This window comes from Homo sapiens, chromosome 2, assembly GCF_000001405.40.
Source record: "Homo sapiens chromosome 2, GRCh38.p14 Primary Assembly".
NCBI classification, from domain to species: domain Eukaryota; kingdom Metazoa; phylum Chordata; class Mammalia; order Primates; family Hominidae; genus Homo; species Homo sapiens.
In genome coordinates this window covers 5,919,179-6,063,357 of record NC_000002.12, presented here as the reverse complement: position 1 = coordinate 6,063,357, position 144,179 = coordinate 5,919,179, and the positions used below count along the sequence as shown (strand labels likewise).

The window sequence follows — 144,179 nt, the reverse complement described above, 5'->3', positions numbered from 1 at the left end:
AAAATAGTGAGCAGCATTAATTGGGTTTAAGCTATGTGATCAAGATTATAGGATTCCTCCTACCCTATCGGGTAGAGGTTGATACCAGAAAGCGAGGCTACAGCAGTGAAGTAAATGTTTATACTAAGGGACTCAGTGAATAGTCAGGTTAAACTCAAATTCAGGTCTATTCTGATCCCAGCATCATTATATTTGGATGCTTTGTTTTCTGGTTTTTCAGGAATCAGAACTGGAATTTAGAGGGAATTTAGGGTGAAGATTTTATGTTGTGGTTAGGAATCAAGGCAGTTCATGGGTTGCCTAAGTTATGGCTGTTGTTGAATATTCCAATTACACACCTGCTATATTTCAAACATGAAAATGATTTGTGTAGGCTGGTTTACATAGGAGTGACTTCAATAAAGGAAATATGTTCTTTGATTTTTTATTTGCTTGACAAGTGGCTTTCAAATTTCGGTTTTATTAATTGCTCTCAAAACCCACAATTTAGGTAAAACTAATTACATTTAATTTTAATCATTTGGTTAGCTTTCTTTTAATTTTAATGGTACTGAAAACAATCACTCTTATCTATATGTGTCATATATGATATGACAATAGGAATACCAGGAGACATCTATCTACTCCTTCAAAATTTGATCTAACTTGATTTCTAATGAAGGGTTTGCTCTTGCAAGAAATTTCCTTGACAAATCTTTTTCCCAGGGATCAATTTCTTTCTTGGTTCTATTCCTTCTGACATCTTTTATAACTTCTACAATAAGGAGTGACCAATGTTAATTACACTGTAAATGCATACTATGGAATTCACGCTTTGATCAAGGCAGGCATGGCATTTGCTGTACCATAGGGTGGCAACACATGGTGCAGAAGGAGTTAATTTGGGAGGAGTGGTCTAGGCTCAAAACAAGAGGCTATTGTTAGCTATCTGCTGTGATTGAGACTTTGGACAGAGTGGAAAACATAGCACCAAACACCCTAATTGCTAATAGAAGAATGAATCAGGAATCAGAAAGTCAACAGTATGGCCAAGTCCTAAGACATAAAGAAGCCAAATTCTGAAATGGTGCATGGAAAATCAGCTGCAAGGCAGCTACTGGGATTTTGAGCAAGTCCGTGTTTGCTGGTCTTGCCAGATCACAGTGGCTCTATCTGAAGGAGATCCAAAAATCTGTAGGTGTCTGCTGATAAGTCTCCTTGATCCCTGATTATCATCCCTGAATGTTCACTAAGTGATCAAGCAATATCTGACATGAATGTAAGATGTTTCCCCATGATACACCTATTTTGGAGTAAAATGAAACTCCGTTTATTAAAAACGAGGATTAGACCACACTCGAAATTGTGAGATCCCTGCCTTACTCAAGACCATCTTGCAGGAACTCTCAAGGAAGGTGACAGATCACACAAGGAATGCCTTGGCCATTATTCTCTTCAGCTTTGTGGCACCGTTCCATCTCTTTTTGCATAATGTTGTGTAAAATTTGGGCAAGCTGATTAATCTCTCCTTAGATCCATTTGCCCCTTATTTAAATAGTGGTTAGCGTCTCTCATGCAAGGTTTAAAAATAACAAACCTGTTTGAAGGGCGTGGTATGTAGCAGATGCATAAGTTTTGATAAATCAATTTCTTTCTCTTCTTTCTTTTCCTAACTTCTATTCCAAAAAGTCATTTAGAATTCAAGAGAAACTAGAAAGGATGGGCATATGTCATTTCTATGCTGCCCACCTCCTCCACCAGCCAGAGACCTTTATAAGACAGCATGTCATTTATTGCATGTTCCTTGTATGCTACTTCAATGTCTCTAGCCTCTTGAAGGCTCAGAAGACAGCAACAACCCAAACAGTCCAAGTAGGCTAGCAACCGTAAAGGAGGTTGCTGTGCCTCCCCCATATCGGAGAACCAGCGGAAAGTCATTAAAGGAGCTGAAACTAAATCTCAATTACACAAGGCTCCAGGTAATTTAATCTCTGGTTTGAAAAAAAAATTGTCTTAATTCTCTGATAGTGGCATATTATTCCTTCCCTCCTTCCTTCCAATAGTACAAAGGAGCCCCATGTATCTCAGTGTCTTCACGGGAGGCCAGCAGCAGCTGCCACTGTGGATCAATGTGCTCCTGGGCTGTCCTGTACCAGTAGTGGGACCAGACAAGAAAGCTTGTCACCTTTGATTACTCACCCTACCCTAGTGCTAAAGAAACAAGATGTGAAGAATAGCCTCTCAAGAACATTTGATCCAGCCTGCAAAATCACTGAAACTTTAACCCTTCCCTGCTGGAAATTCATGTATGGTCCTCAGGGGTGTTTTCTATGGAATGTCATTCTCAATCAATGGCCTAAACACAGACGCTGAAACATTTCAGACTCCACAGGAAAACCATCCTTTATTAAGAATAGACAGATCGTGGACAAAACTAACTTCACAGAATTTTCCTTTGGCAGTGCACTATAGTCAGAACATTGGACTGGGCAGCAAGAAATCTGGTTTCTGAGCTTGGCTTGTCCTCTACTAGCTGTGTGTGCCACCCTTCTCCCATCTGTCCAATGAAGAAGTTGGAGAGAATGGGATCTAGTGTCCTTCCAGATCTGAAATTCCCTATATAGCATAGTTGCAGAGATCCAGGGCTTAGAGTTGCACAGACATGGTTTAATCTCAGCTCCAGTGTGTATTGGCAAGTTACCACAGTTTTTGAGTTTATAAGCACATAGGGATGATAAGAGTACGTACTACTTAGGATTATTTTAAGGCTTAAACAAGATAACTTAATCACGGTATTCAGGTCTGTGGTTGGGCTAAAGAAATAATTTAATAAATTGTAAAACTATACTTATAATTGCTTATAGGATCTGTTTAACTATTGATCATTTCCAATAAATGTATAAACAAGACTACTTTAAAGTGGGTTGTGTAATAAAGACATTCAACTTGCTGAGAAAGATTTGAGGATTTACATTTCTGCAAATACTCTCACATTACTGAGTCAGAAAATGTACAGAGAAAAATAAACAAGTAGAGAAAACAAATAAGCAAGAACCAGGCCCTCTAGGCTGGGCAGTGCAAGGGCCCTGCAGCTTCGGTTGGGTGTGCACCAGCCTCCCCATTCCCTTCAGCATTCTCATCCATGAACAGTCTGCACAAATCAAGGAAGCAACTTGTAGAAATTTACAGACTCCATTTACAGTCAACCTGCATCGAAAAGCCAAAGAGAAGAGTCAATGCAATTAACCCAGAGTGAAATCCTGCTTCTAAAAAATTCTCCCACTCTAATCTTGGATTTATAGTACAAGGTTTTCACTGTAATGGCTCTTGTAAATTAATTGCAGACACAATTGTCTACGGGCATTCTCAGAATAAGTGGCAAGTAGTTAATTGCACCCCAAATTAGCCAATTCTGCCCATAATCAACCATTTGAAGACAATTAATTGCATGCATAATATTTGCACCTGCAACTAATTGGAGACCCTTATATTGTTCGTGGAATAAATAAATAAATAAATGCATAACAACAACAACAAAAGAACCAGGGGCTACTCTTAAAATGTAGTCTTTTATAGTTTGAGGTTCTGGAGAGCTGGTACAGGGATAAAGCTTAGGAAACACTAAACTGTGTTGCAGCTGCTTAAATGGAAAAGCAAGTTTTTCACTGCAGTTTTTAACTGATAAACAAAAATTGTATATATTTATGGCATACAACATGATGTTTTGTGTATGCATACATTGTAGAATGGCTAAATCAAGCTAATTAACATATGCTCTACCTCATGTCCTTTTTATTTACTTGTGATTGGAAAAGCAATTTTGAATCATCTAGGATGAGCAAAGTTTACAAGACATTATTTTTTGCTTATTTTACCTTTTCCCCCTTCCTGTTACTAACATGAACTACTGGTACTTAAACTTAATTTTTTCAGCTTATCTAATTTTAAAATTTAAGTTATCTAAGGTTTGGAAATATTAAAGCCATCTCACATATTGAAATAATGGTGTTGTTTTAAAAGAAAGATTCTCTTATTTTTGCTATGCTTCACCCATAGACTAACTAAACTTGCTAGCCGCAAAAAAACAGATGTTCTTTCAAGCCAATACAGCATTAGAACAATAACCACATATGGATCATTATGTCAGCTGGTGTCTGGTTGTGAACTAGCAAATTCTCTTTTCACCCTTAAAAAATAAATTTAATACTAATAACAATAATGGCAATATTAATGGCAATAGTAACAATAACATAATCACCATGTAGTAAATACTTTGCCTCAGCTCATAAATCACAGCTCATAAATCACAGAGCTCCTAAATCAGAGAGATATAATTTAAACTTAGAGAACTTTATTTATGTAAAGTGCTGAACACAGTGCCTGAGACACAGTAGATGCTCAATTTAGATTAGACAAAATATTTACATCCCTTTTAATTTTGATGTTTATTCTCTTTAGCGGCTATGTTGAGGATGAAACAATAGAGCTAAGAATATATACTACGTGCTCAGTATGTGGTCATTACTGTCCTAAGTGCTTGACATGGAGTCAACCAATTTAAACTCCTTAACAAGGGCATTAGACAAATACTATTATTATCTCCATTTTGAAGATGATAAAACTAAGGCAGAGAAATGTTAAATAACACGCTTAAAGAAAGATAACTAGCAAGAGACCAAGATGGAAAATTCAAATACTGACATTACAGAAAGCCCCGACTTAAATTCAGGCATACGTGATCAATTAATCCTTGACTAAGGTGCCAAGATTACACAATGGGGAAGGATTGTCTCTTCAACAAATGGTGTCAAGAGAAATGAATATCCGCATGCAAAAAAAGAAAAAAGAAATTGAATTCTTTTCTGACACCATATACAAAAATCAACTCAAAATGGATTAAAAGCCTAAACGTATGACATGAAACTATAACATTTCTAGAAAAAAAACATAAAGGAAAAACTCTATGACATTGGTCTTGGCAATGATATTTTTTTTCTTAGATATAATACCAAAAGCACAGGCAAGAAAACAAACAAGTGAGACTACATCAAAGTAAAAAATTTCTATACAGAAAAGGATACAATCAACAAAATGAAAAGGCAGCTCACAGAATGGGATTAAATATTCATATACCACTTATCCTATTAAATAGAGGTTAATATCCAAAACTTATAAGGAACTCATGGAACTCAACAGCAAAAACATAAATAAATAAAATAACCCAACTAAAAAATAGGGTTATTTTCAAAATTTAAATAAATAGTCTGAATAGACATTTTTCCAAGACATACAAATGGCCAATGGGTAGATGAAGAGGTGTTTAAAACCACTCATCATCAGGGAAATGCAAACCAAAGCTACTATAAGGTGTCACTCACATTTTGAAGATGACTATTATCCAAAAAGTCACAAGATAACAAATGTTGGCAAGGATGTAGAGAAGAGGAAACTGTTGTGCACACTTGGTAAGAATATTTATTGGTGCAGCCATTATGAAAAACAACATGGAGGTTCCCCAAAAATTAGAAATAGAATCACCAATTATTCTTCAATAAAGTGAAAAAAAAAGTAAAATTGAAAAAAAGAAATACTAATGTGCTGGCTCTACGAAGTGTACACTTAACTAATACACTATGTTTCTTCTTATGATCTGGACAGATGGAACTACAGAAATAGAATTACTATATTACTAGTAATCCCACTTCTGGGTACAAATTTAAAGGAAATAAAATTACTATCTATATTGGAGATATATCTGCATTCCCATGTTTATTGCAGCATTATTCACCGTAGCCAAGATATGAAAACAACCTAAGACATGTCCATAGACAGATGAATGGGTAAAGAAATTGTGGTGTACATCCATATATACACACACACATACAATAGGAATCTTTTTTATCCTTAAAAAAGAAGAAAATTCTGCCATATGCAGCAACATGGATGAACCTGGAGGACGTTATGCTAAGTGAAATAAGCCAGGCACAGAAAGACAAATACTGCATGATCTCACTTACATGTGGAATCTTAAAAAGTCAAACTCATAGAAACAGAGAGTAAAAAGGTGGTTATCAGGGTTCTGGAATGGAGAGAATGGGGAGGTGTTGGTCAAAGGGTACCAACTTACAGTTACAAGATGAATACTTTCTGAACAGCTAATGTACAGCATGATGACTACAGTTAATAATGTATTGTATATCTGAAATTCACTAAGAGAGTAGATCGTAAGTATATGGATATGTTAATTAGCTTTATTGTAGAAATCACTTCACGGTGTATACATACATGAAAACATCACTTTATATACTTTAGACATACATAATTTTTATTTGTCAATTATTCCTCAATAAAGTGAAAAAAATAAAGTTAAAAACCAAATACTAACATTTTTAAGAAGTGTGTATTTAATACACTACGTTTCCTCTTATAATCTGGACAGATGAATTTGTCTGTAAAAATAGGGACATTTGCGCACGTGTATGTGTGTGCCTGTGTGTGAACACGGAAGTAATGAAGCAGTGTGTTACAAATTAGTCAATTGATTAAACACTGGCACGTGTTAAATGCTTGCTTTCTAAAATGGTAGCAAAACCACTCAGTCGTTTGGAACAAGGAGAGGGAGAAAGACTCTCTTTTCTGTCTCCACAGAAGCTACAGCCCACTGGTAAAGGTTAGTTCTGGGAGGAGTTGCTCTCAATGATGAATCAGAAAGCTGTTTGTAGAACCATCAAGATAAGTTGCTGAAAAATAAAAGCAGGAGTCGGGAGACAGAGCTAAGTATGGGGGCAGGGAAGCCCAAGCCATATGCTGACGAAAGAGAAGGAGCTCAGACAGGTGGTCACACTCCACAGTAGGGGAGACCAAGAAGGAGGAAATGAATGTCAAGGCAAGTTTACCAGGCAGGGCAGGAAGGCTACAGGGTCTGTGAGCCCAGGGGCAGCTCTGGAGCCAGTTCAATTCTGTGCTGATCCTCTCCATCTCACCAGGGACCTGCAAGTCTTTATGGAAGCCGAATGGACTTCCCACAAAAGCATTTGTTTTGTTGGGATGAAACTACACTATATTACAAGCTGAAAAATACTAAGGGTTGACTTTCTACCTTGTAGAGAGGATTTAGGCATGCCAGTTAAATACAGCATTGAAGATAATTGAACAGAGTTTATTCACAAGGAGTAAGAGGCGTTAGGGCTTCCAGGTGGCCAGTCAGGCAGATCACCACCATTAAGGAACAGAACTGACACCAAACTCCCAGCCGTCAGGGGGAAAAATAAATTAAAACTTTAAGTGGGGGAAGAGCATGTGAATTTTATTATGTGACAATGAGAAGTCTTAAAGAAACCAGTAAACGTATGTGTTTTTTCTTTAGAAATAAACTAAAACATGGCATTGTCAACCAAGTCACTGATAGAAATTTTGAACAGGGCAAAACAAATGGTAGCCACTGTGACACACGACTAGACAGCTTCATCAGCTGGTGGACATACATGTAGTAATCAAAATATTGAGAGATGGCCTTGCAGCCAGACACAAATAACTCTTTCTTTAATTTGTATTTCCCCATCTTAGCTGAGCATGACTGTCTTGCAGAATCAAGGGGCCGTATGTGCACACACTTTTCTCTACACAGGCGGAGCCCACACTCACATTTCTTTCATTTACCAGCATAGCTCCTGATCAACAAAAACAACTATGTTCGCTTAGTTTATGTTCTTAGTAAAGCTGTTTTGCCTAGTATAGTCATCTTTTCTTTCTTTTCTCCTTTTCACGTCATCTGCTTAATTAGCCATCCTGGTTTTTTTCCTAGAGATTAATGTTAAATGCATGAGTCTTGATTTTACCTTTTCTTCCATTGTGACGTATGAGAAAAGCTAGTATTGTGTATCTGATATTTACCAAGAATGCTTGTAGATTAACAAAAGTAGATGCAAGTCCTTTAAAGTCTTAGAAGATGGGATGTCCAGAAGTCCACAGTGGGCAGCTGTTCTTTTTCCTTGCACTTCCTTTGGGTCAGAGCACACTGATTTGCCTTGTGGAGCTATCTTTTAACTGGCACAGAGTGCAGACCCTCACCTACTGGAAGGGTCACTCATCTTGAAGAGCTTGTACCTTCCACATCTGAGTCTTATTCCAATCAGACGGCTCATCCATACAAATTGTGAATGTAGCTTCACAGCATTTGTTGACTACACACATTTTAGAGTTGGTGATAGATATCTAGATGACAGAGTTGTGGTCAACCGCTTTTTGCTATCTTCAGTTTTCCCCCCAAGGTCACTTTTTTAGATGCCTCTTGTTACGTACATTTATTCACGTCTCTCTCCTCCACTAGACGTTAGGCCCCCACTCTGTCTCCCTAGAATAGTAACATGAATGAGAATTGGGGAATTAATGACTGTCCACCAGAGCATCTGTTTTCCTGTCTGACACCTTTCAATACCACCCCGCCCCAAACTTGAATGGAAAGCTTGCTTAATAAAATCGGCAAGCACCCTGGCAAATACATGCTTGCTCCTGTCTCCTTAAGAAGCCACAGGGAAAGGCTACCAGGAACAGTGGCAGGGGGCAGGCAAGGGAGAAGAGACATAAACGAATGGAAGCAGAGAGAAGAAAATGACTGCATTTAGGTCAGGCTTCTCACTTTCCCCAGAGCCCCTCCACCTTCATATGTGTTCTCATTTCAGGTGTCACTATTCACAGAAACCTCTGGATTCCCAACCTCCAAGCAGCCTCTCTCCCTCCCTGCCCCTCCCTCCATCTCTCCCTCCCCCACAAAGGCCTCTGCCGTACATCATGGAGCTTCCTGAATGCCATGTGAGCATGAACTCACAGATGCATAATTTATACAGACATGCATTCGCTGACTGATGCCACTTTTTTCAGAGTCATTCAAAAGCAAACGAAAGAATTGCTCCCAGAATATGAGGCACAAATCAGATGGCAGTGGCCCCAGTGGTATTGTGCAACTTGTGCCTTAATAACGTTAAAATCTCTCTGCAGCCTCCACGGGGTTTGTTTCAAAGATCCATGTCTGAAGCCCCTGCATCTCTTTAGAGCACAAGTCACACTGAGCCCTTCCTCACGTTATTTGCAAGTGGCTCACCTTGCCCACTCTTCAAACATGACCTCATTGCCACCTGCCAGGCAGCAGCTTTGTGTGAAATGCTGTCCTATTATGTAGGAAGACGGTGGGATCTTAGAATACCTCACATCCAAACAGCCAGATTGAAAAGAGCAGATGGAAATAAGGGGGTAGGGAAGAGGTCAGGGTAGGAATTAAGGACTCACTTCTCATTGCTTTAGCAGCCGTCCCCACCCCACCATACACACATTTTTAAAAACAGTTATTTAAAAAAAAATGGAAGAGAACAAAAACTCACAAATCCATTAGTCAACGACAAATGAGTCTCATACCCGGAGGCATTCCTTGTCTCAGAGTTGGTCTGAGATCGTTTTTCAACATGGGAGCTACATCGCAGTACCTTGACTGCTTCTCAATAGGGAGGCTGGGCTTTGCAGTGAGTCAAACACTGAAGATGTATTTAATCAAAATTACACTGCTCCTTGACCAAGGTTCCTGGCAGTCAGGCCTTGGAGATGAAATATTAATGAATAAGGGAGGAGACAAAGAAAGAAACCTATGGAGTGGGTTTAATATTTTGTTCCGAGATCATCCCTGTGAGGAATGAAAGACAAAACAGGTGTGAGTGAGCTTGTGGAATCTATTTGAATTATAAAGTAAGAAAAGGAAGCCAAATTTTGCCTAAGACAAGGACAGGATTTTAAACAAGTAAGGGCATTTTCAGACCTAGGCTAAGAGAAATTAGAATTAGTGCACTGTTACATTAAAAATACCCAGGGCAAACAGAAATGAGGCATATGGAGAGCCCGTGTATTACACCATTGCCCTCATGGGGAAAAAAATGGCAAATAAATTAAGATCACAATTTGTTATGCATAAACTCACTTTATATAGTATAAAGCAAAATTCTGCCCATAAGACTTGACATTTAGAATCTTGTTTTGTGGCTGCAGCAGGGATGTGAAGACATACCTTGGATTTTTACTAATAAATATTAGAGAATCCAGTGAGTTGAATAATCACACGGACTGGGCATAGTTGAATACGTGGACACTTATCAAAGGAAGAAAGCATATATGTCAAATTCAAAAACAAAGTTAGGGTTGTAACAAATACATATTTTCTGGTAAAATTGGTTTATGATGATTTTTTCTATAGGATTTGGAAAAAGAAAATAATCTATTTTTTAAGCTCACATGTATTTGGCAATAACACATCTGTAAAATGTCTAACGTGTGGGTTAAAATAATTGCAGCGCAAGTACAGTACTTTGTGCTGAGAAAGTTTCATTCTGTGATTGGAGTGAGCTATTATAAAATCCTGCTCTGGGAGCATTTAAGGAGTTATAAATTCAGCACTGAATTTATATAGTCCCTTGCCCTTCACGGACCATCACTTACTCCCTTAGTGAAGCTGGAATGGAAGAACGGAGCTGCAAGCCTCTTTCACGCAGCACTGTTTCCCTTTACCGTGCAGTCTATGTGAAACATCTGTTGGTTTTACCAAGAGACAAGCCTCAGAGGATATAGGGCAGGCTTTGCAACTCATGAAACAAGGTGTCTAAGTTCTTGCGGTTTTCCAGACACCTTCAAGTTATACAGAAAGGTAAATGCAAAGGCAAACATCACGCCCGTGTGAGGCTATGCTGTGTGGTACTGATGCAGGACCATGGCAGGCAGGGTCCTCTTCTCCAGCCAGCATCTGCCCCCTCCTCACACTTCATCGTGACTAGCAGAGATAAAGTGTTGGAAGCTTTCTGACAATGGCTGGAATGTTTCATCAGTGACCAGAAAGAAGTAATTGCTCTTCAGTAATTTTTGGTTTCAGAGCATGGATCTGCCACACAGATTTGCCACACACAGCTCCAGTTTGGCATTCAGTAAAGAAGCCGGTTACATTAATTCAAATTAGCTTCAAGGAGAAGCTCAATTAATGATAAAGTGAAGAAATGTGCTGGATTTCCCTGCACCAAAGGCTGCTTCTCAGCACACAGCACAGCGGGCTAGCTTCTACTATGCAATATCTTCTACTTCATTTGGGAGACTGTTATACATGTGAGACAAATTGCAAGAGATTCAAAAGGAAACTAGTAGATGAATGCTGCAAAGGGAGATATTCACTGAAGCCTGTGGAAGTAAGGCCAGGACCTAGCTGTGGAAGACAATTCCACCAGATTTTCATTTTGAGGACCGCTTGGGTCTAATTGACACAGGCTTGAACTGAAAGCAATACCATTCCTGATGTTGACTGTTGCTACTCACATGGCGCATTAGGTGGAATCAACTGGACAAAGGAATGAATCCTGAAAGAACCTGCATACTTGGAACAGAAGTGGTTGTTTACAGATCAAGCACACTGGGAAGAAATGGCTGAAAGAAAACGTTGGGGCTTTTTCTTCTAGGTGACCCTTAGCACACTGCACACTGGAGGCCAAAACCAGCATATCACCCACTTTCGTAAGTGGAGTTTTATAGGACAGCAGCCGTACCCATGGAGGGACACACCGCCTACAGCTGACTTCAACTCACAGCACTGGAGTTGAGAAGTTTCAACAAAGACCTTGTGTCCTGCAAAAACAAGCACATTTACTCTCTGGATCTTTATAGAAAGAGTTTGACAACCTCTGTTAATAGGCAATGGACAGCTGTTACAATTTGTCTCTCCATAAGGATACGACAATTAATGAAAGAGGACAGAAATCAAAGAGTGAAATTTCAAGATTGTTCAAGATTTTTCCAGCTCAATAAATCTGGGATCTCTTAACTTCTTTAGAAAGTCACCTAACCAACAAACCTGTATTAAACCACGGGCTAGGCAGTCATTGGATTAAATACTTCCTTGATCAAAGTGATAGGCATTGTAAAATTATTTCCTACTTTGGATTCTTTAAATAATTGTGTGCAGAAGATTGTATAGGTTGTGTAGATTTTGCAGAAATACATAGATTGCTGAATGGGAGCAGAAGAGTTAATTCTTTTTTTTTTTAACTTTTATTTTAGGTTCAGAGTTACTTGTGCAGGTTGGTTATACAGGTAAACTCATGTCATGGGGGTTTGTGGTACAGACTACTTCATTTCTCAGATGCTAAGCCTAGTACCCAATAGTTATTTTTTGTGATCTTCTTCCTCCTCCCACCCTCCACCTTCAAGTAGGCCTCAGTATCTGTTGTTCCCCTCTTTGTGTCCATGTGTTCTCATCATTTACCTCCCACTTACAAGTGAGAACATGTGGTATTTGGTTTTCTGTTCCTGCAGTTCCCGCATTAGTTTGCTAAGGATGATGGTCTCCAACTCCATCCATGCTCCTACAAAAAGACATGATCTTGGTTTTTTTTTGGCTGCATAGTATTCCACGGTGTATATGTACCACATTTTCTTTATCCAATCTACCCTTGATGGGCATTTAAGTTGATTCTATGTCTTTGCTATGATGAGTAGAACTGCAATAAACATACATGTGCCTGTGTCTTTATGATGAAATGATTTTTATTTCTTTGGGTATATATCCAGTAATGGAATTGCTGGATCAAATGGTAGTTCTGATTTTAGCTCTGTGAAAAATAGCCACGCTGCTTCCCAGAATAGTTGAACTAATTTACGTTCCCACCAACAACGTATAAGCATTCCCTTTTCTCTGCAACCTTGCCAGCATCTATAACTCTTGACTTTTTAATATTATAATAGCTATTCTGACTGCTGTGAAATGGTGTCTTGTTGTGGTTTTATTTGCATTGCTCTAATAATCAGTGATATTGAGCTTTATTCATATGCTTTTTGGCTGCTTGTATATTGTCTTCTGAAAGTGTCTACTTATATCCTTCACCCACTTTTTAATGGGGCTGTTGTTTTCTTGTAAATTTGTTTAAGTTTCTTCTAGATGGTGGATAGTAGACCTTGTCATATGCATAGTTTGCAAATATTTTCTCCCATTCTGTAGCTTGCCTGTTTATTCTTCTGATAGTTTCTTTTGCTGTGCAGAAGCTCTTAAGATTAATTAGATCTCATTTGTCAATTCTTGATTTTGCTGTGATTGCTTTTGTTGCCTTCATCATGAAATCTTTACCAGTTCCTATGTCCAGAATGGTATTGCCTAGGTTGTCTTCCAGGGTTTTTAGAGTTTTGGGTTTTACATTTAAATGTTTCATATATCTCGGGTTGATTTTTGTACATTATGTAAGGAAGGGGTCCAGTTTCAATTTTCTGCATAGGGCTAGGCAGTTATCCCAGCACCATTGATTGAATAGGGAGTCCTTTCCCCATTGCTTTTTTTGTCAGCTTTGTGGAAGATCAGATAGTTGTAAGTTTGCAGACTTATTTCTGGTCTCTCTATTCTATTCCATTGGTCAATGCATCTGTTTGTGTACCAGTACCATGCTGTTTTGGTTACTGTAGCCCTGTAGTATAGTTTGAAGTTGAGTAGCATGATGCCTCCAGCTTTGTTCTTTTTGCTTAGAATTGCCTTGGCTAATCGGCCTATTTTTTGGTTCCGTATGAATTTTAGAATAGTTTTTTTCTAGTTCTGTGAAGAATGCCATTGGTAGCTTGATAGAAATACCATTGAATCTGTAAATTGCTTTGGGCAGTATGGCCATTTTAATGATATTTATTCTTCCTATCTATAAGCATGGGATGTTTTTCCATTTGTTTGTGTCATCTCTGATTTTGTTGAGCAATGTTTTGTAATTCTCATTGTAGAGATATTTCGCCTCCCTGGTTAGCTATATTCTTAAGTATTTTATTCTTTTTGTGGCAATTGTGATAGGGATTGCATTCCTGATTTGGCTCTCAGCTTGACTGTTGTGGTGTAATTTTTCTATGTTGATTTTGTGTTCTGAAACTTTGCTGAAGTTGTTTATCAGCTGAAGGAGCTTTTGGATAGAGACTATGGGGTTCTCTAGATATAGAATCATGGATAATCAAAGCAGGGATAGTTTGATTTCTCTCTCCCTATTTGGATGCCCTTTCTTCCTTTCTTTTGCTTGATTGCTCTGGAAAAGACTTCCAATACTATGTTGAATAGGAGTGCTGAGAGAAGGCATCCTTGTTTTGTGCTGGTTTTCAAGGGAGCTGCTTCTAGCTTTTGCCCATTCAGTATGTCATAGTTGACTCATTATTTTCAAGTGTGTTCTTTCAATACCTGGTTTATTGAGAGTTTTTAACATGAAGAAATATTGAATTTTATCAAAAGGCTTTTCTGCAACTGTTGAAACTATCGTATGGTTTTTGTTTTTAGTTCTGTTCATGTGATGAAACACATTTATTGATTTGTGTATGTTGAACCAACTTAGCATTTTATGGATAAAGCCTATTTGATCATGGTGGATAAGCTTTTTGATGTGCTGCTGGATTTGGTTTGCCTGTATTTCACTGAGTATTTTTGTATCAATGTTCATCAAAAATAATGGCCTGAAGTTTTCTTTCTTTGTTTTGTCTCTGGTAGCTTTTAGTACCAGGATGATGCTGGCCTCTTAGAATGAGTTCAGGAAGATTACTTCCCCCTCAATTTTTTGGAATAGTTTCAGTAGGAATGTTTCTGTAGGTGGTCTATTTACTCTTTCGATAGTTTCTTTTCCTTTGCAGAAGCTCTTAAGTTTAATTAGATCTCATTTGTCAATTTTTCCTTTTGTTGTGATTGCTTTTGGTGTCTTCATCATGAAATCTTTGCCAGTTGCTATGTCCAGAATGGTATTGCCTAGGTTGTCTTCCAAGGACTTTAAAGTCTTGGATTTTACATTTAAGTCTTTCATCCATCTTGAGTTTATTTTTGTATATTATGTAAAAAAGGGGTCCGCTTTCAATTTCATACATCTGGCAGAATTTAGCTGTGAATCTGTAGGGTCCTGGGGGTTTTTTGGTTGGTAGGCTATTTATTGTTCATTCAATTTTGAAGCTCATTACTGGTTTGTTCAGGGAATTGATTTCTCCCTGATTCAGTCTTGGGAAGGATTCCATCTTTTCTAGGTTTTCTAGTTTGTGTGTATAGAGGTGTTCATAGTAGTCTCTTAAGGTTATTTGTATTTCTGTGGGGTCAATGGTAATATCTCCTTTTTTTTCTGAGTGTGTTTTTTGGATCTCCTCTCTTTTCTTCGTTTATAGCCTAGCTAGTGGCCTCAGTATCATATTCGTTTTTTAACAAAAGCCAACTCATAAATTTATTGATCTTTTAAATTTTGTGTGTGTGTGTATGTGTCTCTATCTCCTTCATTCAGCTCTGCTCTGACCTTGTTTTTTTTTTTTTAATCTTCTGCTAGCTTTGGGGTTGACTTTCTCTTGCTTCTTTAATTTGTTTAGTTGTGATGTTTGATTTTTTATTTGAGACTTTTCTAACTGATGTGGGCATTTAGTGCTATAATTTTCCCTCTTAACACTGTCTTGGCTGTATCCCAGAGATTCAATATTTTCTCTTTATGTTATATCTTTGTTATCATTAGTTTCAAAGAACTTCTTGATGTCTGCCTTAATTTCATTATTTACCCAGAAGTCATTCCGGAGCAGGTTGTTTAATTTCCATGTAATTTCATGATTTCAAGCAACATTTTTTTAGTCTTGATTTCTATTTTTACTGCACTGTGGTCCAAGAGTGTTTGATATGATTTTAGTTCATTTGCATTGGCTCAGGGTTGTTTTATGTTCAATTGTGTCATCAATTTTAAAGTATGTGCCATGTAGTGATGAGAAGAATGTATATTCTATTGGTTTTCAGTGGAGAGTTCTGTAGATGTCCATCAGATCCATTTGATCCAATGTTGAATTCAGGTCCTGAATACCTTTGTTAATTTTCTGCCTTGATGATCTGTTTAATACTATTAGTGTTGAAGTCTCCTCCTATTATTGTTATAGTAGTGTGGGAGTCTAAGTATATTTGAAGGTCTCCAAGAATTTGCTTTAGGAATTTGAGTGCTCCTGTATTGGGTGCATATATATTTAGGATAGTTAGGTCTTCTTGTTGAATTGAACCTTTTACCATTATGTAAAGACATTCTTTGTCTTTTTTTTAATCTTTGTTGGTTTAAAGTCTATTTTGTCTGAAATTAGGATACCAACCCATGTTTTCTTCTGATTTCCATTTGCTTGGTAGGTTTTCCTCCCTCCCTTTATTTTCACCCTGTTGATGTCATTATGTATGAGATGGGTCTCTCCTCTTGAAGATAGCACACCATTGAGTCTTACTGTTTTTTTTTTTTCAGCTGACTACTCTGTTCCTTTTTAAATAGGACATTTAGCCTGTTTACATTCAATGTTAGCATTGATATATATGACTTTGATCCAGTCTTCGTGTTGTTAGCTAGTTATTATGCAGACTTGTTTGTGTGGTTGCGTTATAGCGTCACTGGTCGGTGTACTTAAATGTGTTGTTGTATAGGCTGGTAATGACCTTTTTATATTTGTGCTTCTTTCAGGATCTCTTGTAAGGTGGTTCTGGTGGTGTCAAACCTTCTCAGCATTTGCTATTCTGAAAAGGATCTTATTTCTCCTTTGCTGAGGAAGCTTAGTTTGACTGGATATTAAATTCTTGGGTGGTTGAAGATTTTTTGTCTTTTAAGAATGTTGGGTATAGGCTGCCAATCTCTTCTGGCTTGTGGGGTTTTTGCTGAGAGGTCTGCCATTAGCCTGATGGGATTTCCTTCGTAGATGCCCTGCTTTTCCTCTCTAGCTGCTTTTAATAGTCTTTCTTTCATTTTGACCTTGGAAAGTCTGATGATTATATGTTTTGGGGATGATCTTGTGTAGAATCTTGTAGGTGTTCTCCGTATTTTGCAAATTTGACTGTTGGCCTCTCTAGCAAGGTTTGGGGAAGTTTTCATAGACAATATCCTGAAATATGTTTTCCAAGTTCTTTGCTTTCTCTCTATCCCTTTTAGGGATGCCAGTGATTTGTAGATTTGGCCTCTTTAGATAATGTCATATTTCTCAGAGGTTTTGTTCATTTTTTTTTTTCGTCTTATTTCAGAGCGTCAGTCTTCAGGTTTCAGGATTTTTTTCTCTGCTTGGTCTATTCTGCTGTTAATACTTGTGATTGCATTGTGAAATTATTGTAGTGTGTTTTTCAGCTCTATCAGATTAGTTAGGTTTTTTTATACTATTTCATCCATGAGCTCCTGTATCATTTTATTGTGATTCTTAGTTTCCTTGGATTTTGTCTTGCTGTTCTCTTGAATCTTGATGATCTTCGTTCCTATCCATATTCTGAATTCTATTTCTGTCATTTTAGCCAACTCAGCCTGGTTAACAACCATCGTTGGAGAACTAGTGTAGTCGTTGGGAGGACATACAACACTCGAGCCATTGGAGTTGTGGGAGTTCTCATGTTGGTTCTTTCTCATCTCTGCATGTGAGTGTTCCTTGAACTGCATTGTAGATTAAGGACAATCAGTAGACTTCTTGTCTTAATGTTTCCACAGGGCCCAGGCTTTGAGAAGGGTCTTTATTTGTAGCTGGCTTCTTGTCTTTGTTTTCACAAGTGAGTATGCTTGAAAGGTGTTTTTGGTGTTGAAGCTTTAGGGTGTGATCCAGTAGGTAGGTGGTGCTTAGGCATGTTGGTCAGTAGGTGCACTCTTGCTCAGTTGTGTGGCTCCCCTATATTTCCTCATATGTGCATCCGTGCTCCCTCTCAATACTCTGAAAGTGTGGACTCCTCTCCCACTTGAGTGCTGGCCATTGATTGTGACTTAGCATTCCTGGGCTGCCCAAGATAGCTCTGGGGTAATCCCAGGGTTTATGTTTCCACCCTCTCTTTGAGGCAGCAGAGGAAGGGACCTTACTCATGGTTGTGGCTGAGGGTCTTTTACTTGATTACTTGGGACTCCACCCCAGAAAGATGCAGGTCAGGAATTGCTCAGTGCAATCAGCCTGGGATGGGGCGGTAGTTCTGTGCTGTGGACCCGAGCCAGGGGTTCCCTTTCTGGTGACAAGTGGGGGAGGGGTGGGTGGCTGGGACCTGTGGCAGATAAACTGACCTCCTTTCCTTGGGTCAACTTCTGCTTATTGGAGGTGTGAATAAAATACTTGCTGTCTTTGCTCCTGCATTATTCCAAGGGTAGCAGAGGCAGTAACACTGCAGAGGCAGTGGCAGAGGGGCTTTTGGTTGCCCCTGGGGGCTCCATCTCTGAGGAACATGGAGCCACTGTTAATGGAAGTGTTCAGCCAGTGAGGTAGGCAGCTGCAGCACTGGCATGAGCTTCGGGCTTCACTTGCTGGGGAGCAGGGGGTTGAGGGCTCACTGGGAGGAGACTGGTCTCCTCTCTGTATAGTGATGGTGGTCTGCTACAGGCTCAGGTGTAGTCCTCAGGCTCTTTGTTTCTTCCCAGGTTGGGGATGGCAGGGATAAAATCACTGCTATGGGAGGGGCTGTAGATGGCTCTCTGGGCCTCTCCCCAGGACAACTCCAGGCTACTAACAGTGGGTATGTTCAGCCATGGGTGGGGCAGATGTTTTGCAGTCATGAGCCTGGGGCCCTACCTGGTGAAGAGTGGGAGGTGGGAGTTGCCAGGGAAGAGGGGCTGGACTCCTTTCTGTGTGGTGGCTGCCCTGTGCTGAAGGTACCAGTGTAGTGACCAGGTCCTTTGTTCTTTCCCCAGCCCAAGGACTTTTAAAATGAGGGTTGCGGATTGACTGCAGCTGCAGTGGTGGAGGGGTGGTGGGTTGATTCTGGCATTTCCTCCTCAAAGAAATACTGTGCTGCTTCTGATTGAAGTTGTCAGGTGAGGGCAGGGTGGTTGTGCTGGAGTCCAAGGTAGGGTGGACCTGTCCACTGAGAAGCAGTGAGGACTGAACCTGCATGGAGAATAGTCTGGCCACTTTTCCACGAGGTGACTGCTCTGTGCTGGGGGTCCTGACCAGCTCCTAGTCCTCACAGACTCCAGAACCTGGAGAGAGCAAGGGTGAGGGAGGTGAGACAGCAAAGATGGCAACCCACCCCTCCCACTGGGGGCTCTATCCCAGGGAGTTGCAGAGATGCTACTGGTTCCATAGCCCCAGCAATGGGGTGGCTGGAAACCCAGGCAGGGAGAACCTGCCCAGCAAGAAAATATGGGATCAGGAACCAACATAACAAACGGTCTGGCCACTTTTCCTCGGGCTGCAGTGTGCTGGGGGTCTGCTCCAATCCCTAGTCACCTTGGATTTTCCAGCAGCTGAAGGTGTCAATAGTGAAGGCTATGAAACAGCAAAGATGGCGACCTGCCCCACCCTCTAGGAGCTCTGTCCCGGGGAGGTGTGGACCTCTTGAGGGCCTGAACACACTGGTGGGGGTGGCAAGGGAACCCAGTTGGGAGGTCTCACTGAGTGAGGAGGAATGGGATCAGGGGCCCGCTTGCAAAAGCAGTCTGGATGCTTCCTAGAGCAACTGTGCTTTGTTGGGGGTCCGCTCCAGCCCCTAGTAGCCTCAAACTCTCCAAAGACTGAAGGCAGCAATGGCTGAGGCTGTGAAACAGCAAAGATGGGATGCTCATTCACTACCCAAATAATAAGTAATACTGACTAGGTTCCACAGAAAACTAGGCTTGACCACTTATATGGGAAGTTTGTTCACCCCTCTGTCTGGGAGCTGCATCCCACGGAGGTTTGGAACTGCTACCTGCTGGAAAACACCGGTTGGGATGTTATAGACCTCAGCTGGCAAATTTGGTCCAGTGAAGAGAATGGGATCTGACACCCACATGAAAAGTAGTCTGGCTGCCTCTTTGTAGACCTGCTGTGCTGTGCAAGGTACTGCTCCAGTTGCTGGTCACCTCATATTCCCCAGAGCCTGAAGGCAACAACGTCCAAAGCTATGAAACAGCAAAGATGGCGGCCTGACCCTCCCTCTGGCAGCTCCCTCTCAGGGAGGTGTAACGCTGCTATCCCTGCCTGGCTGAAGTTCCAAGCCAGTGGGTCTTATCCTGGGAGGTGCCTTGGAAGTGGGGCCTGCAGACCACGGCTGCTCATCCCCCTGGATTTCCTAGGGGTACAGACGGGGGTCGAACCTCCCACTTTGCCAGAGTTGCTGCTGCTTTTGCAGGGGAAGCCCAGATATCTTAAGCTCCTGGGGCTGTGCGTGTCGAACTGCAGGTACTGGTCGAGTGGGTTCATGAGGGGATCTCCTGATGCAAGCTTTGCAGAGATCTGTGGGAGAAGCATGGGTTCCCAGGGTCACTCACTCACTCGCGGCTTCCCTGAGCAGAAGAAGCTTCCCTGGCTCCATGTCACTCCCAGGTGAGCTGTTGCCCTGCCTTGTTTTTCTTTGTTTTTTTGTGGGTTATTTTCTTGATGAATCCCAATGCATGTACCCAGATACTTCAGTTGAAGGTGCAGTATTTATTAATATTTTCCCCTTCCATTTCTCTCAGTGAGAGCAGCACACACTAGCTGCTTTTAGTCAGCCATCTTGAAAAGAGTTAATTCCGATAACAAAGTGCCAATCAGCAGCTCCCACATTATTCTCCAAATTGCCAGGGCTTTGTACTATTTACGCAGGCACTTTCTATACCTTTACCCAGAAAAGTGAGCAAGAGAGAGTTTCTGGATCTTGGTAGTAGGAATACTATTAGTCTTTTCAGACTTAGGGATGCTCATTCACTACCCAAGTAATACTGACTAGGTTATACAGAAAACTAGGCTTGACTACTTATATAGAAAGTGTGCTCATCCACTAAGAAGTATAAAACCAAGCTTTAAATAAAGAATTTCTTAATTTAAAAGATGCAAAATGTTTAAATTAGGTGGTGAACTACTGTGAATTCCTAGCAAAACCAAAGGGACTGATTTGCCATTTGGATTTGGAGAAATCTCTTTTTTTTTCTGTAACATTAGGAACTTCTTTTTTTATCTTTTTTTCTTTTCTTTTCTTCTTTTTTTTTTTTTTTTTGAGACAAAGTCTTGTTCTCTCCCCCAGGCTGAAGTGCAGTGTGGCGTGATCTCGGCTCACTGCAAGCTCCACCTCCCGGGTTCACACCATTCTCCTGCCTCAGCCTCCCGACTAGCTGGGACTACAGGTGCCCACCACCACGCCTGGCTAATTTTTTTTTTTTTTTGTATTTTTAGTAGAGGCGGTGTTTCACCATGTTAGCCAAGATGGTCTCTAACTCCTGACCTCATGATCCACCCGCCTCCGCCTCCCAAAGTGCTGGGATTACAGGCATGAGCCACTGCGCCCAGCCAGGAACTTCTATTACTGTCAGAGGAAACTATAAAAGCATGCAGGAAGGAGAATGAGGCTGTGGTTGAGACATGTGTCACCCAAGTGCACCAAGTCTTTGCTTTCAGAATGTTGCCTCACTCCCATCCTAATCTTGCCTAGGATAGCCCAGGAGAGCACCTCTCTGAAGCTACCTCACTAGAAAGTCGATCTTTTAGTAGGGGGGGATGGAGACCAGCTGCTATGTGCCGCAAAGACAGTGATTTCCCCCTTTTGTAGACTTCTGAGCAATATTCCCGTTTCAGCTCGATACCACAAGCAGGTGTTCATAGGAATTCTGTGTCTGTAGTTTTTTAGCCTTTTCAAGTTTCGATCATGGGAATAAAATTGCTTCTAAGTGGTAAATATCTCTACTCTCCTTTTCTACTTTGCTAAGCCAGTTGTGACTTATTTATTCACTTTCCAACTTCCAGAATTGTATAGTAATCTCTTATTTCCTTTGTTATTTTGTTCTCTTTGCATTTGTATACAAATATATAAAAGTTGTCCTTGCTGTCATTGTAGCACAGTGTCACAAGAGAAGTAGAGATAAATCCACCATGTATATATTAGCTTGTTCTCACACTGTTAATAAAAGACATACCAGAGGATGGGTAGTTTATAAAGAAAAAGAAGTTTAATGAACTCACAGTTTCACATGGCTGGGGAGGCCTCACAGTCATGATGGAAGGCAAAGGAGGAGCAAAGGCACGTCTTACATGATGGCAGGCAAGAAAGTATGTGTAGAGGAACTCTCCTTTATAAAACAATTGACTCTCCTGAGACTTACTCACTATTAGGAGAACAGCACGGGAAAGACCTGCCCCTATGATTCAATTACCTCCCACTGGGTCTCTCCCATGACACGTGGGAATTATGGGAGCTACAATCCAAGATGAGATTTGGGTGGGGACACAGCTAAACCATATCAATGTGTAAGGTAAAGTTTGTGCCTTATTTTTTGCTTTAGTTTTATGGAAGTAGCCTGGATTGTGTCACTGCGGAAACTTTCTTTACTTTTGATCTCTTGTTTCATGCCAGTCTATTCAGCACAGTCTAATCCATGGGTAGACAGCCTCCCTGACTCACCCAACTGATCCACAAAGAGAACTGAAAAAATGAGCAGTGATAGTGGCCATCACCTTAAATGAATATAGACAGTGTTAGAGACAAAATATTAAAGTGTTCTCTGTCAATGCGGTAAATACATTTGAGAATGAGAAAATAACTTTTTAAAAACATTGCTTTTTAAACAAAGTTTCGTGGTCATTAGACCTTGATTAAAATTCGAACTTTACCAAATACTTACTAGGTCACCTTGGAAGAGTCTTTGAAGCCTCATTTTTTTTTTTTACTTGTAAAATGGGGGTTTTGTGAACAAAAATCAAGATAACAACTGTACAGTATTCAGCACTGTGTTTGACAGGTAAGTGATTCTTGAAAATATTAGGTCCATTTTTACATACTCACATGTCCAGCCTTCCTAATGGGGAATAATTTATATCAAAGAAAAATACATAATTTATTCAAATTAACCTTAAATTAGTTCTGTAAGTATTCTCTCCTTCAAATCTTGGGGACCAAGTCTTTTTTGTTGTTCTGGCTTTAAATTTCATTCAATTCCTTGGGCAGAACCTTTGGAAACTTAAAATAGCTTATTATGTTCTTTATGGAGTAACACGGGTACATTTCAGCATATAGACTCTAGTCAGAGAGACTTAAAAAATTAAATTTTCCTAAAACTGGAAAGGAACCAAACCTTACAAACATGGTTCTGAACAACGGCCATTGTAGTAATAGAGTTCCAGGAAAACAACAGAGACCACATTTTCAAAAACTCATTTCATGGCTGATTCCAGAGCGAGGTAGAGGAGGTACAATATAAGCTTGGAACATCTTTTTATACTACACATACTGTATATCTGCTACACTATTTCCATATAGGTAACATTATAAATATGTAAAAGCTGTGTATTTCTGACTTCATCATTTGCCAACTCTGAGACCTCAAGAAAGTCACCTCCCATAAGGTTTCCATCTTTTATTTGTACAGTTGGACTGACCACAGCTCCTCCCTCATGGTGTTGTTGTGAAGATTGTGTGGGACTGTACGTGGACACCTGGCTCCCCATAACTGATCATTGTTACCATAACCCAGAATTTCTCTTGTGATCAAGGCATTGTGTGGGGGTTGTCATGTGATGAGCTTTCTCTTTTCTGAGCATTGATCATCACCAAGAACATGGGTTTTTACTTCTTTGCATGGTCCTGTTCCCTAGTGTGGCTACTGCCATTACTCAGTGTTCCAGCTACTCACCTGCGGGGCAACTTGCCCTTCATAGTCCTCGCAGGAGGGCACTTTCCTGCCAAGTCTGGGAAAGGACCTGCTAAGTAGAAGCCAGACCAGCCACAGAGAGCCAGTGCGTGGCTTGGGAAGGCCGTCACTCTCAGGGAGAATGACTTCTTGTGTGTTGTTCAGAAGCATCAAATAATCACTTGAGCTGAGATGAGAGGCACTGTGAGCTTTCACAAAGACAGGCAAGCCAAGAACCTAAGAAGTAATATGGAATAGAGAGAAATACAGATTTATATTCAAATTATTATTACCATCCTGCTCCTAATGAATAGAATACGCTTTCTCTAGTCAGCACTAGTTTATGGTACCAGAAGTTGAATCACGTGCTTGAACAGGAAAACCCAATGCCCGCGTGAATCCCCACCATATACAGAGAGGGATGAGAACCAAGACCTGAGGCTTTCGGAAGGAGAATAAGACCAGAAAAGGGAGCAAAGAATTAACAAAGGTGGAAGCGGCTACTTTAAGTAGCAGCAAAAGTGACTCAGAAAAAACCACAGTTTTTAATCCTCTCTCCCAACCTGTCACAAGTTAAGGTTGTTTTATTTTCTTAACAAAAGCAAATATTTTAAATTGGTCAGAGAAAGAAAAAAGGAATAATTATTTATTAAAGGCTCTAAGAACAAGTTTCATAAGAGAGAGTTAGACACTATGAGCCAACCATAGCAGCAATCTTTCTAAGAAATAAATTTAGCGCACAAAAATGTACCATTATGACTCTAATTCAGAAAAAAAAAATGAAGATGAGTTTTCATTCATTTTTCATCCAAATCCTTTGGGCCCCTGTCACATTATTTGCTACCTGCCAAGTACTGGAGACTTGGATCTCCAATGACAATCTCTCTCTTTCCCTCACTCAAATGCAGGGCAAAACAAAAACAAAAACAAACAAACAGAAAAAAACAGGAAAATCAAAATACTCTCTTCCATAAATAGCTTTATTTCCAAATTAACTTTCTCTGTGCTTCATTGCTCGTGGGAACACCTACTAGGCCTCATTCTGAATAATTTTGGAGTAATCTTGTACCACATTCTTGCCTTTCAGAGAGGCACCTAAGGAATTCCTCTGTGCTCCTTTTAGGCAAAAAGATAATTCATATTTGTAAGAAGTTTCTGCATTTTCTTCTTTGGTCTCTGATACTCCTGTCCTAATAACTTGTAATTACTTTGCCTTTGAAGAGTGAGAGAAGGTGCTGTTCAGAGCATAGTCCCTTTTTTTCTGGGTCGCTATCTGGCATCTCTCTCATCTACATTTATAAAAAGCAGAATAGATTCTAACTAAATCCCATTTTTTCAGATAACTCTATTGAGTAAACTGATAAAGATGTTATCAGTGGGCCTGTTGTCATGTTTGATCAAGTTCTTTACAGAGCTATATAATCTCTCATAAAACCTGCTTGAATGGTATAGTTCAGAGAAATCTTTGAACAGTACTGTTTTGTTTTCTAGAATCAAGGGGGGTAGAGGAGATAGGGGGATTGCTTGAGAGGCTCCTGTTACTCACGTGGAGTGATGCTTAAATGGTTTGTTTTAGGAAAAAAAAAAACAACTCTCTTCTCATCTTTTACTGTCTTGCTATAAAATCCCACTCAAGGTACAAAATGGAACCTATTTTCACTTATTACTAGGGTGAAAAGAATGAGCCACTTCAAAATCACAGTTTTTTAAGGTTGAAATTTATTAAATGTCTATTATTTGTAGGGGACCATACCAAATATCCTACATGAATTATCTCATTTGATGCCTATGACAATGCAGGATGTTAATTCTGCTTTGGAGGTAAGGAAATTGAGGGCTGGACAGACTCGTCCAAGGTCACACAGCAGATACCTCTGAGCGTAAGAGGGGAACAGGGAAAGGAGGAAGGAGAAATAAAGCAGCTCTGTGTGGAGATGAAGTTCTGTGTATTTATGTCAGTTAGGGCTCTCATGGGAAACACACCCCCAGTAGGAGAATTCAGTAAGCTTTATTTACTGAGGGACTACCAATGTTTGGGTGGCTACAGAGGCATGGGGCTGCTGGCAGCTGAGCTTTTACCCTTCCTAAACCTGAGGGAGGAGGATGAGGGGAGAGAGACCTGCGGAGTCACAGAGTCATGGAGAATGACATTCTTTGAAAAGATGGACGACCTTCAGTCTGAGCAAGCAGCCACCCCGAGGCCACCTTGCTGGCATAGATTCACGACCTTGCTCTTCCCAGCTAGCCCATCAGGAGAACCTTCCTGCAGTCCACAGGCCACGGAGGTCCTGCTCACACCACCCTGACTCAGCCTCTCAAGCAGCCTATGGTGGGTACAGGACCCCAAGATCTATTCCCGTTTTCACCCAGAGCCCCCAGTACTCCCCATCAGTTTCAGCCACACTGGGCTCCCTGGCTCCTGCCTTGTGGCTCCTGTCCCTTTCACACAGGGATCCTTGTCTCTCTTGGTCTCATTTAGAGGGACAGAGCTAACCTGGAGTGATGACAGAGAAGGGGCCTGTTTCCAGGGCATGTGCAGTGGAGCTAAATCTGGATGAAAAGGAGTAGCAACATCGGGAGACTGAGGCAGGGTGGGCTGAGAGGGGGGTGGGCCATGGAGACCATCACTGTCCACCTTGTTTGGATATTTGACACTTGAATAAAGTCCTGGGACATTTACTCCTGCTTTTGGCCATCAGATATTCCTACCATTTCCCCATAAATAGAACTTTTTTGGGTGGACAATCAGGAGGCTGTCCCACACGCCTTTACTCCTCCACTGAGGGATTATTTCATTGGTTTATCCATTCACTGTCATTCATTTATCCATTCAATCAGCACATGTTATGAGCATGTATCACTTACTATTTGCACAAAGATCATTGTAATATGATCTATCTTTAAAGCATCTGCAAGCTACAAATAAAATTTTAGTGATCCTCACAAATAATTTTAATATTTTAAAAAGTGGGAAAACCCATGCAGATGGGATAGATAAAACGTATTAACTGTTGAAAAAACAAGGTTATTTTTAATCCTCATATCAGAAGTTCAAGGTTCAAGTTCTTCTCTTGTGGAGAATTGCCTAGCACCATCTTCCTAGAAACTCGGAGTAATTCTGCCCTAGACTTAACTGTCGACTCTGAATTCCTCTAGAAAGTGATGCTCTGATGGACAGAGTCCGATATCAGATGATACAGTGACTTCTACCATTCATGAGCTGGCTCTTGCGTTTACCTCTGCTTTCACCATTATATTTCCGTCCAAGGCTTCCTTCTGGCTTCTGTATTCTTTCAGGGACTGGGTGGGTTCCAGCCAGTCAATAGTCGACCAGAGATGGTGTCAGCTGCTTATGAGGAGTAGGAGACTTAAGCAAGTTAAGTGATGTCCCCATGCCGCACAGCAAGCCAAGGCTAAGACAAGGCCATAGGTCCCCAGTGCACACTCCATCATCCCACTCTCACTCAAAACTAGATAAGATGAAGCTAGATACAGGAAAGCTAATCTTCCCTCTGATTAAGTTAAGACAAGTCCATAATGAAAATTGATGCCCAATGGTTGCCAGGCACTGTCCCTTCTCTTTCTCTCTTAAAACCTCCAGGAAACTGCTCACTGCATTTGAGAAATGTGTCTCTGCATGTCTGTTTTCCTTACCCTCTTGTGAGTCCTGGGGACCACAACCTGTGTCTTATTTATGTTTGTATCTTTAGTAGAAAACTTTGCCTGATATGTCGAGGGCATGTATTAAATGCTCATTGAGGGAATGCTTGCACTCGTTCTTTCCTTTCTTAAAAATAATATTCACAAACCTTTAGTGACCAGACCCACAGCAAAAATTATTAAATGCTATTACTGGATGCCCCTTTCTCAAACAATTTCTACTAGTACTTCGTGAGAATATTAGCTCAGTTCCCATTTTACAGACAAGCAAATAGAGGCTACGGCTGGTTGAACAATAACAGCTAACGCTTCTTGATCTGACACTGTGTCAGGCACCATCTGGAGCACGCTCCCTGTAATGCTTCATTTAGTCTTTATGATGACCCTATGAGAAGATGAAATTATGGTCTTCATTATTTCATATGATGAAACTGAAGCACAGAGATGTTAAATAAATTGCCCAAGGTCACAAAGCCATTAACAAGAAGGCAGGATAGGAGGACAGTTAGTTCGACTTGAGGACTCGAGTCCTTAATGGCTTCATTGTACTGTCTTTAATGACATACCAAAGACTCAGAGATAGCCAGGGACCACGAGTTTTTCCTTTTGTTAATGACTTGGCTTATGATGCTGAAAATGTCTCCATCTTTCAGAATCTGGTTTCCTTATCTCTGAGATGTTATACCAACATCCACTTCCCTAATACAGGTCTGACTTTCTCCTAGACTGCCCCCAAGCCTACATAAAAAACATACATGTATAAGCCACTCTTTGGCTTTCAAAATGCCAAAATCTCAACGGAATCATTTTATCCTCTACATTTTTAAATATACTAAGCAACTAAGCACCATTTATCCAGCCCTGGGCTCAAGAGAAATACTTTTTCAATGTTTGAGAGTCAGCGTAACATTGAGAAAAAAACTAAGGGTATAAAATTGTCTTTTTTTACCTCTTAATATCTGTGTGACCTTGGGTACTTCATGTCAGTTCTATGTATTTGATATTCATCATCTGCAAAATAATAACAGTGACAACAATAATAATTAACAATGAATTATTTTAAAAATGAGAGAATGATACACAGCTTTTTAAAACAATAAGAACCAATTAAATGCTAACTTATGATTACTATTTATACAGATTCAGTTAGTTCACCCCGTTAGAACACAGACAGAATTCCAAAGGTTTAACTGAGTAAGTAACCTAAGTAGTGGATGGCAGTCTGTATCCTCAGATTGTTCATTTACTGGTCAATGTGCAGATACGGGGTTTACAGGACATAGGAGAAAGACCTCACACTCTGGAATGAAATACTGTTATGTGACCTTGGGCAAGAGGTTTCACATTTCAAAATATCCATGGATGTTTACACTAAGGGGTTAAATAACTTTCAGAATTGTCGTGGTCATAGAATGTGATGCCCAAAATACAGTGTCTGGCTCAGGTTAGGACTGCATAAATATATATTTTCTTCCTCACTTTGGATAGAACTGTTTTCATGAGTGAAGAGATCTCAAGCAACTTTTAAAATTCCAAGTTGAATAGAGTATCATTATTAACAAATAACACTACTAGCCTTCCTCTCCCCTCCTTTGCCAACACTCTAATTGTTTCATTGATTTCAGACTCCATTTGTGAGATGGGAATGCCCCATGAGAAAGCCTCAACACAATGCTGTTTCCTCACAAAATAAAGACATGCCTATTTGATTGAAGGAGAGAGTACATTTACTAGCTCCTGATGGAAGCCAACTTGTCTCCTCTCATATGGACCTTCAATGTAAATGTGTATCTCTTTTATAACTTACATAAAAACTAGCTTTATGCTTGAAATAATAGCATTAGAATAGCTTTAGGGAGCCAAAAGTCCTGGTTTTAATTTTACTTTGACAACTCTTATTCCTGATACCATGGGAAAATCTTTATCATTTCATGAGCCTCAGTCTACTCATCTACAAAATGGGGATTAAATGGGTCAAAATATGTAAAAGTTTATAACATAATAACTCATACATTGCAGGAAGTTTATAAATGTACATTTTCTATCATCTTCCCCCGTAAGACCATACTTTAAATTTAACATAACTATATAGATCCCATAATGACTAGCAATATGCCCTGCACAAAATATACTCTTGAGAAATGTTTATGAAATTAAACTAAATTTAAAATATATAGAGAGAATACAAATGTTTTTAATACATCATTATTTTAAATTACAAAAAATACAAGCTTAAGTCCTAAAATTAATTTTATATATTTTGAATTTTATGTATTATAATTATAACTAAAAATCCACAGTGCTCAAACTTTTTTTGTTGTTGTCGTTGGTTGGTTCATTTTTTTTTTCAGCCAATCTCACATGAGGCCACAGAGTGTCAAGGAAAGAATAAACAATTTGGAGCCAAAGTTGAATTTAAATTTAGCATATTTCATTGGCTCAAAGATACCATTAATTATGAGATGAACATATACAATTGTTACAAAGACTGTACTGCCAATACACTAAGGCATGATTGCTAATGCATTAAGTGCACAATGAATACTTATTTCAGAGAAGTTAATATGGAAGAAAACATGACCCAATGAAATGTTATTTAACTTACTTGATCCCCATTTTCTCCATCAGAAAAATAAGTCTAACAATAATAACTAAGAGGATCTTGAAAGAATCACATGAAGAAAGGGTATGACAGTCCACTTCAAATTATAAAACACGGAAAATATTGTTTATAGACAACAATCTCACTTGATGAGAAGCTCAGTTTGGAGATATGTAATGTCTTCTATCTTCCTGATCTATTTTTCATTGGTTGTTTATGTAATGCCATGACCAAGAAGTAACAGGTTTTGTGTCAGTTTCACTGTAAAATGACAACATATAATCATGATAGATCACCTGAATTTGTGTTACTTTGCCTTTGGAGTAAACTTCTTAAAGATTTTTTTTTTCTTAATCTAGTTTCCAGTAATTATTCAAACACAAAAGTAATTGTTTAATTATTATTCAAGAAAAACTTTATATCCTATTTAGGTTACTCATTTAGAAGAATTGACCTTAGATTTTTAAACAAATCCAAAGAAAACAAATCAGAAAGCAAAACCCACAAAAAAAATCTAGAAAATTACCCAGGTCAGGGAAAGAATTGGATGATTTACATGGCAAACTAATCTTGAAATTTTTTTCTATAAGTCTGGGATATTAGATTTGAACATTTTTACAGAAACCTCAACAGGTCCATTTGACTTCAAAGTTTGGGACTGAAAATAGGAGACACACTTTCTAGGCTTCCTGATCCTCTGTGTGTCAGGAGACATACCTAAAGAATTGCATGCCATATGAGTTAAATAGTTGGATGTTGCAGATTCATTGTCTTGTGGGGTTTTGCCAATACCTCCTGATGTGACACGCAAGGGTACCAAGAAATAGTATGATTCAGCTTTGTGAGTCCCTCCTGTTTCTGATTTTGTAACTCCATTTCTGCTGCCCCTGGAAAGATGGTCATCATTTGGTAAATTTGATTCATTTTTGGAGGTTCAATGAGCAAAGGAAATGCAAATGGTTTACAACTTACAAGGACACACTGTACCGCAGAATGCCACAACAAAGGCATTAACAAAGTCATTGTGACTTTTGACGGGGATAAGTTTTAAAACTTAGGAGACAGCAAAGTGCTGGGCACATTCTACCATGTGTTCCTGGACTCTTCCAGGTTTGTCTCCTGAATAACTCCGATAATTCAAAGTACCTTAAGATTACTTCCCCTCATTCTCAAGCCTTTAAGTAGGGTGTTTTCTTCATCAAGTACATCTTCCTCAGTGCTTTCATGTTAAAATCCTAAATATGCTTTAAATTTCAAACTCATTTTTCTTTCTTCCATAAAACCTTCTTGTCTCCGTGCAACCTCTATCCCATAAAGCATTCCATTTAACATGTCCTTGATACATCCAGAATAGCTCTTATCCTAGTTGCTCAGGGATTTAGGGCTATGTTTCTCTTATAGCTTTAAATTTCTCTGTTTTATTTATAGTTATAATCCTAGGGCTTATGTACAGATTTATTCAATATTTGTTGGCTAATTTTGATTCTCTTTTGCAATTGGGATGAGGAAAGAGACTGTAAATGAGTGTCATAAAGCAATAGTTTTCATGGAATAGGTGATGTTCACTGGGCTGCTACCTTCCCTTGCCCAACTACCTCCTAGTCCAACTAACTCCATGCCTCTATTCCTGTTAAAGAAAAAGAATAGCAAAATCCAAAAAAGTGAGGGTGATATTATAAAAGAGAGACCATTAAATCTGCAAACCTCATGCTTTGTTCTTATTTGCAATGCACTTAAAACATACCTCAATTTTCTGCATGTTAGGTTTGGCCATGCTGTAGCTGAGAGCTGTTGCCATCAGCCCATGCTCAAAGAATTTCCCACAGAAATTGTTTCAAACTTCCCCCATGTTCTCCTAGTCACAAAACACCCTCTTGTCTTCAGAAAATCACTTCCTGTTTTATCAGTCTATGGCAGCATTTCTCAGCATTGCACTACTGACATCATGAATCAGATAATTCTTGGTTTTGCGGGCTGCATGTGCATTGTAAAATGTTTAGCAGTATCTTTGATTTCTACCCACTAGATACCAGTAACAATCTCATGGCAATCAAAAGTATCTCCATACATTGCCTAATCTCCACTGGGAGAGAAGAGATCCCCCCAGTTTTAGAGTAACGAGTTTATAGAGACTCCTCTGGCTAAGCCTCCTCAACTTACATAACTGAGACTCTTAAAATAGGAGAGATGAAAGGAGCCACGGAGATTCACTGGTGCAACCACATATTACAGATAAGCCTATAACAGCTAAGCGTTTTCCCCAAATAGACTAACAGTGCAAGACCAATGCATCTAAAATATCAGTGTGACTGTGTCCTTCTAGTATTGAAAATTCTTCACTGGCTCTTCGTACCTCACAAGAGAATATCATAAAGTCCCTTTTATTGATTCACAGTGTCTTCTCTTGTGGTTCTACCTGTCCAGCTTCATAGCTTCCTCAAGCTACTTGCAGAGAGTGGAATGTAGTGTGCTCTCTCACTCATTGGCATGAGATGTTCCTAGCAAACATCTCTGTCCCTCAGTGTCATATTTTGACATTTCTCTGCATATTTGTCAGCTTCTCACCATAAGAATGTAAGATCCATAAGAGCAAATGTCTGGTCTGCCTTCCTTATAATTTCCTCACCAGCACCTTACTCCACAAAGTTGGTAGAAAAATGACTGGAAGCCTCTATATTTTGGCTAATATTTATCTACCTGAAATGCCCCTTAGAAATTCAGTCCAACCTCATCAAAGAGCACACAAAGACACAAATATTCTCCTCTTTTATCAGAATGGATCCTGTGAGTTTCTCCTAAAAACCTTAATGGCTGGGTTGTTCACCTGTCAGTCAGCCAGATGCTCATTCTCAACACCATTGATTTCTAAGAGCAAGTACCAAACGACACCACACTTGTAACCTTAGTGTTTAGTGCCAGTGTTTGGCTCATATTAAATATTTCATTTAAAATGGATGTCTGTATCCCTTACTTCTTCCTTTTCTTTTTTGAGTACAACAGAAGTCGTGTCTCATCCTTCTGGGTATTTTTCATAGTGCGTAGCACAATACCTGGCAAAAAGTAAAGAATTACTTAACATGCTACATCTGTTTCTTCTTCGTCATTGCTTAAAGGTTTTGGGGAGTGCTAGACCGGAAGTTTCAGCTAAGTTTTCTCAGGAATAGCATACATCGTTCATGGGTTTCAGGGTGCTTAGCCACTGTGACCAACACTGCCAGTGCCCTGCACAGACTCTCTTAAGTCCCTCTCACTGCTTTAGTATTTGCCGTTCCCAGCTTCAGGGTGTTTCTGAATGCAAGGTCTGTACCTGCAACTCTTTACTGAGGACTGCCCTTAGCTACCGAGGGCCTTAATACCTTTATGCTGCTATAAAGGAATACCTGAGGCTGGGTAATTTACAAATTTAAGAGATTTATTTGGCTCGTAATTCTGCAGGTTATCCAAAAAGCACAGGGTCACCATCTGCTTCTGATGAGGTCCTCAGCAAGCTTCCAGTCATGGTGGAAGAGGGAGGGGAGCCTGCATGTGCAGAGACCACATGTAGAGAGATAGGAAGCAAGACAGAGAAGGGGGAGGTGCAGGCTCTTATAACAACCAGCTCCCATGGGAACTAATAAAGCAAGAACTCACTCAGTGTTTTCAGAGGACATTAATCTGTTCATGAGGCATCCATCCCCATGACCAAACACCTTCCATTATGTCTCACCTCTAACATCAGGGAATAAATTCCAACATGAGATTTGGAAGCGTCAAACATTTAAACTATATCATGGAGTCTCGTTAACTACTGGTGCAGGAAAGGGGACATTCTTGGAGGGCCCCACACCCACTCCCAATTCCTGCATCCAAGCATAGGGGAACACAGAAGCTCAACTGCCTCACCTCAGGTTCAAACACCAGGAGCACAGCTTACACTCGCACTCCCTTCTGGGCTGGACTGAAGCAACCCTCTGGGCACTTTGCCTGAAATTACACGCTGGCCTTGTTTCTTTCCCCTTCCTCTCTTCCCCCCCTCCCCCAATTCCTCATTTGTTTCCCTTGGAAGCAATTTCTTTATAAATCATTGACACAGAAACTCTTATCTCAGGGTCTGCTTCTGACAGCAAACCCAGGACAACATCTTCCTCTCTCCTAATTGTTAACCAGCAGGGGAGGGAGTGAGGAGCATATCTGAATCACTTGAGGACATGACTGGGTACATAATTTGTGAGGCTGTCTTAGTCCATTCAGCTGCTATAACAAAAGCCCATGAGCTGGGTGGGTTATAAACAGCAGAAATTTACTTCTCATCATTCTGGAGGCAGGGGAGTCCAAGATCAAGGTGCCAGCCAATCCAGTGTCTGAGGAGGCATCTTCTTGCTGTGTCCTTGTGTGATGAAAGGGGAAAGGGGGCTCTCTGGAGCCTCTTTTCTAGGGGCTCTAATCCTATCCGTTAAGACTCTGCCCTGATGCCTTAATCACCTCCCAAAGGCCTTACCTCCTAACACCAACATTATGGGGATTCGAATTTCAACATATGTGTTTTGGGGGATGTAAACATTCAGACCATAGCAGGAGCTGAGTGTGTCTGAAAATCTGGGTCTCTTGTTCTTATTATGAATTTCAATATCAGCAACAGCAGAGCATTGATCTAAGTGTGGTTTCCTTCTGGGCCTGGGTACTTGTGTGACTGCCCAGATTGCATGCCCATGAGGTCAGCCCTACCTAATAGACTTCGTCAATCTCCCATATCCAGCTACTTTTCCACAACCACCAACAACCAATAACACATGTGCACAGCCTTTGTATGGATGCTTTTTCCTCTCTCTAAACAGCATTTATTTAAAGTATTATCGTATAAAAATAGCTGTAAAAAATGGAAGACATATGGGGAAATTTTAAAATATCAATAGCTTCAGCAAAATGATCTATGACACATGAGGGAGCTTTAAGATTCATTGCCTGTGGGCAAAATTCTGGACACATAGTAGTCACTCAATAAATGCTCATTGATTGGCTGATAAGGTTTCAAATATTTGACATTTTTAATTGGTTTCCTTTGCACTTGGCACTGTTGGAAACACATAGGATTGGAATATATGAAAGTTAGAAAGGACCGAGGACCTCAGTAACCATAATTCAAAAATCTGATTTTGCGGATCTGAGACTAATATATTTTAATGATTTCCCTACAGTCATATATCTGAGATACAGTAACAAAGAATTATGTTGCTCGTCATTTTTTAAGAGCCATAGGGTATAAGTTATAATTGTTTATGGGATTCTTATTAATATAAACTTAAGAATTACGAAAGGGACAGTGAAGCTCTGTTAAAAGACAAGTTTGAAAGTGGACTATTTACCTATAGCCATACAACAATGAGTTACTACAAAATTTAGCTGCTGAATACAACAAACATTTAGTCTGAAGAAAGAATTTAGACATGCTGGGATGGGAGTACAGAGAAATTCTATGTGAAATGGGTGAGGTCTCTAGATAAAGAAACTCAGAGTTCATGTGAAGAGAAAATCCCCTGCTTCAGATAAAGAACTAGATCTTAACTGTGGGCAATTTGGAATAAAATGAATGCCTGTGAAAGTCACATAATCCATGGTTTTACTTTCAGGAGGTAAGTATCAGCTCTGTGCATGAGGAATTGAAGAGAAGAGGGAAGTGCTATGATTAAAGATGCCCTGCAAAAATTATTGGTGAGAGGAATGAAGGTATAAACTAAAGACACAGCAATGGATAGGAGAGGACCAATGTGGGAGCTACCATGGAGGCAGAATGGGTCAGACTTGGCAGTGGGTTGACTAGAGGCTTGGCAGTAGCCAGGAAGAAAGAAGGGAAGTTAAAATGAACTGCAGGTGTTACAGCCATGAAATGAAATAGCATCTCAGCTCCCAGCAAGCAAGGCCCATTCTTCTTACAAAACCCCTTACAGATTCCTATACTTCCTCTAAAGAACGTTTGCTTGAGATAAGGTAGCAGATAAGTTGTTCCTAGGAAGTACAGCAAGTGCAAGAAGGACAAGCTAAGGTTTTTGAGCCAATCTTTTTGGTATTGATGAGAATACTGAATTCTGGTTTCAGGAGCTCAATCATTGGAGCTTCATTTACAGATTCAGGGGCCAGGGTAGATCTATTGGTGATCTAGACAAGAGCTATCCTGTCAGAGGGGTAGTAAAATTATGTGAAAAGACAAGTGCAGGACATACTGGTTACCTAAAGCCCCATAACCAATTACCCCAAATCTTAGCAGCTTAAAACAACACACAATGCCTGAGGGCCAAGAGTCAGGGAGTGACTTAGCAGGTGCTCTGGCCCAGAGTCTTTCACAGGCTGAGTCAAGCAGTCCTGTGAAGGCTTTATCTGTGATTCCAAGGAGCTAATTCATATGGCTGGAGGCTGGAGGCCTCAGTTGTTTGTCATGTGAGCCTCTCCACAGGGCAACTGTCTTCCATGAATCAAGTGATAAAAATGGGAGAGAAAGAGAGAGCAGGAGAGTGAGACAAAGAAAGTAAGTGAAACAGAAAGGCAGAAAGAGAAAGGCAGACAGAGAGAGAAAAAAAAGAGAGAGAAAAGAGAGAGACAGACAGACAGAGATGGAAGAGATGCAGAGACAAGCACATACCAGAGGGAGATCAAGCAGGAAGCTGATGAAACTTTTACGACCTATCTCCAAAGTCAGACACAATCGTTCCTCCTTATTTTGCTAGAAACAAGTCCATCCCACACTCAAGAAGAGGGAAATTAAACTCTACCTCTTGAAACAAGAGTATCTTAAAATGTAGAAATATATTTTTAAAACCACCACAATGGGTGAGCTGGACTGCAAATGAAAAAGTGTCAGGAAGATGGAGAAGACTCTGGAAAGAGAAAAAGGAGGAAAATTAGGATTAATAGATCCCTTGGCAAACACAGACAGAGGAGGGGAGTACAAATCCCTCTATACATAGCTCTGATGCCGTGTTGAGCTTAATACCTTATTGCTGCAAGAAAGAAGTGGAGAGTTCCATGCCAACATGTATTTGCCAGGTATGTGAACCAATAGCCAAGTGCCTCATCTTCCTATACAATTAGGTGATATTTCAGCTGACCCATTTTTAAAAAAAATTTCCCTCCCCAAAATTGCTACAGAACCATACTCCATTATCATATAATAAGGAAATGGCTTAGGTATTTCTTTCTCAAATCTCTTTAAATAGACAAGTTGCAAAAACAAACATGGCAACAACCTGGGCTCTTGTAAGTGCCTGCCATTTCCCGGGCTACCGGGCTTGTGCATCCTCTTCAATGCTCATCTTGCAGACTTGTCCCTGCAAGGGGCTGCTATGTCTGCATCTGCAGCGGCTCATTGATTCTGCTCTTTTGGCCAAGAACAACTGATGGACATGCAAAATACATGCTTGGGTGACTAATAAATAACCACGTGCAATGTCTTGGCTCCCAAATGAATTTCCATAACTCATTTAACCTTGGATGCTTGGCCAAGACAGTATGTTCTTATTGTTTCCCCTACTTTTCCAGGTATAACAAAAGTTAAGACATAAATAACAATTGTAAAGGATTTATAGCTAAAACATCTCAGATGTTTGTTGTATTTGTCACTGGCTGGAAGAAATAGAAGACACTCTGAGGTAGCGGATGAAGCCCTAGATTTCAGTCCAAAGCCCTGGATTGACAACTGGCTTGGTGGCCACTTAAGTGAAAACTCTGGGAAGGTTGATCCTTGGGAGCATGAGATGAGTGCTCTTTTTTGCTTGTCCATTGGTGGACTTTGGTTGGCAGTTGCCAGTTTCGTAACAACCTCTCTTTTACAGATCCTCTGGCGGCGGATGCATTTCAGTTTCAACCGGTTCTGCCTCGGTAGCAAGCTGTGGAGGAGTTTCTCCTCACTTAAACCTCCAGGGATTATTCAATTATTTGTTTATTTATTTTGGCACCCACATATTAATCTGACTCTTAGTTTGTAATATCTTCTGCCAAGAAATCGGATTAGAAGCAACAATCCCTTGGGCTTTAGTCAAATGTGGCTTTCCCTTGAATCCATCATGTGCCTTAGAAAGGAGACTTAGCACTTCTCTCTTTACAGGAGGCTTCCCTGCTCCCCTGGCTTTCCTGTCAACCTCTTGCTCCCTGTGTTATCTTAGTCTAAGGGGTGCCACCATAAATAGGGTTCACAGAGTACTGTTCTAATATCCTGGCCATTGACAGATTGTGTGGTTCCCCCAGGGCCTTCAATATGAAGCCACTGAAAAGCATGATGGAGTAAAAATGAAGGCCCTATTTGGCTAGTCTTCACTCCACAAAAGAAAATTTTTAAAAAAATCAGATGCATAGTGTTCAATTTGATTCCTGTGTCCTGAACACAACATTTGTCTTTAATGCCGGAGGTTTCTTAGAATGTAAAAAAGCATGTTTCAGCAAAGGGAGGCCAATTTTCAAAATCACTCATTTGGCAAATGCACCAGCTTTCAAGCTGAAAAGCCCTGCTTCTGGTTCCTCACAGTTTACCTAATCCAAAAGCAGTGGTAATCATGTTAAAAAAAAAAAAAAAAAGTTATCAGCTCTGCCAATAGCCTTGGGCTTTGCTTGCTTCCACAGTAACATACACAAAGAGAGATGGTGACAGTGGGTTTCTTATGCAATTGAAATGCACAGCCATCCATATAGAACATGCATGTCTGTTTGAAGAGCTACCGGGCACAAAATTTATGGCACCCTTGATTTTACAACTGCACCACCCTCACTATAAATACTTTCATGGGATCAGCCAGTTTATTTCTTGGCTAATAACTGATCCATTCAAGCAGAAATGTCTGAATAAAGAGTTCTACTACTACCAGATGCGGTATTTGATCAGACTATAATGAACATATCTCATTTTACTAACACTAGGATAACTGACATAATAAATTTCTCATTGTTGTATGGATTGAGTTCTTCCTAAAAAAAATTAAAAAAAAAACTTGGAAGAAGACTAGCACTTTTATAATTTGGGCTGGCCTTCAAAGTCTACAGGAATCTCTATAAATCTGCTTTCCAGCGTTATAAAATGATGCGTCCTCAGCATACTCTTCTCTTTCTTGATGTGGAATTGCATGTGCCTACCAGAGCAGAATCAATGAGGGATGAAAATGCTACAAGGATATCTTGCTACAGCCATTCTCTCCTAAACCATCAATTTGCAAGAGATTGACTAATTAAATCATGCCTTGGGTCTTTCTTTCAACAGGAAAATGCAGTTAGCTAATCTGAGCTCATATACTAATAATAGAAATAGGCATCTTCACATAGAAGACATTATCTGGAGTCTCACAAAATATTCTCACTTGTTTGTATTTAATGCCTAAGGTGAGCATTGCCTTTTTCCAACCTCATGTCAAACACATGTTTAACATAGAATAGTCCCTTAAGAAACTGTAGGGTCAGTGTGGACCAAAGGATGCTAATGGCTGCTGTTGGGTGGCACGGCCGGGTGTTGGTTCCCTGGGACTGTCATAACAAAATACCACAAACTGGGTGAATTGAAACAACAGAAATTTATTGCCTCATAGTTCTGGAGGGCAGATATCAGGGTATCACCAGGGCTATGATTCCTCTGAAACCTAAAGATGAGAATCCTTCCTTCCACCTTCTCCCTCTGGTGTCGGGTGGCAGTACTTGGTGTTCCTTGGTGTACTGCTGCATCAGTCCAGTCTCTGCCTCCATTGTCTATGGTTGTCTTCCCTCTGTGTGTCTGAGTTTACACATGGCGTGCTCCTCTTTGTGTTTCCTCTTCTTAAAAGGACATTAGTCATATTGGATTAAGGGTCAATCCTACTCTGTTATGACCTCCTCTTAACTAATTATATCTACAATAATCCTATTTTCAAATACAATCACATTCTAAGGCATTGGTGGTTAGGACATCCACATATCTTTATAAGGGAAAAAATTCAATCCATAGAAGGCTACCTATGCCCTAGCTGGTTTTGGTTTCCATTTAACAACGAGGATTATACACAGATTTGGTGTATATCAGTCAGATGAATACCTTTGTCAGTGCTTTGTCAGAAAGAATGGCAAGCAAAGATGTCTGTATCCAGTCCTATTGGCACTAACAGATCCCAAGCAACCAAGTGCAATGTTACCACTTCCCATTTACCCTGGGACTCTCCCAGGGAATCATCAGTGGGTTCCAGGTGGATATGGGAAGGGGCACCACTGACTGAGCAGAAGAAACTCCACCCATTGCTGTTACCTTCATGAATCATCATTCTCAGGGGATTTTGATTCAGGAATCCAGTCTAGTCTTTGCGCCTAGAATTGTTTTATCTCAGAAGAGAAAATCATGCTGACTCAATTCTTCATACCCAAACCATAATCTAAGTATGTTCGTTTTTCATAGAAAACCTGTGCCACAGAAGCTGGAATGTCCATTTCAGTGTGAATGTGAATTTATTTTCTGTAGGCTGAGCTATACAGGAAGTGAAATCAGAAATTGCCTTAGTGAGACTGGAAACTAAAGGAGGGAAGACAGTTGGCAGTTCAGTTATTATGTTATGAAAGTCTGGGACAGCCACCTTCTTAGATTTGTTTCATATAAAAATGGATAATAAAATAATGAGTATAGCTGACTTTTATTACACAGTTACTTTATGTTAAGCATTGTACTAAGTATTTTTTGCACATTAACATTTTTTAGTCTTTTCAACAATGGTATGAAGTAGATGATATTATTATTCTCGTTTTACAGATCAAGACACAGACAGGTGAAGTGCCTTCCTCAGTATTCACAGTTAATAAAAGGCAGCCCCACAGTGAGAACTCTTATCGGCTGGTTTCCAGAAGCCAAACTCTTTTTTATTTTTTTGGAGACAGTCTCACTGTTGCCCAGGCTGCTCATTGCAACCTCTCTCACTGAAATCTCTGCTCACTGCAACCTCCGCCTCCCTGGCTCAAGTGATTCTCCTGCCTCAGCCTCCCAAGTAGCTGGGATTACAGGCACCCACCACCACGCCCAGCTAATTTTTGTATTTTTAGTAGAGATGGGGTTTCACCATGTTGGCCAGGCTAGTTTCAAACTCCTGACCTCAAAAGATCCTCCCACCTCGGCCTCCCAAAGTGCTGGGATTACAGGCATGAGCCACCATGCCCATCCCCAGAAGCCAAACTCTTAATCAGCATGTTACTCTGTCTGCAGAAAGTCCCTTCCCTGGTCAGTGGTAGATTCACACTGCTGGCTGCTCCCCACTGCCAGTCTCTGATTCTACATTTCTGTGCTGATTTCATGTCCTGCTCTTGACAAACACTAATTAGTTAATATCCATGATTGGTCCAAAGAGAAGTCTTACTATTCTTCTTTCTGGATTGAAAGACATTTTGTTTTTCATTTCTGTGCTGTGAAAGGAAAGTAAATCTTGGGACCCCAAACTCACTAAGCCGAATGGAAAAGTCAAGCTGGAAACTGGGTCAGGCAAACTTGCCTCCCATTTGATTCCTAAATAACATGGCTACAAAGATAAAAAGCTACATACCTCCCCCACATTTTGCCCACAGGGAAATTCCTGGTGGCCCTCAAGATCTTTACCCTAAAGCATTTCTACTAACGTTCACCATGGCAATGTAAATTGATAGCTTATCTTCACAGGTGCGGGGACAGAGGACAGAACTCAGAGTCATCCTTCTGCTAACCTGAGACAAATGCATATCTGATTGTTTCCTCTGCCCTATTGTCATTGTCTACATTACCTTATATAAATATTCAGATTCCCTGAGCCAGACAAAGGCATGAATGACCATTTTCCCTATCACCTCTCACATGAAAATTGTGTATTTCCCCAGTATCCACATTTTTCTCTTTAAATATTGAAGCCCTCAAAATCATCTTTGGAGAAAGCCATAGACTTATCTTCCAGGCACGCATCCTTAACTTTGGCAAGTAAACCTCTTAAAGTGAATGCTACTTGCTTTGGTCATTTTCTGATTTACAGTGCATGACACAAAATAGATTCTTTTGCTCAGTGACTGGTAGTAATAAGTGGCAGGAAGAAAAAATGAATTAGCATTAGAGGCCATGGAGTGACAAGGAAAGCCATGTTAGATAGGATGGTCATGGAGATGATATCTGAATTTAAACCTAAACTAAGTGAGAGGAGACATGAAAACAGCACTAGCAAAGTGCCCTAAGGTGCACAAGGAACCACAGTGAGTGTGCCACCCAGAGCAGGAAAGAATGATAGATGGGGGCAGAGGGTAGCTGAGCCCAGGGACAGGAGCTTCTTACACATCTCAGGGGTGATGGGAATATACGGAAGGTTTTGCACAAAGACATGTTATTTGACTTATGTTTATAAATAATAATTTAGGCTATACTAAAAAATACGTTATAGGGTCAAGAGTAAAAGCAGGGTGTATTCGGTCTGTTCTCACACTGCTATAAAAAAATACCTGAAACTGGGTCGTTTATAAAGAAAAGAGGTTTAATTGGCTCATGGTTCTGCAGGCTGTACAGGCTTCTGCGTCTGGGGAGGCCTCAGGAAACTTCCAATCATGGCAGAAGGCAAAGGGGAAGCTGCCACATCTTACATGGCCAAGGCAGGAGGAAGAGGGCGAAAGGGAAGGTGTCACACGCTTTTAAACAACCAGGTCTTATGAGAACTCACTCACTGTCACAAATACAGCAAAGGGGAAATCCACCCCCATGATCCAATCACCTCCCACCAGGCCCTTTCTCCAACACTGGGGATTGAAATTCAACATGAGATTGGAGCAGGGACACAAATCCAAATCATACCACAGGGAGAACAGGAAAACCCTCTTGCAATGATGGTGGCTTCCCCGGGCCTGGTTGATGTAGGAGGAACACAGACTTCACATATGTGGCAGCTGCTGGAACCACAGGGACCCTTTGACAGATATTCCATCCGTCTTCCCATTAGAAGGGCAGAACTTCGCTTCTTGGAGATCTGTCTGCTACTTGCATGAACTCTCCCCAACAATTGGCATTGTAACACCTCCCCTCTAGTTAGGGACTCCAAACCCGTTCAGGACCAAGGGGTGGTGGCCACCTGGCCTCCATATGAGTGTGTCTTGAACCAGAGTGTGCATCATATTTTATCCACAGGCCTCACTGCAATGGAAGGAGCGAAGAGAAAGCCCTCATCATAACCAACAAAAAAGTCTAAGGACTTTTGAGAATGACTACTCTGGTCATCTTTGGGAATTTTCTCTGATTGTGCCATCTCCAAGCCATCCCTCCCTCCTCTGAACACCTATTTCACTTACAGATGATTAAACAAAATGTAGCATTTAGTGGTGCCCCTGTTATTTCATGTGTGTGCACTACACCTACCTGAGTGCACACACATGAAGTAGCATGAACAGCAGCAAGGTCCATTTCACCCTCATCATCCTAAAAATAATTAATATTTATCAGGCACCTACGGTATGCCAGATACTATTCTAAATGCTTTACATATATCAAATCATTTAATCCTCATGACAAAACTATGAGGTGGATACGATGATTTTTCATAACTTTCTGATGATGAAGAGACTGAATTATATGAAGATTACAACACTGGATGAAGATACCCCTCAACCCAAGCAGTTTTCCCCGGACTTCTACTCTTCCACTGAGACACACGGCTTCTTGTGTTGACCAGCACAGCAATGAGCACTGAATGTAGAGAGATGACTAAAAGCAGATCTCTTACTTATGGGTTAACTAGCCAGTAATAAAATATTTTAACAGTGCATTTACAATTATGCTGGAAGGGGAAATATGAGAGAGTAGAAGATGAACACACTCAGAATGTGTGAACTCTGTTGCTCGGCCCCTCCAGGAGCCAGCCTGAAGACAGATCACACAGACCTGGGCTCGGACCCTTCACTCTGTCCATGGCCTCCATATTCAATCATGTACCATCACTCAGCATCCTGACCTTGGTCTGCTAATTAACTCAGTAAATGTTTATAAAGTATGCACCAGGTAGTACGGGCCTCATTGCCAACTCCCTGGGCTGTGGCTTCACTCAGGCCTGTAGCTTCTATTCTGTACCACACCTGTGGACTTCAGTTTTGGCATTTCTTCTCAACTACAATGTGGATGCTTCCCTAGGGTTATATTATTTGAACCAGGCCACTGCCTTCCCAAGAAGGCAAATAAGTTGAGATATGGAAAGTGATTTAAAAATAAAATATAAGACTGAAAGTTCCAGTGACAAGTACACATTCCAATAAATGGTGGTGGTGGCTAGAAGGACACACACGTCCTGCCTGCACCTAATTCTCCCGTTGTTTCTGTACATGGTGACTCCTTCAGAACTGCTCTGAATTCTATCTGTTCCTAATTCCTTACTTCCCTACAAAGCTTAAAAATAGTACATTTTCTCTCCATATTTCCTAATATACTGTGAATTAAACTTACAAAGCCAGCTAATCAATAAATAGCAATCCAACATCTCAATGCTATGTAGGCTGTGCACAAGATACAAGAAGAAAATATGTTCTTATTTTTCATATCATCTCAATTGCCTTTCAATATTAACACCATTTATTCTACAAGCACTTATTAAGCACCCACTATTAATGATACACTATTTTGGGCAACTGAGAAACAGCAGCAAAGAAGGCAGACAAAACTTCCTGCCTTCGTGTAACTTACCATCTAAAAGAGAAACAAATGACTATGGAGAATTCTGATACTGACGACAGAAATAAAGAAAATTAAACAAGGTAAGAGAATGAAGAGTAAAAGATGGCAGACAGGCTGTTCTTAAAGGTTGTATTAGGGTTCCCCAGAAGGACAGAACTACTAGGGCATGTATATATATGAAATATATATGTATGAAATATATATGAAATATATATGAAATATATGTATGAAATATATATGAAATATATATGAAATATATGTATGAAATATATATGAATATATATATGTGAAAGAGAGTTTATTAGGAAGAATTGGCTCAGAAGATTACAAGGCAAAGCCCACCATAGACTTTCTGCAAGATGAGGAAAGAGAGAAGCTGGAAATAATTTAGGCCAAGTCCGAAAGCCTCAGAACCAGGGAAGCAAACAGTGCATCCTTCAGTCTACCGCTGAAGTCCCGAGAGCCCCTGGGGAAGCAGCTGGTGCAAGTCCCAGAATCCAAAGGCCAAAGAATCTGGAGTCTGATGTCCAAGGGCAGGAGGGGCAAAAGCAAGTGTCTGGCATGGGAAGGAAAAAGATAAACAGAAAACTCAGCAAGCTACTCATCCCCCTTCTTCTACCTGCTCTGTTCCAGCTTCACTGGCAGCCGATTGGATAGTGCCCACCCACATTGAGGGTAGGTCTTTCTGTCCCAGTCCACTGACTAAGATGTCAACCTCCTCTGGCAGCACACTCCCAGACACACCCAGAAACAATACTTTACCAGCCATCTAGTCATCCTTCAATCCAATCAAGTTGACACCTAATATTAACCATCCCAAGTAATGTTCCACAAAGGCCCCTCTGAGAGCACAAAGGTACAGAGCTTGTCACGTGATTGTCTGGCAGAAGAACGTTCCAAACCATGAAACTGCAATTGCACCAGTCCAAGCGCAGATCTGAGCTTGCATGCTGAAAAGACAGAATAAAGATGCTCCGTGGTTGGCTGTACAGTACAGCCTAGAGTATGGCAGGGAGTCAAGTTGGAAATGTAACTGGAAGCCAAATGTCTTAAGTATCTTACAGACCAGGATCAGCTATTTGGATTTCATTCTAATTGCACAGAGAAGCCAGGCTGCGTGGCTCTGGGACACTACTCGAGAGAGTGGTATGACGTGCGTTTGAATTTTTAAAGAATTGCTCTGGCTGTTGTGTGGAGAATAGGTATGGAGAGGATACATATCTCTATGTGGAATCAGAAGTGGGAAAATCCGAGAAGAATCCACGAGGAGAAAGAAGGAGCATCAGTAAGGGTGACTTCTAGGTAAACATAAAAGACATAAAAGAGGTACAAACACATGTTTTGTTCTTAACTCTGTTCTATCTGATTGAAAAGAAACCGCCTACACCAGTAATTATAATACTGTGTTTGATGTGCTTATAATAGATAAACATGTAATTTGTGTGATCATAACAGTGCACCGGAGGAGGTGGAAATGGATGGAGCATCACAGGAGCAAAGTTTTTGTATACAATTGAAATCAACTTTGTATTAATCCAAAGTCGATTTTATGAATTAAGATGTTGATTTTAACCCCAGGACAACCACTAAAAAAAATTCAAAACAGCCAGGAGCAATGGCTCACACCTGTAATCCCAACACTTTGGGAGGCTGAGGCAGGAAAATCATTTGAGGCCAGGAGTTCAAGACCAGCCTGGGCAACATAGAAAGACACTATCTCTACAAAAGAAATGCATTTAAATTAGCTGGGTGTGGTGGTGCCTTCCTATACTCCCAGCTACTCAGGAAGATCAGGTGGGAGGATCCCTTGAGCCCAGGAGATCAAGACTGCAGTCCGCATTCCAGCCTGGGCAAGAAAGTGAGATGATATCTCAAAAAAGAAAAAGAAAGAAAAAGAGAGAGAGAGGAAAGAAAGAAAGAAAGAAAGAAAAAGAAAGAAAAAGAAAGGAAAAAGAAAGAAAGAAAGAGACAGACAGAAAGAAAGAAAGAAAGAAAGAAACTCAAAAATATAATAGAAGACAAAACAAGAAAATTAAAGTGTTATACAAGAAAATACGTACTTAACATAAAATAAGTCAGGATAGTGGAGCAAAGAAGACATAAAAATAAAATGGTTCACAGAAAGAACTACAAATGAAATTAGGATGCACTTTAAGATGAATGAAGACAGAAACAGAACATAAAAACACTTCTGGGATACAGCTATAGTAGAACTGAGAGAAAAAAATGTACATGTTAATGCCTATGTTTAAAGTGAAGGAGAACGCTAATAAATATCTAAATACTCTCCTTAAAAAACTAGAAAAAGAAATGAACTAAATATTAGAAAAACAATAGACAATGTAACAAAACCAAAAGTTGGTATTTTGAAAAGATGAACAGAATTGATAAACTAGACTGAGCAAGAAAAGAGAGAAAACCTGCAGTTCTGTAAAAGTAAAGAGATCAAATCTGTAATTAAAAAACAAAACAAAGCAAAAAAAATTCCCCACAAAGAAAAACCAGGACTGGCTGGCTTTATGAGTGTTTTCCACCAAATATATATATATGTGTATATATATATGTGTGTGTGTGTGTGTGTGTGTATATATATGTATATATGTGTGTGTGTGTGTGTGTATATATATACATATATATGTGTGTGTATGTATATATATGTGTGTATATATACATATATATGTATATATACATATATGTGTGTGTATGTGTGTGTGTGTGTGTGTGTGTATATATATATATATATATATATAGAGAGAGAGAGAGAGAGAGAGAGAGACAGAATCTTGCTCTGTTGCCCAGGCTGGAGTCCAGTGGCACGATCTCAGCTCACTGCAACCTCCTCCTTCTGGGTTAAAATAATTCTGCCTCAGCCTCCTGAGTAGCTGGGATTACAGGCACCTGCCACCATGCTTGGCTAATTTTTGTATTTTTCCAACAAATATTTAAAGAAGAATTAACGCCAACCCTTCACAAACTATTTCAAAAAGTAAAAAAGGAGGAAACACTTCTCGTATTCTATGAGGCCAGTATTACCCTGATACCAAGATTAGACAAAGACATCACAATAAAAGAAAATTACAGGCCAAAATTCCTAAAAAGTGTAGATGAGATGCAACAATCTACAGCGAAATACCATCAAACCAAATCTAGTAAAATACGTAAAGGATTATATACCATGACTAACTGGTATTTAACACAGGAGTGCAAGATTGGCTCAACATACCAAAGTTAATCAATGTAATAATGCACTATATTCGTAGAATAAAGGAAAAATATCACATGATAATCTCAACTGATGCAGAAAAAAGTGACAATATTACTCATTTTCACCAGAAAAACATTCACAAGAAATTGAAGAAAACTTTCTCAACATGATAAAGAATATCTTTTAAAAAACTAAGTTAATATCCAACTTTATGGCAAAAGACTGACAGATTTTCTCCTAAATTAGAAACAAGACAAGATTTCCACTATCGCCACGTATATTAAATATTTTACTGGAGGTTCCAGCTTGGACAATTAGCAAGAAAAGGAAATAAAAGTCATACATACTGAAAAAGAAAAAAAGAAAAAACCTTTTGTGCAAATGGTATAATCTTTAATATAAAAATTCCTAAAGAAGCTGAAAAATTATTATAACAAATAAGTGAATTCAAGGCTGCAAAATATATGACAAATACACAGCAATAAATTATAGTTCTATACGTTAACAATTAACAGTTGAAATATGAAGTTAAAATTATTTTATTTACAATGGCATCAAAAAATAAAATTATTAACATAAAAATTACTAAAGTACAAGTTTTATACACTGAAGACTACCAAAATAAATGCCTGAATTAAAGAAGACCTAAACAAATAGAAAAGTATCCCTTATTCATGGTTTGGAAAACACAACATTGTTAAAATCCCACACTGTCTCTAGATTTATTTATTTATTATTATTATTATTATTTGAATCGGTGTCTCGCTCTGTCACCCAGGCTGGAGAGCAGTGGTGCGATCTTGGCTCACTGCAACCTCTGCCTCCCGGGTTCAAGCAATTTCCCTGCCTCAGCCTCCCAAGTAGCTGGTACTATAGGCATGCACCACCACAGCCGGCTAATTATTTTTGCATTTTAGTAGAGACAGGGTTTCACTATGTTGGCCAGGCTGGTCTCAAACTCCTGACTTCAGATGATCCACCTAACTCGGCCTCCCAAAGTGCTGAGATTACAGACATAAGCTTGTCTACAGATTTAATGCAGCCTCTATATAAATTGTATATAAATTGTAGCTTTTTGTATAAATTAACAAATGAATCCTAGGATTCATATGAATATGCAAAAGACCCAGTATAGCCAGTGTTTTAGAGAATAAAGTGAAAGAACTCACATTTCCAAAAGCTTAAACAATGTGGTCCTGATATGAGGATAAACAAACAATATCAATAGAATGGAATTGAGAATCCATCTATTTATGATGAATTCGTTTTTAACAAGGCATCAGAAAAACTCAGTGGGAAAAAAACAGTCCTGTTAGGAAACGATGCTAGAAAACTGAATACCCACATGTCTATTTCACACCATATAGAAAAATTAACTCCAAGCTGATCACAGACTTAACTATAGAACTGAAACTGTAAAACTCACAGCAGGAAACATAAGAGTAAAACTTGGTGATCTTGATTTAGGTAATAGTCACTTAAATATAATAGCAAAAGGTCAAGTGACTAAACAAAATACAGATACATTTGACTTTATCAAAATGAAAAACTTCTGTGCTTCAAAATACAACTTCAAAAAGTGAAAAAACAATTCACAGAATGTGAGAAAAATATTTGTAAATTATGCATATGATATGAGATTGTATCCAGAACAATATATATATATAATTTGTGAATATATATGTGTACATATATATATACAAATAAATTCTTACAACTGAACAATAAAATGACAGTCTATTTTTTAATAAAAAAAGGATCTCAATACACATGTTTTCACAGAAAAACAGACAACAGCTATGGCGTAAAGGTGAAGAAGTTGGGACCCTCAAATATTGCTAATATGAAAGCAGAATGATATTTATTTGGGAAAATATGTTATCACTTCCTCAAAATATTAAACAGAGTTATCATACTACTCAGTATTCTACTCTTAGTGGAACTCCAAGAGAACTGAAAACATATGTTCATACAAACACTTACACAAAGATATTCATAAGAGCATTATTCCTAATAGCCAAAAAAAGAGAAACAATCCAAATGTGAATCAACTGGTGAATAGGTAAATAAAATGCAGTATATTCATAAAATGAAAACTTTTTTATTTAGCCTTGGAAAGGAATGGAGTAATGTACATGCTACAACACAACTAACTTTGAAAACGTTATGCCAAGTGAAAGGATCAAAAACAAAATGGTCACATATTATATGATGCCATTTTCTGTTTTGATTCCATTTATATTTTATAATGTATAAATGGAATCAAAACAGAAAGTATGTTAGAGGTTGTCTGGGGTTTGGTGGAGGGAGGATGGGGAACAATTGCTTGTGAGTATGAGGTTTCTCTGGGGGGTGATGAAAATGTTTTGAAATTAAATAGTGGACTACTTTGTGAATACTATAATAAAAATATTGAATTTTGATCATCACAACAATAAATTTTAGGGGACGTAATTCATAAGTTAATGTAAATTATTGGCATTACAAAAACATAGCCTTTTATTGGCTTACAATTCTGTAAGTACAGCCATGATATGGCTGGGTTCTCTGCTTAGGGTCTCATAAGGCAAAATTCAAGGTGGTGTCAGGCTGAGCTCTCCTCTGAAACTTGGGATCCTCTTCTGTGCTAGATTTTGTAGTTGGCAAAATTCAGTTGCTTAGAAAGGAATAGCACTGTGGTCACTGTGTCTTTCCTTGCTGTCAACCAGAGGCCACTCTCAGCTCCCAAGGGCCACCCACATTCCCTGCCACTTGGTCCTCTTCATTTCAACGCCAGCAATGGGCAAAATCTTCCTTGAGAAAATGCTCTCGCACACTTCAGAACTCTTTATTCAGGATGAACCTTGTCTCTTTTGATTAGGTCAGTGCTGTCCAGGGCGATCTCCCTTTTATAAGCTGGCTGTGCTATAATAACCTGCCTTCTTCATGGGAATGATATTCCATCCCATTTGCAGTCCCAGAGATTGTACCTGGTGCGTACACATAGGGCTGATTGTCTGAGTGGACATCTTATCCTTCTGCCAATCACAAATTGCTTGCTTAAAGCCGTCCTGGTTTTATGCTCATCCCACCCTGTTTTTCTCTTCAGTGTTGCTCTGCATACACTCTTCAGCACAGTCACACAGTCTAGCAAGGAGCAGCAACTTTAGTGAGACTCTAATGGTGTTTTTAGACTAAAAACCAAAGGCATCAGAACCATGCCAGTCACCCTCACTCTGAGGATATGTGCAGGTCAACGCACTCAACATTCCTTCTCACATGTATTCTAGGCATCGTGCTCAACGTTAAAGCCTTCTAGGCATGCTCCTATGATTGTTCTAGAAATCTTAGTCTTATTTTCTATATTTGGAAATACAACCCTTAGAAGAATTATGTGTGTTTATGTGTATGTGATGGAGATAACATGTGTGTGGGTGAGAAAGACAAAGATGACTGACAGAAACATTGCTTTATTGCTGCTATTGCTTCAAGCCATTCTGCTCAAAAATGGGAAATAACATGAAAATCAATAGAACATAATAAAAGTCATCACCGAAGTGAAGAAGGCTGCAGCACAGCAGGCGTATTTCCTGGAATGCTGGTAATTTCTTTCCCTGTTTTCTCTCTCTACTCTCCACAATATGCCTAGCTTCTGAAAACCCAAGGGGCGGGGTGAGCCTTAATTGCAGCCACATGGAGCCTTGGAGGGCTTGGCTTATTGACGTGGCCTCCCTGCAAGAAGCAGAGGCACTGGCCAAATGACTATAATTGACCCAGACAGCAATCACAGAACATTTTGGCTTTGCAAAGTAGTTTTATTCACCAGTCATGATATAAGATAAAAACTGTGGGCCTATGACTTGTCTTCAAAGAAATGTTCTTACCTGTTTTGCAAAAGCATAGTTGGGTTAACTTTTCTCATCTATATAATATGGGGAGATGAAATTCACCCTGGTTTTATAAGTCGCATATAAAAGATATGTCTTTTTTGAAATGTGTGTTTACTTACATAAGAATCCGATTTTAATTAATAACATGTGATGCTTTTATAGGTTACAATTTTTTTTGCTATGGGGCAGTCAGAAGATTTTACTTGATACATTGTAAAAACCCTAAAACAACTCTTTGAGATGCATTTAATCTTCATTCTTTTCTAGATCAGAAAAGTAAAGCTCTCTAGATGTTACGGCTACTTACACATGCTAAAAGTTAAGTGAACTGCAAGGCCTTCAATTTGCATTGACTGCTTTTCACTTTCTGCAGCACCACCGGCCTCTGTTATTCGTCAAGACACCGACGCATTGCTTTCCCAGGAACTTTAATAAGACAATGCTGCATTTTATCAAAGAAACATTTTACAAATTTATTATTGCGCATTCTTTGTCTAGTGGAAAAGACATTTATAACTAGATGTACCTTGAATCATTTTGTAATACGGAATACTAAGCGTGTGGTTCTCACTCATAGGTGGGAATTGAACAATGTAAACACTTGGACACAGGGCGGGGAACATCACACCCCGGGGCCTGTCGTGGGGTGGGGGAGCAGGGGGAGGGATAGCATTAGGAGAGATACGTAAAGTAAATGATGAGTTAATGGGTGCAGCAAACCAACATGGCATATGTATACCTGTGTAACAAACCTGCACGTTGTTCACATGTACCCGAGAACTTAAAGTATTAAAAAAAAAGAAAAATACTAAGCATGTGGAATGAGTGAATTCCTAACAAAACTATCCAACTGCATATAATGCACTAGTAATTGTACATTTTCTTTCTAAGGAACCATTTCAGAATCTTTTCAGACCAAGTTTTGACATAAAGAAGTGTAACTGATTATCCAATAATTGTGCCAATCTTTAGAGCTTTTACTATGGCCATGAAACCAAATACCCAGATGACAATTACCTCAGTTTTTTTAAAGTGTAGCTAGACTCATTCTCTGTAGCAGTTGCTAAGAAGTCATCAAAGCTTGTTCTAAGATCCTTGATCTATCACCCGTCTTTGAACTTCAAAAAAGAGGAGAGTAGAAATTGATCAAAGCTAGAAATAGGGGAAGGCAGGGTGTGGAGTGCCTAGGAATGAAGACTACATTAGCACAAGTGATGGAGATGGTCTCGGTGCCACAGGGAAAGGGCAGGTGTCTATCGAGAAAAGAAATTGGAAGCTGATTCATTCCCCCACTCCCTCATGGAAATAAGCTGCCAGCACATTCGGGAGCTAACTCATGCAGACACCTGCTTTCTTCTGAGGTGGAGCATGAAGAACTCTCAGGAGGTTCCTGGATTTCACTTGGGGTAGGGGCGTGGGTGCCTGCGTTGTCGTAGAGATGTGTTTGCATTGTTCCTGGGTGGCTGTATTTCATTGGGAGGCTGTGGGAGGGTATGCATTTCCCTTCAAAGATGTCTCTATTCCACTGGGAGGTGCGTGCATTGTTAGAACAGTGAGAATGCCTGGTAGTTCTTGTTGGCAAGGGGAGACTCCCAGGAAACCAGCTGAACCAAAGATGGTGGATCACCCATACCAGGAACAAATGCATTATTCAATGACAGGAGGACAGGAAGAAGACAGAGGATCAGTTATACCTTAAATAAACCCACAACGAGTGCTCCAAGGTGAGCCAGCCAGCATTTTGGAACCGCACAGAGGTCACTAACCACATAGGACATTGCCCTTGCAGCACCTCTTTAGAGGAATTATAGGTAATACCCAGAAGACGTAATGTAAGATGAAACCTAAGAGCACGTTACCCCTGCTTTCCTCTGAAGGCTGCAGAGACTGAGTCAGACATAAACCGTGTGATTATGGATCATTTCAAACAAATATGTGAGACAAAAGTATTTATTTATACTAGCCTGGAATTTTTAGTAACTGAAAATGAGTTCATTTTAATGCCTGAACATGATCAAAAAGCTACTGAAACTACCCATTCAGGGATATCAGAAAGAAATAAAAAACAATGAATTGGGTTTGAAGATGGTGATGAGAGAAAGATAAACTTTCTTAACTTGCCTGTCAAGTTCAGCTCGTGCAATGTGTCAGTCACAGATAGCCATGAAGGCACGCAAATATATTTAAGTAGAGAATGCTGTAATAGTATGTGAGGAATATTGCCCTCTAGAATTGGGCTTTATTTAAAAAAGAGATATCATTCATATCTACGTCTATTGACCCTGTTCCTTCTCTTTGCCTTCCATTTCTATCTTCCCTACTCTTCCGTGTTTCACGAATCTATATTCAGTCCAGAATATTGAGTTCCTGCTATGTATTCAGCACTATATTATGGAATATACAGGAACACAAAAGCATCTGTCCACAGGAAATATGATGACAGCTTGGCTCAAAATAATGATTACTTAATAAAAATAAAAGATGCAGTCTTCTTAGTAATTTTGTTCGAAGGCTTTGGTTATAAAATGAAGAATACCAAATCTTCAAAATATTTTATGCAGTCATTTTACTGATGAAATACATTTGTGTGCATGGCCAATTGGGTTTTATTATGCAAAAAAAAAAAAAAACTGGCGATTGAAGTAACAGAAACATAAAAGGGAAAAAACATGCTTTGGTGAGTCTATGCTTCTTTAAAGGCAATAATTACTTTTTTACTAAAAAAAAAATCAACATCATTACAATTGTGTATTAGAAGAAGTGTGTTCTAGGAGTTAAGAGCCCTGGGTTTTAATCTTGGCTCGCTTTAGCTATCTATTTGATCTTGAATCATTTTTCAACATCTCAGAGCCTACTTTCTCATCTGTAACCAGCAGCTCTAAACCTAAACATACTCTTTCAGATTTTCAAAGTTAGGAAAGCAGTTTAATTTCCTGTTTTGCAATCTACATATTTTAATGCTTATGTTGGGTCTTTTCCATGACAATTCCAGGAGGTAAGCAAATTCACTCATATCAAGTCTCCTACTGCATCTTTTCCAAAAGATAAACTGAATTTTAGGGTAACAGATGTTTGCTTATTATAGGAAGACAATGCTGTAAAATTCAGGCAGCTTGGTACATTTGTTTCCAAGCAGGAGAGTTTAAGACATTTTGAGTATTTGTAAAGCATCAGTGCTTCTGGCTGGACAAGATGTGGCCTTTGTCCATTATTTTTTTCTCTGTGGCATGAGATCACCATAGCAGTGGTCATTTAGAGAAAGGTAAACTGAATAGAGGCTATATGAAGGATACCTACCACTGTCAAAAATATGGCTATTTTTAATGAGGCATGATCTTTTCACTTGAAGTTGCATTTTACCAGCAGGGAAACTTTTTTCAGATTGTTATGCTCTGGGTTCTGCAGGTTAGCTAGCTAAACTCCAATGTGATTGGCATGCAGAGTCCCTTAAAACTGTCAGGCCACCTTGCAATTAGGCATAATGCCACTCTAACAGATGGCGTGAATGATGCCAGCCAGCCAATACGTATCAGCATTGAACATTCAGAGAGAATTTCCTCTTTCAGAATGTCAGAATATGGGTCTATGGCATAGCTAGCAATGAAGGATTTCACACAACACACAAATTTTAGACAGAATAATACTGCTTTTGCATAGGGCTAGATATAGAACAAGAGAATCATAGGCTCAGTCTCTCAGGGTTAAGAGGCAGTTTAAAGCCAATGAATTTTAATGCCCCACATGATAATTCATTCATTCATTTATTTATTCAACAAATATTGAATATCCATAATGAGTTAGGCACTGTCTAACTATCTGCCCGGCCACTGGGCCATAACATCACCTAGCCTAGCCTTGACTAAATCCACCATCAAAGAACTCACTACTGTTACACTCAATATCCTAGTTATCCTCCACAGAATAACTTAAATACTGACCACATTCTACAGCATCCAGACCCAAATCCATTGCTCCCCTTGGAATTGGTTCTAAGATATCAGACAATAAATGCTTTAAGTGGAGTTGCGAAATTGTTTAATGCTTTCGCTTGAAATATGAATGTAACTCATTATTCGATGCTATCACCTTCTAACTTGAATCAACTTTTATGAAACTTAACAGGCTTTGCAATTCTCTGAGAGACAACAAAAAGCCTGTAGTTTTGAAAATATCCACATTGTGACCTTGTAGGGTGACATGACATAAGAAGCAGCAATTTCTGCATCAGGTGTGGTTTACAAAAAGAATATAAATTTCCTAGCTTGGTGTCTTGGGGGAGCTATTTAGTTTTTCTGACGCTCCATATGCTGCAAAGTGGAGATATGACTGTAGTGGAGATATGGGTATGTGGATATGGAAAAGTGGAGATATGGAGATGTATAATTTACATCTATTCCTTTCTTTGGCAAACATATTTCATAAGGATTGTGAACAAACCAACCACCATAGGACATAATTAACTATGGAATGTGGAGAGTTCATATTCTAATAGGTAAATAGTCCATATTGCCGTTGGACTATTTGATTAATCCATAGATAAATAATCCAAATTGCTATTGGACTATTTTCTGAGCAAGTTGTTTCACCAGGGTGAAGGTCACATTGAGGATATTTTCAGAACTACAGGGTGAAGCAACTTGCTCAGAAAATATTTGTGGAATAAAGGAGAAACTTAACCACAAAAGATGGAAGAAACCCTATGATTAAATGTAGGTATGTCTGTCTATGTCTGGAAAATGGTGCATCTCTGTATAGAAAAGAGAGTGAAAGAAAACTTCCTAAAAGGAAAAAAAGAAGAGGTTGAACCTATACATATGTTTTAAGCCATTTGGGCTGCTATAACAAAATAACAGTACTACATGTTCTCACTTATAAGTGGGAGCTGAATGATGAGAACACGTAGACACACTGGGGGAAACAACACACATTGGGCCCTGTTGGAGGGTGCAGGGGTGGGGGGGGGAGAGCATCAGGAAGAATAGTTAAGGGATGCTGGGCTTAATACCTGGGTTATGGAATGATCTAATCTGTGCAGCAAACCACCATGGCACACTTTTACCTAAGTAACAAATCTGCACATTCTGCACATGTACTCCTGAACTTAAAAGCCTGGGGGGAAAAAAACTTTGGGCAATTTATAAAAAACTAAAGTTTGTTGCTCACAGTTCTGGAGGCCAGAAAGTCCAAGATCAAGGTGCTGGCAGATCCATTGTCTGGTGAGGGCCTGTTCCTCACAGATGGTGCCTTCTATGTGTCCTCACATGGAGAAAAAGCAAAAGGGCTTTTGCAGGCCTCAACTATAAGGACACTAGTTTCATTTACGACGATGGAGCCTCAATGACCTAATCACCTTCTAAAAGCCCCGCCTCCTAATAGCACCACATTGGGTATTAAGTCTCAAGATGAATCGTGAAGGCACACAAACACTGAGACCACAGCAAGGACCATGAGCCAAGCCTAGAACAGAACTGCATGGAATGGATCAAAGGAATGATTGTGAGGAAGAGTGGTCCTCAATGGAAGTTATTTCAGAATCACCAAAGATTCCTTCCAAATACCCACACTTACATTTGGCCTCCTCCTTCTGCACCTTTATGTGATATTGCTACACAATATATTAGACTATTGGAAGAGGAAAAGAGGGAATTGAACCATATTCTCCAAGGCACCCAGATGGCCCCAAAGCCATATATGCCTTTTTCTCCCCTGCCTACTCTCTCCATGTAAAGCAAGGATAAAAATCACTGAAGGAAGCAAGGGTCTTCTTCTCAGTTGCTCTCTGGTCCGGACCCCATGGGTCATGCTTGATCTCCTGGAGAGGTTGAATCCTTGAGATATGAATGACATTGTGCCTGCGGTTTGATGTACAGGAAATGTTCTTCTGCAGAAAACACTGAGTATGCCAGTTTTGGTATGAGTGAGGTGGACATCAACAATGGTGATAATTCCAGCACAGGCCATTAATGAGAGTGCCTTCTCCTTTATTGTAAGCATATGTGGTGCTTTTGATATTAGATGGTGTTATGCACTAAACTGTGCTCCCTACAGATTCATATGTTGAAGTCCTAAAGCCCATACCTTATTTGTGACATCATTTGAAAAGAGGGTTATTGCAGATGTAGTCAGTTAAGATGAGGTCATGCTTGGGTAATGTGGGTCCGTGGTCTAATCCTTATAAAAGGGGAACATTTGGAGACAGACACATAGACATAGATCTACAAGCCAAGGACCACCAAAGATGGCCAGCAAATCAGCAGAAGTTGAGAGGTCCTGGAACAGATTCTTCCTCAGAGCCCCCAGCAGGAACTAATCCTGCCAACACCTTGATATCAAACTTCTAGCCTCCACACTTCTGAGAAAATAAGTTTCTGTTGCTTAAGCCACCAGTTTGTGGTTTTTTGTTACAGCATCTTGAGCAAACTAATATAGATGGCAAGGGAGACATTTCTATAATCAGCCAACTGGAAACAGAGGGGAATGGCAGATGCTCCATGGAAACCAAGGGGATTGCTTCAAATGTGCCATAGGGCTTCCAGTGGGATGGGAGAGACGGTGGATTTTATAGCATGAATGTAGACAGAGCCAGCAAGAAGTATTAATGAAAGTTTTGAATCCTAGTTTTACAAACTGGTTTATATAATCTTGACTTGAAGACATTTAGGTTCATCTATTCTGTAATCATCCCAGGTTTCTCCCCAACCTCTCCCTCCTCTGCTGCATTTAATCAGTTTCCAAAACTCATAAAATCTGTCACGGTAACAGCCCTGTTATCTGACCCTTCTTCTCCCCTCTCACTACTCCTACCTTTTGGAGAATGTCACCCCTTCTTGCCGTGACCAGTGAAGTTGTCTCTTGTTCTCTCTGAAGTCAACCTTCCACATTCTCTCATTTGCCTTTCCAAATGCAATTGCTAATGGATGTTGAGAGCTTGCTAAAGTCTACAGAAAAGTCCAAACTCCTTAGCCTGTATACGAGACTGCTGGGATCTTTTTTCTCTCTGGAGTATGTAACGGTTAAGAACACAAGTTGTCTGAGATGAACATGCATTTCTACACTTCTTAGCTCTGTAACCTTGAGCTCTTTATGTAACCATGAGCGTTGCTCCCATTGTTATAAAATCAAATAGCGACAGTGTCTCTCTAGGTTTGTTGGGCGAAGTGAGTGAGTTTATAATTTTACTATTAAAGAGCGTAACTTAAAACACAGCTGCTTAATAGATGTAGTTTATAATCATCTCATGTTTAAAATCTTTTCGCTCCCTCTTCTTCTAGCCATCCCAAAATGCTTATATTCCCAGAATGAGCCAAGCTGTATAGTTTCTCAGACTTTTAGTGTGTGCTTCCTGGCCCTTATTTGCCTTGAAAATATTGACTGCTGTTTAGAAATTGTCTCAATTATATCTTTTTTAATGAATGTTTTCCTGAGCCCTACAGGTGGAACTGACCACACCCTGGCTGTGCCCCAGTATGTTTTTTTCTACAGACTTCTTTCTTGGCACTGAGAATTTACCACCAGAAGGGTTGGCTTATGTTAATCTCCCTTATGGACCAAGTCTTTGAATTTGACCAGCTTTAGAAGGTTCTCATTACATACTTATTTTTAATCAATACAATTTTGAATCTATATTTTATGACCATTAATGATAAAATTACCATGTCTTGTCCTCCACAGTGATTAGCTCCAAACAGCTTGCTGAGTGGATAAATGAATGAAAAGTGCATCTGGGAAAATATTCTTATAAAGTTTGCTGTGTTCACACATAAAGTAACAGAACCAGAATAAACAGCTCCAGGCTTCCAACAGTCAAGCCAATGCCTCTGGCCCTAAATCACACACAGGCCAATGTAAAAACACACAGGAACACATTGGTTATAGAGAAACATAAAATTTAGCCACTTACACGTATCTCACTTCTGCACCTACATTCTCCTTATTACATGGAATTCATCATCTTATCATCCTCATTACTCTTTAGAATGTGAGAAAAATACTCCAAGTTGAGTCAACATTGAATATTATAAGTTTTTGCTTATATTCCAAGAGTCTCATGCATCTTTTTCCCAAAAGCCATAGAAAGAAACTAGACTTTAGGGATTATTGACTTGTTGAAGAAGCCATCTTATCAGAATGGCCATTTCTTCAAGAGGGAAAAAAGCCATCATCAGCCAATGCTAGTATGCAGGTATCCTTGTCCACTCTAGGAGTACCTTAGAAGCAGATGGCAACTTAGTGATCAAATACAGTTCAGGTATTCAGGTATTAGACACAGAAATTTGTATCATTCACACTGGATTATATCTTCCCGTAGTCCATTCTCACACTGCTAATAAAGACATATCCAAGACTGGGTAATTTATAAAGGAAAGAGGTTTAATTGACTCACAGTTTCACATGGCTGGGGAGGCCTCACAATCATGGCTGAAGATGAATGAGGAGCAAAGTCCTATCTTACATGGCGGCAGGCAAGAGAGCTTGTGCAGGGAAACTGTCATTTATAAAACCATCAGATCTCATGAGACTTATTCACAACCACGGGAGTAGTATGGGGTAAACTGCCTCCATGATTCAATTATCTCCACCTGGCCCCACCCTTGACATGTGAGGATTATTATAATTCAAAGTGAGATGTGGGTGGGAACACAGCCAAACCATATCAATTACATATTAGCATATACTTCTAATCTGTAGCACTAAACATAATTGTAACTATTTGTAAACTTCATTTAAGGCAAGCTTGTCCAACCTGGGGCCTGCAGACCACATGCAACCCAGGATGGCTTTGAATGCAGCCCAGCACAAATTCGTAAACTTTCCTAAACCATTATGATATTTTTGGGAACATCACACACTGGGGCCTGTCGTGGGGTGGGTGGAGAGGGGAGGGATAGCATTAGGAGATATACCTAATGTAAATGACAAGTTAATGGGTGCAGCACACCAACATGGCACATGTATACATATGTAACAAACCTGCACGTTGTGCACATGTACCCTAGAACTTAAAGTATAATAATAATAAAAAAATTGCTCAAGCAATGAAAAAAATTATGATATTTTTGACAGGTTTTTTTTTTTTTAGCTCATCAGCTATCATTAGTGTTGGTGTATTTTATGTATGGCCCAAGACAATTTTTCTTCTTGTGATGTGGCCCAGGGAAGCTAAAAGATTGAACACCACAGAGTTAAGGTGATGATCTCTCTGCCTGCTAAAATTCCAATTCCTAAGACAGACATGAGCTTAGATATGCTACGTACTATAAGTATAAATACATAAAAATAACACAAATAAGTGGATTAACAAAGAAATTTGCCTCTGGACTGCATCAGGTGTGGTGGGGGTGGAGGAGGCAGTGAGCTTCTGGCATTTTTTGTTTACTCATCTCAGTTACTTCAACTAAAATTCAGTCCTCGAATGTTCATTGTGTATGTAACTCCTTTCTATATGCTAAGTAAACTCAGGACAAAGTGTTGGGTAGGCATCAATTCTAAAACAATGTTCTAGATCTTGGGATTTTCCTTTTATTCATTCTGGTTCATGGCCTATGCAAATATTATGTTAAAAAGCATACCTCAGCAACTTAATGAGAGATTAAGTAACTTTCAAGTTATTACAAATACAAATGAAAAACCATCCAGAAGGACTGAAAGAAATGGTGCAGAATCTATGTTGAATTTCTATATGCTGATTATTATTCAAATAAATGTAAACAGATACCACATCCAAAGTGCTCAGTATAGTGCCTGTCTCATATTGGCACTTAAGAATTGTTGTTTTCTTCCCCTTGCAGGAAAATATTTTAATGATCGGCTTCCCATTTCTCTTCCTTCTCTTCTTCTCATCAGTATGAGGCTTGGCTCTTCTGGAGAGTAGTGAAAAGTTTTGTTGAAGTGAGAGCCTTTGCTCTAGGGTCAAGAGCAAATACCCAATTTTTGGCAAAACATTAAGCCTAGTTTCCAGGGGCGAGACAGAGAGAGAGTTAACCTGCAGTTTATCTGTATTGACAATGATAGGTTCTGATTCAAAGGCAATGTGATTGACATCTTCTATGCCACCAATGGATACAGATTTGATGACCTTGAAACTCTGTCTGCTAAGACAATTGTTGGAACTCAGAGACAAATCTTTCAGTTTCAAAAGCATTACCTGCTATTGTCCATGAGCATACATCAATTTGTGAAGTATTACCTATTTGAAGACAGAATGAGAAAAATTCTTCTCTTTGATATTTTTCTTATACTCACTGGATACTTATACATACATACATACATATATATATGTATATATATAATTTTAAAATAAAGACATAAAGACAAAAGAACATGAGTGTTTGTTAAAGCCTATATCTGGCTAACAGCCTCAGAAATCAAAGCCTACACCGCTGAAAGACATAATGTAATTTAAAAATCATTTAGGAATTTAAGATGCATTTACAACAACTACAAGGCCAGTGGAACTAAAAGGATTATATTTTTTATGCATTTGTGAGATGTCTGTCTGAAAATAGATAAGAAGGGCCCTCCCCCATCTCATTTTCCCTGTAGTAAAGAAATTCCAAGCACGAACATTCAGAAAACAGTGTTGTTTTCTCCTTGGTGCTGCTTTGTGACACTTTTTTTAACAGTCCCAGCCAAGTACTTCTCTTGGTGTAACCAACTGAACACTACAACTCTCAGAGGGAAAACAATAAACAGAAAAAGACGCATCTGTGTGTGCCGAGAAGTACTGGAGATTTCATACCACTTCCTGGATAAGTTTTTAAAAAGGAGTACAAAGGATGGCAGAAAAACTTTAAAAAAAATGTAGTAGGAGATTTAAAACACACTTGACAGCTGAGCATAGCACAATTGCGATGGCTGAAAGCTGAGTCATTGTGGATCAAGCCCATGCAACCTGGAATATAGGAAGAAAAGAACCGAGAGGTAAACAAGATGAGAGGACAGGGATTGATGATGGCTGGCAGGGATCAAAAATCTCAATCAAAAAATGTTTGGCATTTCTGTGCAGGATATCAACTATCCGTCCATTCATTTCTCCATTCATTCATTCATTTGAAAATATACATGAGGCAATTTCTATCTTCCAGGCATAGTGTTAGGCTGTAGGGAAGAACTTAATGAGTAACACAAAAGTATCCTGCTGTCATGGGGTTTTATTTCTAATAGGAGAAGAAACATCATAAACAAGCAAACAACTGAAGAAATAGGATATTGTGAGATAGTGACAAATGCTTTAAAGTAAATAAAACAAGGTAAAGTGTTAAGGGAGACTCTGGAAACTCCCTTTAGATCATGCAATCAGGGTCAACCTGTGTGGGATAGCAGAGCACTGAATGTCGAGAAGGGGAATGAGCCACAGGAAGGTAAATGAAAAGGGAGATGGTCCTAGGTACAGAAAAAAGGGGACACAGAGGTGCTGGGTGGGGACTGTGCCAGCAATTAGTGACACTGGGCATCATTTGGGAGACCCAGACCCAAGGGTTTATAAAGACCTGCATATGTAAAGATGAGACTCCAAAATGTTTACCAGATCCATACCCAAACTGATTCTGTTGGTGTTTTAATAAAAGAAAAATCGTATATGCATTTATTTAGTTTGCGTGAGTCATCCGATGATCACCTACAAAGGCAAACAACACTAGACTTATACTTTGCCTCAACGTTAAGTGCTAAAAAGCTTATCCAGCACAGCTCTAGAATTTTGGAGTAGGAAATTTGAGGTCTAAGAATTACAGTTAGTCAAATTGTTTTACATTATCATCAGATATACAAGTGCTTTGAAAAAACATCAACCTGGTATCTTTTTGGAAGATAATGTTGGCAAAAGAAATAAATTCTATTGCTGAGTATTGGGAAGTATTAGGTATTATATAAAATATATACATAATTGGTTAAACAGAAGGTTTTCAACAGACCTAACTTCTAGAATTTTTCCTTGAGTGAATTAAAGATCATCTCAGCAAAACATATCCTGTTGTATTGGCCACAGTAAAATCTCTGTTCAACAAATGTTGTTCGTGATCGTATTAGAAGTTTAAAAGTAAGCGGTTTCAGCACGAATTTTTTTCTTGTTACATGAACATTATTGTAACAATACCATAGAAATGTATCAGGAACAGCCTTTTTTTAGACAATATATACATTAAATTATGATCTCTGATACAAAAATATCACAAGAGTGTGTTCTAGTTACTATGACTATGTGACAAACCACTTAAAATGTAGCAGCTTAAAGCAAAATCAACATTTATTTATTTTTCTCAAAAATCTGCCATTGGGGAGGGTCTACATGATGACACCATGTCTCTGCTTCTGCTGGAGGAGGCTGAGCTGGCTCAAGGCTGGGCACTGCAGTGGTTTTAAGGCTTGCAGACTCACAAAACTGGTGTTACTACTGGGGATAGCTTGGGCTCCTCAACTTCTCCCCCTCTATGTGGCGTCTCCAGTCCAGTAGCAGCAGAATGAACACTCATTATGTGAGACTTCTGGACTCCCTTTGTGCATAGCCCAAGGGAGACGTTATGGTTTGAATGCTGGTATCCTTCCAAATTCATATATTGAAACCCTACCCCACCAATGTGATGGTATTAGGAGGTGGGGCCTTTGAGAGCTAATTAGGATGAGATGAGGTTATGAGGATAGAGCCCTCATGAAAAGGATTAGTGGCCTTACAAGAGTCACAACAGAGCTTGTTACCTCTTTTGCTCTCTCCCTACCACCTGGAAACACAGCCAGAAGGTGGCCATCTGCAAGTCAGGAAGAGAGCTCTCATCAGAACCTGACCATGCTGGCTCCTGGTCTCAGACTTCCAGCTTCCAGACTGTGAAGAATAAATGATGGCTGTTTCTAAGCCACCCAGTTACAGTAATTTGTTATAGTAACCCCAACGGACCAAGATGTCAGAGAGGGAGCAGGAGGAAACCTATGTGACCTACTCTTGGAGGAAGTCAGGCAGGATACTTTGCACCCTCTTTCATAGAATGCTCCAGAGTGTCAGCAAACATTCTGGGAAGGGTGTGAAATTCTATCTGATCAGAGCCCTGTTAAAGGCCTTACAAAAGAATTTTAACATCTTTGGTGCCTGAAGGAAAATGTTAAAAGTAAAACACCCAAATGCAATGCTGACAGGTATTTCTTTTGTGATTTTACTTTTCTCAATTTTCTTTTTTTCTTTTTTTTTTTTTTTTGAGACGGAGTCTCGCTCTGTCGCCCAGGCTGGAGTACAGGGGCGCGATCTCGGCTCACTGCAAGCTCCGCCTCCCGGGTTCACGCCATTCTCCTGCCTCAGCCTCCCAAGTAGCTGGGACTACAGGCGCCCGCCACTACGCCCGGCTAATTTTTTGTATTTTTTTTAGTAGAGACGGGGTTTCACCGTTTTAGCCGGGATGGTCTCGATCTCCTGACCTCGTGATCCGCCCGCCTCGGCCTCCCAAAGTGCTGGGATTACAGGCGTGAGCCACCGCGCCCGGCCCTCAATTTTCTTAAACATCATTCTTTTTCCAACACAAAAAGAATGAAAATTAGAAATGACACAGCTACGTAAGCCTTTCCTTAATGCCTGCTGCTAACGATTCCCCTACGCCCCCTCTCCAGTCTTTCTCTTCATGTATCCTATTTCTTTATCATCCAAATCCATGTATTTCTTAACAATAATATACAATCTACAGGCAGTTTGACATAAGCTGATATCAAGCCATGAGGAGGTAAAACACGTAATGGAAAGATGTATGTTCCCATCTGTCATTCACCAGGTGCATGAACTTGGGAAGTCTATCTAACTCCTTTGAGACTCCTTATTCATGAAAGGAAACTCAAACTGCCTAACTCACTGAAATATTGTGAGGATTAATCAGATAATTTATATACAATTGCTGGAGAATGCATACATACAAAAAGTAGGTACCCAATAAATATTGCCTGGATTTAAAGCTTTACCATGCTTCACATAGGCCAAAATGACTTCTGTATTTTTCTAGGTGATGGATCATTAATGTGGACTCAGCAGAGCAACAAATTTGAAACTAGCACAATTGTCTGTTCTTTGCATTCGTAGAAAACATACATTAAACATCAAGGTACAACACTAAAAATAGGGCAACATTTTAGCTATTATAACTCTGCACTGGAATTTCCTATTTTAGAGCAAAATGGTACACTTCCATTTACCCGGATAACATTCATCTTGTAATCACCAATTTCAAAAGGTGATAATTAATATGTAGCTTTCAACAAGCTTGACATGAGAAAAAGCACCAATTAGTCAACATGGTGCTCCAGGTACAGAATGCCAGGAGCCATGCTACATAGGGTGTGCAAAGCCCTTTGTATTCCAGCAGAATCAGACTCATTCTCACTAATGACAAGGGAGTCCATTGTGAGTTAGCAAATTTCACAAATTAGCAAGTAAGAAAAAAACATAATTAAAAGAATTAGGGACACTGAATCATGGTGTGTGCAGTGTTCATTTATTTTGACAAGTATAATTTAATTTTACTTATTTATGGTAATATTTCATAGTATACTAATGAATGCACTCTTGTCTCTTTTGTAAATGTAATGAAATATTAGTAATATGAGACCTCAGTGCTGCTCTCTGTTATGAAATTGCTCCTGACAGGTGAGGTAGGACCACCACAGTTGGGTTTGCACTGGAATGGTAATTGCATTGGTGGCATAGCGGTGTGAAAGTGAGTGAGTATTCACTGAGGGACTAACATGAAGGTGTGCAAAGTTCACTGCTAAGTGAATACACAAAATTTAAAGAGACATATTAGGTGTAATGTTTATAGTAGTCTTCTGGTACACTCTAAAACTATTTCTTCTTTGGGAAATTGGAATCACCATTTTTTAAAAAGGCATTTTTATATGCTGAGAAGCACTACTTCTTCCAGAGTCTTATTTCTATCAAAGAATCCCTCTTTCTCCAAGACAAGAAGGCTGAAAAACTTAGAAATAGTCTTTTCTGTTTCATTTTCTCCCCTACACATTCATTGACAATTCCTCACCGTTCTTTTCCTTTTTCTTTTCCTTTTTTTTAAAGACAGGGTCTCCCTCTGTCACCCAGGCTAGAGTGCAGTGGTGTGATCATGGCTCACTGAAGACTTGACCTCCTGGGCTCAGGTAATCCTTCCATCTTATCCTCCAGAGTAGCTGGGACTACAGGCATGTGCCACCACCTTTAATGTTTTTGCATTTTTCATAGAAATGGGGTTTTACCATGTTGCCCAGACTGGTCTCAAACTCCTGGACTCAAGAGATCTGCTCACCCTGGCCTCCACAAGTGCTGGGATTATAGGACTGAGCCACTGCACCTGGCCACCTTTTTTGTTTGTTTGTTTGTTTTTAGCTTTATTGGTGTATCATTGACGAATTGAAATTTTATTTATTTAACTTGTACAAGGTGTTGTTTTTATATATGTATACATTTTGAAATATCCCCACAACCCAGCTAATTAATACATCTATTGCCTCACCTAGTAACCAGTGGATAGGGCTGTATGCTAGTAGGACAGACACTTTCTATGGTGTCTGAAAATCATATATCCACTCTCTCCCCATGTTAACTTTCTGGACTTGACTTGTTTCTGGATCTCTCATATCTCTCTACATGCTTGCTCCAAGTCTACCTTCCTAGTTTTCTTCTTGTTTGCTTTAAATTTTATTATTGACCAGTATTATATAGTTATATCTTGCTACTGTTATTCTCACTGCATGTAGACTTGGTTTTTAGCTGTTCTGGAGTGTTTCTGACTTACCTTCATCCCAGCCCTGACATTCCTCTTGAGCTCCAGGCACTGGTGGGTGGTTAACTAGCCCACTCCTCCTGAGTGTCTCATTGGTGTCTCATACTGAAATTGACTCACACTGAAATCATGATGTCATCTCTAAACAGTGTCTTTTTTTTCCTGTATTCCTTGGTTTAACAACCAGCATCATTTCCATGCAAGGTAGCCAAAGCAGACTCCAACTCCCCTAACTCCAGCGACCTGCTCAGCCCCATTTATGTGCTTCTTCCATAACTTGAGAGTCTATCATCACTGTTTAGCCCAGTCCTTCAGTGCCTCTTTTCTTTTTCTTTAGCGTCCTCTCAGCTTGTCGGATTCTTTCCTCCCATGAAGTCCATCCTTTCACACAGCCATCGAAGGGCACTAGCTCAGTCTCAAGGTTCCTCTCGAAGCTTCTCAGTTGAAATCTTCAACAGCTCCTCAAGTCCTTGAGTAAAAGCCCAAGTTTTTGCTGTAGAATGAGAAGTCCTTCATGATCTTCTAAATTCTGTTTTTCTCCTACTTCAATTCCCACTATTCATCCAACAGGTCCTTACACTGCTCAAATGCCACCTTCTCTGAATTTAACTCCTACTTCCAAGACTCATAAACAAATCTCTCTCCCAATTCTCAGGATGCTGTCCTATAACTGTCTACTACTTGTCTTCCTCCCCCACTGGATTGTGTATTTCAAGAGCAAGAATCTTGTCTTATGGATCATTTTAGCCCTGGTATTTTTTTTTCCTGTGTCTGGCACATAGCAGACATTGCTTGTGTGAGTAAGCAAATAAATTGATTATATTATTTCATAGTTTCCTGATATAACACCAAGCTAAAATAAATTGCTGTCTTTTATCACATATGATCTAATTTCTAATCTCACATTTGGACAGTATATTTGGCTCTGTGTCGAGCCTACTGGCATCTTTAACCAGGCAGCACCTGGCAAAACAGAAACAAAATAATGCAACAGAAGAAAAAGAAGTAAAAACTCAGCCAGGGCCCGAGTTGCCTCCTCATTCACTGCCTCCTGGATTCACTATCCCACCATTTAACACTTGAACTTTCAGCTGCTGAGATTTGGAACGAGGATGCTTAATTAGTCAACAAGACATGACAACATTCTGTTACAGTGAGATTACATACACCTATGGGTGTTAGGAGACACGTAGTAAAACCCAGCAACTTCAGAGACCTGAAAAGAGTGTTATCTTCCGGCAGCACATGGGAGAATGCTCCAAGAGATAAAACACACAAGACGAATGGTGTCTCTAATTGAAAAGCAATGGAAGAATGGAGCCCGTAGAATTCCAAATACATTTTCCCTCCCAGTGTCCCTAGATGAGTATGGTGAGCTGGATTAACAAAGAGTTGTGAATATCTTTAAATAGAGAAAATAATGTACATTTCTAAAGGGACTGACTCCAGGGACCATAAAAATCTGTGCAGACATCACATCACTGTATTATAATTTCTATTCCGTTTATAATTCATTATTTATTCCACAGTATTAATGCAAGATGCATATGTCTTTATTGGTTAAAGGAGGAGAAGGATGTTTAGGAACCTCTGGGAATTCCTTTCCACATAATGATGCTTCTAATTGTGGTACAACTCAGAGTAGAACAGAAAATTGATGCTCCACAGGTTCGGGAACAGGTTCCCATGGCCTTAGGAGTGCAGAGCTGATCTCTGTGTAACCCAGTTGACCCAGATTGGATCTGTCTTTCTTGTACTTTGCCACCTTCACATCAGCGACTTCTTCAGGGGGATCTATGTGGGCACCTCTCTTTTGGCTGACTATGCTAGTTTGACCATAATGGCATAAAGCACACTCTACAAAGCATTTTCCTCCCCAGTCCTGGAGGCAAGCAGAGCAAAGCACCTTTGAATGTTAGCTTCCTTACCAGTCATTGATTGAATAAACATTACGGTCAGCTGTGTCCAGACTCTGGCGAGAGAACAGAGAAGATGTTCCAGTGAGGGAGCTGACAATAACCCTGTCAGCAAATAGGCATATGACACAAGCATCAGTGCAAAGAAAGCCTAAGAAAATAGGGCTACAGATGGGGAAGAAGGGTATATTGAGAGTCAGATGATCAGAGTAGTTCTGAGAAAGCAATGTTAAAGCAATGATACAATAAAGTAGCTATGGAAAAAGCTATGTGACACCAGCCCACCGAACATTTCTCCACCCTCCACACCCAGAACCTTATACCTCCTCTCCTTCTCTTCTGGGGTTTCCACTTTGCCAGTACAAGTCCAAGGCTCTAACAGACCTCAGCCTCAACCTCTCTCTCACTCTCCCTCTCTCTACTCTCAGGAGACTGTCTGTGGAAAACACTAACACCATGATCATAATTAAATTGATACGGCCCAGCCGGGTGCGGTGGCTCATGCCTGTAATCCCAGCATTTTGGGAGGCCGAGGTGGGCAGATCACCTGAGGTCGGGTGTTCGAGACCAGCCTGACCAACATGGAGAAACCTCATCTCTACCAAAAATGCAAAATTAGCCGGGCATGGTGGCACATGCTTGTAATCCCAGAAACGGGAGGCTGAGGCAAGAGAATTGCTTGAACCCAGGAGGCAGAGGTTGCGGTGAGCCAAGATTGCACCACTGCACTCCAGCCTGGGCAACAAGAGTGAAACTTCATTTCAATCAATCAATCAATCAATCCATCAATAATTATATGGCCAAAGCCTTGGCATTCAGAAAGGGTGATTTAAAATTTCTAAATCTCTTCTCTCTCTACAAAGTTTGACTTTCAAAACTAAGTCTGACTAAGGAGATCAAGAAAATCCACCTTTAAAATATAGAATTCATCAAGACACTTTGTTCTCAGATGAGAATCGACTCCCTCCTGCTGTGGGCAACACCCTCTGTGGCTCATTCTTGGGAGGAACAGGCTAGAAAGGAACATAATTTCAGGGGCAAATAAAAACATATCAATTTACTATCCTTCCAAGTTTATTCTATTATTCTGTGTGTCTCTAAGCAAGGACTCAGCCAGGCACAAAGACTGTCATCTTTGTCCTTAAAAGATGCCTTTACTTCTCCTGTAGAAAGGGGAAGGAGACAGGCAGCCAAGGAGTCAGGTTCAATGTTGTCTTTATTCATATGGGCTCCATGAGCAACTTCTTACCTACTGGCGTCTTCCACAGTGAAGTTGTTGCCGTCCACAGGCAGTGAAGGCTGGAATGACTCCCCTTCCTCCTGATGAATGAACTTTTACAGGGAATCAGAAAAGGCTTCTTTCAGACACTCATTCCTAGTTTACAATAGGGGAATCCATTTGCCTCAGAGCTCAGTGAGGTGGAGGTAGAGAGGTGGTCCATAGCAAATCTAAACAACTTCCACACTCTATAAACAAGCAGGGACTGGTTACTTGGCCATTTGAGATGTCCTTGGGAATGGACTTTAATTTAAGCAGTCAAGGTAAACCCCAGCCTCCCTGATGACTGTTGAGAAGTCTGCTATCAGACTAATTTGTTTTTCTTTATTGGGAGTCTGTTTTATCTCAGGGTGTGTGTGTGTGTGTGTGTGTGTGTGTGTGTGTGTGTGTGTGTTTAATCATGTCTTGTATTGGGTAGCATGTAATTTCACTGTAATGAGTTTAGGTATGTACTCAATAGGACTTATTTTTCTTAGGACTTACTAAGATTCCTGATTCTCCAGACTCCATTCTTTCATAAGTTGTGGGAAAAAATATTTATTATTTCTATGAATATTGGTTCTCTTCCACTTTTTTCTGTTTTCTTTCTTTGGTCCTCTAATTAGAGGTAGGTTTATAACAGGTAACCTATGAGGTTTCTAACAGGTAAACTATGAGGTTTCTAACAGGTAAACTATGAGGTAAAATCTCTGTATCTCTTTTTGTTCAATATGGGATAAATTATTCTAATCTATTCTACCACCCATTAATTCTTTTTTTCATGGGCATCATATGTGCTGTTCCTCTCATTTGAATTATCCCAATTTCAACGATTACATTTTTAAAGGGTTCCATTTGATTTTTTTCTAAAATCTATCTTGTATTTTGAAGCATCCTTTGTCTTTTCTGACAACTACGTTTCCTTTTTAAAACGTCTTTAAGCATTTTAAGCATACTTGTTCCACATGAATTTGGGGTGTGGGGATGCCAGGGAGTTCATTTTTCAGGAGTGGTTTGCATGTGTTTCCAGCAGGTGCGCCAGAGGTTCACAACCTTGATAATCTCAGTTCCAGCCCTAATCCTTTATGAGTTAGGTCCATGGTAACAAATGTTCAGGGAAGTTCCCGCCGCCTGTATTTTACTCAATCCCCGCTGACACCCACGTAGACACAGCCTGGGATTCATTCCAGCCCTCTGAGCTAGTAGGCAGGTTTTTTTCTTGCATACTTTTCAGTGAGGGTGTAGCCCAGCCAGGGCCAGGCTTAGTTGGGTAGGTGGAGCAGAAGGTGGGAGTAAGTTTTGATTTCTGACCCAAGGATTCAAGCACCCAACTTTTGTCTCCTGTGGTGATTGCCCCCAATTCCCCAATGCACAAATTGGAAAAGCATTCCTGTCCCCTGCATTCCTGTGTCCTCCCAGTATCTCCCGACACTTTGTTCTTCCCTCTGGCTGCTCAGAGTCCCTCTCCGGAACTCAGCCAAGCATTCAAATAATGCTTCTAGTCATGCACACAGAATTTCCAGGAGGTGTCAGAGGCAGCACCTTCAGGATACCTGCTACCACATTGTCGAAGTTGAAATAAAAGGAAATTGTTATAATTATTTTCTGTAGGGATCTCTGCAAAATTTCTAATGATACAAATACATTAATAGCATGTAATTCTCAAACTAAATAAAACAACCACTTTCTCAATGTATTATATTTTCCTTTATGTGTAATTATACTTTTATAAAATATTCACTCTGACGTGAAAAAAGCAACTTTCCATTTATTTGAAAACCAACATAGGATGATTATTTTATTTCATGAAATGTAATTGATTTTATTTGGGTCTGGCAACAATGCCTTGAGGTAGGTTTCATTTTGATTTGTTTTCTAAGAGAAAAAACTGAAAGTCAAAATAAAATGAAAAGGGAAGTTTTTATTTTCAAAATGAAATGAAAAGTCAAATTAAAATGAGCAATTCTTTCAAAATTCTAATGTTTGCATATGGCAAAGGTAAGGTCTGAACCAAGGTCTGTCTAAATCCAAAGTCAGTTCTTCTTTCGCCAGTGAGATTCCTGTTGACCTCCTTCAGGAATCCCCTGACACTCCAAGAATTCTGCCCAGACCTACTCAGGCACCATCAGTAGAGATGAGAATGGATACAATTTTCAAAAAGCCTTCCAGGCAATCCTTTTCCACTCAGGTTTGATAAACATTGCATGCTATCATGCTGTTTTTGTATGTATGACTTAAATCAGCTCTTTTTAACTAGAGATTTTATGTGAGGGTAGTCAAATCCCCTGGAGAATATCAACTACAATCCATTATTTTGTTCAAGTTGCAGAAAACAATAGTATGTGGAAGACCCGGGTGGTCAGAGTGAGGCTGGTCTTGTATGGATTGATGGAGATTGATGGGGCACTGAGGAATTTATGGGGAGAGGAGGCTTCTTTTTGAGGTTGCCACTCATCTCTACCAAGAATTTGTTTCCATGCTTGCCATTTTCTCATGCCTTTGAATTTTTACGTAATCTGGTAGTCTGGAGTACTTCAGATCTGAGCCAAGAAAGGATGGTGGGGGTAGGTGGCCAGAGAATGAAACAGAGGTGACACGTGTTTGAGGAAAGTGGATGCGGGAAAGAGAGAGACCAGAGGAGGGAGGCAGAGCTTCCACAGGATGACTCTAGTCCAGAGAATCAGAGGGTGAATCGCTACCTTGAAAAATTTCTTGCTCTGTCTGAATCTTCATCTCCTCATTTGTGGAATGGGGATAAAAAACACTGCCTTGAAGAAGAAAATGAATGGAATGTGCTTTGAGGAGAATGGGGTAATGATGCTGATTGTGTCCTTGGAGCAAATAGGAACACAGCATGGTAGTGATGACGGCAAGGATGCCATTTCCCCTGGCTCAGACCAGTTAGGGAAAGGAGAGGTTGCAGGGGGCTTTATCTGAGGCCTTGCGATATTAGTCACACAGAAGCTCCCCAGAACCATCTCCATGTTCAGCACTGCCCACCTACCTCATTCTACTCTGAGCCTGCACCAAGCTACACATGAGAAAGGGTCAGACATCCCGAGTTCAAGGCAAGTGAGAGGGCTTGTGATAAGCCCCTTACTTGCACTTACAAGACCAAACTGCCTGAAGCATGGGGCATATCACCTGCAGCATACAGCGCACAGCACTACAAGAGGCCTTGAAAATGTACTTTGCCAAGCCTGGGAGAGGAAAGGCATTCCTAGTGGAGGGACATGTGCAAAGATGAAAAGGCCTGAAGGCAGCCTCTTGGGGATGGGCCATGAGTGTTGAAGAGAGGGGAATAGCGACTAGGAATCTGCACAGGTGCATGGAGTGGTTGACAGCACATTTGCAAAGCCTCGAGTGCCCTGCTAAGAAGCTTATTTTATATGTGCTGGAAAATAAGAGCTTTATATATGAAAAACAAGTCTAGGGGCAGAGTGGAAGACAGACTGGAGAGTAAGGGGGTACCTGGATATAAGAAACCCATTAGGTGCATTAGAAATCACATTGGCAAGAATTGATGAATACCTAAACTTGGGCAATGGCGGTGCATGAGAGGAAAGGGGGATTCCAGAAATGTTTCAGCAGAAGAAGAAGCAGATTCAGTAAACAGATTAAGGGAATTTAGGGTCTGTGTTTGTGTGTGTGTGTGTAGGGACTGGATCGCCAGTTTGGGCTAATTGTGAGAATGCCATAGATTACACATAGGTAATTTGGAGAAGACGCAGGATGTGAAGGACAGATCAGAAGTAGAGCAAGCAAGGACACTTACTTTATTTGGATGGTTGGAGGTCGTGATGCCTGCAGAATGGGACAGAGCTGACCAGCAGGCTTTGAAACTGTCCAGGATTCAACAGAGAGGGATGAGCTCCCTAACAGTGTTTTACAAACACCAGAAGACAATTGGAAATTCAAGTCTTAGGTGTTGTGATGGTTTAGTTGATGTGACTGGTCTTAGGGATGCCCAGATACCTGGTAAAACTTTCCTACTGAGCATACCTGTGAAGGTCCTTCTGGAAGAGTTTGGCATTTGATTCAGTAAGCTGAGCAAAGAAGATCACCCTCACCAATGTGGATGGGCACCATGCAATCTGTTAAGTGCTTGAATAGAACAAAAAGGTAGAGGATGGGTGAATTTCCTCTCTGCTTGACCTGAGACATCCATCTTCATCTGTCCTTGCATGTCAGTGATCCTGGTTCTCAGGCCTTTGGGCCTGGACTGGAACACCACCACCAGCTTTGCTGGGCCTCTAGCTCTCAGGTGGCAGACGGTGGGACTTCTCTGTCTCCACCATTACTTGAGCCAATCTCTCATCATAAATATCTTTCTGCATATTCCTATATATGCTATTGGTCCTGTTTCTCTGGAAAACTCTAATACAGGTGTCAATGAGATATCCAGGAAAAGGGAGAGCCTTAGGGGAAGTAATGCAATTGGAAGAATTGTGAAACATGGCCAGTCTTAAGAAGCAGACAACCAGTGAGCATGATTAAAAAGCTACTCTAAGAAGAAACACCTACAGGGGAAAGAGGAAAGGCAGAAGACATAGAGGGGATAAGTGTCTGGGTGTGTTGTGCTCGCCCTTCTAACCACTACTCAGCCCTGGGAATGGAGAAGGGATGGGGAAGACTTGGCATATTCCAGCTCTGACCTAATGCTTAGGCCAGTCCTGTGTCATGAGGCCCAACCTGATGCAAACCGGAGAAACAGCCACAAATCAGCAAGATTGAGTGCTTTTCCTACAGAGAAAATTCTGCTAGGACCCTACAAAATGGGTTGTGTGTCTGTGCATTGGGGCATGCAGTGTGCACATGTGTGTCCCTACGAAATGGGTTGTGCGTGTGTGCACTGGGGCATGCAGTGTGCACATGTGTGTCCCTACGAAATGGGTTGTGCGTGTGTGCACTGGGGCATGCAGTGTGCACGTGTGTCCCTATGAAATGGGTTGTGTGTGTGTGCACTGGGGCATGCAGTGTGCACATGTGTGTCCCTACGAAATGGGTTGTGCGTGTGTGCACTGGGGCATGCAGTGTGCACATGTGTGTCCCTACGAAATGGGTTCTGCGTGTGTGCACTGGGACATGCACAGTGTGCACATGTGTGTGCACACGTCTGTTTAGTTTGTGAAATTGAATCCCTGACTTCAAACCTTGTTTTATCATGGAATTGAACAGATTTCTGCCCAGAGATAAACAGGTCCTGCCTGGATGTTTGATGCTTTTGTCTCTACCTATTCATCACCTCTGTTTCAAGGAATGGTATGCGCCATTTGAAAAATCAGATCTTTCTTAACAGATCTTTGTTTGTTTGTTTGCTTTTTCCAGCCACCAGATTAGTTTACACTCTGGGAGAAGGTAGATACATTTTGTTATCTGAAAAAGAGAGATAATGATCAGCTCGCAGTCTCCAAAATAGTTAACAAATGACCGTAACTGTACACAATTTATTTGAAATGCTAAAAATCATCAGGGTTTTTCAATGAGCATTTTTTTTTCTGAATACCTTCAACTGAATCATATTTTTGCTTTTAAGAATGGATTTTCAAAATGGAATTATGTGTGTCTCTGCTTTTCTTTAGGCAGTGGTGATAAATCTGTGCCTGCGAGTCTTTTATCTGAATAATTAAAATGATGTAATAAAAACGACCTCTCAGCCCCATAGACCCAGTGAGCTTTGGGTTGATAATGGAATAATCAAATAATCAGAGAACAAGGCCATTCATAGAGTTCCCGAGGAAGCGAGACCAGTGCACGGTGAAAGGTGATGTCAGGGACGATGTGGGGAGACAGAGGCAGAGGGAATCACAGCCCCCAGCACCAAGTGCAAGGTAGGACCAGAGATCATGTGTGTGACAAGGAGTCATGCATGGTGGGTGGGGAGAGGCATAGGGGAAGTGGTTGCAGAGAGAAGACCAGGCTTGGAGGAGCAGGTGTCTAATGGGGGAACGCATCAGGGGGCAGTTTCTTGGAGGGGGAGAACCACTTCACACTGTTTGCTCCATTTATAGCATCTCAGAGCATGGAGTCATTTTTCAAGCAAAGTAGCTGAGACAAGGATCTCTGACTTGCACTTTCTTTGTACGCCTGCACAAATTCTTAATGACCTTAGCTTCCCTATTCATAACATGGGCCACTTCTTCAACGGGGCACAAGGGCACTAAGGGATGGGTCGCTGGGAATCAGCCACTGTAGTTTGGATAATTTGAGCCACGGCAGGCACCAGAGGAACCTGGGCCAGGCTGGTTTCACCGCAGCCTCCCTTAGTTTTGGAGACAGCAGACACGGGTGGGAGAGGGAGACAGCACAATCAGTCCTCTCCCTGAAGGCACAGAAACATCTGTGAAGAGGACAGGGGACAGGCCCTCAAGCAAGGCCCCACACAGTTCTGGCAATAACATGGATTCCAAGGTGGTAGATGACGGCACGGGCTCACGCCCATGCGAATGGGACCAATTGGCAGAATGGAATAAGCACAGAACCACCCAAAATAACAACCACTGCAGTAACACCAAACAGAACTGGGTTGTTCAGAAAATGACAGAAGCCCATGTTACCACCATTAATTGTTTGTTACATGCTGCTGCAGAAAATAAAATTATTTTGGTAGAGGGAAATATTGTGTGTCCCAGCTTTCAGACACAGATGCAGTTTGGCGACAAAATAGAGATTAGGTCAATAAAGGGCCCTCTGGTCTTCATGCCTTGTGTCCAGGGCTGGCCGTGTGCCTGATATTCTTAGAATGAATGCTATGGATGACCTTCTTCCTTTGATAAATGAAATTGCTTGGCTCACACACTTTTTAATGTGGTTTTTATAGAGTCTTTCAGAGGAAAGGAGAAAGAGAAAGCGCGAGCGAGTCTGTGGCTGCCTTTCTTGAAAAATCACTGTGGGCCACAGCGGAACTCTGAAAGTGACAGTGTGAAGTCATTCTTGTGCTTGCCGTTTTGGATGGCAGATGGGAAGCAGGTGCGTTTCTGCAGGATGAGCTGAAGAAGAGGGGCTTAATTAAAGAACACGCTCACGGCATCCAAAAGATCTTGAATTGCCACCGTGTGGGCCTGCCTTTCCCCTTCCCCAGAATCTTTTTAACTCTTTTCATGGTGGGTCATTGTCCTCCCTGCAGCCCAAAGCAATGAGGCCGGGGCTATTATTTTCCTTGTGGACAAATGGCTCTGCAGAGCTGGCTGCCGGGCCAATGGAGCCTTCTGTGGCCACTGTGCAATTGAAATGGTTCTCAGAGAAGGGGCCTCAGCTGCTGCCTGTCTCTAATTGTTGCTGGGACCCAGCCTTCTGGTCAGCTCTGGTCCCTGCCGCTGCTGTCTACACCGACTGTTTTTCCTCCCGGCTTCCAGAGATGAGGCTTCCTTTTGTTCCTCACAGTATTGCACTTTCACGTCCCCTGCAAATGCGGGAGTTGATCTCTTTTCCGTTGTGCGAAGTCTCTGGGGGCCTCTGTTGCTCTGCTCACTACTGTCCGAAGGTGAGCTTCTTGCCACTCCTCTCCAGCCTGCCTGTGTGGGTTGCCTCATGAGCTGTGATTCAAAAGATGACAAGGAGGCACTGGAAGGAGCCCCGGAGGCCCTGGGGTCTACCGTCTGGTTGTAGGGACAGGAACATTTGAGGTCAGGAGGGGAGAGACTTTGCAGGATAATTCTGGGGCAAATCCAGGCATACGCCAAAGAATGCTGATTCCCAGTGCCTGAAAGGGGGGAAGGTTTTCGCAGCTTCCAGGAGAGGCGCCTGGTGGTAAGGAAGGGTGGGCCCACCACACTGGGACTGGGAGCCACCCCGAGGGAGAAAGTGCTGCAGTCAGACCTGCTGCTAGAGCCTGGGTCTGGGCCACATTGCCTCCAAGAACAGGATGACTCCTACCTGGCTGGCCTCTAGACCAAGTGAACTAGAAACAGGAGAAGCGCCCCTGCATCCAGTGAGCAGTGTTTCTGGAGGGCGTTGGTAGGGAGGAAGGTGGAGGTTCCAACTCACACTTTCCTCCAGGACCTGACCATCACAGAAGCTCCTACCAATGTAGCTTCCATATTTCACTGCCTAATTCTGGATTATTGATGAAAGCAAAACAAACATTATTTATTAAGCAACTGTTTACAACTGAGACCCAGGGAAGTGACATAATCTAAGATTACGTAACTAATTAGTGGCGGAGGTAACACCCTGTTATATCATCTCCTTATTTTAAAACAATTGCAAAGCATTGCAAACATTTCAAATAAGCACATCTCTGGCATTTTATGACCTTTTTATGCTTAATTCAAAAGAATGTACTTGCTTTAAATAAACATTAAGGACATGAAATACATTGATATATACACAAAAGACTGTTTATAATTCTTATGTATTAAGCTCCCATTGTGTGCTATGTGTTTTTTTATTTTCCTGCATAAGCAGCATTCTCTGCTGCAACCCAGCAAGGTAGGCATTATTGCCCCTGTTCTGCAGCTGAAGAAGCTCTCACTAAGAAGGATGAAAGCAGAAAGGCTGGGAAAAGATCCCCCACAAAGCAAATAAAGACATGGGAAGGAACACCCAGATCTGCCTGGCTTCAAAGCCAGTGGTAGTAACTTCCCTAGTGTGAACGAGCTCATCCAGGGATAAGGTTTATTTAGGAACAAAAGAGAAATCCCACCGAATCATTCCTACAGATTTTTCTTTCTTAGTCTAAGGAGTGATAGGAAAAACCGTAAAGAATGGGAAACGGTCAAGCAGAATTGGCAAGTGTTCTTGAGTCAAGACCCCTCATGAAAAGGATAAGCCATTCTCTCTGCCCAAATGTGATTCCTGTAGCTGGGTCCCAGTCAGCACGTTTTCCACTGAAATGCTGAGGAGGGGAGGGGCTCTTCCTGGGGTAGCTGTACACAGCCGTGGTGGCCAGCCTAATTCAAGTTGCACAGCGTGGACATACACACTCTCACGCTGGTGACTCCCAGGCTATTAGTTCAACAGTCCATTGAGTTTGACATCATAGATGGGGGTTGCAGGGGGTGCGCAAGGGAATAATCCGATTTGCAGAGAGGAAAAATTGTTTGTTGTGTATATACTTCCTGTCTTTATTTTCACTACTCTTTTTCACTCAGCGCTTCTAATTTCCACATGTAAACAGAGTCAGTGGAAAGCGCTTATTATCTAACGCTGTACTATCTGAAATTCCCTCTATTATTCTATGGGGCCATGTTGATCAGGACCACCCCTGAATGTAAATGATGCAGTCAGAGGCCTTGCAGTCCTGGGGCCAGGGCGGCATTTTATGTGTGCATAAACACACAGGACGTCCTGCCTACAAACCATTTTGTCCCCAGGGCTAAATATTTAAGTGTCCTCATGGTAATGATCAGAGATAAGACTTTTACCTTGCTGTGATTACAAAAGGGAGTATACATTTGCATCTATTAATAATCACCACCCTTATAAACAGCAACAACAACTTTGAATTTTTCTTGCATATTCATTTAACCTGTACTGAATGCCCATTGTGTGCTTGTACTCACTGGATTTTGTACCATATTATTCTACCCTTATACATACATGTGTAATGTGTGATGTTCATTCTCCTTTGAGGATTTTGGCACTAAAAGCTTTCCTCTATTGGGAAAAATGTGAAAATATTCCTTTGCATCCAGAGTCAACCCATTTGGAAATAGGAGCAAAGCTTCCACAGACTCCATTTTTTCTTTCTATCAAATATCCTTTGTGAGATAAAGCTCCAAGGATGGAAATTAGCCGCTTCTGTCCTGAGAATCTTCCCAACCCTATTCTTTCAAAGGATTGTCCATAAGGCTCTGGGACCACCACAATGCGGACACGCACGGCTGGCTGACGGCCTCGCTTCAATAGAAAGCCTTTTAAAACCTGCTCCCATGGTCCTGAAAAAGACTCTCTTCTTGGGGGCTTAGGCCCCGGGGAAAGGGAGCCAGGGCTCCGGAACTGCTCAGCGCAGCTCACGAACTGTTTTCGTCCACATCTGAGAAGACTCCAAAGCACTAAAAATGATGAGGGGAATTTAAAAATCATGTTTGTTCAAGGGATGGGGGGAAGGAAAGGAACAGAAGACGGAGGCAGGGGAAGAAATTTATAGCAAAAAGGTTACCTCGGCTATTTCTCCACTCTGGGGGTCATCCTAGAAACGTCCCTCCTCCAGACATGGGGGTGGTGCCAGTTGCCAATAATCCTCTCTTCCCGGAAAATAAAAACCAAGCGGTTAGCAAATGTCAAGATAAAAAAGAAAATCAGCTGAACAAGGGAACAGCCAGGATGGGCTGCTCGATGGGCGCCGGCCACGGGAGCCCCAGGTGCAATCAACAGCTCTTTAAGACTGCAGGTCATCATTTCTCTGCTTTGAAAAACCCAGCCATCTCTTGGAGAGTCAAATCGATTAGAGGCCACCTTTTGTGAAAGTGATGCTATTATTGTGGTTGTAATTTATGCAAAGACATTCTGTGGCACACGATGATTAAATTATAGTATAGAAGACAGGATTTCTATAGCGTGTTCCCTCCTCTGGATTTTGCACTTTTATCTACATTCGAATCAGGTCTGTGAAAATTTGGTGCACATGCTTTTCATTCTGGATGACAGAACATTTCCACATGTTTCTGTGTATTTTTGAAGTGGAGAGAACGGTACCGCCACTTGGAGATCCAACTGAGCCTACGAGGCAAAGGCAATGTGATTCTTTTATAAAAAGAAAAGCAGACAGAAAGGGTTATTTCCTGACACTCTTTAGGGGTGAAGCTGTGCAGGTAAAATAAAATAATAAATAAAATACACTGAAAACATAAAAGCATTGTGACTTAGCTCCCTGAACGTCAGAGACATCACCATACAGGATTGCATGTGCAGAAAGGAGACCCAAGGTTAAGATTTGCTTCTTACCTAGACAACACCTCAGCATCCTGCCTTGTGGCCATAACTAGAAAGGAGCTTCCTCTGTCTCCACGTCAGCCACCATTTTAGTGTGGTCTCTGGATACGGTAAGATGGAGGCAGACAGAGAGAAAGCCTGAGGGGCTCCCTCTGCACACGCTCAGCTGTGCCCCGCAGCCCCAGCGCCTCTCCCTAGGTGATGCATTATTCACCAGCCCCCTTCAGCTGAGTCAGGAGGAGCTGAGACAGGACAGCGCCGCGGCGAAAACGCAGACGATGACAAAGCCTGCTTTACCGACGGTCCCGGGGTATTGCAGGGAAAGGCAGCCCCCCTCCAAGGCATTACAATGTGGGCTTTTAATGGGCTATTTGCTATCTAGAAATATTTATGATGCAGCCGCTATTCGTGTGGGGTTGCTTCCTCCCTGGGCTAGCTGCCTTTTCCTCTCTCTCTCCAAATATACAGCCCTCATGAAAAATCTCTCCGGGGATCACAGGATGCTGCCGGCAGCTGGGGAGGCTCTTGCTGGGGCCGACGGGAGCCTGTGTGGCAGGGTGGCTTCTCCCTCCACCCCCTTCAGCCCTTCCAGCACCCTCGGTGCCTGCCCTCTGGATCCTTAACAAAGAAGAACCCTGCCTCCTTCAGCGCCTGAAGCCGGGGGAGGTGCAGGTTGAGCTGGGAAGAAATGGGGAGCAGGGTCCGGGCTGTTTCAGACCTTCATGGAGGACCCAGGGAAAGAAGAGCCCCCAGAGGGATTCGTGGACACAGCGTGACCTGCGGGCCCCTGGGCTGCGCCTGCCGTCCATCATGTCAGGAGGAGGAGAAGGAGAGCACGAGGCGTGTGTGTGTGTGTGTGTGTGTGTGTGTGTGTGTGTGTGTGTGTGTGTTTAAAGAATGTTAATTCATACTGAGATCCTAGGGAATATTTTCCTAACTAGGACAGACTTGGGAATAAATAACGTGCTTATATAGCTGGGTCTCCCCTCCCCTTCCTTTCTCCCACTCACTTAACACACACACACGTGTGCGCACATAGACACACGCACACACGTGCACACACATTGCTAGTTACTAAAGCTAGCCTGTGGGGCAAGGAAAAGCTGACCTTGAGAAATGCAGTTTTCAATTCCAGCTGAAGCCCACGTGAGGAGCCTGTGCCTGGCACTCCAGACAGACTGCATACGTTAGGTGGGCCACAGGCAGGCACATCCCACACGTGGACTTGGGCGAGGTGCCCTAATGTGGCAGCTGAGGAGCAATAGAGGGACCCAGGTGGAACCATTTCCACAGGCCTGGAGTGTGCACTGCAAGTCTCCAGCCTTGACAAAGATCATGGGTGTGCTGAGGTTTCTCATCCACCCGAGCCTCTGTCTACACACACAGAGTGCCTGGGAGCTGAGAAGTGTGTTTATTCTGCTCCTTTCCTCCCTCATAAATGACTGCTACCAGCACTTGGAGGAAAAGCCCAAGCTGTGTCTGAGTGAATGGAAGCAGAGTGGGCAGGCCGGCCTCACTAGCCAAGTCCAAGCCGCGACCGCGTGTGTAAGTGATTTCCATGATCTCATTCCTTAACCCTTTTTGAGATGATCCTTCTCTTCCCGAGTGCACTTAGGGAAGGCAGGTAAAATCATCTGCTTTCCTGTCTCTTTCCTTGATCTGGCTCTATCAGAGAAAGAAAGAACTGTTAGGACGCATCCAAGAGAAAAGATACCTGATCAAATTATTTCAATGAAAGAAATCCAGTTATAAGATATAAATATATACATTCGAATTCTATTATAAACATGAAAGTGTCTGTGTGGGTGCGTATCTGTAGAAAATACAAGAAGAATACATATCAACACGGAAGCAGTAATACCTCTTGGTAGTGTGATAATTATATTTGATTTTTCATACTTTTTAATTTTTTCTCAAGCAAGATATGAGTTATTATTGCTTCAACAATCAGAAAACAATTAGCTTAAAGAAACAGACAATCTGAACAGTTACCATACACATTAGCAAAGACACTGTTTAAAGTTCCACTCAAGTACCCCAGTGTTCTCAGCAGGCTTTCTATCTTCTCATTGTATTTATTCCAGTTTTCATTTTAACTCAACCCAGTGTCTTTTCTGGGCTGTGAAGATACTCGTGGTGTAAACTGCTAGTGATTCTCAGTGACTGCACTTTGCTTATGTCTTATTATATAGGAATATATGACCTCAATATTTAGCTGGGCATGTGGTCATCAGAGAGTGCAACGCTTTCCAGCACTTTTGCAGATGGGTGTGGCTTAGTGACTAAGTCCCAGCCCATCAAATATGAGCTGAGGTGATGTGTGCAACTTTAGTGTTATCAGAAGAGGCAGATCACCCAGACCTTTCCTTCTTCTCTTCTTTATGTCTGAAATCCAGCCAAAGCAGAAAGCCATTAATAACAGGACTACACTGCAACTCCATAGCTACCTGCAGGCTGACTTGCTGGAGAGCTCTGACTGAGGCTGGATGGGGAGGGGCTGCCACCCAGGACCATTCTCTCCCCAAGTTTGGCATCCAGGGGACAACTGGGTCTCTTTGTCAGCTACTTCTGGGCCTTGGGGCCAGATAGACAAACGAGTCTCCTACAAAGTCCAAGGGGCTCCTCTCTGTAACACGTTTTGAGTTTTTTGAAATTGCCCAAGAATTCCCTCACTAATAGATTACTACTTAGGAATCTTCATTTTTGGTTCTGTGTGCCATAACATACCCCGTTCTCTTTTCCCATTATTATCCTCCCCAAAACAACCACTGCCAGCCCCCTTATAAATTGTGGGAAGTGGGTGAATGTTCCCCTTTCCAAAGCTCTTGGAGCTTGTCTCTGAAATGCTTTCCTACTCAATGTCAGGAAATCAGATGTCGGTATTTACCTCAGCCTGGAATCTCCTTCCCAAGCCACCCTCCTGGGTGTGCCCTGGGCCAACACAATGATTCAGGTTACAAGGTCTGCAATAAGCTTCTGGTAACAGGACATTGTTCTGCGGTAACTGGCTATCTGGGACCTGTTAAAGGATACCCATGCTTGTTTCTCTGGAAGATTCCAGAGCTCTTCACTTCCATAATGGGTCCCCACCCAAGACTAGAAAAGCCAAGTGAAATCTCCTATCTGAATCTCTTGCTTTTGCTCTTGATGAAGAGCCATCCTTTTTTCCTCCTCCTCTCCCTTCCGTATCACCACTGTTTAGGAATATCTATAAGGAGTTCAAATCCAGTTATGCAAACCTTTGGGTTGAGGATGTCCCAGCTTTGCCCTGGCCACACCCATTCTAGGGAGGCCAAGCCATGCCTCCAGCTTCACATCTCACTGTCCAGAGCCTCCACATCCATGTCACATTTCTGCTCTGAGAACAATGCAGAAATACCACCCCTCCCCAGAGGGATTTAGGTAGGTGGCTTGCACCATCTGTCATCATCAACATGATCCAAAACCTGTTTTAAGTCATTAAAAATTTCTCTGAGTCATGGTCGTCAAAGATTCTCTTTGAGTACACAAATGTCCTAAATGTGGAGCCCTGTGACACACCATCATGTGACATTTTCTGTGGCCTCAGATACTGACCACTGATGCAACTTCCCAGTAGGATGTCTCAGTTAAGGCTCAAATCTCTATCCTCAGCCCAGGCCTCTCAGTTGTGGAAAACACCTTGGATTTGGGTGAATTAGTCATTTCCACAAAGGCAGTGGCTTCATTCCCGTAGCCACTATGGATCTCGTGCCTTGGGTGACAAGTCCTCATTCCTTGTCCCCAGGCATTCTGGCAACGTGGACCCCAGTGCCATTCATCTCCACTCTGGATGAAAGCTGTGGTTTCTTAGAAGTTCACATGTGGAAATGGGGCCTCAGTATCAGCCTCCACATCCTTCCTTCTTCAGGAAAATTCATCTTATGGGCAAATTCCAAATAACTTCAGAATCCACCAGAAGAATTATGCTTGGCCATGGTTACTCCCAGTTGAATAAAATCAGATCCTAATTTGTCTTCAACCTCCTGGCTGCAAATTTATCTCAATCATGTTTTCAGCCATTCCTCCTGGACTTGAACACAATTCCCAAAGATTCCGTAGAGTCCAAACATCAAAGGAAATGTTCTCTGTTCTTCAGCTCCAACTGTTCCCACAGAAGTACTCTCCATCCCTTTTAGATAAGCTGACTGAGCTGTTTGGACACAGGGACATGTCATCACTGTCCCCAAAGCCGTGACACTCAGTGTCCAGGGTCCTCACATTTTTCATGACCTCTATGTGCATGGGGCTGTCTTATCCCAGAGACTTGGGGTACAACCTCCACAACACCATCAACAACAAGAACATCCTCTGCATCCCCATGCCCTAGCTGTCCTTATCTCTCATCATGGAAAACTTCACACCATGACTTCTCCCTCTACTGGCAGTGTCCAGCATGCTTCCTCTCAGAAAACCCAGGCTTTCACAGATAATGGTTTGCCTTGTCTCCTAGTGGCCTAGACACTACTGCTTTTGGTCCTATCACCCAAAAACGTGAGCAAAATCTACAAAGGCAAGAGAGCACACACTCTTGGCCACAAAAGAGGGAGAAAAACATAACAGTGTCTCAGGATCTTGTTTTTCCCATGTGGTTATTAGCATTGCATCTGTATTTAGTCCATACGCTCTTGGTAAAAGAGCCTATGTTTGCTCTACTTTAACTCTGTTAACAGAAGTACAAATGTTGAAGAATGTGGCATCCATGAGTGCAGGAGGCCAGTGGGGGTGTGAGACGGTTGGGACTGGGTTGGTTATCTCTTGTCTATTTTTCACGTGAGAGTAATTTACATGATATTGGTTTGTGTTTTGACTTCTCAGGAGCTATCTTCTATCTGGAGTCTCATATTAGGTGAGATTGCTGCATGAAGGCAATACTTCTTTACAGAGTTTGCTGGCCACTGGTGAGCTAGACTACTTCTCTTCCTTTAGCTAGGATTGCATTTCTATTATTTTCAGAAATCAACAAAGTTTAAGACAGTAAGATCTCAGCATATAATCTCAATTCTTGTCATCAAATTATCTTACATCACTTATAAGATTCACCTCAATATTGTATCTAAATTTTCTCCTCTGAAAGCAGATGCCTTTTCTGCACAACAAAATGTTGACCTAGGCCTTACCTTGATAAAAGCTACCTCAAGCACCCTGAGGGCATTAGGAGGTGCAATAGGGACAATAAAGCTTGCTAATGTGATTGTGGGTGGCCTGGCAACTGGAGTGATGATGGGGAAAGCCTGGAAATCATTCCCTTCTGAGACCAGACAGCCTAAGCCGAAACCAGAGAAATGCATCACATACAAAGGAGGCAGCAGAGCTGTCTTCATAAATCGCAGCCTGTAGGCCTTTTAATGTGTCAGCGTAACCCGCCGTTAACGATATTTAATTGCTATCTACAGTAAGTTCCGTAGATCATTACCATACCAGTCATTTTTCAAAGATCCTCGTTAGCACAGGACTAGTGAACACAATAAACGATGTGACAGGAGATGGCTAGAGAAATGCTGCAGAGAATGAGCTCATGTAAGTCAGCCAGCTCATAGAGGAAACCCCCTATCTTTCTACTGGCACCATAATAAAATCCACCATGCACACTGGGCTATTTCCACTGCAGTGCATAAGACAAGAGAAATGGGTCACTATTGTGCTCCTGCTGGTTTCCTCTCCACCAATGCAGCTTGTTCCCTCACATAGTAAGGTGATGTCCACAATGCCTGGCTAGAACAGAAAAGATCTGACAACACCGATGTCCACACCTGAAGTGCCTGAAAATAGCACCTTCCTATGAACATTTAAGTTGGCAATCCATCCATTTGGGAGGTACATGTGTACTGTGAACCTACCCAGAACCAGGCACTTTGCTAAGGCATTGAGATTCAAGGTCAAGGGAGGCACAGTCCCCATGGACCTTGCAGCCGGGGACACAGCTAATGGACAGGAGACATTCATAGTCCAACTCACTTGCTTTATTTCAGTGACTTTATTTTCCATTTTGTTATTACCTTCTTTTTCAAGTCTCCTGTTGGAATTTGGATTATGTTACTTTATTTTTTCCTTTAAAATGCTTTTTGAATGATCAAAGGCCCATTTTAATCCCTCTATTGTCTGCAGCTCCTTAGAGGTGAATTCTCCTTTTACAGAGTCTGTTTGCCCTCAAGGTGATGAGTCTCCACAGGTGCTGGGGGCACACCTTCCTTAGGAATCATTCTCCCATGGAGTCTCAGAAATGCCTTGAGCTCTGCAGGCATCTTCACTGGAGCAATGATTTTTATGCTGGGCTTGAGACTTTTGGGTTGCAAGCTGTTCCACATCAGCTTTTACCTTAAATTCTTGCTCAGATTTTCCAAACAGCAAAGACAGTGTGAATGGAGGCCCCTTACACCAGCCACAGTTGGCGTTCTGACTCCTCTGTGTGACTCCTATCCCACACCAGGCCCAGTCCCAGCATTAGCTTTTGTGATGCATTCCTTGGTACAGAAGGCTAAGCATCGCTAATTTCTATTCAGAGACACAGGGACTCTACCCTTGTTCCTGGCTTTATAAAGCTGCTCAGTTCTAATGTGCACTGCACACAACAGCTGCCAGGGCCACAAACACCCCCAAGCAGACGTTAGGCTCTCAACCCCTAAGATACAGTTTTCCTCTCAATAGCTCATAAGACTCTGCCCTCTGACGTGAGAAAATAGAATTCTGTTGTGCTTTTTAAGTATGCCTATGGCATCTTTTAAAATATACCATATATGATCCAGTATTTCTTTGTGTTTGGAGTGTGAATCTGCAGGTGAAAGAGTGTGTTCTACACGTGCCCGATCCATCCTCATTACACAAATTCACCCTCTACTTTAAAACAGGGAATTTGGGCCTTTGACAGGAAAGAAGCCGGACAGTCATGGGGCCAAACTGGAATCAAATGTAAATATTTAATTTCCTCCTGTTAAAAGCAGAGTGGACCCACAGTCCCTCCCAAAGTAAAATGCACAATAATGTGTCAAGAGCCCTGGACTTATTGCTTCTCGGACGTTAGCAAAGATCAAGCGCAGACCACTGGCTTTGGGGTCTGATACCCCAGGAGAGTCCCGGTTTCGTGCTCATGTGTTATGTGACCCTTGACCCCTCGTTCAATTCTCACGTGCTTCACTCTCCTAAGCCATGCAAAAGGGACATAAGGATATCTCCTGAAAGCAGAGTCGGCTGGAAGGCTGGAAGGCTTATGTGAAGCAGTTGCATATCACTTAGCACTTAGAATGGGCAAATAAAAAATGGTTTAGCTTCTCCTTTGTGGGAACAGAGACTGGGATGGTTTGTATCCTGGCTCTCCTGAAACTGCGCTGCCGAGCTGGGCCCAATCTCTAGTTCAGCTCGCTTCAGAAAGCCAAAGGCAGAAGGCTGCAGGACCAGAGATTGAGCCTGGCCACACAGCCCCTTCTTCCTGATGCCACATGGCTGGTGATCCTGGTCACAGCCTGCCTGAGCTGGTGGAACACAGCTTTGTCGGACTGTTGAAGATAACCCTACAGAAAAATCACCTGGTGAAGGGCAAATGCGCATGTTTTGTCATAAGACCAACTGGGTTTCCTAAATCAGCCAAGCCGTTTATCCTGTGGTCTTGGCAACAGGCTGACCTTCCTTTTACAGAGGAGATGGTGATGCCTGGTCCCAGAGGAGCGCTGTGAGCACCCAGGCATGGATTACAGTGCTTAGCACAAAGTAACATTAAATGTGAATCTCTCTTCTAAAACTATGTTACAAAAAGCAGTAATTCATTCCAAGCAAGACTGTCAGTTTAGGTGAATCAAGTAATCATAATTTCTCTAAAACCTTTTTTCTACTGTAAAAGCTTTAATTTTTGTCTTTATTTTTATTGATACATCTTAGATGTGCATATTTTGGGAGTACATATGATAATTCAACACATTCATATAATCAAATCAGCATAATTGGGATATTTGTCACCTTAAATATTGATCTTTTCTTGATGCTATGAGCATTAGGTTAATGGGTACAAATGTACAGTTAGATAAAAAGAATAAGACCTGGTCTTCAATACATCATGGTGGCTATAGTTAACATTAACCATTGTACATTTCAAAATGCTAGAAGAGAATAATTCCAACACGTTTTTTGTTTGCTTACTTTTTTCTGAATTCTAATAGACTGATACATCAGTCCCTGCTGTAGCGAAAATAATGACTTCCTCAAAATGCACTTCAAGAATGTGACCTCAATGGATGTAACAGAAAGAACCTGCTCTTGGTGTTTGGGAAAGAAAAGGTGTTAGGCCCGCCACAATTCCTTCTCCTCCCAGGTGATTCAGAGTCCTGGAGGACAGAATACCTTGGGAACTTGAGTGAACTCCTTTCACCAGCCCAGCCTTGACTCAGATTCCAGCTCATATAGCTCACAAGCTCCACTGCCCAGGCCAAACCCCTCAAATGCTTAGGTTTTGTTTGTTTATTTGAAAGAGTTTTGCTCTTGTTGCCCAGGCTGGAGTGCAATGGCGCAATCTTGGCTCACTGCAACCTCCGCCTCCTGGGTTCAAGCGATTCTCCTGCATTAGCCTCCCGGGTAGCTGAGATTACAAGTACCCACCACCACGCCCGGCTAATTTTTTGTGTGTTTTTAGTAGAGACGGGGTCTCACCATGGTGGCCAGGCTGGTCTCAAACTCCTGACCTCAGGTGATCCGCCTGCCTCGGCCTCCCAAAGTGTTGGGATTACAGGCGTGAGCCACCACGCTCGGTCTAATGGTCAGGTTTTTATTCCTGTATATGTCAAGTAAGGACAATAAGAATTACTTCAAAGTGTTGTTAGGAGCTAATGCATGTAAAGCATTTATAAGAATTTTTGGCACCCAGCAGATGCTCAGAAACTTTTAGCTCATAATATTAGCATTGCTATAAAAATAACATTAATAAAAACCAACAACATTACTACCGTGAGAAAGTCATAATAATATACATCAAAGGATATTAATAATATACAATGACTTTCCCATATGCCATTTGTATGGCCAGAAAGCCAGACACAACTCCTGACTTCCTCCTGCGATTCAGACGACATTGCTTGGATGCAAACTTACCTGAAAGAACCACTTAATAGGTTTGTCACTCTAAGCAAATACTAGTGTTCAAGAAATGTTCTCAGGTGATCTAAAACACAGTCCAGAATACCTGCTTATGGCTTTTCAAATGTTTGCAATACAAGGCCTGCCTCTGTGCTCAGCTCCCAGAGAGAATTTTTCTAATAGATGCAGTTTTTCCTATTAGCAATGGAACATACACATTTGAAACCCAGCTGGCAGCCTCTATGATTGTAGGCTAAATCTCGTAAACAAAACTTAAATGTAAAGAAGTGTTTGTACTAGCTGCAAATGGGCTACTGGTTTGATGCCACAGGGGAAGTTGTTAGCAGGTGACATCAGAGGATGGATTAGTTAGGGTAACATTGTGAACCGAGAGACAGGAGAGATCTTGTCACTCACTGAAGGCGAGACTCTTCTAGAGAGTTGTTTTCTCCCCAAGATCTGCGCCTTTCCCCAGACTGAGTCAGGATCTCCGAGGTTAGGACCTAGCTACGTATATTTTGCACAAAGAACTCTGATTTGGACTCCAGGATTTAGAACCACAAATGTGCATACAGACCCAATTTTGTACATGGGAGGTGAGGTCAGATAGATAAAGTAACTTGCCAGCAGTCACTCATCTCACTAGTGTCACAGCTAGAATTAGAACCTATGGACTTTTGGTCCCTGGTTTGCAGCAGTTTCTGTAACACTAGTGGATATGAAACAACATGAAACACAAAGAACTGAGTCCTCGGAGGTGTGCAGCCCAGCAAAACTGAGCCTCTGGGTGGGAGTGGAGGGCAGCCAGAAAGAAAGGCCTGCGGTGGGTCTCTGCGTCTTAGATTTAGGAGGTAACCCCCACTGCCAGATGGTTTAGGTGATGGTGGCCGTGTGGGAGTGTGGTGATGGCTGGGGAAAATGACAAAGGCAATTCCCTTATGATAGCTGCTGAGGAGAGCAGTTGACACAACCCTGCTGCCATTTTTGACTCTTTCTTCACGAGTTGAGGATAAGGGGATATAACCGCAGCCACCAGCATGGAGATTCCCTAGGTTCTTAAACTTACAGGTTATTAAGGACATAAAGGGGTCTTCATGTATTCTAATGCCCTAATTTCACAGGAGAAGAGACAGTCTCAGGGAAGGCAGGTGGCTTGTTCAGTTTCAATCAGCCAGCAACTGGCAGAGCTGAAACTAGAACTCAGGTCTTAGGGCTCCAGTTCTGTAACTCATCCATCACACAAAATAATTATAATAGCATGTGCCCATGTGGCCTGGACATGGCCTGTAGTCAGTGCCATAGATAGGGATGGATGAGACCCACTGCCTCTAAGGCATGCAGTCCTATTGGCTCCTTCCTGCAGCAGTCCCTGGACCACCAGGTTCAGAAACACCTGGGTCTGTGCTCACATGCAAAGTACTGGGCCTGCCCCAGATTTACTGACTCAGAGCCCCTGCAGGTGAGGCCAGGGAAACTGGCTCAGCAGGTGATACCTGGGTACTCCAACATCTGAGAAACCCCGAGATAAGACCTCCAAGTTCTGGGATATTGTGGGGCTCTGTTGAACAACAGAAGGTGTAACGTACAAGAAAGACTGACCTAAAAGTGGCATCAATTATTTCATTGAAGAATCATCAATTGAGTGCCTACTGGCTTATAGTGCCCACTGTTCACTATGCTGGGAACAGAAGTCAACAAGCCAACCACATTCCAGCTGTGAAGGAATGCATCCGGACAGCCATAGAAGGCCCTGGATGCCTGGTGCCTGGGCTGGGGTATGTGCCAGGTAAAGAAGGGTGTGGATGTCAGAGAAGAACAACTCTTGACAGTGCCCAGGAAGGGCAGCTGCTCCTCGGAAGCAGGGCTCATGGAGCCATGTTGCTATGGATACAAACAGTGTCTGGTTACTTATGGGAACACTATTGTTAGGATGGTTCTGAAATGCTTTTGTCCTGAAGGTGGAGAACTCACCAGACCAAATTACTCTTGGCTAAGGTGGTTAACCCTCTACTCATACGATGTCCTGGGGCAACAGTGCAACCTCAAAAAATATTAAATAAGACCAAACTATGGAGACAATAAAAAGATCAGTGGTTGTCAGGGGCTGAGGGAGCAAGGGGATGAAGGAGTAAGTATCAGTGGAGCACAGAGGATTTTAGGGCAGTGAAACTCGTCTGTATGATACTAAAATGGTGGAGTCATGTCATTATACATTTGTCCAAATGCCTGGAATGTACAACACCAAGAGTGAACCCTGGCGTCAACTATGAACTCATTGTGATGATGATGTGTCAGTGTAGGATCATCAATTATAAAAAGTGTACCACTCTGGGAAGAAATGTTGATAATGAGGGAGACATGTTTGTTGGAGAGGCAGGAAGAATATGGAAAATCTCTGTGCCTTCCACTCAGTTTTGCTAATAATAAAACTAATAATAATAAATAATATGAAATTATTAAATAATATTAATATTAAAATAATATTATTATAAACTAATAATAATAAAACTAATTTTTTTCTGACATCTCTGTCGTCCAGGCTGGAGTGCAGTGGTGCAATCATGGCTTACTCAATCGCCATCTCTTAGGCTCAATGGATCCTCCCACTTCAGCCTCCGAAGTAGCTGGGACTACAGGCATGCGCCACCACACCTGGCTATTTTTTTTTTTAATTTTTTAGAGACAGAGTCTCACTATGTTGCCCAAGCTGATCTTGAAATCTTGGCCTCAAATGATCCTCCCACTTCAGTCCTCAAAGCGTTGAGATGATAGGCATGACCCATGGTGCCTGACCTTAAAAAGTCTTTCAAAAAAAAATTAAATATTTCTAAACTGTTTTTTAAAATAAGTTGTCTCACGGTGTATAAAAGTTATACTATCAAAAGTCAACTTTTGGTAAATGAAGGCTGCCAGATTGATTAGAAATTAGAAGGGGTTTGTCACTGAATCTGGTAAACTCAGAGCAACCACCACCTCTCTCTAAGCCTCTAACCATCTGGATTAGGAAGGAGAGAGGTGGGCTGCTAGAATCCCTTTCTTCAAGCTCTGATGTTCCAAGACAAGGATAATTGCTGATGAGAAAAAAAAAATCAGAATCTCACAGACTGCAAAAGCAGAACAGCACAGTTTCCACAAAACCATACAAATGTACTTTTTGGAACATAAGAGCCAAGCACATGCAACAGCTTAGGGTCCGTAACTCAGCATATGTAAAGTTCGTAAATTAATGTAATAGGAGGCAGGGTAACATCTGTTCTGTAGTACCCAACAGAGGGGATTTGGATATTTGAGAAGAGGCTCTGCACATAGTAAAGTCAGCCTAGGAACATGTGAGCAGTATTTACAGTGAAAAGGTCCCCATCTCTAACTATACACATCTGCTCCAAGACAGCTGAGGCTGGCGGTGCAGACCCCACTGAAGGGAAAGCCCCTTCCGAGGAAGTGGCCTGCTAACAAATCAAAATGGAGCCATCTGCCCTTCCCACTGCATGCGCTCCACCAGCCACCTATTCGTGCTCACCAGCTGGCAGCCTGCCCTGGCCCCGGCATGTGCCTGCCCCCAGTGGGCAGGGCCATGACAAAGCCACTGCTGGTCACCATTAGTGGTCAAGTCTCATGGTGGGTTTATTGAAGAACGTTTGCTTAATTTTAGATCAAAGCAGTACTTTCTTCTCCCTCTGGAAAAAACAAAACACACAAATAGTATATTGGAGCAACGAAGAACATAATCAAGTTTATGTATGGGCCACTACGAAACTGAATAGTTACCTCCTACTTAAAAGGGTATCCTGGGCCACGGTGAAGCGGTCCTTTTATCCTGTGGTCTGCAGTGGAAATGGCAGCATTACTGGAGAAGAGCTGTAAAAACATGCACAGTGAGTTGCTGCCGCATCCTGATGGCCCAAGAGAGGGAAGGAGGAGGAGATGAGAAGGGTTGAATCGGTTCTCTGACATGCCAGAGAGATAAAGGGGTGTCTCCCAAAGCTCTGAGGGCTTTTAAAAACTGGATGTCCACTGATATTTCAAAACAGTGCTGGGTATCCATAATTACAAAGGCAGGTCACAGGGGTCCAGAGTTGAAATCTCTGCTTTTGGATGCCACAGATGAGCCTTCTCAGCAGGCTTGGCAAACATCTTCACAGCCACCATGACACGTGATAGGATTCGGGGACCACAAAAGGAAAGAGCTAAGTTTTGAGGCTGAAGACCAAATTGGTTAAAAATATGGTCACTCTCAGGGTCAGTAAGAGAGAATTAAGTAAAAAAAAAAAATCTTTGAATACAGGGAGCAAATCAGTAGATATAACATGGAATGGCACAGGCCATCAGGCAATCCTAAGGCAGAGGTAGATTCATCTTCAAGTGGCTTCCTCCAGCCTGACACCTGAAAAAGTGCAACTGCCTCTCATTTGCTCTTTCTCCTGTTTATCAAAAGGGAAGAAAAGAAGAAAAAGAAAATGTTAGTAGCTGAAAACATGTCAACACTATTCTGGGCATTTCCCTAAGTTATATAATTGAATATTCACAACTCCCTCTGATGTGTAGATATTAATATAATTATTTGCATTTTACCAATGAACTCTGGTAAAATGTAAGCTATGAAATACATCCAGAGATACTATGTGATGTGCTCAAAGACAAACAGCTAACAGGCAGCAAACCCAGGCTTCAAGCAAGTTCTATCTGAAACCTTTTTCCCTCTTCCCTAAGGCATATTAAATTGATGTTGGGCTTCCCATTTATCTTGTTTCATGAAAGAATGGTCTAAGCCCATGGCTTCTTCCCTATCCAAAAGAAAGTAAACAGTCATGAGACCAAGATCCCCTGGAATCTCCCCAAAGGTAAGTCAAAGCTCTGTGTATTCCAAGCTCCTTTGCTGCCAGGTCCCGGCGATCGTGGGATGGGGATTCTGTCTCTGAGCCAGGTCCCGGCGATCGTGGGATGGGGATTCTGTCTCTGAGCTCCACTTATTTAAATCTTACCAGATTAAAGGTCTGACTCCGGTAAACTCATCTCCATGACCTTGCCTTTTAAAAAATTGATTTTATTTTTTAGAACAGTTTTATATTTTAAAAATGTAGAGAAGGAGCTCCCCACTGTGGAAAAGTGGTAAGCAAGAGATCCCTAGTGGTTCACGTTCGCACCAAGGACTCTTTCAACCCTAGCCGTAGGTGAGCCCCTTGGCCCTCGTGGGCCCTTAGACTGGTATAGAAAGCTGCCTGCAGTCTATGTGATGGCATTGTCTCAGGGAGAGACTTTGCACTGGATGCCAAACACCCCCAAGACCCAAATAACTGCAACATGATGCCATTCTGAGAGCCCAGTCCACACCAGACTACATCCCGCCCTGGGGACCAACAGCACCTGCACCTCCACAAACCTTAAGCCCCACTGACATTCCCCTACATCCACCCAGAGGGCTGCAGCATTGCAATGCTGGCTGGACACAGTGGCGCATCTGGAGCAACAGCACTCTAACCCACACAGTGTCCTACACTCTGGAAAATGGGTGGTGCAGTGCAGCAGGAGGCTGCCTTGGGGACAAAGGAAGTGTGTACTCCCCAGAGTCTGAGAGCTGACTGCCAGGGACCACTGCCACTGACAGCAACACAATCTCCTCCAGTGGCAGGGTGATCACATACCTGAATGTACCTTTAGCTGACTTTGATACCAGCCCACCCACAAGCCATCCACCACAGGCATCTGTGCAAGGCACATGGGAGCCATGGGTTGGCCCACCACCACCACTGCCACTACCAATGCCATGCACACCACCCAGGGGCCCAAGGACTGGCACCCCCAACCCACCAATGACATCACTGGTGCCCAAGGACCAGCCCTCCTGGAGCCCCTGTCCACAGGAAAGTCTTGCCACAGCCTCCAATAACAACTGCCACCTAAGCCACTGAGGAATTCACAGACATCACTGATGTTGATCACAGTTAAAGAAATCATGCAGAGACCACACTTCTACACCCACCCAGAGTACAAGTGAAAGCACCCTGCCCAATGCACATTGTAGATGTATCTTTATAAAAAAAATTCCTTATGAAAGATTTTCATCCAATACGTAACATTGGACAAAATGACTGGTACACCAGTTGTGCAGATATCAACATAAAGACACAAAAAATAAAAAGCAAGAAAACATGACACCTCCAAAGAAACACAATAATTCTCCAGTAACAGATCTCAAAGAAAAGGAAATCTATGAAATGCCTAAAAATATCAAAATAATGATATTAAAAATTGGTAAAATAAAGAGAACATGGGTAAACACTACAAATAAATTGGAAAGAAAATTATAACTTGATTGAAAAGTTCAGCAGATATAGAAATCATTTAAAAACACACACACAAAAAGTCCTGGAACTGAAGAATACAATAAATGAAACATTTTAAAATACAATCAAGAGCATCAAGCACAATACACTGCATTAAGCAGAAGAAATTTTTGAACTTGAAGACAGGTCTCTTGAAATAACTCAGTCAGACAAAAAATAAAAATAAAAGAATAAGAAAGAATGAAAAGAGAATGCAAGACATATGGGACATCAAAAAGTGGCCAAATATTTAAATTTTGGGTGTTCCAGAATAAGAAATGGGTAAAGGCATAGAGAACTTACACACACACACACACACACACACAAAAGCAAAGCTATACTTTAAAAGTGAAAGGGAAATAAAGTTGTTCCTAAACAAGCAAAAAAAGATAACTCATTCCCACTAGACCAACCCTGCAAGAAATGCTTAGGGGAGTCCTACATCTGGAAGCAAAAACACAAAATCTGCTGATATGGTTTGGCTGTGCCCCACACCGACTACCCTATCTCATCTTGAATTGTAGCTCCCGTAATTCCCACATGTTGTGGGAGGGACCCGGTGGGAGATAATTGAATCGTGGGGGCAGTTTCTCCCATACTGCTCTTGTGGTAGTAAGTTTCACCAGATCTGATGGTTTTATAAGGTGTTTCCCCTCTCACTTGGCTCTCATTCTCTCTTGCCTGCCACCATGTAATACATACCTTTCGCCTTCTGCCAGGATTGTGAGGACTCCCCAGCCATGTAGAACTGTGAGTCCATTACACTTCTTTTTTTTTTTATTAATCACCCAGTTTCGAGTACGTCTTTATCAACAGTGTGAGAACAGACATACATTAAATTGGTACTGGGAGTGGGGCACTGCTGTAAAGATACTCAAAAATGTGGAAGAGACTTTGAAACTATGTAACAGTCAGAGCTTAGTACAATTTGGAGGGCTCAGAAGAAGACAGGGAAATGTGGGAAGGTTTGGAACTTCCTAGAGGCTTGTTGAATGGCTTTGACCAAAATGCCGATAGTGATATGGGACAATGAAATCCAGGCAGAGGGGGTCTCAGATGGAGAAGAGGAACTTGTTGGGAACTTGAGTAAAGGTGACTCTTGTTATGTTTCAGCAAAGAGACTGGTTGCATTTTGCCTCTGTCCTAGAGATCTATGGAACTTTGAACTTGAGGGAGATGATTTAGGGTATCTGACAGAAGAAATTTCTAAGCAGCAAAGCATTCAAGAGGTGACTCGGGTGCTGTTAAAAGGATTCAGTTTTAAAAAGAAAGCAGAGCATAGAAGTTTGGAAAATTTGCAGCCTAATGATGCAATGGAAAAGAAAAACCCATTTTCTGGGGAGAAATTCCAGCCTGCTACAGAAATTTGCATGGTAACAAGGAGCCAAATGTTAATCACCAATACAATGGGGAAAATGTCTCCAGGGCGTGTCAGAGACATTTGTGGCAGCCCCTCCCATCCAGGCCAAGGGCCCTGTGCTCTGTGCAGTCTAGGGACTTGATGCCCCGTGTCCCAGCTGCTCCAGCCATTGCTAAAAGGGGCCAAGATACAGCTCAGGCTGTGGCTTCAGAGGGTTCAAGCCCCAAGCCCTGGCAGATTCCACGTGGTGTTGAGCCTGTGAGTGCACAGAAGTCAAGAGCTGAGGTTTGGGAACCTCCACCAAGATTTCAGGAAACACCTGGGTGCCCAGGAAGAAGCTTGCTACAGGGGTGAGGCCCTCATAGAGAACCTCTGATAGGACAGTGCAGAAGGGAAATGTGGTGGGGGTTCAGAGCCCCCATACAGAGTCCCTAATGGAACACCACCTAGTGGAGCTATGAGAAGAGAGCCACTGTCTCCCAGACCTCAGAATGGTAGATCCACTGACAGCTTGCACTGTGCACCTGGAAAAGCCACAGACACTCAATACCAGCCTGTGAAAGCCACCAGGTAGGAGGCTGTACCCGGCAAAGCCACAGGGCAGAGCTGCTCAAGACCATTGAAACCCACCTCTTGCATCAGCGTGACCTGGATGTGAGATATGGAGTCAAAGGAGATCATTTTGGAGCTTTAAGATTTCACTGTCCTGCTGGATTTTGGACTTGGATGGGGCCTTAAGCTCCTTTGTTTTGGCCAATTTCTCCCAATTAGAATGGGAGTATTTATCCAATTTATGTACTTCCATTGTATCTAGGAAGTAACTAACTTACTTTTGATTTTACAGGCTCATAGGCAGAAGGGACTTTCTTTGTCTCAGATGAGACTTTAGACTGTGGACTTTTGAGTTCATGCTGAAATGAGTTAAGATTCCGGAAGACTTTTGGGAAGGCATGATTGGTTTTGAAATGTGAGGACAAGAGATTTGGGAGGGGCCAAGGGTGGAATGATATGGTGGTTTGGCTGTGTCCACACCCATATCTCATGTTGAATTGCAGCTCCCATAATTCCCACATGTTGTGGGAGGGACCTGGTGGAAGATAATTGAATCATGGGTGTGGTTTCCCCCATACTGTTCTAATGGTAGTGAAAAAGTCTCACAAGATCTGATAATTTTATAAGAGGTTTCCTCTTTCTCTTGGCTCTCATTTTTTCTTGCCTGCTGCAGTGTAAGGCATGCCTTTCACCTTCTACCATGATTGTGAGACATCCCCAGCCATGTGGAACTGTGAGTCCACTAAACCTCTTTTTCTTTATTATCTTTATAATTTACCCAGTTTCAGCTATTTCTTTATCAGCATAGTCAGAACAGACTAATACATCTGCCATTGTGAAAACACACAAAAATATGAATTCACTGCTAGAGCAGATACACAAATAAGAAAGAAAAAAAGCCAATCATTATCAGTACAAAAGAATACTAAATTATAAAGGTAAACAATAAAAAATGGAAGAAAGATGAAAAGGAATGGAAAACAATTGCAAAAATTAACAAAATAACAGAAGCAAGACCTCACCAACCAATAACAATACTGAATGCAAACAGTTTAAATTCCAAAGTTAAAAAAATACAGTTTCTGAATGGCGTGATTAAAAAAAGACCATGTTATATGCTGCCTACAATAAACCCAACTTCTTCTGTAGAGATGCACATAGACTGAAGGTGAGGGGATGGAAAAAAAAGTATTCTACACAAACACAAACCAAAAGTGTACAGAAGAAACAATAGTTATTTCAGACAAAATAGGCTTTAAGTCAAAAAACATAAAAAGAGACAAAGTAGGCCATGATATAATGATAAACTGATCAATTTGGCAAGAGGGTATAGCAATTATAAATGTATATGTGCCCAGCACTGGAGTACCCAAACATACAAAGCACATAGTATTATAATACAGCTAAAAAGGGAGAGAGAGAGACCTTAAAACAATAATAGATAGGGACTTTAATACCCACTTTCAGCATTAGACAGATTATTTAGACAGAAAATCAGCAAAGAAACATCAGATTTAACTTGCACTAGAGACAAAATAAACCTAACAGACACTTATAGAACAGTTTATCTAACAACTACAGAATATATATTATTCTCATTAGGACATGAAAAATTCTACAGCCTAGACCATATAGTAGGTAAAACAACAAGTTTCACAAATTTTTAGAAATCAAAGTAATATCAAGTATCTTCTCAGGGCTGTGCACAGTGGCTCATGCCTGTAATCCCAGCATTTCAGAAGACCTAGATGGGCAGATGGCTTGCAGTTCAGGAGTTTGAGACCAGCCTGGGGAACATGGTAAAATCTCTACAGAAATACAAAAATTAGCTGGGCATGGTAGCACATGCCTGCAGTCCCGAATACCTGGGGGGCTGAGGCTGGAGAATCGCATGAACCTGGGAAGGCAGAGGCTGCAGTGAGCTGAGATCGCAACACTGCACTCTAACCTGGGCAACAGAATGAGACCCTGTCTCAAAAAAAAAAAAAAAAGTATATTCTCAGACCACAATGGAATAAAACTAGAAATCAATAACAAGAGGATCTTGGGAAACTGAACAATCATGTAGAAATTAAACAAGATGCTCTTGAGTGAACGTTGACTCAATAGAAAATTTAAGAAATCAATCAAAAAATTTCCTAGAAACAAATAAAAATTGAAACAAGATTTACCACAATTCATGGGATATAAAAAAAAAGTAGTGCTAAAAGGCAAATTTATAGCAATAAATGCCTACATCAAAAAGGTGGAAAGATTTCATTATAAATAACGTAACCACACACCTCAAGGAACTTAAACAGCATGAACAAATCAAACCCAAAATTAGTAGAAGAAAAGAAATGATAAAAATCAGACAATAACTAAATGAATACAGACTAAAAAAAAAAAAAAAAAAAAAAGCAAATAATCAATAAAACGAAAAGTTTTTTTTTAAAGATAAATAAAACCAGAAACTGCAAGCTAGCTGAACCAAGGAATAAAGTCAAATAAATAAAATTAGAAACAAAAAAAGACATATTTACACTGATTCCACAGAAATACAAAGAATCATTAGAAACTATTATGAACAACTATATGCTAAAAATTTGGAAAACTTAGGGGAAATGGATAAATTCATACATACAACCTGCCAAAATTGAATCAAAAAGAAATAGAAAACCTGAACAGTCTAATACTGAGTAACAAGATTGAATCAGTGTATTGGTCCCTTTTCACAGTGCTGATAAAGACATACCCAAGACTGGGCAATTTACAAAGGAAAAAGATTTAATGGAGAACTCACAGTTCCACATGGCTGGGGAAGCCTCACAATCATGGCAGAAGGCAAGGAGGAGAAAGTTACATCTTATGTGGATGGCGGCAGGCAAAGAGAGAGCTTGTGCAGGGAAACTCCACCTTATAAAACCATCAGACCTCATGAGAATTATTCACTATCATAAGAACAGCATGGGAAAGACCCGCCCCCATGATTCAGTTATCTCCCACTGGGTACCTACCACAACATGTGGGAATTAGGGGAGCTACAAATGAGATTTGGATGGGGACACAGGGTCAAACCATATCAACTAGCAATGAAACATCCACCAACAAAGAAAAGCACAGGACCACATGGATTTTCTGCCGAATTCTACAAAACTTATAAAGAAGAACTAAAACCAGTTCTTCTCAGACTATTTCAAAAAAATAAAAATAAGGGAATTCTTCATAACTCATTCTATGAGGCCAGTATTACTGTGATGCCAAAACCAGACAAGGGCATAACCAAAAAAGAAAGCTATAAGTCAATATCCTTGAATACAGATACAACAAAATACTAGCAAACTAAACCCAACAACACATCAAAAGGAAAATATACGATGATGATTAGGGTTTATGCCAGGTTACAAAGCTGGTCAACACACACAAATCAATAAATGTGATACATCACATCAACAGAATGAAGGACAAAAAACATATAATTATCTTAATAGATGGAGGAAAAGCCTTTGATAGAATTCAACATGTCTCATGATAAAAAACTCTCAACAAATTAGTCATAAAAGGAACATGACATAGTAAAGGTCATATATGACAAAACCACAGCTAACATTATACTGAATAAAGAAAAGTTGAGTCTTTCCACTGAGAACTGGAACAAGACAATGATGTCCACTCTCACCACTCCTATTTAACACAGTAATGGGAGTCCTAAGCAAAGCAATCAGGCAAGAGAAAGAAATAAAAGGCATCCAAATTGGAAAAGAGCAAGTCAAATTGTCCTTCTTTGAGGTTGAGAGAAACTCCCAACTGAGATTCGTTATATGATATAAAGTGGGGAAGGACCTGGTTTGCCAGAACCAAGGGACGAATGGCAAGTGTGCTGCAGCCACAAATACAGGTGCTGGTCCCCCCAGCTTTGAAATCAGATTGGGAGAGGCATGGTCTGAAAGTCACAGTTTCCTTCCTGGCAGGAAAGGCTTATGGACTGGGGCTGTTTTGAGTTCTGAGCATAGACTGCCTGGAGTCTAGCTAGCTCTTGCTAGTGGAACACCATGAATGTAAGACCTGCTTTGCTAGGTGCATGGAAGCTGGGTAGGGCTTATTCCCACCTACTTCTCCCCACTTCCTGTGTGGACCCTTCTGTACAGCAGAGACAACTGCTCTCCCACCTGGAGCATTATCCCAGTGGCCAGGAAATTGCCCTCTGATTCCCGCTGCTTGCACCTTCATGTGGAGAGCCAGAATACAGACGTGCCTGACCCACTCCCCATCTGGTTTTACTTTTCCATCCATGCTGGTAGTGTAATACAAAGGACAGAAACTTTGGGGAGCTCTGTGGCCCCAGTCATTGCCTGAGACATCAGAGTACCTCCCCCGGGTAACATAAGGCAAGCACAAATACCACCACTATCACTACAGCTGATGCTCTTTTGTAAGTGCCACCTCCTGGCTGGAGGCCAACTGACACAGTCCATTATAACATCTGCAGGCAAAATGACGCAGCATCCAGGAAGAAAAATTCTTGTGTGTATCCTCAGCTATCACCATTGCCTGAACCACTCTAACTAACCAAGAGGTCCTGAGTCTGTCCATGTGACCAGTTCATTACTACTACAACCGGCATTTGAGAGAGCCAACACACTAAGACTATTTGTAACCAAGGAATCCCACAGAATTTATGTAACTCCCCTGCCAGAGCTGGGGCTTGCACCCTCTGCCAGTAGACTTGAGGACAGGTCATATCACTGGATCCCTTGCCAACATCCCCAGCGAGAACCTGGAGTGCAGCAAACCCACTGGGGGGATAGACCCAGAGAAGCAGCAGGATCCACAGTAGCCTGGCCCTCAGGGACTCCTATTCCTATGGGAAAGGGAAGTGCACCACATCAAGGGAGAACCCTGTGGGACAAAAGAATTCAGATGGCAGGGCTTGAGCCCTAGAACTTTCCATTTGTGGAAGTTTCTTTTAGCAAAGCCAAAGCGGTGGTGCTGGGCTCAGAGGGGAAAGTCTGAAGTTCTATTCTACCCGTCAGGCAGCACTGGTGCTCATGAAAAATATTGGAGAAGGGGACTCCTAGTCCCCCTCATCCACTACTGCAATCACAGCTGGGGCTTCTTCCATGACAGCTCAGTTTGGGTGTACCTGTAGTCAGTAGTCAGCCTTTCTAGAACACTTCAGGGTGACTGCATCTCCACAGGAAAAGTGTTCTCCAGGTTCAGGTTTGCACAAGGGGTAGAGTCCCCATCCTTTTCTACATTAAAAATCAACATTCCTTCAGATGAAAGATGGCTGCCTGATCTGAATTCCTGGAACACTAGGTTAGGAGTGTGACTGGGAGGTGGATTGCTTTCCTGCTGGCCTGGAAGAGGAGCTGAGGTGGCTCCCTCCCATTCCCCTGAAAAGACCTCAGTGTATTTCATTGAGAGCTCCCCCAGCTGCCTCTGTCAGGGCTGGGACCTCTGCCCATCACTGGGTATTGCATTTACCCACCTGTTTTAGCCACAGCTGGTGTTTACTCATGGACAACACTACTGGTCTGAAGCCTGAACTATTCAACCTGGTAAATAAAATACTAGGAAAAAATAAATAAATAAAAAGTGTACACCACTGGGGAAAAAGATAAGCTTCAAGAGACCTCTGTCATTCAAACCCTGCAGGAGATGATGAACCTGCTCACACACTGAGCACATTGCTACCATAACCAGCATCTGAGAAAGCCATCATACAAAGACTCTTTACAACAAAGAAAGTCATACAGAAACTTTACCACTGGAAGCACCAAGAGCCAAATTAGGCTACAATAAACTAAAAGCATTAAAGTCACACTCTCAAGGAAAAAAAGAAATTAAAAAACACTGTTGAACAAAAAATTAATATTAAAATAATTAGAAGAAATTGTTTATCCAAATGAGAAGGAATCAGAAAGATAATTTTAGCAACATGACAAAACAAGGTACTATCATACCTCCAAAATATCACACCAGCTCTCCAGCAATTGATCCAAACCAAGATGAAATGCCAGATAAAGAATTCAAAAGGTTAATTATTAAGCTACTCAAGGAAATACAACATAAAGATTAAAAAATGCACATACATAAAAATTTCAAAAACCAGTTTCAAAAACCAATGAATGAAATATTTTCCAAAGAGATAGATATTTTGAAGAAAAAACAACCAGATCTCCAGGAAATGAAAGACACATTTACAGAATTACAAAATGCAACAGAAAGTTTAAACAATAAACTACACCAAGTAGAAGAGAGAGTTTCAGAGCTCAAAGCCAAGACTTTCAAATTAGCCCAATCAAATAAAAATAAACAAAAAAAATTAAAAGAATTGAACAATGGCTCTAAGAGAAATACAAGATTGTATAAAAAAGTCAAACCTAAGCATCATTAGTGCTCCTGAGTGAGAAGAGTAAGCAAAAAGTTTGGAAAATATATTTGAGGGATAGTGGAAAAAAACTTCCCTGGCTTTGCTAGAGATGTAGATATCCAAATACAAGAAGCTCAAATAATTCCTGGAAGATTCATTGCAAAAATAACACCACCAAGGCAAATAATCATCAGGCTAGCTAAAGTCAATGTAAAGGAAAGAATTTTAAGAGCAGTAAGCATCAGGTGTTCTGTAAAGGAAAACCTATCAGACTAACAGCACACAAAGGAAAACCTATCAGACTAACAACAGACTTCTTAGCAGAAACCTTACAAACCAGAAGGGATTGGGGTCCTAGCTTTAGCCTCCTTATACAGAATAATTGTCAGTCAATAATTTTGTATACAGCAAAACTAAGTTTCATAAATGAAGGAGAAATAAAGTTTTTTTTTTAATAAGAAAATGCTGAGGATAATTCATCACTTCCAAACGAGCCCTAAAATAAATGCTAAAATGAGTTCTAAATATTGAAACAAAAATTCAATACGCACCAAAATAGAATACTTGAAAGCATAATCCTCACAGGATCAGTAAGACAATGAAGAAAACAAAGTATCTAGGTAACAATCAACATAACTGGAACAGTATCTCTCATCTCTGTATTATTATTGAATATAAATAATCTACTCCACCTAAAAGACACAGATTTGCAGAATGGTTAAAAAAATTACCAACCAAATTTCTGCTGTCTTTATGAAACTCATCTAACATGTAAGGATTCTTATACACTTAAGGTAAAGGGATGATAAAAAAAAATTTTCAACCCAAATGGGAGGCAAAAGCATGTAGAAGTAGCTATCCTTGTGTCAGATGAAACAGCCTTAAAGCAACAATAGCAAAAAGAAAAGATGATATGGTTTGGCTCTGCGTCCCCACACAAATCTCATGTCTAATTGTAATCCTCAGTGTTGAAGGAGGGGCCTGGTTGGAGGTAATGGAATCATGGGGGCGAACTTCCACCTTGCTGTTCTCATGATAGTGAGTGAATTAACCTGACATCTGGTTGTTTAAAAGTGTAGCACTTCCCCCTTCACACTCTCTCCTGCTCCACTGTGTGAAGATGTGCCTCCTTCCTCTTTGCCTTCCATCATGATTGTAAGTTTTCTAAGGTCTCCCGAGCCATGCTTTCTAAACAGTCTGTGGAGCTGTGAGTTAATTAAACATCTTTTCTTCATAAATTACTCAGTTTCAGGTAGTTCTTTATAACAATGTGAGAACAAACTCATACAAAAGACAAAGAAGGTTATTGTATAATAATAAAGGCTTAATAGAATGACAAGATATTACAGTCATAAATACATATGCACCTAACTCTGAAGCTTCCAAATCTATACAACAATTTCTATTAGACCTAAGACAAGAGAAAAACAGGAACACAGTAATTGTGGGGTACTTCAACACTTCACTAACAGCACCAGACAGATTATCAAGGCAGAAAGTAAAAAAAAAAAGAAACACTGGACTTAAACTGCAATCTAGACCAAAAGGACCTAATAGATGTTTACAGATATTCTTCCCTAGAATTGCAGAATATATGTTCTTCTCATCAGCACATGGAACATTCCCCAAGATAGACCATATAATAGGCTACAGAAGTCTTAATACATTTTTAAATATCAAAATTATGTCAAGTATCTTCTCAGTGCACAGTGGAATAAAGACAGGAATCAACTCCAAAAGGAACTCCTAAAACTATACAAATACATGGAAATTAAACAATCTGCTCCTGAATGATTTTTGGACTAAAAATGAAATCAAGATGAAAATGTAAAACTTCTTCAAAATGATTGACTATAGTGTCATAAGTTATCAATCTCTTTGGTGTACAGCAAAAGCAGTGCTAAGAGGAAAGTTAATAGTGCTAAGTACCTACATCAGAAAGTCTGAAAAATCAGAAATTGAAAACCTAATGTCATACCTCAAGGAACTAGAGAAACATGAACAAACAAAATCCAAAGCTAGCGGAAGAAAATAAATAACAAAGTCAGAGAAGAACTGAATAAAGTTCTTTTTGAGACTTTATATCATTTGAGATTACTATAAAGACTTCTATGCACATAAACTAGAAAGTCTAAAGAAAATAGATACATTCTTGGAAAGACACAACCCTCCTAGCTTGAATCAGGAAGAAGCAAAAATCCTGAACAGCCAGTAACAAGCAATGAGGTTAAATCAGTATAAAAAATGCCAACAATAAAGACCAGGGCCAGATGAATTCCAGCCAAATTCTACCAGACATTCAAATAAGAATTGGTACCAATCCTACTGAAACTATTCCAAAAGACTGAGAAAGAGGGAACCCATTCTAACTCATTCTGTGAAGTCAGTATCACCCTACTACCAAAACCAGGAAAGGAAATAACAAAATAAAAACTACAGGCCAACATCCTTGATGAATATTGGTGCAAAAATCTTCAACAAACAGAACACAAAATATATCACACTATGATCAAGTGAGTTTAACCCCAGGGATGCAAAGATGGTTTACCATATGCAAATCAGTAAATGTAATTCATCACAAAAACCAAATTAAAAAAAAAACATATGATCAGCTCAATAGACACAGAAAAAGCATTCAGTAAAACCCATCATACCATTATCATAAAATCTCTTAACACTGTAGGCAGGCATAGAAGGAACATATGTCAAAACAATAAAAGCCATATATGACAGACCCACAGCCAACATCATACTGAATAGAGAAAAGGTGAAAGCATTACCCCTAAGAATTAGAACAAAACAAGAATGCCTGCTTTCACTTCTTCTATTTAACATAGTACTGGAAGTCTTACACAGAGCAATCAAGCAAGAAAAAGAAATAAAGGGCATCCAAATTAGAAAAGAGAAAAGCAAGCAATCACTGTTTGCCAAAGATATGATTGTATATCTAGAAAACTATAATGACTCTCCCAAAAGACTCCTAGATTTCATAAATAATTTCAATAAATTCACAGGTTACAAAATCAATAGCACTGCTATACATCAACCATGAATAAATAGACAAATGGGAATATACTTACTACACTAAAGTAAAACGCTTCTGCACAGTAAAGGAAACAATCAACAGAGTGAAGAGACTACCTGTAGAATGGGAGAAAATATTCACAGACTATTCACCTGACAAGGGACCAATATCTAAAATGTACAAGGAAATAAAACAACTCACATCAAAAGCAAGTAACCCCATTCAAAATGGGCAAAGGATCTGTGTGGACATTACTCAAAAGAAGATAGACAAATGGCCAACTGATATTATTTTTAAATGTTCAACATCACTAATTATCAGGGAAATGCAAATCAAACCCACAAACAAATATAATCTCAGTCCATATTGAATGGTTATTATAAAAAAAAGTAACAAATACTGGCAAAGGTGTGGAGAAAAGGAAACTCTTATAAATGAGTGATATGAATGTAAATTAGTACAGAAATTTAAAAAAATAGTAGGGGAGATTCTAAAGAAAAACTAATAGAGATATCATATGATTCAGCAATCCCACTACGGAGTATTAATCCAAAGAAAAGAAAATAACTATCAAAGGAATACTGCACCCCATGTTTATTTCAGCACTATTCACAATAGTCAAGATATGGAACCATTCCAAGTGTCCATCAGTGGATGAATGGATAAAGAAAATGTGGTGTATATATACACAATGGAATTCTACTCAGCTGTGCAGAAGAATGAACTCCTGTCATTCGCAACAACGTGGATGAACTAGAGGTCATTATTTTAAGTGGAATAAGCCAGGCACAGAAAGACAAATACCACGTGTTTTTATTTATATGTAGAAGCCAAAAAACTGCATCTCTTAGAGATAAAGAGCAGAATGATACCACGGAGAGGAAACGAAGAGACGTAGGTCAATGGATACAAACATACAGTTATATAGAAGGAAAAAGTTCTAGTGTTCTACAGCACAGAAGGGTGACTATAGTTCACAATAATTTACTGTAGATCTTAAAATAGCTAGAAGATTAGATTTAAATGTTTTCCACACAGAGAAACAAGTATTAGAGGTGATACTCTAAGCATGGCGATTTGATCATCATACATGGTATGCATATAACAAAATATCACAGGTGCTCCATAAATGCGTATAATCATTATACATCAGTAAAATAATAGATTAGACAGTACAGAATTCAATGTTACTCTCTTTCTCCCTCCAACACTGTCTCCCCTCTTCACATATTACTTTAGCTTGTTTTATTTGTTACACTTGATGAACCAATACTGACACGTTATCATTAAAGTCCACACTTTATCTGAGGGTTCCTGCTTGTGTTTTATAGTATTATGGGTTTGGACAAATGTATGACATGTATCCACCATTACAGTATCATACAGAGTAGTTTCACTGCCCTAAAAACCTTCTATGTTCCACCTATTCATTCTTTCCTCTCCCTGGCTCCTGGCAACCACTAATCTTTTTACTGTCTCGATAGCTTTGCCTTTTCCAGAATGTCACATAGTTGGAATCATACTGTAGCCTTTTAGGTTGGCTTCTTTCACTTAGTAATTTGCATTTAGAATTTCTCCATGTATTTCTGTGCCTTGTGAACTCACTTCCTTTTAAGCTTCCTTTTTTCTACATAGAAAGAACTGGCTCTCCTCTCCCTAGGCCCCATGGTATTTATCATAGCTGTCTAGTTCTGAGAAGAGGTGCCTGATCTGGTAACCATTTGAATAAATGTCTTACTTTGCCCTTCTAAATATTTAGATACTGGTGCTCACTGTCTTCTTCATAAGGCCTAGTACCCTGCAATAGTAACTGATTCACAGACACACACACACACACATTTTTTGAAAGTCTAATAAGAAAACATGGGTAGAAATTTTAGAGGCACTGAGATGAGTGGGAATATAAGAAAGGAAGATCTAATGTTTACTGCAGACATGCTGTGCCTGGGTTTCCATCTGATCCTCAAAACACCTCCTAACTAAGGTTATGATCATTGTCTCCTGCTTCCTGGTGAGGCTCAGGGTTCAGATCATGAGAAGGGTAGCACATGGCTTGTAAATAGTGGAACTGGATTATCCACTGAACACTGCCTTCCTTTCCCCATTGGTGATCACCCCTGGGGCACTTCTTGAGATTGTAGCTATCGGAGGTGAGAACATGGCCCCCATTCATATCATAGCACCTGCCATTTTGATGTTCCTACTATGTGCCAGGAGGTATACAAATATTTTTAATTTCTTACCAGCCATTCCACAACCATTTATTGAGTATCTACAGAAACCCAGCAAACTAGGAATTGGGGACTTTATTTTAATTGTTTAGATGGAAAATTCAAAACTTGAAAAAGTTAAAAGACTGGCCAGATGAAACATATCCAGATGTGGAAGAAGGGAACACAGGCCATATCCATCAGAATTTAAAACCCACACCTTCCTCCTGGCATCATAGGCTCCCCAACAGGACCCAAAGCACCACCCTTTGTTTCTGTGTTGAGGCTTCCTCGCAATTCCCAATCCAGTCCTGGAGGAAGACAGCCAATCTCCAAGAAGCCAGTTTATCCCAGTCACAGGGGCTGTATCCAGGCGAGATATAGCAGCTGTCCCACCTGCTAAGAGCTCTATGACCACAGGCACATCATGTGTTGGCAATGACCAACAGATAAACTCACTACTTGAGCTTTCTATCCATGGTTTACTCACTTACTCATTCAACAGGTATCTACTTTCTGCTTATGGTGTGTCACATATTGTTCTAGGCACTGGAGATTTCACAGTGCACGAAACACACATGCATACCTGTGCTCAGGCAGCTTACAGTCTAAAAAGGGGAAACAGACTATAAACAAATAAAGAGCAAAGCATACTACAAGTTAGATAATAACAAGAGCTATGGATACAAATTAAAAGGGAGGTGGGATAGAGTATGGATGGAGGAACACAGGAGTTACAATTTTCAACAAGGTGGTCAGGAGGACTTACGATACAGTGACATTGAACAGAGTCCTAGAGGATGTGGGAGAGAGGCAATGCAGGGAGCTAAGGGAACAGCATTTCTTGTGGAGGAAATAGCAAGTGCAAAGGTCCTGTGGCAGGGGAGTGCTGGGTGTGCAGGGAATACCAGACATTAGCAAGAAACTGCAAGTTCTGGCAGAGCAAAGGCATGGGGTCTCAAGCTAACTGAAACTAAAGAATAAGTGTTCAATATCACAGGGCTTTCGATGTCATTGTTTTAATCACAGGGGCCTGGTGAGAAGAGGTCCGCTTGTAGCTGATGTGGTAAATAAGGGGAATTGCTACACGGGTATGCTTCTTCATTGGGAAGTCTCCCTGATTTCTGTGGTCTTAGGCGAGCACAAAGATGAATAAGGCACAATTCCTCCCTGAAGGGTCTCATTGCTCAGTGGAGAAGGGGTCCAGTGAAAGAATAATCATGGCATGAAATTACCAGTATTAGAACATCAGCCTGGAACCAGGTAATGGAGAAGCCTGTGGAGGATGTGGTCAGGCTGGGCTTAGGCTGCTCTCTGGAGTTCATGCCAGAGGCATGAGTAGAGTCTCCCTACACACCCACTGGAGAAAGGTAGTTTTGCCTTCCCCTCCATTTTCTAAAGGCTTGCTGGTGTTTCTACTGGCTGCAGCTGGAAAATTGCTGGCTATGCAAACTCTGCCCATTAAGCTGGAGCCCAGGGCCTCCTGTGTGTACAGCTCCCCCAAAGGACTCCCTCAGATTACTTGCCTCCTCTCCCTGTGTGTCTGGGAATGACAAACACCAGCTAGCCTGAGCCGGGTACAGCTCTTCAGCCAGGATTATCTAACCAGCCCCTCACTGCCCATTCCTTCTTCTCAGCTCCATCCCTGGAAAGCAGGGTTTTCTTGCAAAATAAAGGAACAATAGCATGGTAATCAGAGTGGTCTGGGCTCGTAGAGGCTGTACCAGGGAAATCTCTTGGCAATCCTGACCCTGGCAGACAAAATGAGACAAAGGCTGTCTATGGAATGGGGATGTGTTCACACCCTGGGATTGTAACTGTGGCTTAGCAACAGGGATGCTCTTAAGAAGAACTGGATCCATTCAAGGGTAAAGTCATCAGCACCCACTACACCATGATCGCCAATTTCCCAAACCAGGAGAAAAATTGGATCTGGAATTGTTACTGGACTTCTTTGCTATGAAAAAGCTGTTACTAAATCTCTACTCCATCAGCTGGGGAGAGAGAAGGAGGAAGGAGACTGATACTCAGGGAGAGCCTGCTGGATACCACCCCACATGGCGCCATCTTGGACATTATAGGTACTGTCTCGTGAAATTTCACCACGACCTTCTGAGCTAAGTTTTCTTGAATGGAAAACCTGAGTCTGGGGATGATCAGGACCTTTCCAAAGCTCCGATCCACCCGGGCCTCTGCCCCCCTGTTTGGTGGTAGCCCCCAGGACACAAGTGGGACTCTGTGATGACTGTCTGTGCTCACCCTGCAGAGAGTCTATGCAGAGGGCTGCCAACAGTTCTTCCAGAGGAATCCAGGCCACACCCATACAGGGGCACACACACACAGCAAATGCATAACAAGTTTCCAGATTTCCTGAGCAGAGTCAACAGCTATTTTGTTCTGTGCCATACACTCAGTGCCTGTCACAGATGGTGGTGATCCAGTCTACATGTACACCACTCTCTGGTTTAGAGTCTATGTACAATAATTTGAATAATGAAAGCATTCTGAATGGATGTAAATAATGTAAGCATGAACTTAACTGATCAACTCAGTCAGTGCCCTGTGTCTCTATTGGCCTTTAATTTCCCATTTTATATCTCTTTTATTTAACTATTGGCCACTGTCTTAATTAGGGATTATGAGCATAATGTCAAGTTAGAATATTTGGAATGATAAATGTTCATGTGCATCTAGGTGGATCTTATTCCTGTTTAATGTGTGTGTGTCTGTGTGTGTGTGTGTGTGTGTGTGTGTGTGTGTATTGAACATTTTTAAATCCTTAAGGTCTGTTCCAATACTCAGTTATTTCTTAGGATCTTAGGGTATTTGAAAAACATGGATTCCAAAGGGTATGCACCTGACATAAAATTTCCCTCTTCTCACTCCCTGCTTAACTGTCACCTACGATCAAACTGCATCTCTCTTACCTGGCTTCTCTAGCTCCAGACGACTTCCCCATCTCCCCAACTGCCCCATAAACTGCCTATTAAAACATATTCATTCTTTAGGTCAGGACTAAATGCTGTTGCTTCTTAGCGTCTTCCCTGATTTTCCTGCAGAAGAAGGGGTACCTTTCTCTAAGCTCCAATAGTACTTTTCAAATGGCTGCATTTTAGTCAATGGCATACGTCTATTACACCCCCTTGATGATAAACACCTGAGGGGAGGGTCCGTGCCTTGGTCAATGCCATAGTCCTACCACCTCTAGCAGAAGACTTTGCGTAGCCCACAAAATGAGGAATCAAAGTATTTCTTCTAGAGGATCCTGGAGAACAACACGAGAGACTCACTGGAATCCCCAGGATTCCCCAAGAATGCACCTGGTTGGCTTCCTTCCCACTACTTCCGTTTCTGAGAAAATGAGCCCCAAGGAGAGTAAATTGCTAACCCTATTTGGGGGAAGATAAGACAGAAAAAACTTCAGAGAAGAAGAGAAAACTTTGAGTTCAGCCTTGGAAGACAACTGGGAATCCTCTAGGCTGAAGTGTATGATAGGGATGGGTGAAGAAAGCACTGCAGGTGGGGCTGCTGCCATGGGGGGACTGTGGGTTGTGCAGTTTGGCTACCGTTACTTTATACATTGATTCAGCAGATATACCTTGAGTCACCTTAAGTGTCCACTACAGACATACAAATGGTATCTGTGAGATCAACATTACAGAGATGAGATCATGTTGACACATGGGGTGGTGTGGGGAGAGCAGGGAGGCAGGGAACACGGGTTAGACAGGCAGGTGAGGAGCAAATGTGGAGGGCTGCTCATGACATCCTAAGCATCTTTGATCTTGCCCTACAGGTAGGTCATGGGCAGCTAATACTGACTTGCCAATTAGACATTTATGTAATCCACATGAATGTTTAGAAAAAATCTATCTGACGGCAGTGCAGAATGCAGAAGAGTGAGAGAGAAACTGAGTTGTTCTTACAATAGGATTGCCTCCAATTGGTGAACACGGAGAAAACAGGAACAGATTGCGAGGGACGCAATTCAGAATGCACCCTCTTCCCCTCCCTCCCCCTCTACACACAAGCATTACAGTAGGACTGTAGAAAACCTTTCAGTTAAGATCAAGTAGCATACAATATTTTTCTACTACTTTCTCTACTACTATGTCTGAGGGGAGAAGAGTGGAGAGAAGAATGAAGATAGAAATACAGAGACAAGCAAAGCAACAGCATTTGCCCCAATCTGCAGTGAGTCCACTGCCCTGGGAGATGGAAAAAATGGGGTGATTTACCAGAGTGTCTCTGTCTACTGGCTGGGGCTCAGCACCAGGTTCCAGGGGTAAGGGAGGCTTGGGCTTTGCTAGGAGAGAGCTCTCTACCTGCTGAGGGCAAAACTGGGCTTACATCAGAGTCTAGGCTAAAACAAGCAGCTCCACTTTGTGACCCTGAATCTTGCGTAAGTTACTTCCCCAGGTGCCAGGTCCCTCATCTGTGAATAGGCAAAATAAATTACCTACCTTATAAGATTTGTGAGAATTAGAAATTCCTTGTAAAGCAAAGGACATCCAGGAATTATAGTAAGTATTACTGCTATTATTACTATAACCACTGTCACCATTACTAATACTACCGGCGATCACATCCCAGAATCCTACCAAGAACCTGGCATCCAAACCTCCCCTTGACCCCAGTAACCCATCTCTCTTTCTAAATAGCTCCCTTCATGCCTGCTGTGGAAGTCTCTTCAGAATGTGCCTTGAGCAGGAAGGAAAAGAAAACTCAAATCTCTCCACATCTCCCAAATCACCAATATCCTATGTCACACCAGGACTCCTCCCTTACTGTTTATCTGCCTTTCTGTTTTCCCACCTCACACTCAGAGAGTTGGGCACAGGAGGAGGATAGGTACAGGGGTCACGTCGCTGGGAAATGGCAAGGCCAGGATGGGAACACAGGTCTCCTGCCTCTTGATGGTCCACACCTGAAGGTGATGCTCACCACGTTGGGAAAAAAGATGGAGACCCAGGCGTCTGGATGGTGGTTAGAAAAGGCCGCCTACCATTCTCACTCCTCTGTGACCTTGGGGACTAGAACTAAATTTGGTGTTCCTTGGTGAGTGGAACTCCACAGCATGGACATTTCAGGCCTGGGTGCACACATCCACCTACAGAAAATACTGAAAGACGCCATTCTACCACGTCAAAGACCAAGAGAGAGCCCTGACACAAGGGACCTCTCCTGAGAGCAGCTTGTGGGGCCATCCCGGTGCATTTCTGAGACATTTTTGTGACATGTTGACCCTCCTTTCCCAGGTGGACAGCAACTGGGCAGGATTACTTCAGAAATAAAATACCTGTTTGTTAACCGACTGTCCATCCAGAACCTCCGTGAGGGTATAACATTCCCAGGTAGATCTCCAACCAAACACAGAGCCAGGAGAAATGAGAAAAGGACACAAAAATGGAGTGAGCATTGGAACATTTCCTCTATATGAAGTATCATGCACAGACTGAGAACGGATAGGGTCTTGCTCAATGCATAAGCTTGGGAGTCAGCAGAACTCACTTTGAATCTGGGCTCCGTCTCTTGCTAACTCTGTGGTCTTGGGCCTGCTGCTTAACCTCACTTGCCCGGTGTGTCACTGTCTGTCTACTGAGAATAATAAAAGTGTCCAAGTACAAAAACACTCTGCGAATTCAAACAATGCCATGTGCAGGTGAATTAGAACAGTGCTTTGCACACCTACATGTTCAAAAAGTGCCTATTACGATTATTTTATTGAATAAATAATCAAATATATTAATTAGAGCAATTGAATTTAATCTGAATTTTGGCCTGAGTATTTAGAAAAATTAAACCACAAAAAATTCAGATTTAATCCCCAGATTAAATCCTCAGATAGGCATACACATTTTTCAGGAAGGAAGCTGAGGCCCAAAGAAATTAAACAATTTGGCTGAGAACACGCAATATCCTTGCAGCGCAGTTGTTAGATCACAAGAGTCCTTATCTTTCACTATGCCCGTTTGTCTATTATAGAAAATGAACATGTTTAGTGGCCAAGAAAACATCCTATTTAGGAAAGATATTATGTGAAGGGCTTGCAAAATCTAGGTGAACTCTCCATTTTTAGCTCCAATTTTATATTTTCCAGTGTTATAATTTTATGCTTGTGTAATTAAACAAACTGGCTCATGACAAGCAAGGGTAAGGTGTTTGTTCATTCACTTCCCGCCTGGAACTGTTTTCAAGCGTGTTTACCTGGGAAACCATGTGTGACTAAAGACATCTCCCAGCGCAAGGGTGCAGACTCGGGGACCAGTGTTCAGCGCTGCATTCCTCCACTGGAATCCAAAATCTCCAGGTCCTCAAGATTTAATTACTGCGTGCAGACTAATATTTTGGGGTGAGGACGAGGGTGGGTGGGGAGACTGGGGGACTAAGGGACAGGGAGGTGGGGGGCTGGGGTTTCAGCTGGACACATTCCCATCCCCCACCCGTGCTGCTGCAGAAGCCCGCGATGCACCCACAGCACAGAAGACAAAGGGAGCAAAGCTGCCACCGAGAGTCCGCATTCCATCAGGAATTTGCAATGAAACTTTCACCTTTTCCAGCAAACTCTGTGTATTTGAAAGATTTAATTTTCTCCTCACTTCCTCCTGGCCAAGCAGGAAGAAGAATTGGAGGGCTTATTTTAGCACAGAGTGTAAGCTGGAAAGCCTTTTCTGAACCTAGCAATTGGTTTTTGTTTTGTGACCAGTGACTGCCACAAAAGGGGGGCCCACCCCCAACCCAAGTATTCAATTAACCCTGTGTGTGACAGGCAGAGGATGGAGGCTGGTTCAGGCCCCATTCATAGGATTCCGAGGGGGGCTTTTTTGAAGGATTCTTCTTAACAAAGGTTGCCAAACTAAGTAGCTTTTTTGTTGTTGCTTGGTTCTGGCCTATTGTTACCTCTCAAGCGACCTTTTCCACTTAATTGGGGCTTTAGAATTCCACGTCTATTGTATTTGGATATAAGAAACACCCTGCTTAGGAGCCCTGGAAGTTTATGAATATAAGCATTTCTGCATTGGGTGATTCCAAAGCTGTTTAGCTATCACTCCTGTCCATTGACATAAGTTACGCTGATAAAAATCATCATCAGAAAATAATAACCACAGTGATAATGAGTTTCCACATATTGAGTTCCTATGAGGTGTCGGGCACTGTAATCTATGCTTTGTGTGTTTTGTTTCTAATGTCGCAATTAACTCTGCATGTTACAGACCAGGACTCTACAGTTCAAGAAGAAAGAAGCCGCACCACACCCCAATCAAAGCTGAGGGCAAATGCTGGACCCTCCCTCACTGCTGGGCCACAGGGCGTTATTCACACCATTCCGGGCTCTGCTAGTCAACAGTTCCGCTGTGTTAGCTCCCTGACTAGACTGGAAACCACAACTGCGAACAGAAAAAAGATTAAAATACGTTCTGTATGCACAGTTAAAAATGCAAATGCTTAGAGGGAACAGGTAGAAAATATAAATGTGTGAATTGGGTCTAGTGTCAGACAACAGAGAGCAGTGAGTCCTGAGGAAAACAGGAACGGCCCACCTTCCAAAAAGAGGTTGACCTTCACATTGATTGTGTATATATATATATATTTCATCACTAAGCCAAACTCAGAAAATAGTTCTGTGTCTGGATTGGAGACTGGACCTCCCGGTAGAGGACATTTGTCCTCTGTTAATGACACCAGGCAGAAGTCACAAACTTGTAGCCTTCAAGCCATATTCCTTCCACAGACTTAGTTCTTTGCTCTGCACAGGGTTTCAAAAGTTGGGAGATTCCTTGTCTGAGATCTCTAGCTTCCTGCGGGACTCTAGACTATGCGGCATCCCCGGGCCTGTGTGGGTCCCCTGGCAATGACTAGCCGTCCAAGTCAGACGGGGCGCGTCTCCCTGCTGCACTGTGCCTGCTACTCCACTCCTTGTGTCAGCTGACTGACCTGTGTGGCTCCTTGGGTTTGCCATGTCTGTGTCAAAGGGACTGAGCTTCCTAGGATCATTTTTCTTTGCTAAGGTCTGGGGTGACAGGAGCCCTCACTTAGTCCATTATACAAATATATACAGGCATGGAATTCACAAACTGAGGGTGTCACAGTCATTCGTCTGGCAAATATGAACGTGTGACCCAAGGCCATCGAAGCATCCTTTTGACAAATTTTATGTACACACACATACACAGACACACAGACACACACACACAAACACGCAAAGGCACCAGCTATAGGGAGCAGAAAAAAAATGTTGCTCATGACATCCTATTTGCACTCATGGCCAAGAGCATGCACATTTTATATTTAAAACATAATATGAATACGCGAGTAACCAAAATCGAGATGGTGAATGCCTGCAGTCATCTTTTTAATGAAATGAGAAAAAGAGAAAGTTGTCTTTTCTTAGTGAGCTTGTTCAACTATCCAGAAAATTTCTCCAAGAATGCTTAGAGAGTCCATATGTCATGGCACTCAAGCTCTTGTCTAGGATATGGGATATGAACTCCCTTACCCTTCCTGAGTCACCTTCAGAGAACAGAATTGTGTCTTAGACTTAGAAGGGTTTTCATACATGTTCGCCACTTAATCAGGCATTTGAACAACTTAATTGAATCTGAACATTTTATATCATTACATAAAGTGAAATATTCATGTTGCAGTCAAAATACTTCAAATAGTCGTAACCTAGCCTTTTAGCAATCTCACTAATTAGTAAAATAGCCAAAAGCTACAAAATCAGAAACTAAATAATAAGATACAGATAACATGCATAAATAAAACCTCTTTGTATCAGTTAAAGTGAAATCTACAAAATCCTTGTTATAAATGCCATGTCCTTGGCTTTCTTTAGAACGCTCTAAATCTTCACTCAAATTCAGGTTGCTCTTAATTTATATATGTATATTTAACCAGCTTCCTCATTTATGTTTCTAGTTCTCTCTAGATTCGAAAAAAATATTCCCTGAGAAACACTGCTATTATAGGGAAATGCACCAATAGCAAAAGTAAGAGCTGACAACTGACAGAGAAAAAAAAAAAAAGATAAAACATTGAAAACTACCAAAACAAACATAGAAACTCTAAAGATATGGTAACCTGGGGCTGTTTAAAAGAACAGAAAAACTTTACTGTGGAACTCCGAAAATATCACTGCACTACATCACAATATACGTTGTTTGCTCTTCTTAAGGAGAAAGAAAATTATATAATAAATTTAAAGGATCTATATACAAAATGACCTAAGTATGAAAAAGTTAAGAAGCCTAAAAGATGAATGCTCAGCCTTCTGGGCAACTCGCATTCCCACATTGATTCATTGTTTCCTGATGGACTCAAATGCCTGACTCTGTTTAATTTTAGTCATTAAATCACTTTTGTCAATAAAACTATGAAAATTGTGTGAGACCTGGCATGGCATCGAAGCCAAGATTCAGCTCCTGGCAGCCCTGGACCAGGCTGTACAGGTACAGGCTCTGTGGTCACTCTGCCTGCACCCCGCATCATCTCAACAGTGAGCGAGACTCAGATTTGCAAGCTGAGCCTGTCTTAGCCCTCTCTTTCCGGCTTGCTTCCAGCCATTATTTCTAATCAATTCTACCCTGCCATCCAGGGGCAAAATATGAGTACAAAATGAATCGGGATATAGTGGTTACCTCTTTACAAATAATAGGGAAGCACACACACACACTTCTGTGCTCACAATCCACAAATGACAAACTCTCTCTCTCTACTATCTTCCAGGTAATTCTACAGATGATAAGCCCTGTTGGATAGAGAACATTTTATTCCAAATCTGAGCTTATGGGTGCAACACTGAGCTAGTTCATTTCTTCTTGTCTATTCTCTGGTCCCACACTGCCTGCTTCACCTCTTTCTGCTGTTGAGTAATTGTCAGCTACCGGTAACAAGTGGGAAGTGGAGAAGGAGAGAGAGAGAAAGAAAACAGGGAATGGGTGAAGTCCATTCAGCAAACACGTGCTGAGCCTCTGTGCTCACTGCTGGGGAGAACGAGGTATCACCAGGAAAGGCTCAGCTTGGCCAGTACCCTGGATGGAGAGGTGGGTGTGTGTGCCCCTGGTGTGGGATGGTCAGAAAAGGGTGGGATGAGGCTGGACTGAGATAAAAGGTGCCTGAGGCAGGTGCTCCTGGGCAGCGTCATCCAGGCCTGGCCTGAAGGAGAGATGGGAGGTTGGGGTCATTCCTGGTGGAAGAGACTACAAGCAAAAGCAAAAGCAAAAAAGTAAGAAGGGGACAGGGTAGAATTTGGCACCAGAAGTAGCTGGCTGCAGTTTGAGGCAAATTTGGACAGAGATCTAACGTCGCTCACAAAGAGACCCTTCCCAACGAGATGGATTTGCAAGACACCCTCTCCTCTGGAGGGCCATCGGGCAGCATTTTCAACGGCATGAAGGGCTTTCCTTTACTCACCAAGACCTTAGGTCCATTTGGAGGGTGGAGATTGATCTCTGGACAGATAAGGAGACCAAGAACTGGAGGCATTTTCTTACTTTCTCAAGGCCCCAGACTTTGTGGATTGCAGAACCGGAAGTTAAAACCAGGCCATCTGACCCCAAGTCCTACACCTTTTCAGGAACCCTAAAACTCAATCATATTAGACATAATTTGTTATCTATGTTCACGTGCAATAAGAAAATAAGACTAGGCTTAGGACAAGAAGCAGTACCCCAGGTGCCAAGGGTTGGTTTCAGGGTTCTCTAGAGCAGGGGTTGGCAAACTTCCCCTGCCAAGGGCCAGATAGTTTCAGATTTGCGGGTCATGAGCTTCCTGTTGCAACTACTCAACCCTGCCTGCGGCTGCAGTCTGAAAGCTGCCACCATCGATATCTAGGCAAGTGGGTGTGGGCGTGGTGTGCTCCAGCGAAGCTTTAGCTACAATATAGGCAGTGTTGGGCCTTTGCCTGTGGGCTGCAGTTGGCCGACCCTAGCTCTAGGGTTTGCTTTTCCATGCCATGGAGCTTTTCATGTTGGGGCAGGAACCCAGAGAAAGGCTTCAGTCGGAGAGGTCCAGCTGAATATCAGGAAAAGTCCTGTGCGGGTTTCCCAGGGCGGTTCACGTTTTCTTGCCCAAATGTTAGACGCCTTGACTGTGCAGTGCCAGATTTTAGACACTGCTCAGTTTACTTTAATTCTAAAGATGGACATGGGACACAGGCTCTGTGGAGGATGGAGGTGGCACCAGATGACTTAGGGAGGCTTTGGACGTCCTTCCCGTGGTGGGGTAGGAACCGCCTATCACAGAGAAGAATGCTGAGCCCAGACTGGGCCAGGACCAAGAGGTCATCCTAGAGAAAGTGGGGATGCTTCACATGTGAGGAGCATGAACGTGGGCGAGCCCCTGAGGAAGGGGACAGGCATCCAAAAACAGTCAGAGGAGAGAACTGTCTTGTGTGTGCAGAACTGTACGCAACTCCTTATTGCAATGTGAATTTTGAGGTAGGCAACGACAAAAATGAGGCTTGAAAGGCAAGTGAGGGCCAGGCCATGGGGCTTCATATGCCATGCAAAGGACTCTGATTCTATCTTAGCAGCAAAGGCCACTGCAAGGCTGCACCCTGAAGCCTCCTGCAGCCACCAACCGGAAGCTTCAAAGCTGGGCTGCTGGAGGGCCCCTTAGGAGTGACTTCCCAGCAGTGCCAGGACTGGAGCCCAGTTTCTCTATAAGTGAATGAAGGAATCATTTCTACCATCCCAGAGGGCTCTTCTTGGACAGATCCTCTCCACTGATATAGTTATAATATTGGCTCTCCCTGGAAGCTATTCTCTGGCCTGGGTTCATGCCAGGTCTGAATATTCAGTGCCCAGCCACCCTGCGCCAGGCTGATTAAAGAAGCCTGGCCCTGGCAGCTGAGGGCCATGCCAATGGGACAGCTTGGGCTCCTCATCCCTTGTTCTCTTGGGGAAGAGAATGTTCTATCCTATGATGACCACTGGGTCCACCCTGGGCACAGATTAGAATAATCTTGGAACAAAACAGGACCCATTCCTGGGCACAACCCAGACCAATTTAATCAGATCTTTGAGAAAAGGGCCCGGCATCAGTTCACAGTGGACGATGCCTGTGTGCAGGCAGGATTAAGTACCACTGCCACTGACGTGCCAGGCTCCCTGCCAGGAAAGTAGCCAGGCCCCAGGCCTTGCTGGAAGTTCCTCTCCTTACCTATACCTGGCTCTGCTTAACCCAGGAGAGTAGCATGTGGGGGCAACACCAGAGCTTCTCTGACTCCTGGTGCATACAAGTCACATGGGTCTGGAGGTGGCGCCTGAGAATCTGCATTTCCAAGAAGACTGCAGGGGACGCTGATGCTGCTGGTTCATGGACCATACACTTCAGTAGCAGGACAATGGGCCAGCACAATCCTCCTGGCAGTAGTCTCTGGTTCCAAGTGTACCAAGATTGGGCCTGCTCAGCCCTGGGGGTTCACCCCTGCTGGTTAGCAGTCAGCTATGTGTGCCCCACAAGCATCTCTATTCAATTTGTGAGCCAGAACGTGGAGGAAGTGGGAAGTTCTTGGGTCTGGAAGGTGCTTCAGGCCAAATGAGAGACCTGAGAAGTGGAAAATGGGAAGAAGAAGGACAGGAGCCACTGATTCTAAATATTCATGAGAAGGGGCTGCAAGATGTTAGAGAAGAACATATCTATGGGAGCCGGAGAGCCAGGACCGCTTCCTGGAAGAGGTGCAAGCTGATAGGTGGCCCTGAAAAGACCAATTAAATTAGATCTGAAGCCTCCTGCAGCCGCCAACCTGGAGCTCCAAAGCTGGGCTGCTTTGGAGAAGACAGAGGTGAGAATAGAATGGAGAAGGCTGGAGGGCTCAAATCCCATTCTCACAGCCTAGCCCAATTTCACTGTCTCCTTTTTTATGTATGTATGTATGTATGTATGTATGTATGTATGTATGTATGTATGTATTTATTTAGAGACTCAGTCACATTCTGTCACCCAGGCTGGATGGAGTGCAATGGTGCAATCTCGGCTCACTACAACCTCTGCCTCCTGGGTTCAAGCGATTCTCCTGCCTCAGCCTCCGGAGTAGCTGAGATTACAGGTGCCCACCATCATGCTTGGCTAATTTTTGTATTTTTCATAGAGACAGGGTTTCATCATGTTGGTCAGGCTGGTCTCAAACTCCTGACCTCAAGTGATCCTCCCGCCTTGGCCTCCCAAAGTGCACGGATTACAGGCATGAACAAGCCACCTCACCCGGCCTCCTTTTGTGTTTATTAACGTGCAGCCTTTTTTGGGGGTTATAGCTTTTGTTGCACTGCACAGATTTCGTATTTTTTACTTCTAGCTCCTACTGTTCTGACACTGTATACTATATACTTCTCTATTTAGATTTTTGCTTCTGTAGGCTGTACACTATGATATGTCCTTCTCTTCCTTTACAGCCTGATGAACTCCTATGCATTCTTCAAAACCCATTTTAAATTATATCTTATCTCAGTACTGTTTCCTAACCATCTCCCTCAGGCAATATAAGTGATTTTTCGATCTATGCTTCTGCAGTTATCCGTACTAGAGTCCTTATTTTAGAGTATGAGTAGATTAGTTATTCTGTATTTGTGAAAGCACTTTTTGAAAAACAAAAATAAAAATGGACCAAAATAATAAACACTGAATTTTTTTTTCTGTAATAGGGTTACATTAAAGGAGATTTTTTTGTAAAACACATACTATGATAAATGTATAATTTGTTATTATGGACGAATATATTCTAACAAGATTATATATTACAATAGCTAGCAAAAATTATCTCTACATAATATGGACTTTTGACAATAAAAAAGGAACAGAAAGAGAGCGAATTAACATACAATAAACACTAAGTAAAAATAACTTTAAAATGAAAGATATTGTCATAAATATATAATGCTTAAATTGTGTTTATGAAAATGACATTTTAAAGCAAACAAATTATTAATTGCCTAATTCATTTGCTAATAATACAGATGTGGAAAAATTTCTTTCATTTTTATGTTAACGTTAGCTGAATTATTGCAGTGTATCCAAAAGCATCTTCAAGTTACGAGTGATGATAACATCTCTTCACATGAGCTCATTTTCTTTTTTAATTATGAAAATATTGTCTGCTTGTCCTGATTTTGGTTTTGCTGCTGAAATCAATATTGGCTTTGCATGTTCCAGGTTTAATCAGTTTCTGATTTTATGATGGGGAATTTCACAACCTTCATATCATCTCTTTGAGTTTCTTCCTTTGAAATATTTACAAAGAATTGAAGTCTATAATGGATACCCACACACTTGGAAAAGCCAGCAACAGGGAATGTTAACTTCGTCTTTAATTTGCATACAGTAGCACATCACGTGGCACAAAACAGCCCACTGTACGTTGTGGCATGTGCGAATGTTTGTTCTGCACATAGAAAGTGTGCTTAAACTCCAGTGATATAACTGTGCAAACTGGAAGGTAAATAATGAACGCTGTAAAGCTCGGGGGAAGAGGAGGCTTCCTGGCAGCCGAGAGTGGGAATACAGCAGGTTGGTAAGGAATGCAGAATGGCAGGGCCAGGAAGGAAAGCCTGGGAGAGAAGCCTGGGGCAGGAATGTCGGGGAGGTGGCTCCGACTAAAGCCCACCCACCTCAGCGCTGTATTTCCGAGTCCACCAGAGTGCTCTTGTTTCCAGCACAGAACCTGGGCCCTTGGCAGCCCCCGTTGCAGCCAGCCCTGTCCCCCAAGCTCATGGCTGGGAAACCAGTCCTGTGAAGGCTGATTGCGTTTTGCTCTAGGCCTGGATAAAGGTGCCTTTTCGCTGACTCAGTAACTCAGGTGGAGCCCTTCTTCAGAAGAGTCACCTCCTCCCCTCGCTGGAGCCCCTCAGTGCATGGTGCATTTAGCTGCTTGTTTACCGGTCATTAAAGCGGTGGTTGGGGGCGGTGAGAGGAGTTGGGGAACTTGGGTCTGAAGGGTGAGGAAAGATAACATCAGCCTCCAGCTTATGACCAATTTCGAAAGCGAGGCACAGGAGTTCTGCAATTGCAAGATAGTGTGTCTTCTCTGCAGATGAGGGGCAGTGGCTCTAGTTATTCCAGCAGCATAAATTCCATCCTCCATGGCCACTCAAATACCACAGGCAGCTGAGACTTGTGTAACCTCTCCTGAGGCTTCCTCCAGAGCTGGTGCAGCGCTCTTGGCAGGAAAAGAGGAGCCAGGAGGAGTGGTTTCCAATCCTAGTTCCACCCTTAAGGAGTTGCGGGACCCTCTGCCTCATCTGTAAAGTGACACAGGCCCCTCCCTCACTGTGCTGATGAGAGATAAGCATGCTAGCAGGCAATCTGCCTGAGTGTTGGATTATTTGAATCTCAATTTCTCCCTCTTGTCTACTTTTCCTCCTGAATGAAGTAAAAAATGAAGGAAAAACAGATTGGGTGTTAAATTCTCATATGTTTAAAAAATTGTAAGGCTTCTCTTTAATTTTCCGCTTTCCCTAAACAGGCCACCACTCACCACCCCAACACCAGGCCCATTCAGTTCCGCTGTGACCTGTGGCCTGATCTCCAAGCAGCCCCTCCCAGCTGATTTTTCCAAGCCAGTATAAGGCACCAGGGTGTTCTGCCTGAACCTTGACGATAACCTCCTCATCAGTCTCACTGCTGCCATTCCTGGCTCCATAAAATCTGCACTTTCAGAGAAGCCAGTGTGATCTTCCCAAGTAGAAACGAGAGCATGGCACTACCCAGCTGGAAAACTCCCCAGAGCTTCCCGGAACACTTTGAAAGAAATACCAAGCCCTTACCTGGCCCTGCCTGTCCCTGGCCTCAGTCTAGGCTGACTCCACACCCTCCTCTTAGGCTCAGCCATGGGCCACACAGGCTGGCCTTCCTTCTGTTCCTCAAACAAGCCCTGCACCACCTAACCCAGGACCTTTGAACCAGCTCACCCTGGCTCGCGATGCTCTCTCTCCCGGCCCATCTTCTCCTTCACAATTGAACCCAATCTTCACCTCCTAAGTAGCCACTTCAACAACTTAGTCCCAATCCAACACTCTCCAGTCCTCATCATTGTTCACCATGTGAATTAACATCCGTCTCCATCTTGTCTTCTTCATTTATTTCTTTATCTAATTTTCTGTGCCATCTTTCATGCCTAGCAGTGCTCCCTGGGAGCACAGCTCCTATCTTTTCTCTGCTTATCTTCAGTGCCTAGAACTGTGCCTGGCAGAGAGTAGGGGAGCAATCAGTATCTGTGGAATGGATGAAAATGTACAGGCAGAGGCAGCACCTACATGTGGCCCTTCATGAAGAGTGTGCATTGTCAATATGCTCTCCATCTTTGCCAATGTAGAAAAGCTCATTGCTGATGCCCTCCCCCCACCCCCCGGTAACTAACCCAACTTCTACCTGCTACACTGGCTCCTCCTCTGAGGATAACTTCTCATCAGGGCTTCAGGTGGCCTCATTTTGGGAGGAGCGTTTTACTCAGATCAAATACGTCTCTCTTTCTTATCTGACAAATTTTTTTTTTTGAGATGGAGCCTTGCTCTTGTTGCCCACGCTAGAGTGCAATGGCTCACAACCTCCACCTCTCACCACAACCTCCACCTCTCACCACAACCTCCGCCTCTCACCACAACCTCCGCCTCTCACCACAACCTCCACCTCTCACCACAACCTCCACCTCTCACCACAACCTCCGCCTCTCACCACAACCTCCGCCTCTCAGGTTCAAGCGATTCTCCTGCCTCAGCCTCCCAAGTAGCTGGGATTACAGGTGCCTGCCACCATGCCAGGTTAATTTATGTATTTTTAGTAGAGACGGAGTTTCACTGTGTTGACCAGGCTGGTCTCGAACTCCTGACCACAGGTGACCCGCCCTCCTCGGCCACCCAAGGTGCTGGGATTACAGGTATGAACCACCATGCCTGGCCTATCTGCCAATTTTTAAAGCCACCAAAAAGAAAAAAGAATGGAATCACTTTTCCATGTCTTCCAGACATCTATCTATATATAGAGAGAGATAAGGACCTTAGGTAGGTAATTTAACTTTGATAAATAAGGTATAAACAAGATTGTCTTAGCTCTGCTGCCAATCTTGGAAGATCACTTACCTTCTCTAGACCTCAATTTCTTCACCCCTAAAAAGAAGGTATTGATACTAGGGGAATGGCTGAATGAATTTTGATAAATGAATATATTCGTGCTAAGGAAGGTCATTAAATAATTTTGAAAAGTGAATGACAAGGAAAAATGGTTAAGGTAAATTCGGAGCTCCAAAATATTAATATATTTCAAATGATGTAGATAACTTTTAAAGTATTTGGGGAAAATATCAAATGATCAGAAGTACATCTAAACGTTAGAGGATTATGCGTGGTTTTTATTTTCATTTTAATTCTCTAAATTGTAACCAGTAAGTACATAAAATATTCATGGCATTACTCCTTTTCCAAATTAATAAACCTAAAATGAGGGAAGTCAACCAGATAATTTCTAAGCTCCCCTCTTGCCCTGCCAGCTTGAGTTGTAGCTTTATTGCATGCACTTCTCATATGGGGATGGGGCAGGGGCAGGGCCAGGGAAGGGACTGACCCACGCTGGGCCTCTCAGAACACTGCATCCCCAGACCCCAGGGCTGTATTTGGGATGTGTTTGTGAGCCGAACAAGGCCCAACAAAGGATCTGAGGATTTTGCGAGAACTCTAGGGAAAGGGGTCCTCTTTTATCATTGGAGTTACTAATGAGAACTGTCAGAGTTCTCTCTGACAATCCATGGAGAGTGTTTGCTTGTATGAAAGAAAATTCAGAAAAAAAGCAAACTTGAGAAGTAGAGAAAAAATGAACAAAAAACAATACTTATATTTGTTGACTTTATTCAGCCCATGGGTCCAGCTGGGTCAAAGTTGTGTTTAATCTTCCTGGTCACCTGACCCGATACATTTCCTCTCTTGCCTAAACTAGTGTGAGATGTGTCGGTCACAACTCAAAGACTCTGCCTCATGGGCGCAGTTAGGCATCCATGCTGTTCCAGCTTTGCCTTTGTAGCAATCTCTGCTCAAAGGATGGTCACATCCAACAGGAAGAACCATGGAGGCTGTGGTCCTCCTCGTCCTGCTGCATGACTAATTAGAAACACTGCATGCATGCACCCAGGCTCCACCAGGAAGATCTCCTCACTGTCTACACCAGGACGAAGTCAGGGCCTTAAAAACCTCTTTGTGCAAATTACCCAAATCCTAAAACAACATATTGTCATCTGGGAGCAAATCAATGCTGGAATAAATAGTCTAACAATGCAACTGATCCTCACTGAGTGTTTGACCTCACTGTCCACCCCACCATTCAATCTTAATTCCATTGTGAGACCAAGGTTCAGCCTCCGCCCCATCCAGCATAGCTCAAACCAAGGCTGGTGCCCTGGAGGAGCTGGGTGCCTTCAACTGTGGGAATCTCTCTCCCTACAGTGAGCCCAGAGCACCCATGTCCCCCAGCCCTTGAGCTGTAGCCTCCCTGAGACCCCCAGTGCTGGTGTCTGGGCTCTGGGTTTCTACTTTGGTTTCCTGGTTGTTGTTGTCAACCAGAGCCACAGTCTTCTTGAGGACCATGAAACTCTTGGAAGCCCCCAGAAATTGTCATCTTCCCAGAAATTGGATATTCTTTCTTCCTCCCCACAGTTGGACAAGGTTCTCCATCCTGTGAGCCAGGCATTGCACTAGACTCTGGATATATCAGGATGTGAAACCACAGTCCCTTCCTTCAAGGAGCACAGATGAATGGGGCAGGGTGTAGATAATAGCAGTACAATCTTATGTAATAGATACAATGCTGGGTGTTTTTCAGGACAAGGAGAGAAACACCTAAAAGATCAGGGGGAGGCGTTTTGGAGGAAGTGGGAGCGCAGCGTAGCCTTAAACAATGAATACAAGTCATTCAGGTCACTGGAGAGGGTGCCCAGCTTAAGCAGAGGCATGAAGATGAGAAATATCGGGAAGCAAGCAGAAAAATACAAGCAATAGTTGTCACGGAAGCAATGAAGCAGGGCATCTCCCACAATAAGGCCAGAAGGGAATATAGCAGCAAGAGAATGGAGATCACGTCCTCCAATATTAACACGGTCAGGCAAAGGAGGAAGCTCGAACAGGGCCCCCAAGGCAGTGGGGGAGGCAAGTGAGATTTAATCAGGAAGCTAAGACCATTCTATTTGCCTTCTGGATGTATCTGTTTGGTATTGAAACAAGAACATCTGCCTGACTGCGAGCACCGTGTTGTCTCTTAACACCAGACTCTGCCCAGTGGATCAGTCATCCTGGAGATTGACTCCAACTGGGGAATGGCTCAGAGTCATCAGAACAATTTGGTCATCATGACAGGGCTTCAGCCATACTGTTCCAAATACGCCCTCATCCCAGAGCCTGACATCACTCCCGGTCTCCTCTCCAACCCTTAGACCTGTCACTGGGGTCTGACATACACAAAGCTAAGCCCACCAGGGCTAGCACCTGCTGAAGTGCCCACCATGAGCCTAAGTCTGGCTCACATCTGCACTGATGTCATCACACAACACAAAACATGGCTGTATTCATTTTACAGGGCTCTGAATGGGTAGCTGACTTCACTGAGACTATAACCTAGATCTCATGGCCTTTCCAAGTTTACACCTGCATCTTGTCATCACCTTTTCTGTCCCAAAGCACAGAGTCCATGGGTAATTTTTAGGTGTGTCAAACACCAGGCCTTGTGCCAAGGACTCAGCAAACAAAGGTAAATAGGGCACAATTTTACCCCTAAGGAGTTTGAACCTGTCATGGCAAATACATAACCATCTTTTTCAATAAAGAACAGAAACACCAAGAGGTTATGTGATTTGCCCAACACCACAGGGCTTCCTGGTGCCGCTAGGACAGGTTCTGAACTAGAACTCAGCACTCCAGACCCCGTGGAATAGTCCATTGCCAGCATTCCATGATGAGTTCACAGACTATGGAGAGGAATCACCTCTGGGGACCTACTGAGCAGACTCGGGGCAGTTGCTGACACATCCGAGAGTCAGACCTAGTTTTCTCCTTGGCTGGATCCTCTCTAAAGCCATCTCCCTGATTTTAGAGTGGGCTTTATGACCCAGGTGCATGATCAGCCTAGCTCTTGCTTTTCAAAAAGGAATTAGGGAAATGCTGAAAGACACTCGGCAAATCAATCTGTCTGATAGCAGCGTCCAGCCTGGCAGACGGACTTGTTCTCATGCACACGGCAGAGACCTGTACCAGACGACCAGCATCTGAACCCCCGAGCCTTGTCTCACCTGAGCAGGGCTCCCTTTGTCACGGTGTCAGCGGCTCCGAGCCGTGAAGGTTCTGTGCTTCCAACGAGGCTCGTCTGGGAGGCATCAGCACAGCTTTTAGCTTCCTTTAGTGAGGCAGTCGTCAAAACACTGCCGGGACTGCAGAATGAAATCTGGATTTGAGAACCCTCTGCAGGGCTGCCAGGGGTGCTTGGCACTGCCTGGCGCCACCAGCCGGTCCAGCTCCAGCCAGACTGCTGACCTGGCACTGGCGCTGCGTGATATAACTCGCTCTCACGGGGAAGGTTTAACTGTCTCTTCCCCAAGCTCGGAGTCCTCCAGTCTCTGTAGGATGCATCTCTCTGTGATGCCCCTCTTCCCACACTCCGGGCTCCTCTCTGCCAGGGTTCCAGCCGTTCAGGGACTCACAGCCCAACCCCTGTAAACATGCCAGCCAAGAATTCATCATTTTTAGCAAAGTAATTATTAATCCCAAGGCTTCTGTTGAAGTCCTTCTCTTTTATTAGTGCTGCCAATTAAAATATATTTAAGCATAAAGATATTTATAAAGAGTCTAGTGTTTTTCCGTAAATACCTATCGATTGAAATCATTTTAAAAAAAAAAAATCTAGCAACTATTCCCTTATTCCTGTATAACACATTGTTCTCATTTAATTTATATGACTTTAAGACTTCATATGGAAAGGATATAGTTGACTGGGGAGACATGGATACAAAAAAAAGTAACCATGTAGGAAATTAATAATGCACATTGGAATATTAATCATGTCGTTGGAAGAATGCAAGAGACACATAAGAGCATAGAACTGAGACTAAGGAGACCTGGAGACCTGGGTTCCAGTTCCAGAAATAACACGAAATTAACTTTAAAGATTTGTGCAAGTTACTTGGTGCCTGGACGTGAGTAGCTCCCCGGCTTTCAAGCAGTTAGGTTGGTTGATTGCCAAAGTCCTTCCCAGCATCACCATTCTAATATATATTTTTAAGCCAAAACACATATACCTGTGGTTTTTAGAGGAAGTATAATACAGCCATTAGAACCACTGAAGACTCACAGGCTTCTAATCCTCACTGCCCCTTCTTAGCTCTGTGACCCGGACAAATTTTCTACAGAGTAGACACCTCAGTATCCCCGATTACAAGATGGGAGAACATTTGCTGTTACATGAGCTGATGCGTCGCTGTTAAGAATTAAATGAGCTAATTTATGCAAAACCAGCTGGAACATTGCTTCATCTATGGTTTTGCACAATAAATGTTAACTGTTATTATTACTCTATTCAATGGTCCTAATTCTACCACAACTATCTTACTAACTTACTAGTTGGCCAGTACTGGATATGCAGTACTTACTATATTTGTGTAGGAGTCATAGTCTTCATGTAACAGGGTCCTGCTAATGCTTTCAAAGATAAGGCCACATCTCTGTGTTAGAAGACAGATTTTTGGCTTAGGGAAAAAAAAATTTATTGAACACTTACTGTATGCCAGAGTACTCTCTAAAACATTTTTTTCTATATCATCTACATGTTTCAGGGCACTATGTAAAGTGTATTCCCTTTTAATAACAATTTAAAATACTCTCAATTATAAAACAAGGTGATTCCAATGCATAAAATGTACATACTTTGCCCAAAGCTATAGATGTGGTTAGTGTTAAATCCAGGAACCAGGAAGTCTAACTCAAAGTAATTCATCATGTCAATTGCCCAAGCTAAAGGGGGATTCAAATGTATACTGCTCAGGTGGTGGGTGCACCAAAATCTCACAAATCACCACTGAAGAACTTACTCATGTAACCAAACACCACCTGTTTCCCAAAAACCTGTGGAACTAAAAATAAAATTAAATAAAATAAAGGCGAATGCAAACAGAAAGTAGAAACTGAAAAGAGACTTTATAGGAGGGCAATAGAGATTGGTCTTTTTGTCTTCAATCTCTCACCTACAACTTTTTTTTTTTTTTTTTTTTTTGGAGACAGGGTCTCACTCTGTTAGCTGAGCTGGAGTGTGTGGTGCAACCATGTCCCACTGCAGCCTCAACTTCCCAGCTCAATCTTCCCACCTCAACCTCCCAAGTAGCTGGGATTACAGACACCATCATAGCTGGCTAACTTTTAAATTTTTCTTTTGTAGAGAAAAGATCTTATATTACCCAGGCTGGTCTCAAACTCCAGGGCTCAAGAGATTCTCCCACTTTGACCTCCCAAAGTGTTAGGATTACAACTGTGAGCCATAGTGCCTGGCCCCAACTTTTTATTGGTGCATGGACATTACAAAAAGTTTTAAAGTATGAGTCTTCAAAATACGTATTGATATGTACATCACATATACCCCACACTGAATAGTAATAATAGTAGCAACAACAACAACTGAGGACGGAAACCTAGAAGGAAAATGTCTCTCTTCCATCAGCCCCTTTCAGGATGATACCACTGATCTCTACTGAGAAAGCCTAACATTCTACCAGCTGACAGAGAGGAAATGTTTACAGGGCCCAGCTGCAAGATTTCACAGCAGGGCGAGAAGGGTGGATTTAAAGCTGAGAGGCAATAAATTGATGAGGGGAAGAGAACATGTAGATGACAGAAGGGTCCTCACCTCCCAAGAAAAGTCAGGATCCACAGCCAGCCTTAGAGGTTTTCTATTTTAATATTAAAATAAAGTAAAGCCTCCTTTTCCCTATGAATCTATCTGTCATTCATTTAATCAAAAATTTACATTGAAATGTTTAATAAGATGGCTGCGGTGCTGAACATCCTTTACAGATATCAAAAGATGCCTTAATGTCCATCTTAGGTGTTCATTCCCTGGTAAAGGGGATCTCCATTTCCTTCTAATCAGTTCCTACTAGTTCTCGGCATTATTAAATGTATATTTTTCAGTCTACGTTTTTTTATATGATTTTGCACAAGCTGTTCCCCTTTCTATAGAATTTTTATGTGAAGTCCAGGTGAGTTCATGACTCCCACCCTATTCCATCTCTATTTGTTCTACACATTTAGATTATTACATTTAAGTCACCCTGTTATATTTATTTACCTATCTATTTCTCTTGTGAGTCTCTTAGTGACAAAAGCAATGTCTTAGTCGTCTTTGTTTCCCTGAATTTTCATCCAGTGTTTCTTAACCTTTGCACATATTGAAATATGTGAGTGGGTCATTCTTCTTTGTAGGGGGACTGACCTGGGCATTGTACGATTTCAGCAGCATCCCTGGCTTCTACCCACTAGATGCCAGTAACATCCTCTTAGTTGAGCCAACCGGAAATCTCCCCAGCCGTTGCTCAACATCTCTCGGGTGGCAAAATCAATGCCACTTGAGAATCACTACATTAGTATGATTACTAGGTCAGAATTAATACTAAACAACTTGGTCATTGAAAAAAATATCAAATTACAATAGAATCCGTTAAATATAATATAAGCTGCAGTCATTTGACAACTAATATGTCTCAATTTAGTTCTGTAGGAAAGAGCAAACTACAAATTCATTTATTTATTCATTTAATTAGTAAATTGAATGAACATACTGACTACTTATTCCATTGTAAGTGCTTTCCTAGCCCTGAATGTAGAGAAGTAAGAAAATTAAATTTCTGTCCTTGCTGGGGTTATCTGATAAAAAGTCTTCCACCTACACACACAAATATACATATATTCTTAGCTAACAAATCCAGCCATCCATCTATGCATGTATTAATTTATTTCACAAATAACTGCTGCTCCTGCTTTGTGCTGGACACCACCATGGCTGTGCTGGGGATATGGAGCTTGATAAGACACAATTCCTGTCTTCAGGCAACCATAGGCAAAGAAAATCTAGTAAACAATTGGGTGCAAGAAAATATTTATTTATGCAATAAACATTTAGGTACAGTGCTACCTACTGATATGATATTGAGCAAAGTTGATACAGTCTCATGCAGCTAACAGTCTAGGAATGAAGACAGACAGGAAGAACATTCTAGTAGAAGCGAGAAGGACCATGGAAGTCCAGGGTGGGTCCACCTGTCTGAGATCAGGGAGTATTTGTGGTGATTTTAACACATGCTCATCAGTTCTCTGACACTCCTTCCACAAAAAGTAGGGTCTGTATCACCTCATCTCTTAAGTTGACTTGAGTGACCCACTTCTAATAGGATGTGGCAGCAATGGAGCCATGTGACTCCTGAGGTTAGAGATAAAAGTTAATATGGCTCTGCTTGGTTTTCTCTATTTTGGGGCTCACCATGGAACTCAGCCAGGATACTGTAAGAAAGTTCAGGCCACATGGCTAGGCTGTGTGTAGGCATCCCAGCTGGCAGTGCTAGCTGAGGCCACAGCCAATGGCCCCATGAACCACCAGACATGTGAGTGGATGAGCTTTTACGCAAGTCCAGCCTTCAAGTTGCTCTGTCTGGGGCTAACTGGAGCAGAAAGGAGCTATCCTCACCAAGCCCTGCCCCAACTGCAGATTTGTGAATAAAAGAAATATTATTGGTTTAAGCCACTGAGTTATGGGATGGTTTGTTATGCAGCCCATGTTTAGTACCTAAACAATATAATGGATTGGATTAAAAGTTGCCCAACTGTGGTGGGTGCACAGAGTCTATATTGAGTAGTTCAAAAAAGATTTCATGAGTTGGTGATATGAGTCCAGTCTTGGAATATGAATGTGTGCACCAGTGAGTATTAGCCAGGCAGAGGAGGGCAGAAATGAAGATAAGAAGTCACATGTCTATTCTTTGAAGTGTGAGCATTTCAGTTTGTTAAGACCGTGGAGGACAGCACTGGAATGGAAGAATCAAAATAAAGAAAGTTAATTTGTTAGCTTAATTTAACATCAATACGGTTAGTTTGTTGACTAACAAAATAAAGCTAGATTCAAATATGGAAAGCCCTTACAACTAGTTTTACTATTATGACAAAATACACAAAATATAAAATGTATCATTTCAACAGGGTACAATTCAGTGGCATTCAATCCACTCAGAACGATGTGCAGGCAACCATCAGCAGTATTGAGTTCCAAAACATTTCCATCACCTTCAAAAAAATCCCTGTACCCATAAAGCAGTCACCCTCCCCAATAGTCCCTGCTAACGAATAATCTCTTTTCTTTCTCTATGAATTTGCCTGGATATTTCATTTATAATTGACCCTCTAACAATGTAGGGGTCAGGGGTGCCAACTCCCTGAAACTTTTTACAGCCAGAAATCTGCATATAACTTTTGACTCCCCAAAAAACTTAATTCCTAGTAGCCTATTTTGACCAGAAGCCTTACTGATAACAAAGTCAATTAGCACATATGCTGCATATTATATGTATTACATATGGTATTCTTATAATAAAATAAACTAGAGAAAAGAAAAATTCTTATTCAGAAAATCACAAAAAAAGAGAACAATATATTTACTCGTCGTTAAATAAAACTGGATCATCATGAAGGCCTTCATTTCAGTCTGCTGACTTTCCCTTTTGCAGACATAAATGGTTTATTCATAGATGAGGTTGTGCTTGTGAAGACAGGGCAAGCCCGTGTGGTGTTTTTGTGAGTGGCTGCTATTCCCAGTGCTAGATGGGACTCTCATCCTTCCTAATGACCCATCCGAGTGGACTGCAGGGAAAGTCCCCAGTATCCCACTTCCCGTGCTTTCAGAAATGGGGGCTCCCTGGGGCAAAATGTACCCTTTACTAAAATAGAAGCAAGCCACAGTGTTCCCTTTGGGAGACAGGGGGAGGGAAAATGCAGATTTGGGTGCTGGGTAGAGAACAACAGCCCTCTCGGCATTGGTATCTTGGCTCAGAAAGCTGAGTGCTGCCCTGGAAGTGACCTGCTCACACCCAGCCACCCTCATCTTTCATCCAGTAATTGCCTGCGTGTCCATTGCCACCACTGGCATCCAGGCTCAGGGCAGCCTTCCGAGGGACACAGGACATGCTTTTCCTCAAGGGTTCCAAGGCAGATTCAGAAAAGATGAACAATGCCCATGAATATTTAATGAAGACATTAATGTGGCAAAGCAAGGAATTCCTAGCATGTGAGGGTGAGGTCCCAACCAGCTGATTTTAATTTTCTTTGTCGGGTGAGATGTTTTTCTTTCTGGCATCTCTAATCTGAAGTCAGATACAGATAAAAAATACTAAACACAGACCATCTGATCAGCACTGCACAAGACATTCTGAAAAGCTACGCAGTAACGTTTTAACAAGAACCTGTAAGGTATTTATTACTATATATATGCCATAGATGAGCAAACCAAGAGTCAAGGAGTTTAAGTAAATTGCTCAATGTTACACGGCTAATAAGTGCAAGAACTAAGATAGAAGCCCGGGTTATCCGGCTTAAACCCAGTGCTGTAAGCCTGTAAATTTAAAGATACGTTGGATATTCCATATTCTTTGCAGAACCTATTTTAAAATGCAATTGCTTTTAGTTTCCCTCTTAATTCGTTCATAACCATTGACCTAATGTGCTTTCTCATTTCCTGCTATGAATTAGAAATGAAAAGAAATTGAAGCAATCTATTGTGATTCATTTTTACTAATCTACCATGGTCCTTGCAAATTTCAATTATCCAAATCATTTCATTTTTTTTTAACTGCACAAACTAATATCAAAATAACCTGGGTGGGTTATGGGTCTGTATGTACAATACATGTTGGAAAATTATTAGCATCTTTTGCAGTTTTAGACAATAGCTGTCAAAATTATATTGTTTCCTTATAACTTTAAAGAGGTTATTTCAAATCTTTCCTAGGCTCAGAGATTCTTCACGTGAAGTGAAGACTGTGAATTCCACCTCTGTGCAAGGCTCAGCTGCTCCTCTGCAGAATAGCAGAGCATATGCCCATCTTGAGCTGCTGTGCGTGTCAAGCTCTTTGACAGAGTGAGGTGCCATGGGCACCAGGAACACACCTCCAGACTGACTGGCTGCAACCCACCCTTGTTCCAGCTCAGATTTAAGATGTTTGGTTGGTTGGTTGTTTTGCCTTGTATTGTGATTTCTTTCTGTTTTTATTTCTAGCCTTTTATTCTAGGATTTAAAAATCTGTACTAAAAACAAAAAGAAAAGTGTTGTATTGATTCTCATCCCATCTCTGTCACCACTGGGTGGAGACTCTGTGGGATAGTGGCTGTGTGTGTGCTTCCGGCCCTGAGCCTCCCTGGTAACATCCATCATTTATCTCCGGAGTGAGACAGTGGTCCACACATGCCCACAGCCATGGGCTCCTTCCCCCACCACACCCATCATCACTAAAGCAGGGTTAGATGACAGTCTATCTGGGCCCAGCTCTCACGATGGGATAAAAAAGACTCCTGCCAAGCCCCACGTAACTCTCCCTTTCGGAAAATTCACAAGATTTCGTTCATTGATGCATTCATGTAGTCATTTAATAACTATTAAAAGTTGAGTATCCTTTATCCAAAATGCTTGGGACCAGAAGTGTTTTGGCTTTTTTTGGATTTTTGAATATTTGTATATATGTAATGAGATACCTTGAAGATGGGACCCAAGTTCACATAAAATTTATTTATGTTTCATATACACCTTATATCCTCAACCTGGAGGTAATTTTATGCAATATTTTAAATAATTTTGTGCATGAAACAAAGTTGGCGTTAAGCCGTGATGCATGGAATTTTTGACTTGCAGTGTCACATTAGTGGTCAAGAAGTTTTAGACACTGGAACACTTCTGATTTTGAATTTCCAGATCTGGTATGCTCACCTGCAAGTATTTATTCTGTGTCAGGCCTAGAGAGATTTAAATTGCCCAGTCCACTGAGCGGAACAGATGGACACACAGATGCTGAAGGTGGAGTGTGGGGAGCCCCTGGATACAGGTACAAAAAACAGGAGGCAGCCTTTTGTCCTTCCCAGACCTCCAACCTGAGCAATGGACCAGTTTAAACTCTAAACTAAAAGCAGTGTTCCAAAGGGGAGTGATTCAAATAAAGTTTTTAGTTCAATTTTGAGTTTTTTCTAGTCAGCACAAGAGATCACTGAGGATCTGGTATAGCTATTTTCTTCAGTTTTAGAAAATGTTTAAATCTGTTTGCTGAGTGCCCCAGGAGACCTTCCTCACTATGGTCATAGTTCTCTCCTTCCCCAGCCCAGGTCCCTGCTCAGTTTTGCTCTCTTCAGCTCTCCATGTTTCTCAGGCTGACCCCTCAAAGGCCTGGCTCTTGGATGCACCCCTTACCCACCCTGAAGATCAAATGCAGATCGCCTAGGCCTAAGACACGCTCCCCTCCCCTCTCCGTGCCAGCAAAACAGTCTGAAAATTGATAGCGCCATCATTTTAAGGTCTAGGGTGGTTTTTCTCTTCTTTAATTATTTTGGTCACACTGCATGTGCTTTGACTCATATTACAAATAAAGCTCCAATGACCTGTCGGTCAGAGACATTTTTACATACCTTAATTACATTTCGAAATATATCAAGCCAAGTCAGGTTTTCAGAAGACGTTGTTTCAGTATACATTTCAGCTATAATTACTATGTGGTTTCAGTTTCAGCTGATGGTTTTGAAAATTAATGTGGATCAGTTTAGTTTTGGGTTCACGGTTTAGGTCGGGTCAAGACCTTTGAAGGATTCCTAGATAAGGTGGATGATATTAATTTCTTATAATAATAATGATGAAGACAGACATGAAAATAACCTTTTGTCTACAACCCTATAGCCCTTGCAAAAGTACAAATGAAAGATCTCTGAGTGATTTTCTTAACATAGCACATGGCCCGAGCTTTTGTGGACACGAGCTATGATGTGCATGTTCCACTTTTAAAATAAGGCAGTTTGTAGTCACTGCCAACGCAATGACACTCAGGCAGCTTCTTTCTACAGAAACCTTTCATATTCTGTTCAGATAACTTATCTCAACAAACTGACTGGTGGAGAATAAAGACATTCAGGTGCTGGCATGTATTCTACTACACAGGAGTCCTCTGAAAAATTGAAACTCTCTCACTGCATTTTTGCTGAAACACATGTTGATTGACAATAGAATTTTTTTCCCAGTTTTGTATTTGTTTTTGAGCCAGCCTTTACTAACATATGGAGGTCATCGTAACAACTGTGTGCAGGAGATTGCAATGTTTATCACCATTTTGATTTTGTGGACCCATGGAGTTCACTCTGAGGGCTCTCATATTCCTGAACAATGGCGGCACAACTCATGTTATGATTAGGTTACTGCAAAAGTAATTACACTTTTTGCCTTTGCTTTTAACAGCAAAACCTCCCCAGCACCCCGTTCCATGGACCTTCTTTGTCTGTAACCCAAGGTTCTTCTGTGGTCACTCTCTCCATTTTTCTAACTCTTATCACAAAAGCTCTAAAAACAAATCAGCAAAATCATGTTTAGTTTCAGGAGTTGAAAATATCCAGTCACCAGTAGAATTAGATAAAAAGAAAGAAGGCTGAGGAAAAAGACTAAAGAGACCATTCTCATTTAATAGGTGGGAATTAAAATGCATAGATGAGAAGTGTGGACAACAGCTGTGGTTGGGGGCAGGCTGGGGAGGGGAGACCCAGTGGCATAACCCAAAGAAAGTTACCAAAGAAAAGATGGTGGATATGTGAGACGTGGCATGCGAAATGGTGTTGGGAAGCCGTAAAGATGGTGGATATGGTGGATATGTGAGATGCGGCATGCGAAGTGGTGTTGGGAAGCCGTAAAGATGGTGGATATGGTGGATATGTGAGATGCGGCATGCGAAGTGGTGTTGGGAAGCCGTAAAGATGGTGGATATGGTGGATATGTGAGATGCGGCATGCGAAATGGTGTTGGGAAGCTGCTCTAAGAAGGACTACCTGCACGGACAGCAACCTTGCAAAAACAACAACAAAAATCACGAAAATGGGAATTTGCCTTGAAACTTTGAGCCGGACCAGAGTGTCAGAACCACAGCATCCTGGAAAACATCTGATTTTCACCAGAGCTGCGACTCCTAAACAGCAACAACCAATGAACTACGGACTCCTGTACTAAACCAGCCACCTCCACCAGGGTAGTTATTATATTTCAATACAACTTGTGTAAGCGCCCTCGGCATCATTTTAAAAATCCCCACTCTCTCCTTCTCTTTGGAACATAATTTGTCTTCTATTAATAGTGAAATCTGTGTCTCCCAAATGGCAATTCCTAAGTTCCCAGTAAAGGCCTTGTCTTACTGCTTTGGCATCTGATCTTTTGCCTTTTCTTGGTTGACAGATACATGGAGTCACAGAAAAAAGAAAAAAACAAAACAAAAAAAAGGTCTTTCAAGGAGAATGACATTAAAACTATATTTGTACTTTTTATTTAAATACCGTGGCAGGATTGAAGATGCTGATATTAAAGAAAAAGATGGTGGCCAATAGCAAATAAGAGTCCTCCTAGAAGCATTAATTATGAAACAACCCGGCGAGAGGAACAAACCCAATAGTGTCTATAACTCACTCCAGGTTTTATGCCTCTCATTCTGATTTAAAATAGATCATACATAGCTAAATAGAATGAGATTCGGGGGGAAAAAATCACATGCTTAAATGTTGTGCAGCAATTATACCTTTCTCCCTCCAAAATAATTTTGTTTGATGACTTCCCTGCAGCAGACATCCTGTGTTATTTGTCTTTGCCTAACAAGTAGAGTAACCAGTATATAGTAAGTGCTCAATAAATGCTTAGTGAATGAAATCATGTGCCAGCAAGGTAGTCTCAATCAGGTTCCTGGCAGGGAGCTGAGTGGAGCGATGGTTAGGGTAGTGGAGATTTCGTCACCATTTCATGACCAGGCGTGCAGCCAGGAAGAGGAATGCCACCTAGAATAGTTATCTATTAAGACTCGAATACTGACATCTTATCTGTTATTTTGTGGGGAAAAAAATCCTGAATGTTGTATAATAAAGAGGAAGAAAAGCAAATTTTCTCAATAGTCCTGTGGGGCAAATACTCTTACCCTCATTTTACAAACAGCAACAATAACAACAAATTGATGCTAAGATTTTCAGAAATTTTCTCAAGTTACAAAGAACGTGGCGGAAACTGGATTTCAGTCCAGGTCTGTGCAGTGTCTACCCCAAATCCAGGGCTGATATACAGCCGCACACAAACTTGTTCCGCTGTCATCCGCAGAAAAAAAAAGGCGGGACTGTGAAGGTGATTATCTGTTAGTAACAAAACAGCCAAGAGGAAAGTTTTCACAATTAAACAGGACCAAAAATATACAAAGACACGTGTTTCTCTAGAGGAGTTACAAAAAGAATAACTGAAACCTAAAAAGCAGAAATTAAAGCTACATGTGCAATTCATTAATACAATATGCCAATAGCACACAGTTGAGCCCAATTACTTAACAAATGATGTAAGAATTAAAAGTTTAAAAATGAACACTATGCCTAGAACCACTCAGTAATGGCTTCGTCTCTGAAATTAACCAGGATGGGATGTGTCTCACCCAGGCCTCAGGGCTCAGGAAAATGAGTGCTGGAAACGTCTTGGCGCAGTGCCAGAGAACTCTGAAGGTCCAAAGGACTTGTTAATATCCACTCCCCTTATGTAGACTATGGAAGCGCTGCTTTGAAAAACACAGTTCATTTTTAGCCTTGGTGGCCAAGATTGAGATAATATATCAACGTTCAGAAATGATAAGATAATGGAACCTAGACCTTCTCTGGATTGAGCCATTTAGTGAGCTAAGTGAAAAAGAAGACAAAGAAGAAAAAAAGATTAGAAAAGATTAGAATATAAACAGATCTCATTTTCAGGCTGTCAAATGCTTCCTAAGAACCCCCACCCCCGACCCCGCCAAAATATCTGGAACATGATAGGTGCGAATCAGGTGAGAGAAAATTAACAAGTGCATCCATCAGGACCATGACTAGCATACAAAGGAGGTTACAGAATTACTTCTGAAGAATAAGTACACAATGTAAAATTTCACTGGCTTGTGGTCTGAGGCTTGAGGATAATATCAACGATTTCTGGCTGATCAGCTTAGGAGGGAATTTCACTGTCAGATGTACCACCTTGTCCTCGCAACAGTCATGCACTTTTGACCTTCAGTTTAGCTCAAGGAATATTTATAGTTTCTCAAATCTTTTTTATTTTTCATAATATTTATAGAGAATAGAATACACATATCATAAAAATTATTTCCCTTTAAAGTGTACAATTCAATAGTTTTTGGTACATTCACAAATTTGAGTGACATTAATTCCAGAATAATATCAATGTCCCAAAAAGAAACTCATTAGAAATTTTTCCCTCCCTACAAATTGTTGCAACCATTACAGTTCTTTCTGTGTCTATAGATCTGCCTATCCTGGACACTTCATGTTAATAGAATTATTCTGTTTTTTAATTTTTTTTTAACTTTCATTCCATTGTGGTCAGGAAATGTACTTTGCACAATTTCAGTTATTTTAAATGTATCGCGCCTTGTTGTTGGGCCTGAGATCTAGTCTGGAAAATGTTCCATGTGCATTTGAGAAGATTATATTCTGTTGTGTTTTGTGGAATGCTCGGTAGGTATCTCTTAGGTCTAGTGTGTATAGTGTTCTTCGAGAGTCTTCTACTTCCTTGTTGATCTCCTGCTTAGTTTTATTTATTTATTATTGAAAATGGGGTATTAACGTTTCTAACTATCATTGTTGATGTTTCTATTTCTTCCTTCAGTTTAGTCAGTTTTGCTGCATGCATTTTGGGGTTCACATGCTAGTTGCATACGTTTACACTTGCAATGTTATTCTGATGAATTAAACCTCTTATCATTATAAACTGTTCTTCTTTGTCTCCTCCAAAAAAATTTGCTTAGAGTAATATTGTCTAATATTAATGTAGGCTCTCTAGATCCCCTTTGGTTATTATTTGAATAAGATAACTTTTTCCATCCATTTACTTTCTAACTATTATAAGATACTATTTGTATCTTTGAGTGTAAATGCATCTTTTGTAGATACACTAAAGGCAGGTGATTTTTTTTTACCCATTCCATCAATTGCTGCTACTAAACATGATTGTCATGTTTAGTAATTTTACATTTAATGTAATTACTGATAAGGTAAGATTTGTGTCTGCCCCTTTGTTATTTGCTTCTGCATTCCTCCATTACTGACTTCTTTTTTGTTTAAAAGATATTCTCTAGTGTACCATTTAATTTCCTTTTTTATTTCATTTACTATATTTGTGTGTGTGTTTGTGTGTGTGTGTTTTCCCAGTAATTGTCCTGGAGATTATAATTAACATTTTCAGTTAAAACTGTCTAGTTCATATTAATACAAACAATTCACTGGTACACAAAATCATTGCTCCAATATAGCTCCATTTCTTCTCCCTTCTTTGCATTATTATTGTCCTAGAAATTCCACTTTACTGCTTGCTGGGCTCCATGGTTTCTGATGAGAAGTCATCTGTTAGTCTTATTGAGGATCTCTTGTACACAATGAGTCACGCCTCTTGCTGCTTATAAGACTATCTCTTTGTGTTTGGCTGGATAGTTTGATTTGATGTGCCTAACAGTCAGCTTTTTTTCCCTTACTCTACTTTCAGTTTGTTGTGCTTCTCAGATGTACAGATTACTCTTTGTCATGAAATTGAAAACAATTTTCAGCCATTATATCTTTGAATATTATTTCTGAACTTCTCTTTTTCTGGTACTTTCATCATATATATTTTGATGTGATTGATTGTATCTCACAGCTCTGAACATCAGTTTTTTTATTACTTTATTTTCCTTTCTCTTTCTGGGTCTCATATTACAAAATCTCAACTC

General features: G+C 41.4%; 2 long non-coding RNA genes and 1 other non-coding gene across 3 annotated transcripts, besides 5 other annotated features; all 3 read right to left on the bottom strand.

Annotated features, from left to right (window-relative positions):
• Window positions 8,778-9,519: an enhancer, noted in NCBI's record as "OCT4-NANOG-H3K27ac hESC enhancer chr2:6193971-6194712 (GRCh37/hg19 assembly coordinates)". NCBI's record gives its function as "activates a minimal SCP1, AML or CMV promoter by ChIP-STARR-seq in primed H9 embryonic stem cells {active_cell/tissue: H9 hESC(primed)}" and the evidence as "EXISTENCE:reporter gene assay evidence [ECO:0000049][PMID:30033119]".
• Window positions 66,734-67,933: an enhancer, noted in NCBI's record as "CDK7 strongly-dependent group 2 enhancer chr2:6135557-6136756 (GRCh37/hg19 assembly coordinates)". NCBI's record gives its function as "activates an origin of replication core promoter dependent on BRD2, BRD4, P300/CBP, MED14 and CDK7 cofactors, with strong dependence on CDK7, by STARR-seq in HCT116 cells {active_cell/tissue: HCT116}" and the evidence as "EXISTENCE:reporter gene assay evidence [ECO:0000049][PMID:35650434]".
• On the bottom strand, window positions 75,126-81,380 carry LOC400940 (uncharacterized). The gene is made up of 3 exons (NR_026833.1): window positions 81,286-81,380; window positions 80,501-81,060; window positions 75,126-77,933 (listed from the first exon to the last, which is right to left on the bottom strand). It is a non-coding gene; the product is annotated as an uncharacterized LOC400940 (long non-coding RNA).
• Window positions 81,873-82,619: an enhancer, noted in NCBI's record as "H3K27ac-H3K4me1 hESC enhancer chr2:6120871-6121617 (GRCh37/hg19 assembly coordinates)". NCBI's record gives its function as "activates a minimal SCP1, AML or CMV promoter by ChIP-STARR-seq in naive and primed H9 embryonic stem cells {active_cell/tissue: H9 hESC(naive and primed)}" and the evidence as "EXISTENCE:reporter gene assay evidence [ECO:0000049][PMID:30033119]".
• Window positions 83,140-130,671, bottom strand: SILC1 (sciatic injury induced lincRNA upregulator of SOX11). The gene is made up of 2 exons (NR_026832.1): window positions 130,437-130,671; window positions 83,140-94,772 (listed from the first exon to the last, which is right to left on the bottom strand). It is a non-coding gene; the product is annotated as a sciatic injury induced lincRNA upregulator of SOX11 (long non-coding RNA).
• Window positions 87,095-87,748: an enhancer, noted in NCBI's record as "NANOG-H3K4me1 hESC enhancer chr2:6115742-6116395 (GRCh37/hg19 assembly coordinates)". NCBI's record gives its function as "activates a minimal SCP1, AML or CMV promoter by ChIP-STARR-seq in primed H9 embryonic stem cells {active_cell/tissue: H9 hESC(primed)}" and the evidence as "EXISTENCE:reporter gene assay evidence [ECO:0000049][PMID:30033119]".
• Window positions 88,626-88,696, bottom strand: MIR7158 (microRNA 7158). Its single transcript, NR_106980.1, has one exon. It is a non-coding gene; the product is annotated as a microRNA 7158 (primary transcript).
• Window positions 88,628-89,129: an enhancer, noted in NCBI's record as "H3K4me1 hESC enhancer chr2:6114361-6114862 (GRCh37/hg19 assembly coordinates)". NCBI's record gives its function as "activates a minimal SCP1, AML or CMV promoter by ChIP-STARR-seq in primed H9 embryonic stem cells {active_cell/tissue: H9 hESC(primed)}" and the evidence as "EXISTENCE:reporter gene assay evidence [ECO:0000049][PMID:30033119]".
• Window positions 130,672-144,179: the final 13,508 nt, after the last annotated feature.